At 43.3% G+C, this 144,179-nt stretch overlaps 3 protein-coding genes across 3 annotated transcripts in view; 2 read left to right on the top strand and 1 right to left on the bottom strand.

Annotated features, from left to right (window-relative positions):
• Positions 1–3,660, bottom strand: part of maneal (mannosidase endo-alpha like) — a 17,419-nt gene extending 13,759 nt beyond the window's left edge. The window contains exon 1 of the mRNA XM_080863881.1: positions 2,528–3,660. Coding sequence (XP_080720007.1) covers positions 2,528–3,032 — 505 coding nt within the window. The 5' untranslated portion in view covers positions 3,033–3,660. The remainder of the gene's footprint in view (positions 1–2,527) is intronic.
• A 6,316-nt stretch (positions 3,661–9,976) lies between these two features.
• pdik1l (PDLIM1 interacting kinase 1 like) lies at positions 9,977–26,268 on the top strand. The gene is made up of 3 exons (XM_080863765.1): positions 9,977–10,138; positions 14,556–14,851; positions 22,986–26,268. The coding sequence occupies exons 2-3, from the start codon at positions 14,567–14,569 to the stop codon at positions 23,724–23,726; spliced, it is 1,026 nt and encodes a 341-aa protein (XP_080719891.1). The 5' UTR covers positions 9,977–10,138; positions 14,556–14,566; the 3' UTR covers positions 23,727–26,268.
• A 22,754-nt stretch (positions 26,269–49,022) lies between these two features.
• foxo6b (forkhead box O6 b) lies at positions 49,023–95,910 on the top strand. The gene is made up of 2 exons (XM_080863555.1): positions 49,023–50,280; positions 91,822–95,910. The coding sequence occupies exons 1-2, from the start codon at positions 49,783–49,785 to the stop codon at positions 93,523–93,525; spliced, it is 2,202 nt and encodes a 733-aa protein (XP_080719681.1). The 5' UTR covers positions 49,023–49,782; the 3' UTR covers positions 93,526–95,910.
• Positions 95,911–144,179: the final 48,269 nt, after the last annotated feature.

The following is a 144,179-nucleotide window of genomic DNA, read 5'->3' as shown; positions in this document are numbered from 1 at the left end:
TGTAGCCGTGCCACACAGCCGTGTGATCATTGTAAGAATAAATGATGCTGTGAAGCATGAAAATGCCATCGGGTCTGCCGTGGCGGTTCAGTTATCTTTTTCTTTTTTTAATAAAAATGTTACAATAAATTGCGCAAACCAGTTAAAAAAATCTAAACAAGCACTGTTGAGAAACTATAATACAAAATTTACAATTAAAATTCTCAACAACAATAAGAGCTGATAAAAATATAAATAATATGTAAACAACTTAACAACCCCCAACGCGTCTAAGGCACGTCACGTGACAGCGCACCATCTAAACACAAGAGGTAGGAGGGGAGCAAAGTGTGCCTGCTCTGCGCTGACACAGGTGCAGCGAGTCGCTGGCTGTTTCGTCTTTGCCAAAACGACAGCACCGCAAACAAGAGCGGAACTTAAAGAATCGATCTCACCAGGCTAGTATCGATCCGCCAACTTGGCATTGGTATAATCGATATTTGGATCCGCCCACCACTAGCTGCTCCAGCCGGGAGCAGCGGAAGAGGAGGAGCCTGCTCGGCCGGAGGGCGTGCCGTGCGACTGCCCCGCCAAGTCTGAGGGCGGCATGCTGGCCAGACCGGCCTCATCTCCACCAGAGGCCGGCGCGCCAATTGATCCTACGTCAGCCCAGCCGCCTGTGAGCCGCGACCACCTGCCATGCGACCAACCTCCGGACCAGCTTCGCCAGCGCCGCTGGAGCCGCGGGCGACCACCTGAACTCACACCCCCCTGTCGCCGGACCTGGAGCTGGGGACGCCGACGGTCTCTCTCCCGCTCGCGGGGGGAGGGGATTAGGTTTGGCCGGATGGCTCCCTGGCCTCAGTCGGGCGATGGGGGTATGTGGCGGGCGTGGATTGCGGTTCCGTGTATCCGCAATCATGCCCCCCCGACTTAGACTACGTCCACACTAGCCCGGATAGATTTGAAAACGGCGTTTTCGTCTGAAAACGTTTGGCATCCACACAGTCGGCCCAAAACGCTTACGTTCCAGTCCTGCGCAAAAACGAGCGAGAATTAAAGAAAAGCTATCTGGAGCACGTACAAACTGATATTCATCTTTTTTAGGGCTGTCAAAATTGAGAGCAATCAAAACAACTGCCGTATAATGCACTCCGCTATCTTTGTTTAATTGGCCACATGACTGCATCACATGACCAACATGCGTCATCGTTTTCGAAAGTCTGCGTTTTCGTGTGTCCACACTGCGACGGGGCAGCTCCGTTTTGAAATGTGTGCGTTTTCGAGAGCGGCGTCTCGGGAGGCCAAAACGGAGAGAAAACGATGTGTTTTCGTTTAAAAACGCATTAGTGTGGACGTAGCCTTAAATATTGTACTGGGTCCTGTGTTCAGGTTGTTGGTTGTGTTGAGCTTGCAGCGGGTGTGCTGTGAACTGCAACCTTTGAGTTGTAATAAAGGGCGATCGTGGCTCAAGAGTTTGGAGTTCGTCTTGTGATCGGAAGGTTGCTGGTTCGAGCCCCGGCTCCGACAGTCTCGGTCCTTGTGTCCTTGGGCAAGACGCTTCACCCATTGCCTACTGGTGGTGGTCAGAGGGCCCGGTAGCGCCAGTGTCCGGCAGCCTCGCCTCTGTCAGTGCGCCCCAGGGTAGCTGTGGCTACAATGTAGTGTAGTGTAGCCACTGTATACACTATACACTGTAGTGATTGTGTATAGTGTAAAGCGCTTTGGGGTCCTTAGGACCAAGTAAAGCTTGCTTTACTTGGGGTCCTTGGGCAGACCTGGGTGCTGTGGGTTTGTTCCAGTTCCTTACTCATATGATATGATCACAAGTTTACAAACCTGGGGTCAACCATCCAAAGCAACGCACGGTGCACAAGAGAAATGAAGACGGTGGAGATTTGTGACAGAAGGAGAGCAGCGAGAGTGAAACAAGGTTTACCAGATGGAAGTGAGAGACTGTGGCACTGATGCAAATACAGGAGGCTCGCCTGAAGATGCTCAAATTTACACATGTTGGTTTGCTTTTTTTATTTTAATTAGAGGGAACTTTCTGTAATATTGATGAAACAATATTTACCATGTAAATCTCCTGATCAGACACTGGTGTTTTATCACCATCTCTAAGCAAACTTGTTATCTTGAAGTTTTGCATGTTTGCATAGAGTCAGTGTGTTCATCCATCCATGTGGAAGAGGCATTTTATTTAGAAAGTGCAGCCTGTGAACACGGTGCCCCTCTAACATACTCCCACAGCCCCACAGGACTAGTGCTGCAGACCAAACGGACCGAGATACGCGTGAATAAACCTGATCAGCAGCGTTATGGTGCATATTCATGCATAGTAAATGAAACTGCATTCTTCTAGTTCACCGTGAATAGAGGACAACACTGTTTTACTCTTCACAGCACTGGAAACTTTATATTTTACATTTAATCTGGATACTTTTAGTTATGATAGTTCAACATGAACATGCTTCGTTGCACTTAGCATTCAAAGAGCCGAGACTCTGTCACATACACACAGAGCCAATGTTGCAACAGTGCTTACCCGCTGCGGCCGCTTCTATCTGGGCCATGTGTGACTCTAGCACCTTCGGGTCCCTCGAGCTGTAGGGTCCCAGCTCGGGGTAGAAACTCGAGGCAATGTCATCCGGAGGCGTGTGCTTTCCTTGAGCATGGCTGGCTGCGATCTTTGGGTCCCAGTGTGGCACCAGCACGTGATCCCAGTGGATGTACTTGTTGTCCACGCTGGGAGAGCCGTACCACAGGTAGTAGAAGATGTGGACGTCGTAGAATATGCTGTACTCCCGGTCCGATCTGGTGAAAACCACCTTCGTGTCGCTGCTGCTCATGTGGAACTGACCTGGGGAAACCACCACGTCTTTCACATCCAGCCGCCTCCTCTCTGACCTCTCCCCGATGAAATCCATACCAGGAGCCAGGTCCGAAAAGCCGTCGCTGGGTTTCAGCGTCCTCAGGCCCATCATGGTCCCAAAAATGAAGAGCGTGAAGAGGAAAAGCGCCACCAGCGCTTTCCTGCGCAGCCGAGTCATCGTCGCTGTCCGTGGTTCTGCCGCAGGAAGAACACGCGATCCAGAAGCCAGCGAGGGGCCGACACTGGTTCTCCTCAACGCCAGCCAGCCATCCTCTCACAGCGTGAACGGGAACAGAGCGGAAACAGGAATGAACGCATTTAGGAGCAGCAGCTGGTGCGTAATGGAGTCTGCGGAACGAAGGATAGCCACTCTGCTTTCACTCCTCAAACCAGGACCCGGGGACATTTTGCTCGATGCTGCTGCAACAGAGCGCCTCCTGCTCGGCCATCACGCTCTCACTGGCGATTCACATCCTCTGCTCTCCGTAGCAAAAACACCGTTCCTCCGTCTCCACTGACAACACAAGCAGTCCGCTCACAGAGGAGCCTCGTTACCTTTGTATTGCATCCAGCCGATGCTCGGCGCTCTCCGCCTGCCTCTCTCTCCTCCGCCGAGCTCCTGCTGCTGCTCCTCCGGTCAGAGACGGGAAAGTGCTCCGGTTCTGTCCCCAAACCGTAAAACAATCAAAGAGAAAAACGAACCTTTTATTTGACTACACAAATAAAAGACGACAGAATGGAGCGTTTGTTTCTTCAGTACTAGCAGCACGGAGACGAGATCAAGCCCGACCGGAAAGACGTGTATGGGGGGCGACCAGTGGGCGACAGAAGCAGGAGGTGGAGCCAAATGATTCTTTACAATAAGAAGACATTTCTCCAGAGGAAGTGTGGCCTGTAGATGTGTTGGCACGTTTGTAGATATGAGCTACGTTTGGATAGAAAACACCTTTGTGAGGACTGATTAAAAATACTCCCAAAACACAATTTTTGCTTAACACAAAGGTTATACTGTACTCAGTTTGTAGTGTTGCTTGTGTAGTGCCGTGTGTCTGGGGCTCACAGTCCGAGCTTTCTCCAGAGGTCAGCTCCAGGATTGACATCTGGACCCGGCTAAGTGTGGCTAACACTGGAGCTCGGTGCAGGTGTGAGCAGTGCTCAGAATTTCAAATCGTTTCAGGCCACAAACACCTGACTGCTTATTAACGGTGCCATGGTCCCTGGAGCTCAGGCCCAGGGTTTCTTTTAGTTTTCTGAGCTTTCTCCTAAACACAGATGGTTAGTTGTTGCCTAATCTCCACTATCCCTAACAGGCAGTAACATATAAGGACTAAACACACGAACACGTGACTTGGCTCTAAGCTGTCAAGTTAAAACCCATTAAAAACAAATTACAGCAGCCACAAGTGTATAATGACCTCATCCTGCTCTCCCTGTCAGCAAAGCAGCAGCCTGGTGATCTGTGAATGAAAGCATGTCACTAAGTATTTTAAATAAATGTGGTATCTTGGAGGGAATATTGCTCCCAGTTGAACAAAATCCTTATTTTAGATGACCTGTCTCCAGGTTAGGGTTCAGCCTAACAGGTAGGCCCACTACGAGTTTCTGATGGGAGTGAAACATAAAGTTAGTAGTTAGTGTTGCTTAGTATCAAGCTCCTCATTGACCAAGCAAAACATCCTGTCTGGGCTCTTCATCAGCAGGATATAATACCAAATCAATCTTCCTTCAGCTGAAACACACACATCTCTGTGTTCAAACATAAAGAGGCTTCGGTTACCTGCAGCTGTGCTTTCAACCCAGTAATTAGACCGAGGTTTCACCTCTCACATTATTTCCCCCGTTTTATTTTGGTAATTCTGTCTTTTTTCTTTATTGCATGTAGTTTTACGTCACCCGTGTGTTGTTATTGTGATTCTGTTCATGTGCCTCGTGTTCCCCAGCTGCTGATTTCCCTGGTTAATATTTCAGTTTTGGTTTTTTGATGCCACCAGGAGACGTAGTTAGCAGACTTTGAGCTTCATCAGCTGCAGCCAGTGGCTCTTTCACTGCTGGAGAGAAGTGTTGAACTGAAGCTGTGGCTCTCCCCAGATTACGAGCCGATCTTCAGGGGGCTGGCCATGAAGGCCCTAGGAGACAACGTTAGAAAAGCAAGGACAGGGGACGTATCAGAGGACCGCGGCGCTGCTATTCAAATACACTTTATTAAGCACGACCACGGACATACAAGCAGAAGTTTTGCCATTGTTCCAGCCTGAGGATTAAACTGCACAGGAGTCACTACATCACTGTGGTTGTTACTGACTTTCTCTGTTATGCTGGGCTTGAAGTTACCATGGTGATTTAGTCAAATAACCAGGTTTGTGAGTTTGAGCTTGACTTGTATCACAGTAACACATTAATCTTGTTTCACACCGGAGCGCAGCGTGTTTGAATGAATCCAAGCACAGCTCATACTGACCGTGGTGGCGACTTGGACGTGATGTAACTGACGTCATGTGTTCATCTCAGTTTTTATTGATCAAATTCTAAATTCTGTTGTGACTGTGGACAAAATAACTGCTTGCTGTGTTATTTCCGTTGTGCTGAATGTGTTGGACACATCAGTCACTTCCCCTCGTTGACCCAAACGATACCTTTTGTATTTTAGGCTGTCGTTTTGATTTCACGGCCCACAGTTGTTCTGATATGTTTTTGCCTTAATTTCCTCTCCAGCTGTTACAGTTAAGAAGAACTAGTGCTGCTAGGCAACTAGTTATCCAACACTTTACCTTTTAAGCTAAAGCCTTTAAGGACAGAGACGGTCACTTTTAACTGCTCATTAATGGCTTTCAGCCCTGCTCTATAGAAAAGTAAATGTGTCATATCAGCAACACAAAGCCATAATAGGAACGAGGTGATGTTTTCATAATGACGTCACGGCTGCGACGTGTGAAGTGCAGAGAAGGACTTAACTTTATTTACAGAGTGGCAAAACCAAACACAAACAAGAGCTAAACATAGGCTACACTGAAAACCCTAAACTGAGAGCACGACATGCAGCGACCACATGCAGAAAGCTACACAGTAATGACACAGACAGACCAACAACAAGCAGGAGAACACACAGGGCTTAAATACACACAGGAGCAATCAGGGAAACACAGCTGGGAGAAATCAGAGCTGATGAGACAAGAGGGAAGCAAAACCACACAGGACAGGGACTATCAAAGTAAAACAGGAAATACAACAGGTATGCACAGACACCAGCTCAACACTAAAGCAACAGACATGGCAACAGGGAGAGAACAGAGCCGTGGGACAGACACAGAGACACAGAACAGAAACCAAACTCTGAGGAGGAAATCCTAAGAAGAATGAAACATAACATAATAATCATCAGAACCAAAACCAGTCCACAGGCTCAGGACCACACATCAGCCATCATGTCATAAGATGACATTTCTTTTTCTCCTACATGGAGAAAAATGCACAAATGAACATTAAAAAAAAGAGAGAAAAACATTAAAACTGATGTTTTTTCATTACACGTAACTGTGAATATGGATAACGTATGGTATGATGTATGATTGATCACTTTGTTATGGAAGTTTGTTTTCACCACTGACAAAAATATTTTTGTCGTTCATGAGTCAGAATTATTATTCCAAAATTGTGATTTTCTCAGTTATGAACTATATTTGGAGAAATTTGACATAGTAAATCAGCATTTTGAGATAAAAATCTGAAATTATAGCTGCAAAAATGCTGTTTATTTATTTATTAACAGAAAGAAGTTTTCATACTTTCTTGCTCAAAAATCTGTTACTGGTTTCAAAAAGTCAAATGACAGAGAAATATTTGAATAAATGGCATCTGTGCTTTTAAATCCTTGGAGTAAAGCGACAGTAATAATTTGTAATGATTTCATGATCAACAAGATAAGATGTGACCATCAAAGAAATCCTTAAACAGACTGAGACTTCATCTAAAAGCCAAAGCTGGAAGTATTCTGCCCTCTTGTGGGGGAATTTAATAATACCACAGATGGGATTTTCAGCTGTTGAGCAGGTTACCACAGACTACCATATGAAACTGCACTAAACCTAATAAACCTACCTTGAAATTCAGGGTGCGTTTGATAATGTAGTACAATCATAGTCAAAGGTTTTGAGAACGACACAAGTTATCACAAAGTTTGCTGGCAATCTGCATGTACAGCAGAATATTATCACGAGTGATCGAATGCGTGCATGTGTTTCATCTTTGCCATGAAAATGAACATACTCCTATAAAACCCATTTCCACTGCCACAGATGGACTCTGACATCATTAGTGATCCTCTCATTAACGCAGGTGAGTGTTGATAAGAACATGGCTGGAAATCACGCAGAGTTTAGATGTTCTTCCTTTGTGAACTGGTCAGTAGTTTAATCATCAGACAATTAGTGCGAGGGTCCCTGCAGGTGTCTGCATGCTTGCCTGTTTTTCTGACCGCACTGGTTTGTCTGTGGAGACCATTTGGGCGTCCTCCAACTTTAAGCAGACTGCTTGGCTGTTGGGTCTCCAGCTGTCAGTGTTTGTGTCCACAATGGAGTGTAATCAAGCCCTTAGAATAGCAGACTGGATGCTTTAAATGGAGGGTAGTGTTTGAAATCATCGTCCGTCCTTTGTTAACCATAGTTACCTGCAAGGAAACATGAGCAGTCATCCTTGCTTTGCATAAAACGATACTGCTGCTAGTAGAAGTTCAGTTGTTGTGAAGAAGGCTTTCGTGTCCAGCAAGCACTGTCTGCTAAAGGTAATTCAGCTTCAGCATCGGGGCACTACCAGTGCAGAACGTGGTCAGGAATGCAGCAGGCAGGGGTGAGGACATCTGCATGCACAGTGAAGCAAAGGCTTTTGGAGGATGGTCTTTTTTCAAGCAGGCCAAAGAAGTCGCAACAAAAACATGGAGGACAGACTGGCCTTTTCTCTGTTTGGGGCATCCAGAAACATGACTGTGCAGAGAGGAGAAGGTGGAGTGCTACAATCAGTCCTGCATCATGCCAACAGTAAAACACCCTGCTACCATTCATGTGAGGGCTTGCTTCCCATCCAAGGGAGTTGACTCACAATTTTGCCATGAAGAACACAGCCACAAATAAAGACTAAAACACCCTCTGAGAGCAACTTCTCCCAGCCATCCAAGCAACTCCCGATCCCCCGGAGGTCCCCGTTTCCTCCTCAGCCACCGGCCAGGCTTCCTGATGCATTCCATCTCCACTGCTGCTGGCGTTTTGTCTGGTCTCCTGGCAGACTCGCTTTCTCCATCGATGCAGGTCTCTTCCAGTAAATCGTCTCCTCAGATCTCCTGCCAAGCCTCACGTCTTCTAGTGCTGGCCTCCAGGGTTCCTTCACCTATGTCGCTGGCTACCTGGTCAGCCTCCAGAGTTGCTCTGTCTATGTCTAATACATTAAAGTATTTACTAATTTTACATTTTTATTATTTATTATGGGCAGCATGCGCATGGTGGTGCAGAGTTTACCACCGTCACCTCTCAGAAAGTACTGGCTTCAGATCCACACTGGGGCCTTTTTGTATGGACTTTGTATTGTTCCCCCCGGATACTCTGGCTTCCTACCATAGTCCAAAGACATGTATGGGTTAGGTGAATTAGTGAATCTAAATGGACTGTAAATGTAAATGTGCACATGAATGGTTATGTGTCTCTATCCTTGTGACAGGCCAAGTTGTGATGCTACACAACTTCAAAAGCATCTCCAAAACTGCAGCTCTTGTGAGATGTTGTCAGTCTGCAGTGTTCAGGATCTATCAAAGGGGTCCAAGTAAGGAACAGTGGTGAACCAGCGACAGGGTTATGGGTGGCCAAGCCTCAGTCATGCACAGCTGTCCCGCTCTTATTCACACATGTATTTTATTTGGCTTCTACTGACTTTCGTTATTCTTGTCTCCAGAGCATACCTCCACCTCTCCAGCTTCTCTTCCAGCTCCTCTCAGATCACAGCATCATCTGCAAACATCATAGTCCCTTCATACCCAACCTCATCGGTCAACCTGCTCATCACCACTGCAAACAAGGGCGGGCTCAAAACTGACCCTTGTAATCTCATGTCCACCTTGAACACATCTCTCACTCCCACTGCACACCTTACTACTGTCTTGCTGTCCTCATACTTCCCTGGCACTCCCGACTTCCTCCTGCAGTACCAAAGTGCCTCTCTTACCCTATTATATGTTTTCTTTAGATGTATAAAGAGACCTCTATATTTGCAGCACCGCCCTGCGTCAGCAAACTCAAAGCAAACATCACACCTGTAGTGCTTTTTCTTCGCATGAAGCAATTATATCAATTGCACAATGTCCACCCTAGAATACTGAATACTGGGCAGCTGGTATAGGTTTGTTCATATGTTTCGTTTTAGGATTTTCATCGTGTGTTTTCTGTGAGCGTGTTACTGAAATCAGGCAAATAGGTTTGTCTATCATCCAAGCATCAGTATCTGTATTTGAGAAAGAATTACAGGTGATATTTGGATAGCGGGTCCACTACATTAGATTACATAAACTTGTACAGGTGTGTATGGAAGAGGATTAGTGCCACTGGAAATAGAAAAAAGTGGGGGAGTCCTTTTTTTTTAAAGAATTCTGAGCAAAAAAATCCCAATCCTCTTCTGCAGGTGTGCACGGCATTTTGTTCACTACGTGTTCTCATTTCACTGACTGAATAATGCTAATCAAATGTGCTAGCTATAATAGGAAGTTTGCATTTTAAAAATACACGTGCCTTTTGCCATCTTTGAGTCAGGATTTAATTTCAATTCCTAAAGTACAAGTGTTTAGTTTAATACAAAACAAACAAATAAAAAATCCACACAAAAATGACTAAAAAAGTCACCAAACAGAGAAAGTAAGCAACTCTTAGAATATAAAGCAAAGCAGAATTTTTTGATGCAACAAGACTTAATGAAGAACTAATCAGCTATTTCTCTGCATGTACTTAATTTTTTTTTTTCATAAAACATGTTTAGAAAAACATACCCTCGCCCGTCAACGTTCCTCCACCTCCTGGTTATTGAGTCTCCATTATAAAAAAGCATCTACGGGAATTTTATTTTGAAGGGTATGACCGGAAGTCGTCGCTCTATCGCCACTGACGCGCTGTGCTGCATAGCAGCTGCGCGCTCTCACGTCCAGTGTTTGACAAAACCTTCTTGGTTTGACTGCGAGCAGAACGTGCGCGGCGGTAATGGCTGCCAGGGAGAGTAAAGAAGACAACAAATGAACCCCCGAGAATCGACTCGAAGGTGAGCTTGATAACAGTCGCGGCCCGACAACTGTTGTTTCTTCTACATATCAACTATTGTCTCGTCTGCTGTAGCTACTTGGGTCGCGTGTGTGTGTTTTGAGGCTGGATTTTTTTCTGATGACACACACACACACACACACGCACGCACACACGCGCGCGCGCACACGCACACACACACACAGAGGACAATAAACTGTCAATACCCTGTGCTTATCACGCTGCCCCCTCTGTGCCCCGGTGCTGGTACCGTTAAAGAGGCATGGACTTGTCCTAGCTAGATGCTCGGTACCACCGTACGTGTCAGTTGTGCTGAAGATATATGGACTCATTGTTAGCTCAGGTTAACGTGATTAGCTAACGTTAGCTGAGCAACAACATCGTTAGCTGACAGTAGGCAGGCCGGATAGCTGTTAGCCTCTTAGCCAATCAGTCAAGTGGATTTGTAATCAGCCCCTTAGCACGCTGGCTACCGCTCCTTCCGTCCGGGAGTCAGCCTTTCGCTGCCGACTTTTGGGAGACATCCATCAGTTCCGAACCTGTCACTGTCACCTTCCTTTAGAATGAAGTTTTCTGATTAGTCCAGTGAATATTGGGATATAGACAGGTGTTTAATAGCGGCCATTCCCAGGATAACAGGCAGAGTTGTTACAGTGCTAAGTTGTGTTGTGCTCCAAGTCGAAAGAGCAACAGCCCATCAAGTGAAACAACGCTAACATAAGTTGGCTTCATAATAAGAAGAAATGGTTATAACTGAGCTATTATTGACATGTGACCAAGTGACTTTGTACACTGGTGAGTTTTACTTATCGAGTATTGCTGAAACAGTATTCCAATAGCCCAAATCATCAAATACTATGGATTTATTTTTTAAAATCCTTGTCAGTTGGTGTATAGAAAAACCAACTGAGAAGGATGGTTTGCAGTCCATGTTGCCTGTGCTTAGTTTTCTTATCTTAAATATATACTTAAAAAAGTACTTTCTAATCTGATTACGACCCAGCTCCTGTGCAAGGTGATGTAACCCTGTAGTGGTGTCACGTTAACACAATAGTTGTACATGGTGTTGAATCCTGTTTACACAATGGAGCAGCAGAGGGGTATGCTACAAACTGAATACTATACAGGTTTCCTCCTGTGTTTGTTATTAATTGAAAGTTAAAACTGCTTTTTTTAATAACAGGAGAAAGGAAGGGGCGGGGGCACTTATCTTTCACTTCTCCACTTATCTTACATGCATTGGTGTGTAACAGGCTGCGCTTAAGCCATATTACTATGGTGGTATTAATAATAATATTAATAATAATAACAATAACATGTTGTTATATCCTAAATTTTTATTTGCTGCCTTGTTGCTGAGACACAGTAGGACTCTTTGTTGCATCACTTACTCAACAAGAAAAAGTAATGTCTGCAGGCGCCTCTGTCACTGTTTTACAGCTCACTGGGTAAACAGTTATTAAGTAGTATTTATTTACTTTGTTGACAGCTTACAGTTGTCACCCAATTACATTATATCTGTAATCTTTATTTTTGCCGTTCTAATAACTGTGTAGTTACATTGATTGTAATCTGTCCCTGTTTTTAGTCCTGTCCAGCATTCAGCTGTCTGTTCTATGCCACTGAGTTATAAAGTAACAATAATCAGAAGTATAGTATGATTAATAAAAATGAAGGGAAAAAGAAGTATTGATAGCTCATCAGTGCAATCTCAGGTCACGTCTTCTTGAAAAATATGAGCAGTGTTATAATGTTGTACAGGTGTAAGTGACAGGAAGGCTCTGTGTGGGAGCTTCTCGTAGGGAGCGTTTCCTCTGCTGTCCCGTCACGGCTCAGTCACATGAACGTTCGCTTAGTTGGTGATTCGTAGATACTTGGTTTCTACCTGAACTGTCTGCCAGGCCTTTTGTTAAGAAGCTGAACTGTGAATGGTTGTTGCAGCTAAACTAAGAAAACTGCAGAAAATGATGGTTTGGTTGACTGTAGGGCTGCCACGATTTGTCGACTAGTCACGATTACGTCGACTATCAAAATCGTCGACGACTGATTTAATAGTCGACGCGTCGTTTGAAGCTTTGTACGATCACAAAAGACGCAGGAATAAGTGGCAGGATTTAAGAGTGTAATAACGGACTGAAACAGAAGATGGCAGCACTGCATGTACAAGGATGTCAGCTACCGCTAAACCCCGAAGAAGAAGAAGAAGAAGCAGCTGTGTCCCAGAATTCATAGCGCGGCCCAGCTCAGTTTCCAACAATGGCGGCAGCTAGTTAGTTTTAATGTTACTCTTATTATTCTTTCTGGGTCACAAAATAAACGTTTAACATATTTTCAGGCGAGAATGTAGCTGTGTAAACCTCAAATATCTGCTCAGTTTATCAAGACACCACATATTTTCAAAAGCGCTCCGACGTTTTCGGAGGCGTCTGTTACCCACTAGCTCGTTAGCGAGCCGGGGGCTAGGTCACTAGCGCCGTGAGAACACTGGACTCCCGGCAAATTGTTTTCAAACCCACCGCCGTCTTTCGCTACTCAGGTTAAACATGATATATGAGTCACTTAGATAACTTAAAATGTTGTTGTTTGGCTTTTTTTTTAGTATTTTATTTGTTCCTGAGTAAATCAGTTTGTCTGAGATTAAAGTTATAGTTTTTACACAGCTGAATAAACTTCAAGCAGACAGCTGATTATCAGAAGTGTGAGATGCTCCAGAATATACTCCAGTGTCCTGTTATATTTTAGATAGCAAGGAGTTTATTAAACTTCACCGAAACAATCTGCAGATTTCATTAAAATTTAATAAACTATCATCTTGTCTTTATTTTTAGTTAGCACAGACCTTAAACACTTAAAGCTGTAAGCTAATGATAGTTATATAAGAGCAGATGCTGCTGGTGCAATAAGCTGTACCTGTACGTCCAATGGATGATGATCTGATTAGTCGACTAATCGCAAAAATAATCGGTGACTAGTCGACTATCAAAATAATCGTTTGTGGTAGCCCTAGTTGACGGTCTATATGAAGGTAATTGTGCTGTCAGTTCTACAGCCTGCTGTGCTCGGGTCAGAGCGACATCATCACACAGGTCTGTGCTGGTCGTGCGCCTGATGTTTTTTGTGACCTTGTGGATTCATCCACAGAAATGTAAATTGCAGTGCACCAAGTATGCAAGTATGCATGTCCCGCATGCAGCCTGGCTGTGACGTCTCCGGCTGTCAGTGTCTTTGTCTCAGCCGAGTAGGATCCAGGCTTCACACTTCCCAGGAACACAGTGTGATCTCAGCTGGCTTCAGCACTGTTCAGGAGCACACAGATGTTAATATGAGCAGTGAGGAGAAATGTGGACCAACTATCACGAGCTGTGGTCTAAACAGTTTAAACATGTAATCTCCAAACTGTTGCTTTCAAGAATGTTTCTGTGTCCTGAATATTTCACTGTGGACTGTGGACATGTTACTCACCCACAGTGTTTGTCATTGCTGCTGTTCTTTGATTCCAAACAGCGTTTGGATTCCTCCATTGTTTTTACTTTAGTGAGCCAAATTGTTTTTCATGTTTTGGGATAAAGTCTTAAATCATTACGCTGGTGTTGCAAAGTCACAGCAGACGGACAGACACAGAACTGGTTTGGTGACCTCAGAGAGGCTGCAGAGCAGAAACACGACTCTGCTGGTAAAGAGTGTGAAGTTGAACTGTGGGCAAAGAGACTCAGAGGAGAGGCACCTGACAACTGTTTAGGTCTTTATTTGTCACAGAGTTTGTTGTGTTAACTCATTCACCCAACGTTTGCGTGTTAGGTGAATGAGAGCAGGAGGCACAGCTCTCTGGGAGCTTTGTGGCAGGAAGAGCACCCACAGTAAACATATTTACCATCTGCTGTGGCAGCCCCTTACAAGAGCAAGAGTAACTTTATTGATCTCAAAGGGAAATTCGTACGTCTGACATAGATCCTGAAAAATGGCTTCTCCAGTGTGTCCAGTCTTTCTGGCTAAGTAAGGGAGCAGCTTGTACTTTTTATATGCGATTCTTTATGAGTTTTCACTGGGTGGATGCAGACGGACGTAGCTTTGGAGTCACAGTGAAGCAACCCTGGATAGGCGAAATGATTTTCCACCAGGAGACAATAATACCTGTGGTTGCAAAAAGACTTGTGGTCCTATCAAAGTCTATGAATCATGGGCTCAGTCACTGGAATCAATAAGCCTGCTTTGTATTTGTGGGTATTCGAGTATCAGAAAGGAGCATTACCTGTGGGGTTGTCTTTGGCTAATGATTTGCAGTTGACAAGTTGTTAGCTAATGAGTTTGCATTGGGTGGCTGCGTCCATGCGTTATACACTCCATGGGATCATACTAGCATGCTAGCATGTCAACAGAGTGCAGAGGGCGAGCTTAACTCTCACAATATGTCTCCACAGTGAGGACTAGGATGGTAAGCAGCCAGCCGAAGTACGAACTCATCCAGGAGGTGGGGCGTGGCAGTTACGGTGTGGTCTATGAGGCAGTAGTGAAGCGTACAGGGGCAAGGGTGGCGGTGAAGAAGATTCGCTGCCACTCTCCAGAAAATGTCGAACTGGCCCTTCGGGAATTCTGGGCCCTCAGCAGCATCCAAAGCCAGCACCCGAATGTCATCCACCTGGAGGAGTGTATCCTGCAGCGGGACCAGCTAGCCCAGAGGATGAACCACGGCTCCAGTTCGCCGCTCTACCTTGAGGTGAGAACACATGACCCATGGGATCAGTCACGATCACTAGGGATGGGTATTGATAAGATTTTCACGATTCCGATTCCATTTTCGATTCTGTTTAACGATTCGATTCTTTATCGATTATTTTTTAAAAAGGAGAACACTAAGGTCGATTAGCTCAGAACTTTGTTTTATATCTTCTCTTTGAACAAGAGACAAATTTAGGAGTAACATGGCCTTACAAACCCAACACTGAGATCTTAAGAGATCCAGCCTACGGCTCTTCAATGGGGTGTCACAGGGTCCCCAGGAAAAACATTGTAAATGTAAAATAATAAAATAAATATTCTCCTGTAGCAATAACAAAGTATAACATAAATTATTCTGTAGCAATTACACATGAATATCCAGTAATGTCCCTGCCTACAATTAAACACATTCACTTACTGAAAATCATCTGCTGTGGCAAACGGGTGCAAGCCTTTGACCACAAACTGAGTCACTGCTCGGTGACGTTCGTCTATCCTGGCCTGAAAGGAGACGCTACCGGCAGACTGCAGCGAGAACTGCCAGCATCTGAGCCACACTCTGTCTCATCATGGCCACCTAAGTGCACAGTAATGGCAGGTTTGTAATAAGGCAGATCATATATGCACTGTTAGTTGATTATTTACCTGCCGCATTAACGGGAGAGGACGTGCAAACGTTACCACTGCTGCTGGGCTGAGATTCACGGAATTAAAAACACGACATTCATTTAAGGTCATCGCGTGTTTTGTGAGCAAATGCTTTTGCATGTTCGTAGTGTTTCCTCCCTTAAATGAAATCTCTACTTTGCAAGTATTGCAAGTTGCCCTGTTGTCATCCGTTCTCGTAAAGTGTAACCAAACTTTTCAGCGTTTGAGCCGCCGTGTTTCCTGCCAGGTAAATGACGCTCCGCAACGTGGGGACGTCATTCGGGGCGACTGGAATCGATAAGGGAATCGTTTGCAAAAATGGCAAACACTTCCAAGGAACTGAAACAGTGGGAACCGGTTCTCAGCAAGAACCGGGTTTCGATACCCATCCCTAACGATGGGTGTAGTTCGTCTGTGTTTGTGTTCACTTTTTATAACTGCTTCACTGTATAAGGTAAAGAAAATGACTGTTTTAGTCCTAAAACAGTCATTTTAACAAACAGTAGTAATAATATCAGATCAAAATGTGAGAATTCACAAGTTAAAACGAGTCAAACACAGCTTGGTTTGTAACAGATGTTCTGATTGTTCTGTGGGTATTTCTCTACACAGCTAACCCAGCAGAGAAACTGTGCTCTTGTAATTCTGTTCATTGCAGTGAGTTTGTCAGAGCTGCTCCTTGTTCTCCACCTGTTGTGTTATTTCTTTACATAAAAATGGACTGTGGAACAAAAATAAAAGCAACGGTGAGCTGGTGCTGATGTTCCTAAATAAGAACCTGTGATTACGGCTCCTACTGTTCTCACGAGGACGCAGCAGCAGGGAGAATATCGTGGTTTGATCCTGGAGCTGAAGCTGTGTCACGGTCGCTTTCATACATATTACAGGATGTCAGTGGGTCAGTTTGAACCACAGCTGAGGAGGCAGAGAAATCACTTCACAGGGCCCAGTGAGCCGCAGCAAAGTTTACCTGTGTGCTGTTTGACTATTTCCATGCCGATGTCTGTTCAGTACAGGTGTGCGGCTTGAGCTGTGAGCGCACTTGTTGCCAAATCAAGTGACCTGATTGGTCGGATTGTTTATTGGGATCCAAAAAATTGAGCTGGGTTTGAAAATGCTGCGAATTCGTCCAGTGAAACTATACAGTTGTTGTGAAAGACTACATTGTGCGTCCATTTGAGAAGGCCTTTAGATATATGATCTACCAGTTTACACATGGTGGTCGGTGATATTACAGGCAAAGAACGTCACACGCACATATGAAGGTCAAAGTCCTCTTGACACACAAGAGATTATTTCCTATAGTAGTGCCACGATTGGCCCAAACCAAACAGCATATCAGGACAAACCGACCTATCGTAATAGAGGATGATGACTTAGGCTTGCTCTGCAGTCTGAGCTTCTTGCAGTCAGTGAGCTGCCGTGCACTCCTCTGTACAGCAGAGTGTCCTGGAGGTCAGTTGTCAGGATGCTAGTTTTGTTTAAACATGTTACTGATCCTGAGCTTAACTTTGGCTTAAACTGGGCCACACAACAGGAGTGTGACTGTAAACACAAACTACAAGAAATGAACAAATAAAGGTGTGTCCGTGTCCACACGTCAACATGTGACCGCCGACTGGCTCCGTTACTGTGGTAGGACCTGCAGAAAGCTGCAGATAAACAAATGTCCAGAAACCTCAATGAACTTAAACAATGTTATAAAGAAAAATGGGGCAAAATTCCTCCACAGTGACGTGACAGACTGATAAATGCAGGAAATGCTGCTGTAACGGTGGGTCTAGCAGCTGTGAAACCACGAGGCAAAGAGTCCTGTGAAAGCAGCGTGTGCAGGTAGAGTCTGCCTGCTGATGTAGTGAGCAAGCGACCTACTCGGCTATTTGAACACAGCTCGTGTAAATGATAAACAGGAAGTGCTAATCTCAGACTTCCAGTATTTTCTGTTTGACAGATGTCACTGTGTGCATGTAAATGCTTTTACAGAGCACCGCTCTGCTAATGGCTTCTGCTTGTTTTTAACTTCACATTAGTTCCTGTGCTGACCTCGGGGTTACAGAAAAAGGAATCGTGCTCGGAGCGATCCTGCAGAAGTGAAACTGAAATCTCCCGTTGGCTCATGCCAAACTCATCTTGTCCCCTCAGCCAGTTAAACACACATTGATCAAAGAAGTAATACAAGTTCAGATGTGATACTTGATGTGACCAAAACACACGATTCATTCATGTGATTGTCTTTATTTATAGATGCATTCGTCACACTGTTGCCCAGCAGGTGACTTCCTGCCTTAGCGTCCTGCAGGTTGTGATTCTTTAAGAAGCAGGACTTGGGAGGAAAAACCAGTTTGTCAGGTACTGGACAAAAAGGCTCTCCAACCAGATAAGAACATGACAGCATCTGAGGTGATAGGAGAACACAAACCCTCCAGTGTGCTACGGTGACAGTCAGACGTACAGTTTACACCTGACAACATTAATGCTGATGCAGAGTCTGATTAATCAGAATACTTTATTGATCCCTGGGGAAATTATTTCTAATGCTTCAATGCTTCGATGTTGACTGAATGAGCTTATCCATTTATAAACTGTAGATTGTGACTTACACAAAGGCACTTGTAAAAATTTAGTTAAATGATCTGATCTGATAGTTAAATGTTTATTATTTTTGACTCCCATTTATTCCTGAGTCAGAGGGAAGCTCGGTGCTGTCATTGATTTATCCACGTGTTGGCTTTTTAGACTCAGACTCTGTAGTTGCTGCTGCTGCGTGGAGCCGACAGTTTCATGTTGTTAGCGTGTGCAGCCTGTTAACATGCAGTGTGCCTGATTTTGCCTTCAGTTTGCTTTGATGAATTTAAAAGACCCTTTGTGATTGTTTATCACCATGCTGGGCAATATTATATGAAGCTTTATGGAGGTTTAGCAGTTCTTTATAACTTCATGCTAAAGTGATAACAGTGTTTGAAAGCAGAACCTGTTTTAGATCAATAATCAATAATGTGCTTGAACTGTAGCCAGTGAATTATTTCTCAAATATAATCTCCGGCACTTAGTGCAGCACTTCAGAAACCTTTAGTTTTCAAACATGTGCTGAAGTTGGTTAAAGGCAGGATGCACAGGTTAGAGCCTCGGGCATCGTGATGATAACACATCGTTCAGCTGTGATGCAGTGATTAGTGAAATGTAGAGCTACTAATAAATCTGCCAGGGTGGAACATCATCATCATCATCTTCTTCTTTCAGCTGCTCCCTTGAGAGGTCACAACAGCTGATCATGTGCCCCCGTCTCACGCTGCCCCTAACATCCTGTTTGGCGCTCTCAGTGTGTTCTCCTGTTTTACAGCCATAAAGCTTCTCTGTGGTGTCGTCCTCCTGCCTCCAACATCGCCGCTGACACAACACTAAGATTTAAAACGTTATAATAATATCAAGGAAAAAGAAATCACAAAAATCTAAAGATGAGAACAAATTAAACATTAACAACATTGTTTAAAAGTTGTATTTGTGGGAAACAGCAGACTAACACAATTACACAATACATTTTGTTCTGTTTATTATACTTTATGTTGATTGATTTATGACGACCTGAATCCGACCGATAACCGCACTGATTCAGTGGGTCGTCAGTGGGCAGCTTTGTGTTTGTTGGCGAGGTGAGACTGGAGTCATGTGTGCTGCTGCCTGCCGTGCATTGGCTGCGCAGTATGAATGTTGGAGCAGCTTCAGGAGCTCTCCACACGCCTGATTACTGCCTCTGAGCAGCTCACAGGGCTGTTTTGAAGCCGTTCATTCACCTTTTGCAGTGCTAGCACTGGAAACTTTCCCAGAATCCTTTTATTCCAGCTCTCCTTTTTTAGTTGTAATATTCCAGTACATGCTTACAGTACAGTGAGTGATAATGGGTGGGAGTATCTGACCACACCACTTGTGGGATAATTTGCAGTATGTGTTTGGGTGGTGAATCCTCTGACAACCATCTGTTTAACCCTTGTATGGTGTTCGGGTCTGTGAGACCCGTGTTCAGTTTTTGTCAAAAGAAAAATTAAACAATTAATTATTTTTTCACGTGTAAATGTGTTGTGTCTTTCCACTCACTCCACTTGATTATAACTGATTTATTTATAACATTTTATATAAAAGAAAAACGAGAAGCACATTAATTCATAAATGTGATCTAACAAAGGTAAAGGGAAAAAATTAACCATGTTTGCTGTTCATATGTCTTGTAATTGGGATGAAGTAAACATCTGTTGAGTAATTTAACATAAAATTGTTTGATAGTGTTAATTTGGAAAGCCAAAACTCTAGCGGGTCCACCAGACCCATGAACACCGGCTGAGTAACAAAAATACGAACACCACACAAGGGTTAAAACAAGTTTCTGCTACTGTTTTTATGCTGATTTAGATGATTTTCAGCAGCACATTTAACCTGAGCTCTTCCACAGCAGCATTTTAATTTCTCTTTGATATTTGGCCCGATTGGGTCCCGATGAATGTAAAAACAAAGAATTACCAGATTTTATTTTATTTTTTTACCTGATTTTTGTTTCTAAGAAGAATGAGAGCCACATGAGGATATTAGTTTAAAATTTCAGTAGAACAGTAGCAGTATAACGTCCCCGTGAGTACATATCAGGCCCCTGTAGAGCAAAATTGAGTATTTTGGTCTAAATAACCCAAAATGTGATGTCCACATATGTGGACCCAGGTCCTAGGAGGTTAAAGCATTTCAGTTGTGATTTCAAGAGCTGTTATAAGTATTGGGACAAATGACATTGCACAAACTTCAGTGGCCTGATTTAAAAAAGAAAAAGGGTGGCTGCCTCCAGGACCTCCAGTAAACCTCTTGGTGCTTTTGAACTGTTGGGGAAAGAAAATCAGGGAACAGACTCCATGCAGTCGGGACTTGGATTAGGCCACTGCAACACCTGATTATTTTCTTTGTTAGGCTCTTCTGTTGTTGATTTGTGTTTGAGATCATTGTCCTGCTGCAGAAATGTTCCCCAGCTTTAGCTCGCAGACAGAAGCCTCAGTGCAGAATACAGAGGAGTTGGTTGTTCACGCGATGCCTGCCAGGTGCCCACGGCCCATACAGTCACCCTTCCACAGCCATGCTTGACAGCTGCTAGGAGATGTTTGTGCTGATGTGCTGTGTTTGGTTTTCATAAAATATGATGTTATGGCCAAATATCTCCCCCAGGGCTCTTTCAGAAATCTTGTGGTTTGCTCGAATGCAAACTTTGAGGCTTCTCCTGGTAACTCTCCCAAACGTAAAAGTTTACTATGCTAACTGAGGCGTGTAGAGTCTGAGCTTTGTGTAGCTGGGAAGCGATATAAGGTAGCATTGTGTTACATTGCTACACAAAGATACACAACATAGATTAAAGTGCAACTGGGTATCTCAGATATATCAGTCACCATTCACCTCACACGTGTGGTGTCGCGGTACTATTTGGGAAGAACGTCCCATTCCAGATGACTTCTGTGGTTACCGATCCCCTAGGTAGATATTCTCACCCATTAATACCCCTAAATATATATATATGGCCCAAACGCAGATGAACAGAGTTTCTTTAAGAGAATTTTTGATCTGCTCCCAGATAATGATCCTAATATAATAGTGGCTGGAGATCTTAACGGTTATCCTGACCCCTTCCTAGATGGATCATCTACACAATTAGTGTCAGAAACAGCTTCTTCAAAACGTTTAAACAATCTTCTTAAAACCAGGGACATGGTAGATATTTGGAGGATTCAACGTCCTACAGGTAGAGAGAACTCGTTCTGCTCACATGTTCATAAATCTTATACCAGGATCGACCATTTTCTGCTGAGCTCACGTCTCATTTCTCAAGTCGCCAACTCCAAGTATCATAATATATTAATATCTGACCGTAGTCCCTTAACAATATCATTAAATCTTTCACTTCCAAAACAGTGGGGATAGGTGTGAATGCAGGAGTGACTGTGAGTGTGAATGGTTGTCTGTCCCTGTGTGTTGGCCCTGCGACAGACCTGTCCCGGGTGGACCCCGCCTCTCGCCCTATGACAGCTGGGATAGGCTCCAGCGCCCCCCCCGCAACCCTGAAAAAAAAAGGATAAGCAGAAGCGATGGACTTCCAAACAGGTTTACTCTTGGCGACTTAACACTAACCTTCTTAAGGATGACATTTTTGTTAAGAATATAACCTGCAAATTGAAGAATTACATAGAAGTAAACGATAATGGTGAGGTATCCGATTCGACTTCATGGGACGCACTGAAAACTGTTTTGAGGGGCGAAATAATCTCTTACACATCAGCTCTTAAAAAAGAAAGAGAGAAATCAACAGTGTTCCTCCTGACCTGGATCGTATCAAGTCTCTGCATCTCCTGTGTGTTATAATGAGATAGTGAAATTAAAATACGAATATAATGACATAACGAGTGGCCTAGTCAGTAATCTACTTTGGAAATTGTGACAAAAGCATTTTGAGTTTGGGGATAAACCTGGTATGTTGCTATCACGACAGCATAGCAAGAGCAATACACAGCATCAAATCCAAAACTCTGCTAACTAACCCACTTGATATAAACCGTCGCTTCAGCGAGCTCTGTAGTGAGTTATGTTCTCTTACGCATAATATGTTACAATCTGATCTTAATGGCTTCTTCGATTCTCTCCCATTGCCTAAACTGAGGAACTCCGACTGGGATTATCTTGAGTTTACTCTTCAGGAGGTTATCCAGGCTATACAATCATTCCCTGATGGCAAAACAGCAGGACCTGATGATTCTATCACATTTTGCGACATTCTTGCAGGATGCTGAACAATCAGTTCCTCTGCTCCTCAGCCTGATCACAGCTTTTGGTAAATTATCAGGATAAACCATCGACTGGTCAAAGAGTGAGTTTCCAACAACAGCTCGCCAGAATTCCTGCAGCAAGTTCCATTCAAAGTAGTTAGGAGTATCCTTTTTTTTCTTGTATTGTGAAGTGCAAATTTGTTTGAATTAATTGGGGTTTTTTTTGTAACGCATCAGAGTTACAAAAAAAAAAAGATCAAAACAACAACAAAAAACCATCCAAATGCTCCAGACGAGGAAACTGGCCGAATGTGCTTTCATAGAGCCAGTCACAGTTTAGCTCAGTTCAAAGCGTCGGGCTGACAACAGTCCCCTGTGACGATTTATGTTTTAAGATAAACATGCTACAATGTTGTGAGAGGGAGTCGGACTTGAATAATTACTAATGATTAAATGAGGACTGGTGTATAGTAGGGATGTGTGCTGTAATAGTCTAATGGCTCTACACTACCAGCATTGGGCATCAATTATAAACTGCTGTTTCCTAAATGTTGTGCAGCCATCTGCCACCAGAAAGAGCATCTATGTTGAGACACGCCATAAATGTGTTGATCTAGGCCGTATGTCACAATCGTTACATGGAAAATGCCAGCACTGCTTATGTGCACGCACTTTTCATCTTCTGTGTTTCTTCTGCAGCTCGTGGAGACGTCTTTGAAGGGCGAGATCACCTTTGACCCTTGCTGTGCCTACTATTTGTGGTTTGTTATGGACTTCTGCGACGGCGGCGACATGAATGCCTACTTGCTGTCTCGCAAACCTAGCCGCAAGACCAACACCAGCTTCATGCTGCAGCTGGGCAGCGCCCTGGCTTTCCTGCACCGTAATCAGATCATACACCGTGACCTCAAACCAGACAACATCCTCATCTCCCAGGCCTGCACGCCAGCCGGCTCGTCCGAGCCCACCCTCAAAGTGGCTGACTTTGGCCTGAGCAAGGTCTGCTCTACATCCGGGCTCAACCCCGAGGAGCCGGCCAGCGTCAACAAGTGCTTCCTATCCACGGCTTGTGGGACGGACTTCTACATGGCCCCGGAGGTCTGGGAGGGCCATTACACAGCCAAGGCAGATATCTTCGCCCTGGGGGTGATTATCTGGGCTATGGTGGAGCGCATCACCTTTGTGGATGTGGAGACTCAGAAGGAGCTGCTGGGGAGCTACGTGCAGCAGGGCTCGGAGATTGTGCCGCTGGGAGAGGCCCTGTTAGAAAACCCAAAGATGGAGCTGCTGATCCCTGCCCGGAAAAAGAGCATGAACAGCCACATGAAGCAGCTGATCAGGGAGATGCTGTCGGCCAACCCTCAGGAGCGGCCCGACGCCTTTGAACTGGAGCTCAGACTGGTCCGCATCGCGTGCAGAGAGCTCGACTGGGACACGTGATTGACGAGCAAACGTCACCGCAAACTCGGCCGCAAAGCACACGCAAACATCTCATCAGCTGCTGTTAACAACGACGGTCACATAATGGGCAACAGTCATTGGTTGTAATATTGATTATCCTTTAGCCACTGTTCAAAGCACCCACGGTCTACGACTTTATATTGAAGGGGGGAGGTGTCACATCTGCTGCTCCAAACTGCAGCCTAGTCTCAGGCTAATCACAGCTTCCACTTCATTTCATCTGAAGCATGACGGAAGAGCAGCGTGACCCTAGAAACTCCTGCTTTCAGGTAGAAAAGACAGTCAGAGCCTTTGTCTTCAAATGCCACCCAAACCTCGGTGCTAAGTGTTACTAAATGCAATATGAGACATGATCCTGTGATTTCTTGTGCTCACATTCACCCAAAGGGCCGACACTGCATCCAGCCACCTCATCGTGCTGCGTGTTGCTGCAAAGTTGTTTGTGGGTTTTACAATTTACATGAAGATTGGACTCAAATACAAACATGCCCTGAATGCTCAGGTATTAATGGTGTACAGCTCGATGGTGTTTGAAGACAAAAGCTCGCTGTCGAGGGACGTTCTGCTCCTTGGTCGTGTGAGGGGGAAAATAAAAACTTTGGTGCTTACATATTAGTAACATGGGTGGGGGACTTTTTTTTCTTTATCAGCAAGTGTCCAGCCAGCAGGGGCTCGTGGTTGGGGGTTTCTCCCCTTTGCAGACTGTAAGATAGGCTGGCCAGTCGCAGACACACCCCTGGCCGCATGATCAGAATGTATAATGATGGAGAGCGGTCCCTGTTATTAACATAGAGCCTTAAACACAGAAATACTTTTAGCCCTGAGCACGTCATCCAGTCAGTGAGGCAGACAAAGGATCATTCAGGTTTATTACATGTTTGTTCCAGTCTGTGGTTTGCACCGAAGCCCCTTTAGACTGAATTCTGTCATTTCAGGGCATCTTTACATGACTTCAGTCAGATAAGAAAGACTGCTGCAGAAAAGGACAAGACGGAGTAAGACGCTGTATTTAATATGTTTAATATCCTTGCAACATGAGGCACGAGATGGTCAGCAGAGAATCACGTATATCTGAGGTTTACCAGCTGGTTACTGGTCATAGGTGGCCAGCTGAAAACAGTCCAGTTAGGCTCGACTGCTGACCAGTTTGTGGCCTCTGGTGTCGACTCCTAATTATGTCAGCAGGTGCAGCACTGCAGGCTGCTAAAGCCGACCAAAGTCAGGTAGATGCATCACCAAAACACGCTTGTATAAGTCTTGTAGCTGAAGTTTAATATGAATGTGATACACCTTAAAACCACCATGAAATAACACCGTGATACAAATGTTTTCAATCTCAGAGAGTTGGGAAATCCCCTTAGTGCTTCTTTATTAAATAGTTGTCACAGGCGAAGCCCTGATCTGTTCCAGCCTGTAATCATAGAGGCTCTGGCCTCGAGTTTTACCCTCATAAAGGCGACTTTGTGATTAAGGAGTTGGATTATTGGGACACCACTAATGAGAGCGATTACTGTTGTTCTTACTTTAATATGATCATTGTTCAGCGTGCATCACACCCAGTAGGAATAATGGAATAATAAATCCGAATGATCCTTCACAAAGACAGGAATCTGAGCTGTGGTGCAGTCAGACTCAGTGTTGGGTAGAAAAACCAATAATGTCCAGTTAGACTGTTTAAGAGTGCTGACACAAGTATTCACACATGTTCACACCTGATGTGTAAAAGGGACGAGTGGAGCAAAGCACTTACAGTTAACACGGTTCGTGACGACCTCCTGCAGTGTGTGCTGCAGGCTGATAACCACGCAGGTATTTGTTTTCCAGGCTGTTGTTAGTTATGCACGCTGCAGCTCATCTTCAGGAAAGGCGAGAGGAAGAGCATCAGCACTCGCCATCCTCCAGAGGATCTTCTCTGTTTTCGTTGACGTGTAAAGCTCTTGTGTTTTGTATGTGTTTAACCTGATCTGCTCTCACTGTGTCACTGCCTCCTTTCCTCTGGCTCTTACAGTAATCCTGCTCTTCATGCTCCTGACAGGCTAATTCTAAGCCTATTAAGCTGCAGCGCTTGGCACAGGATCATGCCTGGGACCCTTTTGCCTTTCAGGTTATACATAATGTGTGTACTTTGACACATTTTAAATGAAAACAGTGAAAACTCACAAACATACAATGTCTTTGTTAGCTCACAGCTCTGTAACTGTGGCAGACCCCCCCCTCATTCATTTCCCCCATGCTTTTAGCTCTGATAGCTTTATTCACTGGCATCGTGCGGATGACATCGGCCTTGCCGTCATTTTGACACTAGAGTGACCTCACTGATATTGCACTCAAACACCTCATTGGCAGAGTATGTGGTTGAGATGCACAGCGTCTCGTGAGCCTGCAGCGCTTTTGGTACAACCAGCAATACCACAGAAATCAGTATTACAATACTCGGACGACGTTTCCTTTGCTTGCGTTGGGACTCAAATCTCTCATATGTGGATGTTTAGGGAGTCGTTTCTGGTCGACAGAGGCGTTTGCCAAACTAATGCTTGGTCTGGGTTACTCACCTTTGATTTTTGATGTTCATTTCCTTTGCACATGTGTAAATACTGTACAGGTTTATGTACATGTGACTGAGTGTGCTCTGTTTTCAAGAGCTGGATTGGTTTGACATGTAAATTTGCTGTGATGACTTCAGTTTTCCTTCAGCTCTTGATTCAGCACTGCTTTCCTTCAATCATTGAAAAGATGTGATATACTTACAGGTTAATACAGTTGGTGTGCTAGTGATAATGTATGTACGTCATTGGCCTGTTGTTTGTGGTTTTGTGTAAGCAAAAGCTGAAATACAACACGGGTCAGCTCAGTCCTCCGTTTGTCTGCTACCAGGTAAATGGTCAACAGTCACGTTCAGCAGGGGTGCACTCGTGTAAATGCTGAACGCCTCGTCGACGGCCGCTGGCCAAACGGCCGATGAAACTGAGGCTCGCGTGATGGCGCAGAGCCTTGTATATGAGATTCAGTTTCATCCATTGTGATTGAATTTTATTTTTCTCATTCAAAAACAGTGAAGCGCTGGAGAATCCAAACGTTCCCCTGGCACAAGGGGAGTAAATAATAAAGGAGAGAAACCGTAACAGCTTCTTTTTGTTTCGAACCTTTGGACAACGATGCTCATACCAAGCACTGCTTCGAAGTCTCAGACATGTCCGTTACTGAGTGGGCTTAAAAAAGCTCACCAGACAGTGAGAGAGACTTGTGCTCAGTGCTGCTAACACATACAGAGCGTCGGATCGATGGTAGAGGGACTGACGGTTTCCCCGTTTACAACTTTCTAGCATCCCCCTAAAGCAGATGTGGCAACTCCAGGCCTGGAGGGCCGGTGTCCTGCAGGTTTAAGATGTCCTTGATCCAACACAGCTGGTTTGAACGGCTAAACGACCTCCTCAACATGTCCTGAAGTTCTCCAGAGGCCTGCTAATGAACTCATGTGATTCAGGTGTGTTGACCCAGGGTGAGATCTAAATCTGCAGGACACCGGCCCTCCAGGCCTGGAGGTCCCCACCCCCCAACCCTAAAGGGACAAGTTCCAATAATGGCGTAATCACAGAGCTGACTTTCGTCTTGTCTAACAGAGCAGAGCACTTACTATAAATCCAACAGTGGTGGAGTGTTTAGAGCTCGTTATAATGCGAGCCCAGGTGGAGTCGCTGTCAGCACAGCTCACGTAGCTCCACGCTGTGCTTAAACCTGAGCGGCTAATTCGCTGCTAATGCTAACTCTAGATCGTAATCCAGTCTCGGTGCGTCCTGAATCAGTTTGATAAAACACGTCACAGTTCAACAGAACCACAGCAGTAACAGGTCCTGACCTTTGCTATCGTCTGTGCTGTCCTGTTGTGGGTTGGATAACGGGGGAAGCTGCTCAGTGGGATTTCAGCTGCTATACTTTCCATGTGTGGATATAGAAATGCCCCTCACACCAATCATGCCAGCTGCCTTTAACATAAGTTTTTGAGGATGAGTTCATCCTGGAAAAATGACAAAATGTAGTTTAATAAAACAACGAACATGAATACAGAGCAGACACAAGGTTTATGGAGTCCGCTTGTCCCGCAGCACAGGAAGTGGCAGAGCTCCAGGTTGGATACTCCAAAGATTTAGATCTAAAATCTTTCACATCTTTTCTTGGTCTTTGTAAACTTTAATTGGAAGCTTTCAGGTTCTGACCTGTGATTTCAACATGTAGTCATTTTCAGTGTGCTGGTATCACAGAGTGGGCAACTTGAGGCTGGTCTAACATTAAAACGCTGGCCTCAGCACACACAGCTGGTCTATGCTGGTATCTTTTGTACTCGTGGAAAGAAGTGGGCATTTTGGCTGGAATGGAAACCTGCCAGTTTAACCTTTCTCAAAACGAATCGTGCATGCCGCTCGGTGACTGAAGTCAGCACTGCGAGTCCTGGATCAGGGCTGCGCTCGTTTCAGTTTTCCTGCTCTCACTCATCTGTACGCACAGTTCTTGCTTTCATGTCATTGTAAGATACTTTGAAGAAACGGAGTTGAGTTTCACATGTGAAACAACAGCTGTCAATCACTGTTGAACCAAGGGATTTTTAATAAAAATGAACTCGTTTAAAGTTTAAACCAAACTGAATGTGGTTTTGCTTCAGTGGTGCTTTTTATTCTGAAACACGGTTTTGTGGCTCCTGCTGGTGCGTCAGTGATCGTCCAGGTGGTTGCAACATTTTATCAATGTGGATTCAAGGTAAGTGACAGAAGAAGGGAACAAACGACATGAGACTGTTATGATACAGACTGTTGGCAGGATTAGAAGCATCACGTCTGACTCTACAGTAAACGCCGTGTGAGGAAGATGTGCTCCTTTACTCTGGTCTGACCACAGAAGCCAAGCCCGAGAATTCGCCTGTGACTGGGACTCGGCATAAGAGCACAGATACTTTCACTTCACCTTCTTCCTCATGTGGTCCAGGTAAAGGGGTTAGGAGTTATGCATCTGATAACTTTATTTTCATCTGGAACCTCAGTCAGTCTAAAATCAGCTGCTTTATGATTGTAGCGTCCTCAGGGTCTTGTATCCAAACTAAGATGGTGTTATGATGCTCACCTTTCATACAGTCTGTGGTTATAATATCAATAATTCTTAATCCTGCAAAGTTTTGTCAGAGTTTATCTAATGAAGCTTTATTAAGGTTTTCTTGCATTTAGGCTGTTGGAGTTTGGTGATGTGATTTAGTTCAGTCTTTTTAATCTTGGGATGATTCAGCTTGAAAATATAGACGTAAACTAAATACATGCATTGCTTTGTATAACATGCAGCTTCATGCAAACATCATAGTTGAACCAAGTATAAGTATAAACCTAAAAGTTAGGCGAAAACTTGCATCATTTAATTATATTTGCAGTGTCAAGTAAAGAAATGTCAGGCGCTCAAGTCTCTTTTCGTGTCTTTTTTCTGAAAGTTCATGGTAGTCGAGTCCAGCTGTTTGTTTATGAAGTCAGTAGGTTGCCGCAGTAATTTGGATTCATCTCTCCACCCTGAATCAACTTCAAGGCAATCCATCACATTTACAGGTCTGTGTAGACTGACTGAGGGAAGCACATTCAAACTGCAAGAAAAGGTGCCCCGGCATGCATCGTGTCTTTGTCTTCCTGTCAACGGATATATCTCAACCCAGCCTGATGGCAGGCAGTCATGTTGTGAAAGCAGGAAGGAAATGTGTGTTTGGCACAACAGCAAACAGAAAGTAAGGACTTTGAAGTCTTTAAAACCAGCTGGCTTTACTTTAAAAGTCCACATGGAAAAAAGTAAACTGGTGACCACTGACACCTGCTGGTAAACATCATATGGTAGGATTATAAATACGAAGTTAAAAAAGGACTTTTAGGTGAGATGGGTTATCTGTCCATATATATATATATATATATATATATATATATATATATATATATATATATGTATATTAACCAATCTGTCTCAGGTTTAATGTTAACCTTTAACCTTGTGTGTTGGTCATAAGAATTATTATTATTGCCTTTCTGTCAGATCAAAGCTCTCTGGCATCAACCAGGCAGAGAGCTTCTACTCATTGGATGTTTTTAATTTTTGGGCTATTCTCTGTAAACAGTTTCCCATACAGTGGTTGTATGGGGAAAATCCCAGTAGGTCAGCAGTCTCTGAAATACTGAGACCAGACTGCCCAGCAGCAGTTACCAAACCTCAGTCAAAGTCACTCAGATCAGGTTTCTTCCCCATTTTGTGCCAACAGTTACAGGTGGACTCAAATGAGGAGCCAACAGGGACAAGTTTAAGATTTAACTGTAGGGACTGCTAAGCACCTGGAGGAGGACACAGGTGAGCCACTCACCACGGGAAAGTTCAGTGAGGGAGAGGAGATGGTTTTTAGTGCAGGTGAGGATATTCCAGATGATCCAGAGAAGTTCCACACCGACGAGAAGAAGCTGTTCCAAGGGGACTGCGTTTGTTTACTGAGGCTGTGAGCTGCAAATTTGGGGAAAGGAGGTGAGTTTTTACAGATGAGGCGTTAGTGATGCCCTCTTTCAGTCAGCAGGGAGGCGCTGGGAACACGGAGCCATATAGGAGCCTGTTTACCACACTTCACATATGTTCACATATGACAGAGACTGTGTGCAGGAGCTGGTCCTTTTATGCTGAGGCTGATGGAGCACAGCCTGTGTGGGAAAGTCAGAATTCCTGCTCTGCCGCCCAAGACTCAGAGAGTCAACATCAAAACAGATCAATGCCGACTGCCACAGTTTGAAATTCAGCAGGTTTTCTTGCTCATGTCTACATGGCTAAATACACTGGCTTGTTTAGCACGTTGCACACTGTGCTGTTCTCATCTTGGCCAGGACATCCTTGGAAAAGAATTTTTCTAATGTCAATTAATTTTTTCCCTGCTTAAATAAAGATTTTTTTTAATGCCGTGATTAGTTCAATAATAATTGCATCAATGAAAGCTGAATGTGCCTACCTAAGAGCCCAGTGTGTCGACATGTTAAGACTTTGGCCCTCTGTAGCCTGGCTGGGTGCTGAGCAGTGACTCATTAATCAGTTGCTCTTATAGAGAGGTTCTCTGCACGTGTCTTTATGTTACTGCTTCTCACTGCAGGAGTCTGCAGGAGTCTGCAGGTGTCTAACAGGCTGCTCCTCCACCCCATACTACTGATAGTACATCTGTCTGGTAGGATGCAGTTCTAAGTGTACGGGGTTGTACTTCGTCTGGTTTTTCTCTAGTTGCCAGGTCGATCACCTGGACCCTACTGCAGGAAACGGGCTTAGCTAATAACTGCGAGTTTGTGCCTGGAGGCTACTCTTGTTGTGATTTAGCACCACAGCAATAAAACTGAATTAAATTGATTTGAGTTTGTTGACCCTGAGATGAGGCGAACTCGGGCTTTCTGGTTGGCTTGTACTCTGAGTCAGTTACAGACTCTGCAGGCATTCTTCAGTAAACTCTGCCTCCCGCTTCACCCGATTCAACTGACTGAAAATCTGCAAAGCAAACTCATTTGGAGAAATTGGGCGGATCTATCAAAATATTGACTCCCTACCAGCAAGCACTTGGTGACAGTGGGAAGGAAAACTCACCTTTAACAGAGACGGGACAAAAGACACACTGTGGGAGAGGGTTTAATAATAACTAATGATTAAATGCAAAGTGGTGGAAACACATGAACAGGATTCAGACAGAAACTCTGCGTAAGAGCCGAGTGGGTGACAGGTGACAAATAAAACATTAAGCAGACCACCAAACAGTACGAGAGAGAAAAAGCATCTCTGCTGCTGAAAATCGTGAAATAGTCTAATGACTTGGACAAGGAATGAAAACCTTCACGAAAACTTCCAGCGTGATGACTGTACTGTTAAGAGATTTGTGGCTGAGTCACAGCAATGAGGGAGGTTTCTGCCAGACAAATACATTAAGAGAGCAGCAGCTGAAAGGCCTTTAAGCAGCAAACAGATATTTGAAGCTGCTGGTTCCTCTGGAGTCCCGCGAACATCAAGGTACAGGATCCTCCAGAGACTTGCAGTTCGACCACCCTTGATCAATGCTCACATGCTCACACGTGGTGGATGGTTGGTGGACGACCACCATGTCCCAACAAGGCTGCGACATCAGTAAGGAGGCGTGGAGTCTTGTTTTAGGCTGGAATCACAGGGAGAGAGCTGGTCGGCCCCTTTAGGCTCCCTGAATACAAACTGTGTTTTTGTGTATGTTTACATGTTGCAGTAAATCACCATAACTATTTGTCATTTTCCTAGTAAAACCTAAAGATGGTGGTTTGAGACCTTTACACTGTGTTCTGTGTACAGCATCCACACAAGTTTTTGAAAGCTTTATGCTGATGAGAATCAAATGTAAGGTGTTGTACAGACGGCGTGGAGCTGAGAGAGTGTGGACCCAAAAACACAAACAAAAGCGAAGGAAGACAATGACTGAACCTAAACAGAGAGGAAACTAGAAACCTGAGACATGGAACATGTCACGGAGGAGGAAACAGACAAAGGGCTTAAACACACAGAGGGATAACGAGGGCATCGGACACCGGAGGAGAGCTCAGCTGGGAGTAATCACACATAACGAGACCAGGAAGCAAAAGCAAAAACACTGACAGAGCACGCAAGACTGTCAAAGATACAGGAGACATTCACAAAGACTCAGACTTGACACTGAGACATGGAGACATAGTCTGGACACAGGAGATGCATGAACATAGAGACGAGGTTGACTAGACAGGGGAGGCATAGAAACAAAACCCACATCCTAGAAACTACAGAAAATAACTTAGAAACAAGAAATGCAAAGACTACACAACATGAATAACAATAAATCAAAGAATATTCAAAAAGCAGAAGATATAAACTCTCTGTCCTCAGACCCAGTGACAGGTGTCTGGTTATTCTGCAGGAACTTCTTAGACTGCTTAGAAGGACGTGTGAGACCACACATACACACCAGAGCATCCACTCTGTCCTCGTGTCCACAAACATCAGAGGAGAGCGTTTTCATTGTAGACCTCAACAGCAGTGAGTCAGGTCCAGTGTCCCAGTCACATGACTGGTTAAAATGAGTTCAGCTTTAGTGGATCTTAATGTCAGTCAGCTTCAAAAACTTGTGTTTCCAAAGCTTATTCGAACTAGTTCGATGTAGGAGAAATGCATGAATGAAAGCTGGTCTTAGATGTTGGTGCTGATAACACAGCACACATGACTTTCCTTGGATGAATATGCCTGGAACCACACAGCAGGGTCCATTAGACTCCACTCTTAGGGAAAAAGCCCAGATCCAAGCTAGCACCACTCCAGGGGAGCTGAAGGCCTGCTGGGATTGCCCACAGAGGAGACTGAATTAGAGGTACGTCAAACCGGTCTTTGTTTGCTGTTGTTGGTTCTCAGCAGGATGTTGAAAAAGTGCGGATTCAAAGGGGAATCTGTGTGCTGAGTGCGAGCAGCCCCAAACTCCACGTGCTTTTGTAAAGGAACAACTTCATTTGCCGGGAGCTGACAAAATATAAGACTGACAGCTGTGGATGCATTCATCATTTCTAGTTTTCCTTGGATTAAAAGGCCAAATGTAAAGTCCTGAAAGTCAGAACACAAACTTCATTTTCACATCCAGATGTTATTTAAATATCAACTTTATGCCTCTCTGGCGTCACTGTGTAAAGGAAAAGAGTCATCCAATAATAATAATAGTGTCAATAGAAATATCATCATCACTAATGTGAGTATTGAACTAGTTCATTAAGCCAGTGCTTAACAGATTTATTAGACCATCAGCCAGCGTCAGGTTTAAGCCACAGCTGTACCAAAAGACTGGTGCTTGTTGATCATGCAGGAATAAGAGTCGTTACTGAGGCCTGCAAACGTCCAGAAACAGCTCAGCTTTGCCAGAGAGGACAAACGATGGACTGGAAGATGGACGAGTCCGAGTCTGAACCCTTCAGTGCGCATCGTTGGCTTTATGTCTGCAGGAAAACCTGGAGAATGTGTTGATGCTGCACTGCATTCACGTTATGTGGAGATTACATTACTGTATGGGATTCTGATTCTGGAACCGGTGAAGTTCAAATGAGTGAAACTTAACTGTATCTTGAACAAACCAGTCTGGCAGATCATGGAATTCCTTCTAGACTAAATCTGATCAGCAGTGGGTTCAAACACCAACAAGACCACGACTCCAAGCAAACGTCAAAGCAGAGACTTTTTGACCAAGAAACAGGAATCTGGAGTCTCAAGGTCAGTGTTGGATGTCTATGATCTATCATGGAAGTCACAGCATGGGCTCAGTCAACAAATGCAGGTTAGTGCAAAGGAGATTCCCTCTGTGACACATGATGCAGAAACGTCACCACCCTGTCGGGGCTAAAGCTCGTTTAAAATGAAAACATTTGACTCTGCAGCTAAAATCTCTTATGGGACAACACTGACCTCTCCCCAAAGTCCAGGAACCGGTCTGCTCAGTTCAAAGACCGTAGCTCAGGGGGTTGGGAATCGCATCTGTAACCGGAAGGTCGCCGGTTCGATCCCTGGGCTCTCTGTCCGGGTCGTTGTGTCCTTGGGCAAGACACTTTACCCTACTTGCCTACTGGTGTTGGCCAGAGGGGCCGATGGCGCGATATGGCAGCCTCGCTTCTGTCAGTCTGCCCCAGGGCAGCTGTGGCTACAACTGTAGCTGCCTCCACCAGTGTGTGAATGTGAGAGTGAATGAACAGTGGAATTGTAAAGCGCTTTGAGGTTCTCGAAAAGCGCTATATAAATGCAATCCATTATTATTATTAAAGATGTTTTGTAAAAGAAGAGGTGATGCTACACGGTGGTTATTATCTTTGTTTGGGTCGTGGGGGCAGTTTGAGCAGAGAAGCCCAGACTTCCCTCACCCCAGCCACCTCGTCCAGCTCATACACCTCCTCCCGATAGGAAGTTCCCAAAAACCCTTGACTGGGAGGTGCTCAGGAGGCGTTCTGGTCAGATGCCTGAACCATCTTAACCCATTCAATTTAATTTATACAGACCCTACAATAATACAACAGAGAAAAGCCCAACAATCATATGACCCCCTGTGAGCAGCATTTTGGCGACAGTGGGAAGGAAAAACTCCCTTTTAACAGGAAGAAACCTCCGGCAGAACCAGGCTCAGGGAGGGGCGGGGCCATCTGCTGTGATTGGTTGGGGTGAGAGAAGGAAGACAGGATAAAGACATGCTGTGGAAGAGAGACAGAGGTTAATAACAGATATGATTCAGTGCACAGACGTCTAACCATCTCACCTCGCTCCTTTTCGATGTGGAGTCGATAGCTCACGTTATCTCTTGGCCCACTTGGTCACTATGAGTTTGTGAACACAGGCGAGGACAGAAACATAGACTGACAGCTAACTTTTTCTGTCTTCACCACCACAACAGATAATCTTGATGATGAGGAAACTTTCAGTGACACGTCAGTATCTTTTTGTGGTTTTTGATGTTTTAACTCTGGTTTTTGCTCTGGCTGCACCAAAACGTCTTATCAGCAGGCTGATTGTGGTAAATGAGCCTGTATCAGGCAGTATGTCCAAAAACGCAGCATCTAACAATAACCAATAATAGTCTATTACATTAGTATTTAATATTGTGGTGTAGAAACACAAAAACATATTGATTTGATAGAGAAATGTTGTAGCTCTAATAACGACTTTGAAAGCATTTAAATGATGTATGTTATCACGTCCCTTTCTGCCTTCTGTGTCCATCGATCCTTCACATTGGGTGTGAAATATATTTGGTCAGTAGCTGATTTACTCATAAAAACAGGAAGAAAATGTCACGAGCCAGGAAACAAGCAGCAGCTGTAATAGACTGTGACAAGGCTGTGAACTGCAGGTGAAGACTGGCTTCAAAGCAGCTCGATAAAGAAACAGGTATTCATGACAGTAAAATCAATGTTTTATTCCCGTTTTCTATTTTTACACCAGGACGTGGCTTTCTGAGCACGTGCTGTTGTCAGAGATTTATGAAACACTTTAGAGCGAGAGGCTGTAATTGATATGACTGTCATTAAAATGCATCTGTGCTTGATATTTGTATAATAAACTATAATCCATACCTCTCACTTGGCTGTGTGTGAAATGATGTGGAGGAGGATTAGCGTGTCCCTGGAGAAATCTCCCACTGAGCTTACTTTACTTTCATGTATTTGCTTTTGTCTGCATGCTGGTGCCATCTATGGTGAGGGTGCTAATTAAGTTTTTATTTATTAATTTTTTAGCTAACTGATTTTGATAGCATGTCTCGTGCGTCATGTTGATGAAACTATGCTCTGAAGATCGTGAGCACCTATCTGTTCTCTGATTCATGCTCTGACTGATGACAGCTCCTGTCTTTGAAATTGGCTCAGCTCTCGTTTCGGATGCTCTTTGGGTTTATTGCTGCTGCATTCTGTTATCTTAACAGCCATTAGTAACTGTCCCCACTGCATAATGAAGCATCCCTGCACCAGACTGCAAAGCAAGGCTGCAGACAGCTTTCAGTGCAAGGTGTGTGCTCAGGAGTGTTGCTGTACTCCACTAGAGGGCAACATGTGTACTAGAATACAACACACCCACACCAACGCACTTCTTTAGATGCAAAACGCATCTTTTCTTTACTCTTTTCTTCAACACTCCCGTCCATCTGTGGAAATATCATTTATTCTTACTGGGAAACCTTTCTGCTCTCACTGGAACGAGACATTAGGAGCCAGTAAAGAAGTGCTGGCTGAAGTGTAGGATCACAATGAGGCTGTGAATAAAGCACACGTTACATCTTCCACCTATAGGGGTCTCTCAAGCTCTTTGCAGGCCTCGCCGTCTAGCCAGTACGCATAAATGGCACCTCGTTAATCAAATCTGCATGAGTGCACGCAGGTTGCCATGGCAATAATTATCAGAGCTGCCTAATTAACTTTCTCAATTGCTTAATGATATACGACCCTCTGAACTCCCTCCTTTTTTCCCTCTCTAATCCAAGTTGTTGTATTTTTGTTCCTCTATTTTCAGTCCCCAGACTTCCCCAGTGACTGCCAAAATAATCGAAATGATGGAGAAATTAAACTGAGCAGCACATCACTTCCTGTCAGCCCACGCCTGTTCCGTTCCAGAGCTGCTGTCGAACTTCACATGCGGCGTGAGCGCGCACTGCTGAATGCCGACGCATGTAGCCCGCATGCGTCTGACCTGTGCAGTGTGTGACTCGCATGCTCTGTCTTCTTCCGTGACCTCTTGTGACAGCTGACTGAAGGGTAGGAGCAGCATTCCTGTCGTCCCTGATCAGCCAGGCGAAACTCTTGAGATGCACCGAGACAGGGGGAATCGTACCTGGTGACACCCACCCTCCCATCCCTGTCACAGCCGGCCTCCCGCACTGTCTACCCCTCTCCTTTACAGCCTTGTTGTCAGCCTCCGACCTCCTCGTTGACTGCAGTCAGCGGCACTACAAAGTTACTCTCTCTTTATTTTTTGGGTCTTTATTTGTTTAAAGTCATATTCCTTAAATCTGTGTAATGCAGAGGTAGATATGCTTAATAATATTCTTTGAAAAGATAATTAAATATAAACGTTCAAGTGGAAGTTCATCGATTAAGAATTTGGGTCAAGTTCCACTAATGCTGGACCCTGCGCACAGCAACCGGAGACAGTCTTTCATTAGTTCGATAGCAGTACCACAGCCAGCACGCTGTTAGAAACGAAACCTTTAGAGCTTTTGTCAAGATAACCCAGATGACTTTGCTACTATCAGCCCAAACTGTCCAGTAATGGAAATTATGCAGTGTGTGTTTTCGGCCTCTCATCTGCCAGTTTGCAATAAGCTTCAACATCAGCCTCGGCTGCTTTAGTTGGAGGACCTGCTGGTTTTGTTACTGCAGCTCACGAACCCTCAGTCAGGACAGTCGTGCTGAATGAGCTCCGTCCAGACTCGTGCCTCCGCTCTGGGATCAGCGCTGGGTCAACAAGACCGCAACGCCTGGAAGAGTTTGTATGATTAACTTTCCGCAGCCAGCATCAGGAAGCTTTGGTGCAAATTAAGCTTTGGTTTAAAAACCAAGGAAACGGTGTCTGCCACATGTCTGGCTGCCTCGCAGTATGATAACATTCCCCTTTGATTTGCTGCATAGCCTAATTTCACAAGGAGCCCCCACCCCCCGTTTCTCACCCAGAAGACCTGCCCATGGTTTAATTGTATCTGCTCTGTTCCTTTAAAGCCAGTGGAGAAAAGTGGCAGGGGAAAGATTATCTTTGTAACACCTCTGCACTGCATCGCTGTGTATTTTTTACCTCTTGTGAGTGGATTTCATGGTTGAGAGTGCAATTTGAAATAGGATTAACAGTAGGTGTCAGGTAGTGTTAGCTAAACCTCTTTATGTCAGGTATGGCAGAGAGAAGTCTGTCATTGCATCTGCATGAACCCTTTTACCACCGAACACTGCTGGAGGGGATTCTTTAAATATTACTGAAACTGTGTTTGTGTTCATCAAAGGATTGTGAGCCAGACGCACCACAACGCCGCGGTTTCTATCGTTAAAGAGAAGAAGAAAGACTCAACGCGTGCAGTATTAGACGACCTCGGCGTGTACTCCCAACACGGGAGCAAAATGCTGCCTTTTGTTGTCCTACGATAAATAAAAACGCACTCAAAGTTCCTCTTTTTTCCTCTTTGTGTTTCAGTGACACTGGGAGGCCACATGGCTGGCTGTGGTCCAGACCCACTGTGGGGCTGCATTCCTGGGGTGGCCGTTGGCAGTAAGATGCCCCGCCCTCTGCACCCACAGTTTCCACACACAACAACAGATTCAGTAGGTTTATGTAACTGAGGTTTAGTTGTAGAGAAACAGGAGGGAAGGATTATGAACCAACATTGAGCAAAAAAAAGGAAAACAAAAAGAAGAGGTTGTTTAAAGTTGAGCTCAGAAACACAAATTTTACAGCCTCACCCAGAGATTCAAAACTAGTGCCACAGACGCTGCACAGTATCCTTCCTCCCTGTGGGTGAATAGTCCCTCATACTTGTTTTAACATTTGAGCTGCTATGAACTTTAAAATAAAAAGTAACGTGTTTAGTGTATTTCCTTTATTAGGTCTCAGTGTCACATGCAGCTAAAACTCTGTCTTCAGATGCAAAGTACATGATAGTGGGAATGATGATATCCTACAGCCCAGGTGCTTTGGCTCAGTTTGAGATTTGGGGGTTTTACAGTTGCACTGTGACTGTATTCAAGTCAGTTTTCGGGGAGCTGTTTTTACTAAAGAGAGCAACAGATAACAAATTTAAGAGAAAACTAATTTCACACATGAACTTTGAGCGGTGTTGGGAAAATCAAATTGGCATCTCTAGTTGCTATTTCAAGCAGGAAGCTCCACATCCACAATCGTGCTCCAGACTCCAGATCGATCCAACATTTAGTTTCCACAGGAGGACTCGGGTTAGCTTTAGTCGACTCCTTTGAACGTCTCTTCGTTTGCTTATTGAAGTTAGTTCTTTAGTAAGAGCTTTACATTGTTTTACTAATGTTCCACTTCTGGTGAGATATACCACGAGTTTAGGATCAAAACACTGCATAAATCCTAAAAGTAAAATAAGTAAATGTGTTGGCACAAATAAAAAATGTAGGCATTTTAAGAATCTGGAACATTCATTTTTTATTTTGTTGTTTTGTTGCAAATGTTTTTAATGTCCGATTTACCGAGTTGGATATTAGTGTTCTCACAACAACAACAACAACAACAACAACAAGTCTGGTAACATAGAAATGTTCCAGGCTACGATGGCTGCTGATGTGTTCGGCCGCCACACACTGTTGCTTGAACAACTTTCCCTCCAAGTGTTCTTATTATAAAATGTCCTGTTGAGGATACAAAGGATGCAATGAGCGAGCCTCACCTGACTCCACCAACTGTCGTTCCTGTCTTTGTGATTCTGTTTAAACCAACCTGATGACTGATGTAGGTCAATGACAGTGAAGAGTAGGGGTGGGTATCGTTTAGGTTTTATCCGATACCGGTGCCAAATCGGTACTTTTGAAACAGTGCCGGTGCTTAAAGAATGGAGAACACAAAATTGGTCCAAAAACCTCTCATGTTCAGCTGTTTTTTGTAAAAAGATAACAATGTTAGCCTTTTCTGCAGCTATGGGGCATATATGGTATCACTCTTGGCTGGAAGCAGTGCTTAAACAATGGAAAAAACACAAACTTTGTCCAAAAACCTCTCATGTTCAGCTGTTTTTTTGTAAAAAGATAACAATGTTAGCCTTTTCTGCAGCTATGGGGCATATATGGTATCACTCTTGGCTGGAAGCAGTGCTTAAACAATGGAAAAAACACAAACTTTGTCCAAAAACTTCTCATGTTTAACTGTTTTCCACTTTTTCTTTGGTCATTTTAGCCTTTTTGGCCAGGGTGAAGGGAGTATCTGCCATCAAACAAGAGGACAGCCGCATGTAGCTATGATGATGTTTGCTAGTTCACCTTACATGCATTAATGTAATAACGTGGTTAGCCTACTCAACGTAAATTACACACGAACAACATTAAGCTACTCACGCAGAGGAACGGCTGCTGCTGCATCATCATCCTCATCATTTCTGCTACACTGGCAGGGCTAGGGGCCAGGACTCTCCTCTTCGGGGTTTTGGGGGATGTTGCATAACAGGCAACCGACCCGCAGTAGATGTGCTCGGTGTGAGGTCTCGCAGCAAGCTATCAAATACGGCGCATTTTTCGGCTTTTAAAAAAAACGCTATGCGTCGCCAGGTGTTTCATCAGATTCGAGGTGTTACCTCCTTTGACAGTATCACAGTATCAGCTTAAAGCACTTGTTGCTGCTGAGTTTGCATCTTTTGCTGTGAAGTACAGCCAGACTTTGACCGCTTCACCTTGGGCATTTTTAATCTGTAGCTCTGCTCTAGAAGAACATACGTACCTGGCCCCGCCTACTATCCTCGGAAATGTAAAATGATTGGCTAGAATTCAAAGTGTGTGACGTCTCAGGAAATAAAGCACCGAAATGTGCGCTGCTTTTCGGTCTGGTTACTACCGTTTATACCGGTACCCATCCCTAGTGTGGAGGAGTTATCCTTCTGGGAGGGTAAAAAGAAGAAAGAAATGAGAAGAAGAGGGGGGGTGGCTGGAGCCTATCCGAGCTGTCTCAGGGTGAGAGGCGGGGGACACTGTGGACAGGTTGCCAGTCTGTCGCAGGGCTAACACGCTGAGACAGACGGATAGCTAACAGATGATAATGATTCAATATAATGCACTGACTTCATGCTGCCAGTGTAACATAACCAGTATCGGGCTTTTTCTTTTGTTTCCCAAAGCTTAGTTAGCTTAGCGAGCAGAGCAGCGCGGTGTGTCCGTCTGTGCGACCACGATGGCACACGGTCCATTTGTAAGCATAAGCTAGCAGGGGGACTGTTGTAACTTCATGCAGCGTTGTACCAACTGCTGGTTTAATGTGGGTTGCGGTCAAAGTCAACTTTAGATCAAGCACACAGGACTGAGACGAGGCTATGGTGGAGGTCGGGTCTTTTTACTCAGCTCCCTTTCAATCACATACAATACCACAGTACCACCTACTGGTGGGAGGTAGTAATAGCTGCTGCTTATTGCAATATACCACAGGGACAGTCAGTCAGAGTTTGATGTTTTTGATGTTGGCATTGTTAGTGAAAAAAACACAGTCTGTGTCGTTTCTGTTGAACTGATTATTTTGTTAATAATTTGGAGAGTGATATTACTTTTCTGTACTTGACCTATTTATGAGTTATGAAACTTAACAGCAAAGACATTCCGATGTGTATTCTATATTTGTCTCTCGCCCTTGTTCTCTGTGTGTTTTGGTTTTTGCCTCGTGGCCTTGGGCGAACTCGTCCCATGTCCCACGCTTGTTTGTGCTCACCTCGAGAGGTCCCATCTGTAGCCGATCACCTGGCTGATGACGCTGCTATTTTAGGCCGTGGTGGAGATTCTGTCTTTGCTGGATCGCTGAACGTCTAAACGTCAGTGATACCCCGCCCATTGTTTCTTCGTGCTTGCGGGTTTTTTTGTTTTGTTTTTTTGTGTGCCGTTTGGATCTTTACCATCAGAATTGGTGTCTGAAGGCCAAGAAAGATGCCAAGCGGATTTATTTTACCAAGTGGATCATCATGGCCTTGCCATATTGGTCCATTTGATTGACCTTTATTATAATTATGAATTTATTTTATTTTTGTTTTTTAAGACGGGACAGACATGACTGGGGGATAGGACAGGGAGAAAGAATGAAAGAAAGAGAGGGAGAGAAAGAAAACCAGAGGGGAGAAGAGACGGTGAGAAGGGGGGAAGAAAAAACAAACAAAACACCTGGATCACCTGTATGGAGAAAAAAAAACAGAAGAGAAAACAAACAAAAAAAGAGCAACATAATAAAAAAACAGCACCATCACAATAAACTAGCTAGCAGTAGATATCAGTAGATACTAAATATTAAACGCTATTGTGCAGCAAGCAAGATAGACAGCGCACAATGTGCTTTGAGGCAGCAGCCAAGAAAGCTGTAGTCCGCGTCTGTGAGTACCCGTGTGTACACCTGTGTGCATACCTGTGTGGATCAGCATGCTTGCATTCCAAAGGTTTCTCCATGTAACGATCTGCTAGGGAGTGTGGGGAGCCACAGCCCCGTCCACCAGGGCATGAAGCAGGCATGTGCTTGCGTTTTGAGATCTCGCTGGTCGTTGTGAATTGCCTGACCTCCCCGTCTCCCTGTGCTCAGGCTCTGGACCCTGGTGAGCCTGACCCCGACCCTTCGCACCACCAATCCCTGCACGTTCCCACACTGCTGTACGTTATTGTGTCACTGTAAATAAATGAGCTGTCTTTCTGAGTCTGCGCCTGAGTGCTGCACATTAACACTGCTAAACACTGTGCAGTGAACACTTTGTGCTAGTGGAATACTCAGAAGGATTTAGACTCATGTAAAGGCTTCTGAATTTAATGTTATTACCATGTTACTGTTGTAATGCTGCTTTATTATCTTTTCTCAGAATCATCACTGGGTTTCTGGCACCAGCAGCACTGAAGGAGGAGGACAGGTGCTCCCTGTAAATGCTGCTAATGCTAACTATAAAGTCAGAATTCAATTGTGAGTCAGCTTCAGGGTCTCGGCATGTTTATCTTCTCTGTGAGGTTGGCATGAAGCCCAGGCTCAGGCTCTGCTTTATGTTCAAGTAAAACAGGTGAATCCAGAAAGGAAGCACAAACTCAGGTAGCAACCACTTCTTTCCTCATGTTTGTCCTTATCATGAGCACAGAGGGAAACTACAAAAGAAGAACACCATCACCCTCAGCCGACATCACCCTCACCGACCGGTGCCCCTCAGGGGTGTGTTCTGAGCCCTCTGCTATACACTCTCTTCACCCATGACTGTATTTCCTCCTGCGCGTCCAATCTCATTGTTAAGTTTGCAGATGACACTACAGTGCTCGGACTTATATCCAACAATGATGAGACAAACTATAGGACAGAGGTGCAACAACTAGAGTCATGGTGCCACGACAATAACTTGGTCTTAAACACCAAAAAGACCAAGGAGATCATTGTAGATTTCCGGAGGAAGGGTCATAACAACCATCTGCCTCTCTTCATTGGCAGTGAGGCGGTGGAGAGGGTGAGCAGTTTTAAATTCTTGGGGGTAACTGTGACCGAGGACCTGTCCTGGGGCAACCATATCACCTCAGTTGCACGGAAGGCCCAACAGCGCCTCTACTACCTGAGGAGACTGCGGAGCGCACACATTCCCAGACCTCTGATGTTGAACTTCTACAACTGTGCCATCAGCAGCGTCCTGACGTATGGATTTCTAGTGTGGTTCCCCAGCTGCACCAAGGCCGATCAGCAAGCACTCCAGCGGGTGGTGAAAGAAGCTGGCAGAATTATTGGAACAAGTCTGCCAGAGATCAGTAATATCTTCCCCACTCGCTGTCTGAGGAGGGTGCACAGTATCCTGCGGGACCAACATCACCCTGCGCGCCACCTTTTCCATCTGCTGCCCTCAGGGAGAAGGTACAGGTCTATACAGGCCAGAACATCCAGACTGGCCAACAGCCTGTATCCACAGGCTGTGAGGCTCCTGAACTCTCTGCCCCCCTCTCACGGACAATAACCATATCCAACTTCTTAATAGCAATGAACTGGTCTGCATTGGTGCATCATATCTTTATTCTCTTCCCCCTCCTGCCCCCCCCTCTTTCTTAAATAGATAACTATCATATCTGATATCATATCTCACAGTACAATAATATTGAATGGGTTGCATTGTTGTATTTTGTCATGTTTCTCAGGTCTTTGTCTGAATTTCTACGAACATTATTGCTAAGGATTGTCTTATTGCATTGGAGTCACACTGGGTTAAATATGTACACTTGGGTTTTAAGGGGTATTTATTATTTTCTTCTTTTTTTTGGGTTGTATGGAAGCCCCAAACGCAATTTCATTGTTCTTGACAATGACAATAAATAAATAAATACTAAATACTAAATACTAAACATCCCAGCTTTCCTGATTGGAGCATCAGCAGCAGCCGCCGGTGTTACTCAACAGTTGAAAGCCTCGGGGTTTCCCAAGGCAGGGAGTGGCATCCCCTCTCCACTGGTGAACACATCAATAATCCCTCAGGCTGACTGACTGGCATGAAAATAAAGCAGGAAGACCTGTGGAGAAGAGGCAATTAGTGTTCACTCTAAGGTGGATGGGTTTAAAAGGTGGCTGAAGGTTCGTGTTGCTCTCCAACGCATCCATGGGGGTATGAGCGAGTGTGAGTCTGACACAGATGCTCTGAGTGCTGAGTTGAAACTCTCTATAAGAATCAGTTCATTTACTGTTTATCTTTATGAACTAATTTGTCATTTTAATGCACTGGTTTCCAGTACACGCATGGAACAATGCCAGCTGTCTTAAAGATAAGTATAAATGTAATTCGTGTAATTCGGCTCAGAGAGCATTTAGGCTGATGTATGAACAAACACTACAACCAGGGGGAACCTGCTGATGTTTCAAATATGCCCTGCAGCAACTCCAAAGCTTTCCTCGTCATGCCGTGTAGGAAAACAATATAAAAACAAGACGTTGTGGTTTCTGTCTTTCACAACAGGTCTAAATACCTAAATGACGATGCAGGTCATGTCAGTGGTTGTGAAAATAACCTGATATGTATCCACAGACAAAGCCCAGGTGCTCTGAGGCACCGAGGCTGTTGGCCTCCTGGTACGTGTCCTTTTTTTCAAGGCAGTTTTTTTATTTGATCATTTTATGTTGTTATTTTAATTTTGGCCCATGGCATGAATTCCCCCTTAGAAGCATTTAATGCCCAACAGTTCAAAGTCACAGGAGTCGGCCCGGCACCTCACTGACTTTCTTTGCCTCCCTCAGGAGCAGCACCTGATCAGATTTCATTAGCACACGGCTGGTTTCATATGTGCTACTGTTATCAAAATAAAACATGCCAGCCGAACATAAGCAGCCATCAGTTTGTAAAAAGAGAAGCTAGTTTGGTTTAAAATGTTCAAGAGAACAAAAAGAATTACTTATTTATACGGCGCCAAATCACAACAACAGTCGCCTCAGGGCGCTTTGTAGTGTAAGGTCGACCCTACATATATATACATATAGAGTGAGTATGGTTTTACTGTCAGCTAGTGAAGGTAAAAGTGCCAGTGCACGTTTTAGGTTTGCTTAACTTTAAAACATTAAAGTCATAAGAAAATGAGCAACAAGCTTTTTACAAACTGAGCTGATTAAATGTCACGATGAAAAATCCTGAATTCTGATCTTTGTTCACTCAACCTTTCCAACTCCAAAGAGCATTTTATAAAAAGTCACACCTGTTCATAGTCTGTCGTTACTTTGGCAACAAAAAGATGTTTCTTTTAAAACATCTGGAGAAACAAGTTTGGACATTTTTCTGCTGAAAAACACAAAACTGGTGTGTTTGAACTGGGATTTGGATACATGCTGGTGTCTGTGGTAGGTAAAGCATAAAGCTCCGTTCTGACTGGGCTCAGCGCCCACGTGGAGCACAACGTTTTAATGCACCAGATAATCTTCAGCGTCATTTTAAAGAAGCCAACATGAACTTTTATCCAAATGATGCTCGTTTCCTGAGTGTCATGCATCACTCTTTCAGTACAGCCATCCAACAAGTGAAAATCAACAGGATCTCCTGGACTTAAACACCAGCACGGCCTTCTCACGCACATGTTCACTGAGACAGCACAGCAGCACCTGACACCCTGGGAGAGAGCACACCTCATCGCTGACTGTGTTGGAGCGTTGCTTTAAATGAGAGCGATGTAGGTCGTTTGCCTTTCATTAGTTTGGGGATCAGTGGACTTTGAGATCAATAAGAATGGGCAGAGTGAGGGAAGTGACACACACAGTCAATATGCATATCATGAATATTAGATGGTGAGAAAACAGAAGGATAATGGATAAAAATGAATCCACCGTGTACAATCGGTTAATCTGACAAATAACAGCTGAAACGAAACAATGACATAAAATGTGTTTGTTGGACGAGCTGAGTGTTTATCCTCTACTTATAGTCTCTTCATGTTTCCCACAAGCTGCCACAGCGTCTTCAACAAATCCACTCCCCTGTCTGCCTTCACGCTGCGTCCGGCCGTGTGACTCATGTTTCTCGTGTTTACGCTGCGGCAGTACATCACCTAGTCGTGATGACGAGGACTTTGCCATAAGCCACAGCAGACCACACTATATCCACCCTGCTGGCACCGCTTCAGTGTTTTCATTCCATATGATAGGAGTCACACCGCATTCCTGTTACAACTTCTCTGTGGCACATAAAAATCTCCTCGGAAAACCGCAGAGCCATGTGTTTTGAATTTTCTCTTTGTTCCCATTTACAGCATCTCGCTCGCTCTCATTTTTCCTTTACTCTCTCACACACAAACGCTGATCGCTGGCTCTCTTTCTGTTGATAGGTCCATTTAGTTCTTGTGAAAGCATTCCATTTATGTGCATTTGAGGTTTATGGTTGTCACTGACAACCGGCTGACAGAGAGTGGCAGCCTCTATCAGCGTTGGGGGTTTCCAAAGGAGCTTACGAGACACAGAGCGGCCATTGATGGGGCGAGCTTTATGGACTCAGAGCCACCCAGAGACAGCAGTGTGTGAGAAACACACCGAGGAGACTTGGAAGCGTCCTCCTTTGGCCCTCACAAGCCTAAATTACAACACTGTGATCATCTGGACTTTGTCAACAAGAAGAATTTGCTCCTCTGTCCACTCTCTCATTGGATTTTCCGTCTACTTTTAGACAGATATATGAGGGGGAGGGTGGCTGTGATGAAACCGTTCCTTAGTTCTTCTTCTGCTCAGTCACTCACATGCACAGCGCTCTCCTGTGTTAAAATCCAGTGTTTCACCCACCTCGACCTTGCTTTACAGTAAAACTACACTCAGTGCTTTTCTTTATTTTAATCCTCTCGGGATAGAAATTGTGTCGCCTTTGCCACAATGAAAGATCTTCAGATTCCACCTTTCATTGAAGGAGACGAGGAGCACAGCACACAGGTGATGATCCTCACACAGTGAATCAGAGCGGCTCTCACACTGTGTGTTTGAGGTTAACAGATAATAAAATAACCGCTCACAGTTACATCTTAAGATTCTTGCACTGTTGTATGTGATAAATGTAATGCAGTAGAAGATACAATGAAATTAAAATGCAAAGTGTCCCAGCATCCCACAGAGCAGTAGTCAGGGTTCTTTGTGTACAGGCACTTGCAGTGCCAAAAATAAATAGACAGACCATGTTGGTGCTAACGTTGGTCATATAGACGCATGAAGGTTTCCGTGTCTGAAACCTAAAGCCAGCTCCGGATCCAGAATGACCCTCTGCCAGGACCTCTGGGAGTGGGTGGGCTCCTCTGTCACTCATCATATTCTGGTCTCAAACCCTCCTGATCTCAAAGCTTCAAGATGACAGCAAAATATCTACTTCACCGTGATGGCGTCTGTGGTTGGTCTCAGCCGCTGCCGTGGAGAAGACTGAAGACTGAATAAATAAAGTCTTTGTAGTGACTTGGAAACAAGTGCAGCCACTGTGTGCTGTTGTTTTCTGATGTTTCATGTTTCATCTGCTTCTTCCTCGCTGTGCTGATCTCCAATATCTGTTCAAATTAACTCCGCCCCCAGCCATGACTTTTTCAAATACCTGCACTTAGTGTCAGTATTGCTACTGGGCAGCATGCCACAGCCCCTCTGTGACCTGTGCAAACTGACGCCACGGCAAAGCCAAAAGTCCCAGACTGAGATACTGGGACATACTACACAACCTTTGCTGCTCTTATAATTACTGCAGGGATTTAATTACCGAACACAAACCTTGGTGTTTAATCTTTTTCTGCATTATGTTCTATTATTCTATTAACAAGCAGACTGATAACAATCTTTTAACTGTAACCAATCAACACTAATCACACAATAACAAGATGACCACGATCGTTCTTGTAGCCACATTTAAAAAATGCTAAACAATATCAGGGTTCATCAGGAAAAGATGAACATCAGCTGCGTTTTGCAAGGTGAACGCAGTATTTTATCTTCAGTTCAGACCGTGTTTAAACCGGATCAGTTCATAACATTTACACCCAGAAATGCATCCTTTGGATGGAGGTTTCATTCAGATACTTCACTGAATGAAGCTACAAAAATAATAATGCAAAACAAATGGGAGAAAATATTAATTATACGTATGATTTCAGTTCTAGTTTGTGTTCTCGTGGTAAATTATTAGTTTTGCTTTCCTAATAAGAGGCAGTTGGACTTTCAAACATTAACCTGGCAGAAGTTTCTAGACAGGCTTGTTCTGATGGACGGACTTTGTAGTGGGATTAGAAAAAAGTCCGTCAGTTCAATTGTTTCTTTAAAAAAATGTGACTATTTTAAAACACAAGTCTATAAATGAATTTGTCTGCTGTATAGAAAGGGTTGCTTTTAGAGTATTGTCGGAAATTTCACCACACACACGCACACACACGCGCACACACACGCACACGCACACACACACACACACACACACACACACACACACACACACACACACACACACACGCACACACACACACTCCTCCCTCTCTGGAAACCTGTTCTAGAGGGAGTGACTTGATCCAGGCGGCGTCCAATTATATGGAAGCAGCACTTATTCCACTTTATTCCAGGCTACAGTTGAGTGGCTTGGAGCCTTCAGAGACACACAGACTTGTAGAATAAAGGCAGAGCAACAGACAGAGAGACGGTACCCATGTGACATGTGCACGGAAAGCTGAAGACAAAGGTAGAAACCACACCGAGTCAGGTTGCGCGGAGAGGAGGCAGAGGATGCTCCCAAACAAACCCACGAGAGGCTTCTTTTTTTCTCTCATCTGGAAATTTACGGCTTCACATGAATGATTCATGAGAGCCTGTTTTGATTTCTAAAGGAGTAAATAGGCTCTGTTTCACTGGCCAACCTGCCAAAACGCGCCAGCAGAGCTGGGATCAGAGCCTGGAGAAAAATCTGAAGTCAATTAATTTGGGGGGAGTTTGATAAGAATTCTGGACCTCGTCTGTCAAGGATCAACTGTTGCTGCAGCCGGAGCGCGAACAGAGACATTCTCCAAGTGTGTCTGGCTTTTTTACTGGATGTTTGACCGTCACTCGGTTGTGCATGCAGCCACACAGCCAGTGTTGTGCAATTAACATGGAAGAGAGACTGATACTGCTTTTGATGCCTTGGATACACCTTCATCTGTCCTGATGTGATGCCACATTGTTGCGCTGAGGAGAATGATAATATGCCACACAGCTGCTGATAATCCCTGTGTGTGAAACTGTACAAATACATCTTTTTACCCCCGTTTGGACAGTTTGGGCATTTTCACTCACTGTCACGTCAACACTGACACGCGTTTTGTTACTGTGACCTTGCCCGGTTTTGACATCTATTCAGCGGGAGATCATGCTGATGATGATGGAGAACAGCGGCGTGGATGTGCATCAGGTTGACATCGATTCGGAATTTGAGCCTCACGCTCGGCCGCCGTCGTGCACCTGGCCGCTGCCGTGTCCGGAAGACTTCCCCGGGGGAGAGGAGGCGAGCCGAGGTCTGGCCCTGGCGGCAGTCAAAGTGGAGCAGTACAACGTGCCGGCGTGCCGGGGCGAGAGGAAAGGCGGCGCGCCGGCCGAGATCAAGCATCCGGCCGGCGCCCCGGCTCCGGTCGTGGCCGCTCCCGCCTGCATGTCCGGGGCTGCCCTCGACGTGGCCGGCCAGCTACGCAAAGCCAAGTCCTCCCGACGGAACGCGTGGGGAAACCTGTCGTATGCAGATCTCATCACCCGTGCCATCGAGAGCACCCCGGAGAAGAGGCTCACCCTGTCCCAGATATACGACTGGATGGTTCGCTTTGTTCCTTATTTTAAGGATAAAGGCGACAGCAACAGTTCAGCCGGGTGGAAGGTAGGCCACATGAAAGAATGTTCTGACACCACACAGCAAAGGTTTGAGTGCAATACTAGCCTACACTATGTTTAGCCTCAAGCTGTGTCTGCAGCACACCCCCTTTCCTGCATATCTCAAAGCCACATAATTGACCCTGGTTCCAGCAATTTATGTCAGTGGCGTGTCCTCGTGTCACTCCACAGTACAGTGTGTGAGCAGGGGCAATGAGCGTGGCTGGATAAGGGTTCACTGGGTTCATTGCATTCAGGAATTCCACCGTGTGCAAACAGGAGAAGCCACACGGAGCCCAAACTCCCCTCTTCACGGTTCCTCCCGGGTAGGCGAGCCGTGACGCATTTGCGCTCGTAAGCTTGTATTTCCCCGCGGTCACATCGGGGACATAGTGAGCCTCCTGTCCGATTTCTGTCACCTATGCCGTCGGTTGCGTGACGGGGATAAACCCTTTGGAGCCACCCCGCCCCCTACTATCCATTGCGCGCACGCCGAGTTACGCACAGGCTGTGGGAAAGCATGGCACAAGGAGAGAGGCTTAAAGGGTAACAGTGGGTGTCACAGCAAACAGATGTAACTACAGATTATCATTCAAATTAATACGAGGGTAATCTCATAGACTGCTAGCTGTAATCTACTTAAGGTTATCACCTATTCTGTGTTAGGATTACTAGTCTTTTGTTTCCACGCCTCACATGTGGGTTTTTCCTTCGTAGCTACTGTTTGACACCGTTCTCGTTTACAAACCAACAGGAGACTGTCAATAAAGCATCAAAGTGGGCTTCAAGTTACATTAAACACAAAAGTAACGGAACTGCATTTTATCGTAAATAACAAGAACATTTGCATCATTAGAGACCTGATTTGCTCTGTCTCCACTTGTGTTTTATGGTCTCAGTGGGAGTTCCCTCAGTGGGATGCAAGGGTCAGTGCTGCAATTAATGAGCGTTTTAAAAAGTGAAACACACTGTTAACTGTAACAGAACACGGACGAGGCCTCAGGTTCTCCCATCTTTACTCAGGTTCACAGGCGCCGTGAAAACACACAATGTATTTATTAAACATGATGACAGTCTCCACAGAAAGAGTGGGGACTCGCAGTAGACATACAGATATAGCGAGAGCAGAAGTTTATTTTTTAAATCAAAGAGTTCATAATTAAAGCTACAGAGGATGAGACGCACAGACTTTCTTCTGTCATCGTTAAGGCTCTAACTGAAAACTCTCTACGGTGTACACGCTGACTTTATGGATACAAAATTCTGATGACATCACTATGACATCATCAGAATGATTTCTTTATAAACTTTAAAGCCCTCTCAGAGCTGCATTAATAATATACAACTGAAAAAATTATCCCCATAACAGTCAATTGACAGTCTTGTTTGTAACAGGTGGAGGAGAAATGTGGATGCTTTTTAAAGCCGCGGTTTGTTGCCATGGTGTTTTTGCTTTAGTGGGTCACCCAGAGGATACTGTATCAGGCATGCAGAAGAAGAGGAAACAGGGTCATAGTGGGATTAATCTGTGTGTGACATTTTATCCTATTCTTACAATGTTTTTGTGAGCGTCTTTCTTCTTATTTGACTAACTTTTTCCTTCAAGCTTCAACTCTATACCAGCTGAAAACTGAACATAACCGAGTTGCAGATTAATCCACGTAAAAATGTGAAAGAACAACAACAAAGAAACGTAAACCAATGATAAACAAGACTGGATATGACAGGGTTTAATTCCCTGAGTCTTGTTTTTGTTGCTGACTGGGGGATGCTCAGCGTGATCCCTGGTTGACCTCCACTGAAGCTTTGTTTGGAGGTTTTGATTGGCCGGTGTGGCAAGATAGGTGATTGGTGCAGAGACGGACTCCAAGTCCTGCGTGAAAACAACAACTTGATTCAATCACAATAAGTCTCATCAACAAAAGAGAGTAAGAGAGAGACGTGCACACTGCTTCAATGAAATTTCTAACGCAGTGTGTTTATAGGTATATAATACCTAAAAACGTACGCAGGCACTGACATTTCAGTAGAATATGTGTACACCCTCACACTGAGGGGTTGGGGCTTGTGAGTACATGACTGGCTGGATGAATGGGACGAGTGGGAAGGAAATAAGATCCAATCAAAGTCTTGCTGCTAAAAGAAGTCTTTAAGAGCTGTTGTGTAATCGCGTCTGAGAGCTGCTGCTCAGCCCTGCCACTGGGCTGTGTCTCCATATCTAGGCCAGCAGCTTCCCGTGCACCCTTCAGACAAACACTGTTGAGGTGTCACTCACTCGTTTAAGTGTGAAGTGGTAAGGCCACAGCAGCCAATCAGATGCTTTCACACACTGCTTGTCTCCAATGATACGTATGTGGATTTCTTTGATTGTTGTCTCACACACACACACACACACACACACACACACACACACACACACACTGCTGACTATGTATGGATTTCTCTGACTGTGGCTCAGTAATCGTGGTCAAGTGTTTCAGCCATGTTTGTTATTGGCTCTGAGGTGGGAGGCTGTGTTTGGCTGTATGAAGTGAGTTCAGTTCTGTGGGTGGTTTCGGTGCTGCTGGTGGTGACGGGGGAGGGGGGTGCGTTCTCTCTGTCTCACTCACACACACACACACACACACACACACACACACACACACACACACACACACACACACACTGTTATGTTCATTTCACAAGTGGCTCTGCGTGGGAATGGATGTGCTGAGCTGTGGCCTGTCTGCAGGCTGTACTGCACACAGATTGGGCAGCAGGCAGGCAGGTAGGCAGCAACGATCTGACTCTACCTGAAGGCTTTACGAAGAAGCATGTTAGAGGTTCATTGTGGGTGTATGCCTGTGGTAATCAGACTGCGATAAAATGACATGAACACAAGACAAGCAGCAACTTAATATGTATTAATTTTTGTTTTCTGTCTCTCATGAGAGACTATAGTGTTTCTTTCCGTTGGTATATTCAGCACCAGAACGACTGTAGAGTTTCATTAGTGAACTCAGCTTAGGGGAGGCATATTTTCCCAGCAATCTACACATGAACGCAGATCAAATACGTGTTTAGAACTGATCTGAACCTGATGAGACACATTTTAAAAATCCTCACAAAGTTTCACCAAAGCCAAGCAGGTTTCACAGAATAACTAGTACTAGGACTAGCTATTTGAAATGGGATGCAGTTATATTTATGCTTTTCATGTTAGAACAAGCTCCAGGTCTTCTGAATTTGGAGTGGCTCTGCTAAACACCTGACGTGATGTAGGGGAAGCATCAGGTTTGTTTACTATACCAGCGTGGTTGAGCACAGGTTGTGTTTCCAGTGTTATGGTCGGGTAAAACAGTACGATGCCGAGGACAGTAACTAATATGTAAATATTACATATATATTACAGCACAATTTGGATTCTGTTTCAGTTTAAGCTCCTCAGTTCGTATCTTTCAGCCTTTGATGAAAATTGGAGATAATGTACTGGAATTTCAGGAGCAGGGCCACGCCTCCAAACACGCTCCTTCCGGGCCTCATCTGTATACGCTCCCCCAGTTCTGCGAGCTGTTCATTCTCGTTTACGTGCCCCTCCCTCTCTCCTTGTTTTCAATTCTTTAACTTCTTCACTTCTATTTAGTACACGGGGATCTGCCAGGCCCGGCAGCCGTCGCCAGTCCCCTTCGAGGCCTTCCCCAAACCGCAGCTCAATTCATGTCCAAGCTTCACCTTTACCTACTAAAACGCTATCAAACTTAAAATGAGGACATGGGCCCAGCTAGTGAATATGAAGATATAGGTATCTTAGATTTTTGTCACTGGGGACAATTGTAAAGGTGGAGTCGTATCGTTTGGCTCTTTTTATTTACATATGAACAGAATATATTTTTTAGAGAACAAATTCCAACCCATGCCGTCAACACCAAAGCAAAATCTTTTCAGTAAAATGAACACAGTGTTTGATAAAATGAGGCAAACCTGGGTTGCTTTAGACTGTACAGGTGTAACTAATAAAGTAGCTCACGATCGTGTCATCCGTCCATATGCAGCATCCTGTCTGAAAGCACGTAGACACGAGGATCATTAGGCAAGGAGGAATTTTACAGCTTATTCCAGTGACCTTCCAGTAACACAGATTAAACTGAAAAACTTTAACACGGTGACTTATGAGAGAACTCACAACAAAAGTATTGATAATGATGTTTTAACTCCTGCAGAGAAGAAAAGAAAGCAAATTACATCCATTGAATCTTTCCTCTGGGCTGCATTTTCACCTGCTGGAAATCAGTTTTAATCCAAAATGATGTCCGCATTAAAACAGTCAAACTGACTTTAGATTAGCTTATCTTCTGTGTCCCTGATTACAGAGAGCAAAACTGAATCTTTATTGCTAATCTGGATCATAAAGCACTTGCTGTATTACTGCCCGGGCTGAGGAACGTCACCGTGTTCTGCTGAGAATCCACTTGTGGGTGATAGAGAAGGACAACAAGGTGATGAGATGAGAAAGAGAAAGCAGAAAAGAGAGAAGAACAAGTATTATTTGTCTTGCCAATAAAGCCTTTTTTGAACTGGATTCCATATTGAGTGGGAGAGGAAGAGAGAGGTGGAAAGAGAAGAGATAGAGCGAGTGCGTGAGTGGTGCTGATGGCCCCTGCTGCTGAGCACATTGATAGCAGCCTTAATGCCTGTGATGCTCCAGTGCCAGCCCAGACAGAGGGGAATTGGTTGGAGATGGTGAAACAAGCTTAGAGGGTTCCCCGTGCCAGCCTGCCTGGCGCTAGCTCAACAGAAAGCCCTCTGCACCACTACACAGTTATTGTTATTATCACAAAGGCATAGCAGAAGGAGAGGCAGCTCTGGAGTTGGCAGGCCTGGGGCTGGGTTAACTGGGGGCGTGGAACGAGAAGAGGAATTTGGAAGGCGAGGGGGGTTGGTGGTTGAGTCTGAGACTGTGGTAAACTCATCTGATCAGTCTTGTGAATGGAGAGAAAACAGTTGGGAAGAGCTGGTGAGGGCCTGAATGGGAAGGAGGCTGATTTTGGTCCAAAGGGATCAGTTGCCTTGTCAGTTTCTACAAAAGGCATCTGAGTAGATATCGCTTCAATCTGGAGAAGGACTGGGATGTAAACAAGGGATGCACCAGCAGTGGAGGCGGGGTGTTCACTGCCTAAATGAGTCATAGTGGTTGGAATAGCACATAATATTCTTGCTCTCAGCCCTCACACTTCAATCAGCTGGAATAAATTGTTAAGGAACTGTCTTCAGACAGAAATTCCAGAGAGAAAACAGAGTCCAGACACAGAACAGTCAGTGAGGCAGGCGGATCTTGGGAATCGTGCCTGGTGGTGTCGTAAAATGCCGACCCAGTACACATTCCCTGTGTTGTCTACCAGACCTTCAAAATGTTCCAGTTTCTGGCTCAGATGATGAGCAGAGGCCTCGCCAGACAACAGTCCGATAACAGCAGCGTGTAAAGTCGGGGCGTTACTAACAATACCTTAGAAGATTTCCCCAAGAGATTTTACTCACTTTAGCTACTTTCATCAATGCTGCTGCATTTTTGAAATGTGGTTATATATCATCATCTGCTGCTGCAGGCAGCCATTGTTTTCAGTTCACGTGTTGTTACGATTGTTCTGACCTTTTTCACCTTCCTGCTGGTTTCCGTTGGTTTAATGATACGAGACTCAGTCATATAACTTACACATGTGCCTCATGCAAAGCTTCTCTTGCATGATAGCAGTAAGGTTTAGCTTTGTAAAGCCATTTGTTCCACTTGTTATCAAGTCTTGATGACACAGTTAATGCAGGACAGACATTTCAGGTCATCCCATAATTAAAATACATAAAATAACAATAATAATGATGATGGTGACTTGAGTCAATAAAAAAGTTTCATTAACACATCTTCATTTAAATAGATGTAAATGTACCCTGAGTGTTGCTAAGGAAAGTGAGTCCAGTGAAGATCATTCATCTTCACATTTATAATGTCTAGCACTCCAGACAGCCATTAATGTCTATGTATTATCATAAGGACAGCAGCCGTCTGGCTTGATGACCCAATACAAACATGGGTGCTTGGAAAATAAAGCACTGGTTTTTCAATAGCAGAGCAATGGCTGCCTGGGTGGCAGGAAAATCAGAGGAAAATTAAGAACAGGAAAGTGTTTAACTGTTAACTGTTACTCTTTAACTGTTACTCTTTAACTGTTACTCTTTAACTGTTACTCTTTAAATGTTGCTCTTTAAATGTTGCTCTTTAACTGTTACTCTTTAACTGTTACTCTTTAACTGTTACTCTTTAACTGTTACTCTTTAAATGTTGCTCTTTAAATGTTGCTCTTTAACTGTTACTCTTTAACTGTTACTCTTAAACTGTTACTCTTTAACTGTTACTCTTTAACTGTTACTCTTTAACTGTTACTCTTTAACTGTTACTCTTTAAATGTTGCTCTTTAAATGTTGCTCTTTAACTGTTGCTCTTTAACTGTTACTCTTTAACTGTTACTCTTTAACTGTTACTCTTTAACTGTTGCTCTTTAACTGTTACTCTTTAACTGTTACTCTTTAACTGTTACTCTTTAACTGTTACTCTTTAAATGTTGCTCTTTAAATGTTGCTCTTTAACTGTTGCTCTTTAACTGTTACTCTTTAACTGTTACTCTTTAACTGTTACTCTTTAACTGTTGCTCTTTAACTGTTACTCTTTAAATGTTACTCTTTAAATTTACTCTTTAACTGTTACTCTTTAACTGTTACTCTTTAACTGTTGCTCTTTAACTGTTGCTCTTTAAATTTACTCTTTAACTGTTGCTCTTTAAATTTACTCTTTAAATGTTACTCCTCCTGCATGAATCAAATGTTCAGATACAGAAGGAGATCTGGAGCTGGATCAGTTTGTGACATTTTCTTGCAAACATCGAGACAATGTGCCTGATTTACTAACACATGTGTGGGGGAAAAAAAATAGTTCCCACGTAGAATCACTGTCAGATTTATCAGATGCTGAATAATTTTGTTCTTTTGCAGTTGATGATAATTTAAGAGAGAAGGCTACACCAACTACACTAAAGCAAAAACACTGAAAATATCACACTGGAGAAACTTAAATAACAGTGTTGGAGGTCCACGGAGGAAACCAGGAGAGGGGCCACTTTCCAAAATATTTGATTGATCATTTTAAATAAAAAAAATAAAAAATCACCATGGCTAAAGGAAAAAAAAAAATCTGAATCACAGTATGAAAAATGACAAAGAGACTACAAGAAAAGAAGAAAACAAAGAAACCCTCCTCATCCTCCAGCATCTGTGGGACAGTGGAGACAACACGCAGGACTTTTAATAAAAGATCAAATAATTCAAGATAACACAAGAAATAGTGGAATATATTTAGTATTAAATATAGTATTTGTTTTTATATTTTTACATGTTATTTAATCGTTTTTAAATTGTTTTAGGTTCTGATTCCAGGCACGTGTCTCACGATGCTTAGACAGCTGTAAACAATCAGCACAAAGCAATAATAAGTATAATTAGTAGTAGTAATATTCATATTAAAGATGTATTTCAATTTTCAGCCAGGGCTTCATTTGGTCATCAGGACTTCAAATTTTTGGAATTTCTAATTTTCATACAAATCAATTAAGGTAAGAAAATGTTGGCAAACCGCTGATGTGTGATCCATACACAGATCTGTGTATATGCACTGCGACCAATGTTCCTCCGTTTATTACAAAATGACATTTTTCTTTTTTGAAATGTGACATGAAGAGCTCTGTATTAAGACGCTAAAACACCCACAGCTGTATGAAAACGGCAGGAAATTTCCAGCCAGTCTGTGAATTATCCCATAATGACGTTAAAAACTAAAACCAGTTTTAGGTTTACCATCATAGCGAAACATAATACAGGGTGCTAGTGTGCAGTCAGTCCATCAGTTCACAGCAGCATCAAACTGATTACGATCCCACTGGAATCACCGAGAAAACGTTCTAATGTAATCATGCATCTGAAATTGAACTAAATTTTAATGTGATTAATGAGAGAGTTGCCTCATAAAGTATTCACCCCAACTTTCTGCATATTGTACTCATTATACTATGCATCAATTTTAATAAATCATTATGCACTCAGTTTATAAGAGCTTTTGATGCCTCATAATGCCTTATGAGGACCACTCCAAGTAATGTGTTGCCCTTATTTTCTTTGCAAATGGGATTAGTTTGGAGTTCCTGCACATGCCGAAATGGATTTAATAGAGGTTTGTATGGATCTGAAGATTCTGTGTGTGTACATGTGTGCATCTGCTGTTGTTGTGGTGTGGCTGGGGCTGATGGGAGTCCAGGTCCAGGGGGTACAGCTCTAGTTAATAATTCAGATGAGGCTCATTATCAAGGCAGCACAGATCTCTCTCTGATTCCACCTTAATTGCAGGCAGGATGTGCCTCTCAGACACTCTCAAAGTCACTCCCCCTCCTGTCTGCAGTACCACACACAGATGCACGCACGCCGACAGACCTCCACTGGTTCTCTTCCAGACCTCCCAGTTGCAGCAGGTCTCCTCAGTGGGATCAGACCTGGATTTCTGCATAATCACATGAACGTACATTTGGAGATGAGCAGATAAGTTGTGCTCTCGCCTTTGTTCTGTCACAGAGCATCGACTCAGAGACCGGTCGTGCGCTCCTGTTATGAGTCAGTTACATTTTTAATCAGATCTTCGTGAAGGCTTTCTCCTGTTCGAGGGCTTGGCAAACTGAGATTGATGGGAGGTAATCAGTCGGGGGACAGCGGGCTTGTGATTAATGCTTCTGGAGAGTGGAGCTCTCAGCACCACACTGGAGAACTTGGATCACAGCGTCTCCACCACAAATTTCCAGAAGCGCTGAAGAATTTCTGTTCTACCTGCATGTCAGCCCAGTCCCACAGAGCACATTTGGACTGGTTCTTATATACTGTACCTCAGAGTGCCTCGTTCACCCATACAAGTGCTTTCTATCTACATTCATACATCAATGGATGCAACCGAGAGCAACTTGGGGTCAATATCTTGCCCAATGATATTTGGCATGTAGACCAGAGCAGCTGGGGATCCAACCAGCAACCTTCCCATTAGTAGATGGCCTGCTACAGCCACAGTGAGAAGTTGGGTATTGGGTTAGGGCAGGGGTGTGTCCTGCAGCACACCAGCCCTCAAGGCCTGGAGTTGGACACCCCTGGGTTAGGGTAAGAGAATATGTATGTGTAGATCCCAGGTGGATGACAATTTCCCAACATATGTATTTGTGACTGTTTCTCATTTAACTATTGTCATAGATTTCTCCTTTCCCTAACTGCACAAAGAAAGGAGGGAAAAACCTTTTCCCACATGTAAACTGAGTATCTTGTATGGACCGGGCAGCAGAAGGCCCTTGTCTTGGCTTCTGTAACTGAACCTGGAGCATGACGGCACTGCGCCCGTTTGCTGGCGTGGAAGGAGCAAGCCAGGAGGACTTATGGGAAATCAGAAAACTACCAATTCAAAAATGGCTGAAAATTCAACAAGTTATAATAATTACATTTAGGACAGAGCTCCCAGGTCTGAAACATAGCTGCACTGAAACACAACATTTTATGTAGATGTTCTGAAAACAAGCTAAAAAACCAAAATCCGCACTCATTACCTGTTTATCGTTGGACACAGAAACTAAAGACTGGCCTTTAAATTCAAAAATGTAGCGCAACATATGCCCTTCTTAATAGGTGTACTGACAGAAATTGGCTAAAACGCAGGCTGAATTAGAGAACATATGCTGTGTGAAAATACTGAAATTATTGCAGTGACTTTTATAAAAGCTTGCAATAGTTAGCAGAATTATGAGTTTAAACATGCCTACTATCTTCCTAAAGAACTGCACTCACTATTAGTTCGGAAGGTTTCTGGTTCGAGCCCCGGCTCGGACAGTCTCGGTCGTTGTGTCCTTGGGCAAGACACTTCACCCCCGTTGCCTACTGGTGGTGGTCAGAGGGCCCGGTGGCGCCAGTGTCCGGCAGCCTCGCCTCTGTCAGTGCGCCCCAGGGTGGCTGTGGCTATAATGTAGCTGCCATCATGTGTGTGTGAATGTGTGGATGACTGGTTGTGTAAAGCGCTGTTATTAATGCAACTCAAATCCAGAACATTTGCTGAGTGCGGCGTCTTTTTGTCGTTGTTGACTAAACCAGAAGAAGTCGTTTCCCACACGTGTTTCATGTTTTTAAAGTAGGGACAAACTGGCAGTGCAGCTTTTCAGGCTGGAGAAACTGGTGAACTGATCAAACCAAGTCCCCCATCAAACCCATCAGAGGTGAACAACCATTGGCTGTGAGTCATTTCTGGACTTGGTTGGAAAAGAATTCCAAAATGAAAGTCGTGCCGTCATCGGAGTAGTTCCCTACTACTACATACTTCTTGAATGTTGCATGAATGCCATTTTAGACTTTTGAACAAGACGTGATAGAGCTGAAAATAGTAACAATTTTGAAATCATTAAGGATCATCAGAGCCATTTGTAACCATCCTCAGGTGTTGAAGGCTGTTTAGTTCAAAGATATATATTTAACTCTGACCTAAAGTAGGTGAGAGACCAGTAGGGCAATTCATCCAGCCATGTTTCTATCATGATTAAATAAAAGACTATAAGATAAATACTATTGTTTAAAAAAAAAAATCTAAACTGCTTTGTTCAGAAAACCTAAAAAAGTCTCTCCAAAATGCCACGGCCGATGGTGTAACGTGGTCTCTGCACTGTAGGAACTCGGTTTAGGAAGAAGAAACACATTTGTACTGACGGATGATGAAAAGTCTGACATTTGTGAGGCAGATTCACGCCTGCCATAGTTACAGAACAGCAGAGTAAAAAGCTCCACTCTGTCATTTTACTGTACTATCACTCACCCGTGATAATTATTGTTCTCAGTGTAGTTTAGTCACAGCGAGGTGATGTTCACCATCAATCAACTCACTTTCATTTGCAGGCAATTGAATCCATTTTCATTAAAGATGTCTGTTATTGCACTTTGATCATAGCTGATAAAAGCCTGTTGAAAATTAAAGCCATTAGTGTCTTAAGAGCAGGATCATTTGCTGTGTTTTAACCAGAATTAATTGGCCATTGTCTTTGCAAAATGTCTGTTAGAACAGTTTCTGCTCTGGGGAAGGTGTCTGTGAACAATGTCAGGCGGAGCCGAGGTGGAGAAAGAGCTAAATACCTGCTGTCAGCTCAAAGATGGGTCGAAACGAGGACGGTTTCACTGCTGAATATTCATCAGTCCAATGACATATTTGGTCAAATTGCAATAAAAGCCTTTCAATACTTGAGGCGACTGCTGTTGTTATTTAGTGCCATATAAATAAAACTGAAGTGAACTGAAAAAATCTGGGATGAGCGAGAAAAATCTTGTCATTTTGTAAAATATTCTTCAAATATCATTAAACTGCTTAAAATGAAGGCTAAGCAGATTTACATTATGCTATGTGCAAAGTGTGTGTGACGGCATGCTGGAGGTGGTCCAGGAGGCAGGCAGAGGTTAGCAGCGTAAGACAGCCTCTCGGTGGATTTCTGTGTCAGTTTGATGAAAATAGGTCAGGTTTCCGAGCTCTGCATTTAGCATTCCGGTCATGTGATGGCTGACGCTGCACGTGATGACAGCTAGCCTCAGATGAACCCCGCACCCTTTCTGGCTCTCTGTTTTCCCCTCCTGCTTCCTGTCTAATCCAGACACTCTCCCGTCTTTCTCTGTCTCTGCTGTGCCTGCTGTCGCTTCAAGCTCATGTAAAGAAATTCAGATCTGCTGGCCAAAGATTAAAAGCCTGCTCTTTCAAAGAAGCTGCACTCCACAGCAGACTCTGATACAATTTACCTGTTTAGGACGTAGTTTTGAGTATTTTTCTCTGCTTTCAACAGAAAAAACTGCTCTGCAAAGTTTCATGAACTGAGCCATGGCTGCAATAACAGGGTCTGCAGAATGTTTTGTCATCTTTATGTATGATCATCTCTCACTACTGCCATCTCATAAGTGAAGCAAATGTAAAGCTAACAGCAAAATGAAAAGACACCTATAAGTTAGATCTGATAGATGTACACTTTGAAAAAGTTACTTAAAGGCCATTAAATTAATTTCTTGTTACCAGAGAAGAGCTATACTCTAGCCTTTAGCTCAAAGCTAATACCAGCTTCTGAACATGCTTCTGTGTGTTGCTAACACTAGTTTTTCTCAGCAAGCATCACAACCATCTTTAAAGCTGAGAAAAACCACGTATGCAAACTGGCTTTTTTATTTATTCTAGCTATCCGGTCTTTAAGTGATGACATATGAATCCTGCTTCTGGGTCCAAACTGCTCTGTGCTTATTAAGGCTGTTCTGTTTTTAACATGCTTTGTATCATGCTCTATTTATTCTGAACAAGCCCCTAAAAACAGTCAGTGGTCACTGTCGACCTCTCTCGGTTTTTATTACCACTGTTCATTTTAAAGCTCGGTTTTTAAACCCTTCCGATGTAACTGCAGCCAATGCAGCAGTATATGAATGACTAACCTCGTATTGTGGATGGATTATCTCAGTTGTTCTCCTGACTGAAGTTTGGTCCTTTTACAGCATCCTGCCATGCGATTACATTTGTTCCTGACCACCGAGAACACTCACGTTAACTTTTATCGAGTGGCAAAAAAGTTAGCTTGTTTATATTATGCTAACATAGCTGTGTCGCTAGCGGTCACGTAGCACATCATTATATACCAGCTAGCCAAACTTCAGTAACCCTACAAACGTCACTGCTGTTTAGTTGTCTGTATTCATTTATGCTGGAAGTGATAACAGAGCTGTACGTTTTAATTTGTTTCCAAAACCCCGCAGTCAGGACATGCTATATTGTATTTAGATAGAAGCTAGCGAGCTAACTTCCTGCTAACTTCTAACTCCGTTAAATGTCATAAATTCCGTTTTCATGGATGCCTGGATGTTTAAGCTCAGTTTTTAAAACCTTAGGATGTAACTACAGCCCAGCCCATGCAGCAGTATATGAATGACTAACCTCGTATTGTGGATGGATTATCTCAGTTGTTCTCCTGACTGAAGTTTGGTCCGTTTACAGCATCCTGCCATGCGATTGCATTTGTCCCTAACCATCAGGAACCTTCACGTTAACTTTTATCGAGTGGAAAAAATTTAGCGTTCATCCTCCAGCTTCACTGTGTTTATGTTATGCTAACATAGCTGTGTCGCTAGCTACCACGTAGCACATCATTATATAGCAGCTAGCCCAACTTCAGTAACCCTACAAACGTCACTGCTGTTTAGTTTTCTGTCTTCATTTATGTTGGAAGTGATAGCAGAGCTGTACGTTTGAATTGTTTCAGAAATCTCTCAGTCAGAACATGCTATATAATGTTTAGGTGCAAGCTAGCGAGCTAACTTCCTGCTAACTTCTAACTGCTCTACTTTCGAGTAGAAGGTGGTCACCACAAGATGTAACGCTAAAGTTTGAGTTATGGGTCCAGCCAGCAAACAATAAAAGGACAAAATGCAAAACTGGTGATATGTAGGATAGCAGGGGATTAAACAAGGTTTTCCTTTGCACTTAACAGCAGAGGATAAATAATTACTGGTTAGATAAGATGATGAGAAATACAAACATTTAGACTTGCGCTGTCAGAGTTAGCAACAGGGTGTCACCAGGATGCTAGGTGTGGGTTAACACATCCCCGAGGCGATAGTGTGTTTGTTAGCACCCTTCTTTTTTTTCCCTTTTTGATTAAGGATGTATCATAACTGATTCTCATTTTACATTGATGAGATCACACCAGCAGCTTTCATTTCCCATCTCTTTAGGATGCTGTTAATGGATAGCTAATGAGTCTGCTGAAATATGTCTGCACTAAACATCATACGTGTTTTTTCCAGGTGTCTTTAAAGCAGTCACTTTGTGGCAGGTTGTTTTATAGCAGAGGTGGGACCAAGTCATTGTTTTGCAAGTCTCAAGTAAGTCTCAAGTCTTTATCCTCAAGTCTCAAGTCAAGTCTCAAGTAATGTCAGGCAAGTCAGAGTCGAGTCTCAAGTCACTGGTGTAAAAGTCCGAGTCAAGTCACAAGTCTGAAACTTTGAATTTCAAGTCCTTTCGAGTCTTTAAAAAAAAACAAAACGAAAAAATAATGTTGCAGTTATGCTAAATGTAAATATTAGACCATGTAATTTTAAAATCTGTGTTTTTCTCAACACATGACAAAATAGTGAACTTAGAAAATATACACAAATTGTGAAATTGCACCTCTTTAAAATGCAGCTCAATTAAACCTAGCTCCAAGAATAATTTTCACCGACAGTTCTGAGATAAGCTGCATGTTATTCTTGGATGCGGTTGTAGGACCGGCTTTAAAATCGCATGACAAAAATATCATACACATTAAAAAAACTGTATCACCAACGTAGCCTGGACAACATTTGCTAGTTAGATGAAGTCAGCTATCTCATCTTAGCATATTTATATGCATATTTATAATCATACGGTTCTTGGAGTGAGCGCATACACTCATGAAGTTTAGTAACTTCAGGTCACTGCAACAAGCCCAGGTACAGTTTACCGACGGATGGGTGCAGGACCTTGAAATGCACCGTGTAGAAAGTAAAGACCATCGTACGTATCATAAGTTTACCAGTCTCACAAATCGTCGTCATAAATACACATTCCTTAACAGTTTATTAATATAACCTTTGAGCTCAACGGTAATTAATTAGTAGTGGAAATAATTTCTGGTAGCATCACAGAAATGTAGCAGTGACAATAATATTGTATGCTGTAATCGTACTGGGCAATTAGTGATACAAAAAACCTGTTTTATCCTGTGAATAAAAGTATATGTTTTTGTCAATGTACCATAATAACAGAAGCGAAACGCAATATTGTGTCAGGACAATTCACTATTTATGCACAATAAATAAAGGAGCATAGCGCGACAATTTCTGTTCAGCGCCAGACTTGCTTGTAACCTATATCACTAATTATGTTATGAAAATGAGGTATTAACTACTAAAAAACACTGACCTTCGTGTAAATGCTTGGAGCAGACTAACCTGTGAGCTGGAGTGTTCTGGGACGTTATATTTGCTCTTTGAATGGCTGCAATCCAGGCCATCCGTCGCCTCTTTGTTACTTCGGAAACATGGCTCGAACAATTTCTGTTCAACGACATAATCCGATAACAACCGATCTCTTTACCCGTCGGCTTCCCGTGGCTGTCATGCGACCGGCTATTGCAGTTAATAATACAACAGCTTCTTGACATTTTTGTGTTTATTTTTATCGCTGTGTGACTGATTTTAATTGAAAGCCTGCGTGCGCTAGTACCGCTTGCCACGAGTTCCCAGAATCCTTTGCGGTTCTACCCGTGAATGACGTCACATTTTCAATCTCTATATAATATGCATGTTAAATTTTATATTTGGGGTAAAATATCAAGTCTTTTCAAGTAAACCGGTCCAAGTCCAATTCAAGTCCCAAGTCATTGGTGTAAAAGTCCAAGTCAAGTCACAAGTCTTAGAACATTTTTTCAAGTCAAGTCTAAAGTCATAAAATTAATGACTCGAGTCTGACTCGAGTCCAAGTCATGTGACTCGAGTCCACACCTCTGTTTTATAGCATCACAGACGACTTTGTGCCGTGTTGTTAATTGGCTGTGGTGTTGAATAAGGTTACATTAAAATGAGAGCATGATGATAATACATTTACTATACTGCTAAAAAAGCATTACTTGCTTATTACATAGAATTAAATCTGTTTCAGGGAAGTTAAGGCTTCACACAACACAATGGGTTGGATTATTGAGATTATTGGGTCAAATTTTACAAAATGCTCACAATAGCTTGTAAGAAAACGTATCGTTATGGATTGATTAGCATAGTCTTAAATGCTGTCAATTTGCAGCTTCGCCCCGGAGATATTGACAGATGTGATGTCAGTTTAAGCTTTGAGTACTGGAGCTGATAGGCGGGCAGTTAGGGGATGGTGGTGTACTGATGCGGTTGCGTGACTGAGCAGTGCTCAGGTCTGTTTGTGTAATTCTTGCACGATGGATATTGAAGACGTAACACTGAGGCCTTCCCTCCCTGCGCTCTCTCGTCTCCATTTTCCTTTTCCTTCACTTTCCCCTCTCTGTCTCTGCTAATGATCTGCTCCGCCTGTCGCTGCCTAGCTGACTGATGCCTACTGACAGCCCCACTCATGTGGAAATCTGCTCGTCTTGCTCCCCTTCTCTCTCACACACACACGCACACGCACGCGCGCACGCACACACACACACACACACACACACACACACACACACACACACACACACACACACACACACACACACACACAAAACAAGAAATGAACTCCTGCACATCACAATGCTACATATGTGCTGTGCATGTGTGACACACGTGCATATGCACGCCAACATGAAGAAGTGCTCACGGTGAGATCGATGGATCTACATTAACTAATCAAGCCCATTTGTTCAGTTACATGCCAGCAGATATACATGTAGAGCAGATGACAACACACAGACCATAGAGCATGTGTATGTTATCCACACACATACACAATGCTCATTGTGCAGCTGACTTGCCATCCACGCATTTTCAAATGATCTTATCCTCTTATTGGACATCACAGTGGATCATCTGCCTACACCCTATCCCAGCATCGTGTCCCGTCACACCAACCCTCTGCATGTATTCCTTCACCACATCCTCTGAGGTCTTCCTCTGTTCCTCCTGCCTGCCAGTCTCATATTCAACATGCTTTGTCCATTGTGTCCTTTGTCCCTCCTCTGGAAATGTCCAGATCATCTCGACCTTGCAGACAGAGGTTAGCAGCGTAAAACAGGTTCAGCTCAGGTTCAGCTTTCCAAAAAGCCCAACCTGAGCTTTTCTTTTGATTTCATCACAGTAGATGTCTTTCTGAAAGTGCTGTGGTTGACCTTAAAGGATATGATTCACCCATTGTTGTCTTCTTCACTGCCTTGTGCCAACACAGAGCAGAGCAGCTACCTGAACTCTACTCCCACAGAGGTCCTATGTGTTATTGTAGGGTCTACCTTACAGTATAAAGCAGTTTGAGGTGGCTGTTGTTGTGATTTGGCTCTGTATGAATAACAGATCTCATTATCATCTTGTAAACTCTTCTTCTATCACACATTACCCCAATATCCCCCAACCACTCTCCATCACCTCTCTTTGCACTTTCCATTGTTTTGCATGGTGACCCTACAGATTTTAACTCATGTACCTTCACTCTCTCTTCTCAGTCCAGTTAAATTCAGTTTTAATAATAATAATAATAATAATAATAATAATAATAATAATAATAATAATAATAATAATATTTTATAATAGTATTATTAAATAATATTATTTATTAATAATATTATTTAATAATACTTTATTATTATTGGGGGCTAAATAAATAGTTTTATTTCCCCAAATCATTTTCCTCAAGGTGCTGCAGTAATTCAATAATACTTTTCGTGTCACGTTCACCTTTCCACCCGACCTCACTGACGATCTTCCCTTCTTGGATGCTTCATGGAGATACGTCATCTGTCTACCTTTCCATCACCGTAGCCAACCAGGAGCAGCTCAGAGCTGATCCTTGATGTAATGGCACCCCCGCCTTCAACTGATCTGTCACTCCTACCGTGCACCTCACCGCTGTCAGTTCAATTCAATGAAACTTTTATATTAAATATTTTTGATTTTAATTTCTTTTTATTAATTACATTGTATTTTAAAGCTCCAAATCACAACAACAGTCACTTCAAGGGACTTTATATTGTATGGCAAAGTCCCCACAATAATACAGAGAAACCCCAACAATGAGCTGAGGCCCTGTGAACAAGCATTTGTCAACTGTGGGGAGAAAGAACTCCCTTTGAACAGGAAGGAACCGCCAGCAGAGTCAGGCTCAGCGAGGGGCGGCCATCTGCCACGACCAGTTAACTCTTGACTATCACACTTTTTCTTTTAACTTCTTCCTTTGAGTACTTCCTTGTATTTCATTATTCCACGCCCAGGTCTCCCTGTCTGCTTTCTTTCCCTCTGGACGATACACCAAAAACTTCTTGGCAGTTTCTGCAGGTGTCCTTTCCCAGTCATCTAGTAACTCTTCCCTGCCACCTACAGCCTGTTTCCCCCTTTTCCTCCTCCTGACGTCTAAAAGTCAGACGACTATCTGACAGCTAGATGTACCACGCCTAGCTGCATTCCCTGTCCCCACCTTTCAGTCTCCTCTTCCAGATCAGACCTTCTGCCAAAGATGTAGTGAAACTATGTGCAACTTCCTCCACTCTTATATGTTATATGTTATAAGCCTTCCTTCCTTCTCTCTTATCGCCTTGTCACTCTCCTCTTCCATTGTCTTTGGCCAGCAGTAGCACAGTTTCCACTGGTAAAGGCGGCTGTTGTTAACCCTGACTGATTCTTTATCCTCCGCATGTTTGGCTTGGCCAGAATGTTATGTCAGACAGCCTCTGTGATGCAGTCCTTCCCATTTACCCAGTCTTGGACTGGCACTGGTAGTACAGTGGGTTCTCGCCTCCCTTTGGCTGTTTTCATGTAGTTTTGATGTTTTTTATTTTGTATTTTGATGTGACTTGAATTCTACTGAAGCCATCTGCACGACCGACTGACTGAATTATACTGAATAGAAAGCAGCACATTTCAGTGGAATTCCCACACTTTTATCTCACCTGGGGACAAAAGATTATAAAATAATATAAATAATGTGATATAAGTAGAGATGGGAATACTTCTGTTACGTTAGAAACATGGTGAAGGTTTGACATGATTAGCCTTTCAGCAGCTGCGTTAGTCGTGGTTCAAGAGTTCATGTTTAGCACGAGAGGAGCTGAAATAGTTCATGGATCAGAAAATGACTCTAGCTTCTCAGATATGGAGGAGCAACCCCAGAGCCACATACGAGCTGCTCACCCCAGTCCTGCTCTCAGCGGCAGCTTCTTGTTGACCAAAACTACAGCAAGTCCTGTACAAGCTCAGTCAGTAGGCCCAACACAAAGAGACAGACAACAACACACAGTCACAGCCTGTGCACTCGTTCAGCACAAACATGCAAACCTGATACAGAAAGGCTCCGGCTGAACAGCAGCTTTAAAACCTTCTGTTCAGACAGCGATATGAAGAAGCTGGTTAATACTCACAGTAAATGTGTAACTTTTCATTTTGTCAATTTTAATAATCGATTATAATTAATTTATCAATTAAATAAAAATCAGCTTTTTCCGACTTAATACTTAAAAAACAGGAGAGGTGAAGACGTCACAGTGAGTGCTGATGGTGAAGTTTTCAGGATGTCGTATTATGGGAGCATTTATTTCAGTCATGCACTGTCATGTGTGGATAATCAAACGTAACACACTATGTTTAAATGTTTAATGTGTGAATCATCGTTCTGGTTATCCTAGCACATAAACACTACTGCTAATAATAAAATGTAGAACGGTTCTGTCAGGCTGACAAAAAGCAGCTGAAATGGATTTATTGGATTTATTTGACACACGTGAACACATGTTCATGTACAAAAACATGTAACACACAGCTCCTCGTTGTGTTTGAAGCCTGATCTGTTTATAGTCTGTTGTAGTTATAGTTGTTTACATTGACCAACAGTTGAACCAGTCTTTATGCTACCTAATGTTGAATATGGAGAGCTCAGCTGTTATCAGTCTGACAGACAAAGGGATTCAAATCTAAGGTGAATGACACTGAATTTACTGATAATGTAAAGTAATCTTAGCACTAATTTAACCTTCAGATTTTTTTAAATGTCTGCTTTTACTCAAGAATCCTCTTCAAACTGTCCCACGTGAGTCTTACATTCTCAAACCAGCCTCAGGTTTGAAACCTTCGTTATGACTTAAAAGCCTGTTGCCTGGTGGATCCCAGCATTACATATATTATTATTCACATATTAACTAACCTGCGACGAGGCAAAAACACTTCAGTGGTGCTCACAAATAAATTGTTGCCACTTCACAGATTTTGCAACACCTCCAAAGTGAAGCTTGGTGAAGTAGCCTAGTTTCTCAGTAAGATAATAACTGAATATCTTTGTGTTCTTTCATCAGTGTGTGCTCCAGCACTGACTCCGTATTCTCCTGCTGCTCTTACTCCTAATTTCTAATTGGCTCTTACTAATAATAAACAGTCATGCATATGGAAATCTGTTCAGAATAGCTCATTTGAATCAATTCAGTATAATTCACTCCCACAGACTCCCACTGTGGCATCGATCAGCTCTGCAGCCAGTCCAGTGTATACATCACTGACTGGTTCATATTTGATTTTTAATAATCTAAGCATGCTTGGCTCTCTACAGCAGCGCCCTGCCGAGCGAGTTTCAGTAAGGTGAGGAATGAGGTCAGTGAGCAAACCTGCGATGCCGTGTAACACCCGTGGGCTCCCCCTGGACCCGGCATGCACACGGCCCACAGTCCCCCAGCTCATGGCTCAGCCTTGCCATCGTGCTCAGCCAGGGCGGGGGGTGGGGTTACACAAGGCTCCGCTAGGCCTGCCAGCTCTGGCACAGATTAGAGAGGGAGACTCGGCCGGGTATTTCACTGCTTTACTGAATATCTGTGCGAGAAAGGAACATGAGGCAGTTTCTCAGGTAGAGCAGAGACTTCAGTGACCTTTCACCATGTTGTGTTTTAGCAGAATCAGCCTCCTTCTTTTATAACACATTTTAAAGTGTATAATTCTGTAGCTAATGGCATTTAATAATACTAAAAACATATAAATCAGCAATAAGCCCTGAATACAGTTTTTAGTCTGGGAAAGATTTCTTTTCACTTTTAATAAGCCGATATATGAATCCACCACAGTGACAGCGACGGACTTTACTTCAGTGAAAGATAAATCAAGTAGAATCCACGTCGACACCACCCACAGTTTTACAAGGTGCTCCCCCCAAATATTGTAGGGGTGTAGAGCGGGGTCAGGTTGGAGCACATCCACCAAAGCTTCAAGCGCAGCAGAAGGATTTATTGTTATAATCATGATGTGCATTCTTGACGTATAGAAAATACAATACAAAAGATTTAAAATGTCATGTCACCTTTGACCTCTGACCTCTCCCTTCAGGTCAAACAGGTGGGGCTGTGTTGAGCATAGCTGATTAATTTTATATGACTTTTTTGTTTTGTACATCACAGGAACAGGTTACGTAACTTTAAATAAATGTACCAGTTTGAACACGTGTACGGGGTCACAGTATTATTCTGTTGGAAAACAGCATAAACTTAGTAAACACTTAATTTCACTTAACATCAAAACGAATGTTACTCCTGCACTATAACATGTAAATAAACACTCAGAATTATGCTGTTAAAACCTGTTTAACCAAAGCCTGCACGCTGGTTTTACTGCTCTACAAAAGAGTTTTAAAGTAAGAAAAATTTACCCAACATGAATATGTACAAAACACAGAACTGTTACAGTAACTAATGCCCAGAGAAGGCTTTTTAGTTTCTACTGATTTATAACAGATTAATAATCTAAGGAGCTTGGAAAGACCGACTGAGAACCTTCACAGACATAACAGATGAATAACTTTTGGCTAAAATCATTTCTTTGTGTTACACCCAAAATGTTGCATTTTTATTAAACAGATCACACACAAACACACAAACACTACGGTTGGAAAAAAATCCAGTTCAACTCTTGAACCTATTTTCTTTTGTCCTTCAGACGCACATCCAACTCCAGCCATGAATAAAAGGAAGCCTGGCTACAAACACCCCAGTCTGGTTTTGTTTGAATTAGCAGGATGGTTTGAAACTTTGTTAGCTGTGGTGGGAGCGCTGAGAACAGCGAAGCCAAATATCAGAGAAAACACTTGGATGTGCAGCAGGAAAAACTTCAAGCCTCTAATGAAGTTTCTCGTCTGCACTTTGAAAGACTGAAAGCTCCGCTTTACTCCACCCCTCAGTTACCAACTTGACCCCCCTCCTCCCTTCACTCACACACACACACACACATGTGCACATACTCAAAGACACACAAAAAACACACATTGCAGCATCCCCATTAGCAATTCATGAGCGGCGTCTCATTAGACTTTAAGTTTTACCATAGGCCTCTGAAGTATATGGCTGGAGCAGTTATTAATATTTCATAGTCTCCCATGGAGGAACTAAAAACAAAGTCGACCCGCTTCCGCTACAAAGTGACTCGCGCGCCTCGTTTCTTCCTTTCTTTCCACTTCTCTTTCACCCCCTCTTTCCCCTGTTTGTTAGACCGTCTCTCTCTTCCCCTCTGCTTGCCGTTCGCTCCTCCGCCGTCGCTTTCTACCTTGCTCGCTTCCGATCCTTCTCTGCCACACAGACCTTAACTCAAACTGACTTAATTGGGCTGTCTTTGTTCTGGGAAATGTGGGCATACCTTCCCCTTCTCCCCAGCAGAGAGAGAAAAGAGAAGTCGAAAGTGAAGAGGAGGTGGAGAACGACAGACGAAGGGAGGGGAAACGATGTAGGATAAACCTGGGTCGCTCTACAAATAACCCATGTGCCCTGCTCGGGGTGAGGGGGACTCGGGGGTCGGGAGGTGGGGTGGGTAGGGGTGTGACAGAGGTGTGTGTGTGTGTGTGTGTGTGTGTGTAGACAAAGATGGGGAGGGGAGTCTCAACGGTTCACGGGTTGTCTGTCAGACTGGCAGACAGGAGTTCTGCCCCCGAAACTAACCCATGCATGAATAAGTCAATAAAACTGTGTGTGTGTGTGTGTGTGTGTGTGTGTGTGTGTGTGTGTGTGTGTGTGTGTGTGTGTGTGTGTGTGTGTGTGTGTGTGTGTGTGTGTGTGGGTATTGGTGAGAGTCAGTAAAGACAGGGAAGAGAAGAGAATCAGATGAGGGTGATGAGGCTTCTGGTTTCCCAGCATCTGTGACAAAGAGACAGACGCCGCACTGCCAATGAGAAACAGGCTGAGAGAGGCTCGCACACTCAGAGAGGAGCACGTCGCTGGGACAGTTGCAGCTTGTCTGTATGTTGTGTGGAAGTTTGTGGGAATATGTTGCACATGTGTAAGGATTCTGCAGCGCTCTCAAACTGAGATCAGAAATCAACCACTTACATGTTTTAATGCTTCTTTTTCCAAGACAAAATAAATCAAATGAGTTGATTTTGCTCATAAAAATCAGTCAAAAGTACATTTATTTGTATTTATTTGCATTTGTATTTCCAAATGCGATTGTTGAACAAACCTCTTGCTAAGGTTTGCTCACAGTTAGTGTTCAGTCTCTGCAGGTACAGCTATTTCTTTAGAAGCTGACTTTGTCCCCTTACTTTTTGTCAGATTACACATATATAGCTATAATTTGTTACATTTAAAAATGTAAACATGTCTCTTGGGCATTTTTGTTGTTGCAGGTAGTTTCATGCAGTCCATCCTGGTAGGTTTGGTGTAATCTTGATCACAAACAAACACAGAAACGTCTCTTCCCTGATCTAAACCAAACGAACATGCAGGACTGGTAGCAGCACTCCAGCGTGCAGAGCGTGTAAGGCTTTGGGTGTTAATACATGGTGGCTCCTGCAGTTCTCGTTCCCCTGGCACGCATGTATTCCTCAAAGTGACAAAGCAGTCCTGCGCAATGAAAAGAATGATTTAATAAGAAAAAGAACAGAGATGTGCTGGCGGGAGAGGGAGGAGGGGGAAACAGAGGATGGAAACAATTCACTGTCCTTGAAAACCAATAAGGCTAATTTGAATTTGAGACTGAGGACTTCTTCTCTCGTCTTTGACCTCGTACGACCTCCTCGTCGCCCTTTTCCTGCACTCCCCAATCAGTTTAATCTCTCTCTGCTCATCCCTCACACATGCTCTCCCTCTCCCTTTCTCCATCCGTCGTTCGTTACAGCACACTCTCACTAAAGCAGATTTTTCCATGATGGATGGGCTCTGTGGAAAAGCTCTGTCAGATCTTCACGCCGGGAGGCGGGCAGTTCACCTGGGGACACGTGTGACATTAAGAGGTGGAAGCTGAAGGAGGGGCTGCAAAGTGTCAGTTTGTCGTCGTTCTCAATGCTTAGAGCGAGGTGTGTTTTAGCCACGCAGCGACCTGTTAGCCATGGGAACACTGCTGCATCCACATGCCCCCCCAGGCTCTCCCTCCTTCTCTTTTCCCTCTGCATTAATGCAACGGTCTCTTTGGTTCTCCAACATGTGTGCAGCCTCACAGGCATCTTTGCAAGCTCTCTCACATCGTCAACATAACCCCCTCCAGCCTTTCTCTTCACTCCATTCTGCCCTCACTTTTTCTTCCCCGTCTCTCTTTCTCTCTCTGTCTACGATGGTCAAGTCTCCTGGGTAGAAGACAGTTGGCAGGATGCGAGCTTGCTACCATGGAAACAGGAACCCTCCCTCTCCCTCAGGTCTCCTTAGCAACTAGTAGCTTGGCATTGTAGTAATGAGCCGTCCCAGCATGCCATGCTTGCGGAGCGCGAGATGCGTGTGCGTTTGTGTGTGTGCGTGTAGTCAGAGTGCTGTGATGTCAACTGATAAAGCAGAATGACAACTTTTGTAAAGTCTGACGATACGTTCATCGTCTTTCCCCGCGTCTCTTCAGTTTCCTGCCACGAAGGAGAAATGGATAACCTGGTTATTCTTTCAGTCAACATGTCCCACATATTTTAGTGTGATTTTTCCCCCTTTAAGATTGAAATATTTCCACAGAGTGTGTCTGACAGGAGACGTGCTCACTGGAGAGTGTGACAGTGTGAACTGGGAAATGGTTATCTGGGAAAAAATGATCAAGTCTTATCTGGTGGGTTTGAATCTGAATTTAAAGGACTAATTGAATCAAATTCTACTGTCAGGTACTTATTATATATAGTTATGTTATTATTATTTATTATTATTAGATAGAATTATGGAGTTATTATAATTCATGCAAATTTACTCACTCAGTAATCAGCATGTGCACGTCTACATGAGCATATTGGCTGTTTGCTGATGTGAAACGAAATCTAATAATACTGAACACATGCGCGACTAAAATCTTTTCATTGTTTCATTCTTCTGTTCTCACTAACTGTTCGCTTAGCTTTAAGCTACTGGAAGGTTTAAAAAACAACAAACAAACTGCATCTTTAGGTCAGCAGACAGGCATCATAGAAGCAACTAACCGCTAACTTATGGCGAAGGGGCGGGATTAAATATATGTAGCTGAATCAGAACGGGTGAAGCCAGATTGAAATGTTCTTTGCTAATTGAACCTTGTGTGTTGTTTACGTGATTGAAATAAATGAACAACCAAACAACAAGCACGTTGTGCGTCACAGGACGCTGTATAAATGTAACTAGGGGCCATAATGAGTGCATGAGTTTCCCTGTGGCTGGGCTGGAGGAGAGCGTCAGAAGAACTCCACTGCTGTGTCCTGTCATTGATCCATCCTGTATCAAAGCATGCACATCGGCCTGTTTACTGGTGATGCCGTGCAGCACTGCTGGGACTGAGATGAGTGTGTGATTTCAGGTGATTTGGTCCCGTAGATGAAAACTTTTAGAGCAGGTTTGGTGTCATCGCTCTTACAAAGCTGTTATTTACTGTCTAATGCTCATTTATTTGTTGATCAGGTACACGTAACAGTTTTTCTTTGCTATTTTCTCTCTCTCCTTGCCTGCTGATGTGGACAGGCCTCTGATCCACAGAAAGCCCAGACTGCACATAAAGGATGGTTATAGATATAACGCCCGGGGCTTACGGGGTGAAGTTCATCTTAATGCCTCTGTGAGGGTTTAGTGCACCTACAGGACAGTCAGCAGAGTTTCTTGCACCATCTCGTACCGGAGTACTACATTTATTTGTTAGACTTGTTGTTTTATATAAAGAGAGATCTTTATACGGCACAACTGCTTCTGGATGCACTAACACTGTTAGCAGGACTCGTACGTCATTGTCAGGTGTAATATAATAAAGCTAACATCAGCGCACATCTGACTGAATAGGAAGAAGTGCCACAAAATGGCAACTGGCCGTTATTGTGGTGATGTTGGTGAAGCAGTTAATGTTGTGTGATGCTTTATTCAAGCAGCAGTTTGGGAGCAAAGCTTGTTGGGCTCTGAATATTCAACGACACCTTCGTTTGTTCAAAGAAATAATGAATATTCGGTATAAAGTATGCAATACTCATGGTCACGATTAAGTGGCTTCTCAGCGGCACTTTGGATTGAATCAGACTAACCTGTGAGTGAACTATACGTCTCCAAAGCTCATCACCGCTTCCATACGAGTTTGTTATTCAAGGCTACAATATTGTGTTTTTCACACTCTGGATGAAAGGCGGTGAAAGCGTGTGGCGGGGTCCTCCATCTTTGTTTCTTCAAGTCGATCTTTTTTTCCCGTTAGCCTGAATCGGCTCTTCACTGTGGATCAGCACACGTGCTCAGTGCTGGGCGGAGGTGCTCTCCTGAGACCTGACTGCAGGTGTGATCAGTCCTGTTTATCAGCTCCTCCTTTGGCTCTCGTAGGTGTCACGATGTTACACCTGGTGCGTGAAACTCTCAGGGGGGAGGAGTCAGCTGTGGAGGTGATGTGGTTTTGTTACTATCATGTGGGGCATTTTCATTGTTTGTATCATTTTTTCCTCATTTTTGTCACAAGCAAAACTCCATGAAATCTGTAATGATAATGTAACTGTAGGATAATGAAACCAGAAAAGGATTCAATCATAAGTGTTTGAAGCTTTGCAAGTGATTCCCCCAAAATACAAACATTTAAAAAGTGATCAGTATAAAAATGTATACGCTGCAGAGGTGAGATACACTGTAAATAAATTGTAATATAAAAGTATTTTACAGTTTTGTTCTGTTCTTCTAGAACATCATTAAATTCACATCAATAGACTGATTTCACATTTCAAACGTAAATTTACGTAAAATCACTGTAAATGTAATAATTCTTGTTTTTTACATGTATCTGTCTGCACATATGCATATTTACATTGTTAAAATAATTCAGAAATGTGTCATGATTTCACAAATATCTGTCCGTTATTTGAAAGATTGAACTGTTAAATTCAAATGTAATGCAATGGAAAAATATATAAAATGATTCGTATAAACTTTTTTTTACATCACATAATAATTACTATTATTGTTGTTTAGGGCGATCGTGGCTCAAGAGTTGGCAGTTCGCCTTGTAATCAGAAGGTTGCCGGTTCGAGCCCCGGCTCGGACAGTCTCGGTCGTTGTGTCCTTGGGCAAGACACTTCACCTACTAGTGATGGCCAGAGGGGAATTATAAAGCGCTATATGAATGCAATCCATTATTAGTTAAATTAACTGTATGTTTCTGTACATTTAAGTATTATTATTCATATTGCTGCATTCATTGACCTTGATTATAGGTAATTTCATTGTTTAATCACATTAAAATGTTCCTAATTTAATGTTTAAAGGCACTTGAAAAAGGCAAAAGCCCATGTAAAAGTAGGGCAACAAACTGTATTGTCATTACTGAAAATAACCGTATTTTCATGAGAAAGTTATTTTCTGGTATTATTTTGGCGCCCCAGCTGCTGGAATATTACTGTTTTTTTAGGATCTTTTCTTTTACGGTGTGGCTTTCCTTATATGATATCTAAACTATCAAAATAAGAGCATTTTAGAGCAGAAAGATGACTCCTACGGTGCTTTATTTAAATGTAAGTAGCAGAACACGCTGGTTTTGCTCTCTGTGATGTAAGGACAACAGGAAGGAAGCGCCATTATGGCTGCATCAGTCTTTACAGAGCTGGCTCTGGCCCATGAACTGGGCATCTCTGGCACGCAGGGAGGATTTTCTGATCCCCTGCCCCGCTTTCAGATGCTCGTTAATCTGCCCGCTCTATTTTTATCTGCCCTCTCCTCTCGCCCCCGGGCTCTCCGCCTTCACTTGGCTCCTTATGTCCTTCTGCAGAGGGAGAGCCTCAGCAGGCCGGCAGCTCCAATTAGAGGCCTCTTCGCTGGGAATTGGGCTTGCTGTCCGCCCCCAGTCCCTCAGGCTCTTTTCTTGTCTACCTTTTCTCAGGTTAGTCCCTTCTCTCCCAGTGTACCCCACCCCCTACCAGACCCCTCTAGAGCTTGTGGAGCTCCACAGGGAGTGAGGGGGAGTGAAAGGCCTTCTGTCGCCTGAGGACTGGCTCTAGTCCCTCGGCTGCACTTTCAGAAGAAGCTAACTGGTGCACCTTTCAGAAGGCTGTCTCAGCACAACTGCAGGAGACACTAACTCTGATCCAATTGTCACAGCCACAACAGGAACATCTGAAACTGCTGCTAGCAGTGTAAACACTGTAATGCATCCTGAGCACAGAGATTCTTGTTTGATGGGCTGCTCACATCATGACCCAAAGAACATGCCAGATGAGACAGACGTGTATAAATGAAGCCAAAGCTTGCTTTGTTTCCAGCTCCTGCATTAAAACCTTTCTTAACTGTTGTTTGCACCAAAAGTGTCGTCTACGTTCAACGAGGTGGTTGTTTCACACACACTTCAATGATCTCCTATGCGATGCCATGTTTCTCACGCACTAATCTGCATTCTAGCTCCCTGCTCTGTGCTGCTTGTACACAACCACGCATTGTCTTAAACGTTAAAGTTACACTGGTTTCTCTGACCTAATATTTTCCTGCTGTAGCGGCGGATGTGTAAAGCTGGCCCACATTCACGTAATGTAACGTTTGTGCTTTTGTTTTGGTAACTTCCTGTGGGACCGGAAGTGAATGTTTTAACGGTAAACGGCTTGATGTGCAGAAAGACGGAAGAAGGTGAAAAATTAATGCTAACGGAGAAAAGGGAGAGAGGGATATAGTTAAATTGTACGAAAACGAATGGTTCTAGCTACAGTCGACAGGGGAACAAGGTTTGTAATGTACATGATTTAATTTGAGCAATCTGAAATGCATAATATGTATTATATAGTTTAATAGAAAACGGTTAGACCAGCGTAATGAGCGGTTAAGATGCTGTTACATGAATAATATGGTAATTGTTTTATTTGTTTGTCTAGCTCTTACGTTGGTTCGTTGTCTGATACACGGCAAGGAATAATAAAGGTCATTCAACAACCATCAGTTCTGGCCTTCTCAGTTCGACTGGATGCTACAGTAAGAGCTTGACCGCCGCCATTTTGCTACACCACGAGGGCTCAAGGTTTAACGGCAATTCCCACAACGTCCAGCAGATGGCAGAAGCAGGTCAGAGAACAAAACGGCGAAAGGCATAAGGAAAATAAAGTTAAAATGGAGGATTCAGAAGAAGACATTAATGAACAGTTTGCAAACAAAGAACAAATATTAAATGAGCCACAAGATAAAGCTCAAAGTAACTCTGCGATTCCAAGGCGTTCAGAAAGAGCCAAGGTGCCAACCGAAAAAATGCTAACTTATCAGAAAGAAGAGATAAGTAAAAAAGAAAAAAGACTATTAACTCTTTATGAATAATGGAAAATACGAGTGCGAGAAACAAGAGAAAGATTAAAGTTGGACATTTCAGAGAAAGAAATGGCAGATCTTGCAGATGATGTAGAGCAAAGAAAAGATGAACTGCTAAAGTTGTACACTGAAATGAGAAGTCACATTGCACCTTCATCAGACATACGAAGAAAAACCGATGCATGTGAAGCAGTTACTCATGACATCGTGAAAGTCATCCTGGAAAGAATAAGCGGGGTAGATGGAGATTTTGATGGAGAATATGAAAGAAAACGTCTACGCAGACTATTAGAACATGATTATGCCCAATCCATCTATGGTTCAACTGCAGCATCGAAACGTAGCCAACTGTCTTCAGCCTCACATCTTGCTTCAAAACGAGCAGAGGCAGCAGCAGAACTAGCAGCAAAGGAGGCAGAGTACAAGATTGTACAAGAGGAACAAAGACAGAAGGAAAAGATAAAGGCTCTAGAAGAGGAGCATAAGAAACAAATGGCAGTTCAAACATCAGAGTTGGAATGCCTGAAAGCCGAAAGGGAGGTGGAAGCCGCTCGCGCCAGGTTGGACGCCTACAACAGAGAGTTGTCGCAACTTGATGATGCATATTCAGTTAAGATGGAAAAGGTGAACCCAGAGCACACACCCAAACACACTGTACCATCATACTCCATACCGGCGCCAACAACCCCTCCTAGTGTCAGCCAGCTTGCACAGGCGGTACAAGACAGCATAAGAATAAATAGACTCCCCACGCCAGAACCAACGATGTTTAGTGGTGAGCCAATAAAATTTATTGAATGGAAATCCACTTTCATGTCACTTATTGAACAAACTGGCATGTCAGCAGCAGATAAACTGTACTATCTGAAAAGGTATGTAACTGGCTCAGCTCGCAAGTGCCTTGAAGGGACTTTCTTCAGAAATGATGAAGAAGCGTATAACGATGCTTGGGCAAAGTTAAACCAAAGGTATGGCCAGCCTTTCGTGCTACAAAGGGCATTTAGAGAGAAGTTATCTAGTTGGCCTAAAATACAGTCGAGAGATGCTGATGGGCTAAGGAACTTTGCTGATTTTGTGAATGCATGCACACTTGCTATGCCTCACGTGAAAGGACTGCAAATACTCAATGACTGTGAAGAAAATCAGAAACTGTTGCATAAATTGCCAGACTGGATAAACACAAGATGGAACAGGCATGTAACAAAGATACTCATGGGCGGTGGTGAATTCCCCAGCTTCAGTGAATTTGCCTCCTTTCTCTCGCTTGAAGCAGAAGTAGCATGTAACCCAGTCACTTCCATACATGCACTTCGCTCCCCGGAAACAAATGATGACAAAAGAAACACAAAAGAAGTCAAAAGAAACAAGGCAAGTGTATTTAACATTAACACAACTGAAAGAGATGCAAAGACTAAAATATACAACAGTTCTTCATGCACACTGTGCCAAGAGTTGCATCCACTTATAAAGTGCCCAAACTTTCTGCAAATGACCCTGGAAATGAAAAAGAAACATGTAAAGGATAATAAACATTGTTATGGTTGTTTAAAGCAAGGTCATAGTGCTAAGGACTGCAAATGGCGCCTCACTTGTGAAACCTGCTCTAAGAGACACCCGACCTGTCTTCACGATGAGAACTACAGCATCAGTCTGCAAAGAGAAAAGCAAGCTCAAGTGAGTATAGACATCGCAACACAAGGGAACTCACCTGAAAGTGCAACAGCCATGGCGTTAAATGTCGCTAGAGCAGAACACACAGTCAGCACCTCCATGATAGTCCCAGTATGGGTCTCAACGGCTGCTAATCCACAAAGGGAAAAACTAGTCTATGCGCTACTAGACACGCAGAGTGACACTGTTTTTATAGATCAGGATGTAACACAGAAACTGCAAGCAAATGTGTGCCCTGTAAAACTCAGACTTACCACAATGATGGGTAAAAATGCAGTAGTAAGCAGCGGAAAGGTGTGTGATCTTCTAGTGAGAGGTTACAATTCAGCAACTGTGCTAAGGCTCCCAACTGCTTACACAAAGGACTACATACCTGCAAATAGAGAACACATACCAACATGTGACACGGCAAAACTGTGGAGTCATTTGTCGTCCATTGCAGATGAGATCCCACCGCTCCTCAGTTGTGAGGTGAGTCTCCTGATAGGTTATACTTGTCCCCAAGCTCTGGCGCCTAGACAAGTACTCTTAGGTAAAGACAATGAGCCATATGCCATCCAAACTGATTTAGGATGGAGCATAGTTGGCAACTCAGTGCCATGCAGTGCATCAGAGACAACAAGGAGTCTCTGTCACAGAATAACTGTTAAAGAAATGCCTCCATGTACTCCCGCAGATGCAATACGTGCACTAGAAAGGGACTTTAAAGAAAACGAAATAAACGAAAAGACGGTGTCTCAAGACGACCTTAGGTTTCTTGAGAAACTTGAACAAGGCATAACACAAGCAGAAAAGGGACATTATGAAATGCCATTGCCATTTAAAGAAAGGCTACAAATGCCAGATAACAGACAACTCGCCGAGAGCAGACTCAATCAGCTCAAATGTAAACCAATGCGTGATGAAAAATACAAAAGAGACTATGTCACATACATGAATGACATTATACAAAGGGGTGATGCCAAAGAGATTGATGATAATGGACCTGAAGGCGAGACACAAAACAATACTACACCACAGCAATGGTTCTATGTACCGACGAGTGAAAACCCCGCTGACATAACATCAAGGAGCACATCAGTAGCGGAACTGCTATCATCAAACTGGCTCACAGGCCCTCAGTTCTTATGGGAAAAGAAGTTAAACCTTCCAACTAAAGAGTCTATTGAACTTTTGGTGGGAGATCCAGAGGTGAGAAAAGTGCAAACACTCAACAGCCAAACTACAGAACACAGAAGTCTCTGTGACCGTCTCACAAGGTTCTCATCCTGGTCACACGCTGTCAGTGCCATAGCACGTCTCAAACGTTTCCTACTCAGAGACAAATCAAAGTCACTCAGCACTGTAACTGAAAGACATAACGCTGAAATAGTGATTATCAAAAACTTACAAGGGCTAACATTTTCAGAGGAGATTAAGACATTAAGCAAAGGAAAGGCACTACATGAGAGCAACAAAATGTACAACTTGGATCCTTTCTTGGACGAAGACAATGTGCTCAAGGTGGGAGGAAGGCTACAACACTCATCGCTTCCTAACACATTCAAACATCTAACTGTCATTCCAAGAGACCATCATATTACTAAACTCATAATCGCTCACTGTCATGAAAGAATAAATCATCAAGGAAAGAGCTTCACAATGAACGAAATACGGTCCAGCGGTTATTGGATTCCCAAGCTAAGTCAAACAGTATCAGACTACATCCGTCAGTGTGTGACATGTCGGAGACTAAGGAGAGCTGTGGAAGGACAAAAGATGAAAGATCTCCCCACAGAAAGAGTCGAACACTCTCCGCCTTTCACATATTGTGGTATGGATGTTTTCGGCCCGTTCCTAACCAAACAAGCAAGAAAAGAAAACAAAAGGTACGCTCTCCTTTTCACTTGTTTCTATTTACGAGCAGTACACGTAGAAATGTTAGAAGACCTGACTACGGACGCTTTCATTAATGGACTAAGGTGCTTTATAGCTCTGAGAGGCTCTGTCAGACAAATAAAATGTGATCGAGGTACTAACTTTGTAGGTGCCAAAAATGAACTGTGTGCAGCACTGAATGAAATAGACACTGAAAAACTGACAATCTTTCTATCTGAGAAACAATGTGAATTCGTGTTTAACACACCCCATGCTAGCCACGCAGGTGGAGTATGGGAACGACAAATTCGGACTGTGAGAAACGTCCTCAACGCCACACTTGCTCTCGCAAAGAGACGACTCACCGATTCATCGCTCAGAACCTTTCTCTATGAAGCAGCTGCAATAGTAAACAGCCGCCCATTGACGACAGACAATTTCAATGATCCAAACAGTTTGAAACCAATAACTCCAAATCATCTCCTAACTATGAAGACCACAACAGCCTTGCCTCCTCCAGGACAGTTTGTTAAAGAGGATCTGTACGCCCGGAAGCAATGGCGTCAGGTGCAATACCTAACGGAGCAATTTTGGAGCAGATGGAAGGGAGAATATCTGCACAACATCAGGGTCCGGCAGAGATGGCATGTTGTTAAAAGGAATATGCAAGTAGGTGACATAGTGATGGACAAGGAAGAAATACTGCCACGATCCCAATGGAGACTTGGTAGGGTTGTGGACACCATAACAGACGAAGATGGACTTGTGAGAAAGGTCAAAGTAACCTTTGCAGACAGAAACCTTAGTAAAAAGGGTGAACGTTTGCATAAGATGTCTACAGTGGAACGCCCAGTTCATAAGTTGGTTCTACTGCTGGAAAGTTGTGAAAAACAAGATGCACTAAGCAGTTAAAATGCGATGAGAATTTGTTGTTGCATATACAAAGGTATTATCATTGTTAAGTTACCTGTTTAGAAATTATTTGTGTTTTATTTGTTTGTGACAGCAAATAATTTGGTGGGAGTGTAGCGGCGGATGTGTAAAGCTGGCCCACATTCACGTAATGTAACGTTTGTGCTTTTGTTTTGGTAACTTCCTGTGGGACCGGAAGTGAATGTTTTAACGGTAAACGGCTTGATGTGCAGAAAGACGGAAGAAGGTGAAAAATTAATGCTAACGGAGAAAAGGGAGAGAGGGATATAGTTAAATTGTACGAAAACGAATGGTTCTAGCTACAGTCGACAGGGGAACAAGGTTTGTAATGTATATGATTTAATTTGAGCAATCTGAAATGCATAATATGTATTATATAGTTTAATAGAAAACGGTTAGACCAGCGTAATGAGCGGTTAAGATGCTGTTACATGAATAATATGGTAATTGTTTTATTTGTTTGTCTAGCTCTTACGTTGGTTCGTTGTCTGATACACGGCAAGGAATAATAAAGGTCATTCAACAACCATCAGTTCTGGCCTTCTCAGTTCGACTGGATGCTACACCTGCAGTCAAGAAAAGAGAGAGAAGAATGGCATCTTTTTTCCCAGCTTAGCTCCCACCCAAACTCAGCTTGCTCACACCTTCTCCAACCCCATTAATCCCTCAGCCTCCCACTTCTTTATTTCCCTTCAAAGAGACAAGCACAGCCCGTGACATCAGTCACAGGAAGTGAATCTTTAGCGTTGACTAATTTCCATCGATTGCCTCCAGACAGGCTTAGCACACAAGACCCATTCCTACACAGAGCCTGGCTGCTCTCATTTAAGTCTCCCCGCCTGCAGAAAACGCTTCACAATGAACGCAGTCTGTGCTTTTATCTTTTTCCCCACTCCTGCTTATTATCAAATAAATGCGCGGCATAGAGAGATACCCATTGACAGGACCGTGCATAATGACTCCTGGCTGTGTGAAATGGATTAATAAATAATGGTTGAGCAAACGGCTTTGCCTAGTCCTGCTACTTTTCAACACGGCGCGTAGAACAATCCACTGCTGGACCACATCTAATGGGACACTGCATGAAATGCAAAATGCAACAGTCTGCTTGAATGCGCTGTGGAATGCATTATAAATTAGAGGTGGGCTTCTTAAAATGTGTGGACTATCAAATCCACTGCATGACGTTCTGTTGAATCCTCTTCAAGATGCGTTCTGTCCTGCGAGGACGGCGAGGTAAAAGCAAAAACGTCCAGAAGCTGGACTCGTCCGTGTTCCCTCGTCTCGCCGCAGCTGAAGGTAAATCAGTTTCCTCTTTGCTGTCACGCGCATACCCACGGTTCACATCCTGCACACGGTCGAGCCTGCAAACAGCAAAGGCCTCCTTGTTTTTCCCCTGTCACCGACACATTGCTTCATTAACACTCTTGGCTTTGGGAATATTGACACTTTTCAAAGTGGCAGAGAGTAAAAGTGCTCGCACTGCCTACGCTGCACCAACGGGGCTTAAAAGAGACCAACCCGAGGCTGCCACTGTACCCGTGCGCCAGAGTAATAAGTCTGTCTGAGACACGGGGTGAAAAGGTCTCAATCTCCTTAACGCTAGATTAAGGAGCAGCTTGATCAAGTGCTTCATTATGGAATCAGGATCAATAGCCACTAAGAAGAATTGAGCTAGGAGCTTCGGTAGGTAGAGCTGATTGAATAGAGGCTAATGACTTCTCAGAAGCCTTTTATAGCAGAGGAATGGCTCATACTGTATGTGCTGCCTGTGGTACTTGTGTTAAATCACACACGGCTCACGTTTCAGTAGCAGGCAAATAACCAGCACAGACTTTTATTAGCAGGGAGACGCTAACGCGGGCTCTGGAGAAAAACATGTTTTCTACCAGGACAAATAGCACGGGGTCAATCCGGATGTGTTTGGAAGACCCGCGAAAACCTGTGCTTGTTTTTCTCGACTCCCAATAACCGTCTGACCAATTATGTCTATCAATGGTGCGCCCACCCTCAGTCGCCATGATCCGACCAATCCCCACCCTGTCTCTGTGGTTTCAGGGTGAAACCCAGCTGAGGAGTGCCCAGAATTAACCAGGATTAGCCCTGGATTGTTAGGGATTACTCAGGCTGGAGAGGGATTAAGTATGATTGCCAGTTTAGAGTGGGGTGGGGGTGCCTTGTGCAAGTCTGTGCCCACGCAAGGCGAGGCGAACGAGTTGTGAAACACCGTACGTATGGTGGTGTTTACATGTGTGGCATCTAATGTTGTTGTTGATTCGGCCGAGCTCAATTTATAGCACCTTTACAAAACGCAGCAGCGCTTCACAGAGAGGACGACCGAACAAAAGGACGACACACGAGAGGAAAACGAGAAGAGGAAAAATAAAAAAATTACAGTAGATTGAAGATAATAATAACAATTGTAGCCAGATAATGAAATAACAGGCCCTGGGGAGCAGACATGTAAAAGGTTTCCCTCGCTCCAACTTATGAGCAAGACCGAGTGAGAAAAGAGACACAAATCGCCTGCGTGTCTTACAGATGGATTGCATCACTTTGCTTCTCATTTTGCTCTCTTCTGTTCTTCTGGTGTCTTTTCCTGACTTTGTCGGACCATATTAACACTTTTTTTATATGAAGTTTGATTTAAAACAATGAGAACAACATCAAAAATATATATATAAAATATAAAGGTGCAAAAGCAAAGTGGAGAGTCCACATCACCAGCTTTTCTACTTTACAAATCAGAACTGTAAATTAGGGACAGCTTTGTCTCTGACGCCTGTTCATCATCAAAAACAATGCAGTTTAATGAAGGAGTCAGCATCCATTTGAATGACAGTAATGCTGAGAGGCCTCGTTTAATGTGCCACACTAGCAAACCACAAATGCTGGTGGGTTGGCTTTTAATAACAGATCTAAAGCACGGACAGAGTTAAAGTGCAAAGAGATGTTTAAATATGTGGAAACCGTGTTTGTTTTTTGTGTGCTGCTACTTTCTGTTCCACAGAGCTAACACACAAGGCTTTTCTCTATACGCACGTATAGCTTCATTGATAGAAATATTAGAAAGGCAACAAGAGGGAAAAGAGCAGAATGGGTTGAGTCATTTGCGTTGCTACGCAACACAAACTGGATAATTTGCAATACATGTAATTAGTGTTAGCTAGCTCACCCAGAATGAAAAAGGACAAGGGGGTTGAAAATAATAATAATCAAGAAAATTAGCCATTGCTCTGTTATTGCTTTTCTGAAAGGGAGTTTGTCGGCATGCAGCTGAAGAGGACACATGCTTTCTGAGCTTTCAAAATGCTATTTGCAGGAAAAAATGTAGGTGCATAGCAGACAAAACAGCAGCAGCATGACATGACCTACTGCAGTCTGAGAGCATCATCTGATCTATTGCACTAGACTTAAACAGACTGCAGGGATGACATCGTCTGCATGCTCACTGTGGAAGCCAAGCAGCAGTTCCAGTTTGATTTGTTCAGAATGGGATGCTCTGCTCAGCCTGTTTAAACAGATGTATAATGTCCTCTGTAGGTCAGCTTTTGATTTTGATGCTACTGTTGCATCATGGGAAACGCACTGTTAAAGCTTGGTTTGCACTGTGAAGCAAAGGTAGGCCATATCAGTTTCTTCTGCTTCAGTTGTGTCTGTTGTCGTTCCATCTTAAATACAACAGTCACAGAAATCGTAGGCGGGACTTTTCAAAACATTAATGGACAAAACAAGTCTGATCCAAAGTCACTGACTAACGTGTCTCTGATCTGTAGCACATGTTCCCCTCATGTTTTCATGCTGTATGTGAAGTTTGAACTAAGATTTTTTCCGATTCTATTTGAGCTCTTTTAATCTCACAGAGAGAAATATGAAGTACTTGTTTGGAACTGTAGCCCGATGTGTTTTTAACGGGGAAACAACAGGACATCTGTGTACGCACAGATTTGTGTGTCTATGGACCATTAGCTAACAACTGGACTGACTATTCCCTGACTCAGTGAAAGAAGTGCCAGGATCAGACTCACTCAGTATTTAGGCAGAACATACAGCTGTGCTACAGTGCAGTGCATTCCCTGTAGAGGAGCAGGGTGGATATGAGGACAGATTCAGTTATTGTTCTCTCTGCAGCAGTCCATCTCCGTCAGCATTAGCAGAAAGGCAGAGACATAGAGCAAAGGGAGCGGGCTCCTCCGCATCAGATCAGTCTTATTGGCAGCTTAATATAAACACCGCTATGGCCTACATAAGCCTAGGAATCTATTTTTACTTGTTTTTTATTCTAGCCAAAGGGTACACTTGAGGATTTCACTCCAGCTATAGAGATGTGATTACCATTATAACCTGCAGACTGTCCAAAGTCCCAGTGTAGTGTGGTCAAAGACATTTCTGACACTAAACACATTGGACAGCTAGTCCCACAGAGACAGAAGCCTTTGGTGTCAAGTAGTTTCAGTACTTCTTTTTGCTAAAGGAGAGGATTTAAAGTCTCTTGGACCCAAAATGCTTGTTGAGTTTGTCTCTATTATCGTAGGGTCTACCTTACAATATAAAGGGCTTTGAGGAGATTTGGTGCTGTATAGATAAAGTGAAATTAAATTGACACCATGCTAAAAACATATCTCAAATTGTTCTAATTTGTGGGATGAGACCACCCGTTTATGATGAGAGTTTCTGTTAAACTTTATAAAGATTAAAGGGAAATTCACCTTTACCTGCAAAATGCTGCTGAGAAAAGTCCTTCAGTTATTTAGCTCACACTGATTTAAACATAAATACCAATAAATGAATCAGTGCTGCACGTTTCAACAGCATGACAAACAGCAGACTCCAGAGTGGTCATACGGCTGAATTATCACTATTAGACCACCACTGCACATTAGGGGAAATAATTTACAGGACAGCCTTAGTTTCAGCTCTGTGCAACTAATACAATGATGATTGAAAATAAAAAAAAAGACTTTTGTTTCAAAAGATCAACATGATACTTTATTATCTATTATCCTGTGTGCAATTATTGATGAACTGAACATACACACTTCTTTATTTGAGGTTTCATTTGATGAATTACACAAAAAAGTCTCCTCAAGTCTAAACTTGAAAATGCAGGCAGCGTGGTGCAGTGCAAGAAGCTGAAGTAAGTTTACATAATTGTTAATTTCAGGATTTAACTCTTTGTGCTGTTATTGTTTCAGAAGGACTGACAGTCAGGAATCATAATATGTAAGCAGCCACATGAACGTACACATTATAAAAGCAGGGACGGGAACAGCAGCCTGCTGTTGTGGCATAATTGTTGCTCTTGTAGGTGTTCAGAAGCCCCTCCCCCACCGCGCGCGCGCGCACACACACACACACACACACACACACACACACACACACACACACACACACACACACACTAATCACAGCTTGGTACAGGTAGTGAGGCTTTGGGACTACTGGTGATTGAGCCTCCCTGGTGGATTGGAGCAGGAATCTGACAGACTCAGATAAAAGGCTGTTTGGAGTTGCCTGCAGCATCAAACAGCATCAGCCTCCTCCCCCCACTTCTCCTCCTTACCATCACCTCCCCTCTCTTCACTACGCCTCTTTTGGTTTACTCTGTTGCCATGGCTACGCTCAGCCGGAGCCGTCATGTTGCGGAGGAACCTGTCAGGGTGCCGCTCTCAGATCACCTGATGCGGGTCGCCTCCACTGGTGGCCTCTTTCACATGGTGTCATCGTTCAATTTGGCTTTGATTAAGTCTGCTCTCCATAGCGAGCTGCGGCGCAGGAGTGCAGTCGCTCTATTTCTTTGGTAAATGTTGAGCTTGTGCAATTTTGTTGACCTGGTGTTTTGGAGAGAACACTTTGAAACAGCAGGAAAAAACCATAAATACAGCTCTCGTAGGAAATTTCCACATCTGTGAAGAGAGTCTAGTCAAGGCAGCGTGATGTGAGTGGAGGATAGGTAAACATTACCTGTTAGGAGTCACGCCGTGGGGATGGGTGGGCTCTTCTGCATGAATGAAAACAGTAGTAGGTGGGATACAAGACTGATCCCAAACTCACATAAACCTGAATTCTTCCTGTGAGAAACCCATTACCTGCCACTCTGGATGCTGTGCTTTTCATAATGTGCTGTCCAATTTGCAGCCAGTTAACTGTGTGTGTGTGTGTGTGTGTGTGTGTGTGAGGGGCTATACATATGCTGAATCTACAGGCAGCACTGAAATGTTTAGCCTTAGGTTTGTTTCTGGTTGATATTTGCTTTTACATGCGAATATATGCATGTATGAATAAATGAGTGAGTGAATGATAGAGGAGAGGTGGTAGCCGAAGTTTTGCGAGATGATGGGAGGATAGATAGAGAGAGAATAAGAGAGAGAGAGAAAATGAGCATTGTCAGGATCTAGAGAGGCTGGGACACAGATAGGGAGATGAATGGGGCTGAGAGCAGGAAAATTGGACAGGGGACGGGGAGTGAATGAAGATAGAGAATGGCTCGAGATATCAGGAGACAGAGATTGTGAGCTATGTGCAGGTAATAAACAAGGCAGAAATAGATAGATATCTCCTGAGAGGAAAAAGAAAAGTGTGTGATTGCGGGCATTGGGGTAGATGTTTGGAGGAATTGTTGCTCCCAAAAGACCAAAAAACCAAAGGGAAGAAAGAGAGGGCAGAATGGCGAGGAAAACTGGAAAGAGTGTGAATAATGACACAAGCCGGAAAGATTTGGATGAACATGCTGTACTTAGTCTTACTTGGCCAGCTGAGATGATGTGTATCCCTGCTAAGCTCTCCTTTAGGCAGGCTTAGATCTCATCAACTCACTCCAGGTTGGCACCAGTTTCAAATGCTGCTGCAGAGCTCTGGATTAACTATACAGCCGTCACTCAGACACTTAAACAGGGTCTGGAGAGGCTTATTGCATACTCCCCCCCCCACCACCCCACAGCGCTCCTCACCCACCCACAGTCACTGCATCCGTCTCCATTTCAAGCGACTTGCAGAAGGACTTCATTATAAAGCTGTCTGCCGTGGTCACCTACAGTCGTGCTAATTGTGCCATGATTTTTAAAAGAGGTCAGATGAGCAGGTCCCTCCCGTCCTCCCACTTACTTCCACTGTAACTTATTCCAGGCCTCTGTAGTGTTTCTTTTTTTATTCTGGTGCTCTTCCACAGCTTCTCGTGCCAAATCCCCCGCCTCCCCCCTCTTCTTCTCTGGCTGGATCTTAGGCTTTCATATTTGGAGGCCCTGCAATCGATACGGGCTGTCTGTGATTGGGTTGCCTTGTGTGATTCATTTCTGTAACCTTGGTGATGGTTTGATGTAGAGGCTGCACCCATGTCCATATTATGACTCACTGAGCGCGTGTGGAGAGGAGAGGCAGGTCAAGGGAGATATTGATTGGCCCTTCACTTTCCCTGCCCTCTCTGCTCACCCCTCCATCTGCTTTTTCTTTATCCATCTTTTTTCTCACTTGCAGTGCTGCCTCGACAGTTTAACCATAATTCGAAATGACTTTGTTTTCTCAAGAAATGATTATTTAACCCTAAATGTTCCCTTGGGTGTTAACATTTATCAATTTTCTTCTCTCTCTCTCTTCCTTTCTCCTATTTTTCTTTCTTGTTGCAGAATTCTATCAGGCACAATCTGTCGCTGCACAGTCGCTTCATCCGGGTGCAAAATGAAGGGACGGGGAAGAGTTCCTGGTGGATGCTCAACCCAGAAGGCGGGAAGATGGGAAAGGGACCGAGGCGACGTGCATCTATAGACAATGGCACCCGCTACCTGAAGACGAAGGGTCGCATCAGCCGGAAGAGAGCAGGGGCCATGGGGCTCCAACGAGGACAAGGTCAGGGAGCTGGACCAGCGATGCAAGGCTCCCCAGAGCACGGCAGTCCAGCGGCGAAAGGAGGTGTGGGCATAGGTGGAGAGGAGTATGATACTTGGACAGACCTCCATTCCCGCACGTCATCTTCTGGCTCCACGTTGAGCGGCTGCCTATCTCCAATCCTAGCTGAGGCCGAGGCTGATGAACCAGAGGAGGGTGGGCTTTCCAATTCAGCTTCCCCAAGAATATACCCAAGCCCCACTAGCACGCGTTCCCCAGCCTTGGGCACTGGAGGCCACTGTCCCACGGTGGAGTTGCCTCAGCTGACTGACCTGACTGGGGCTATCAGTCTAGATGAGAGTGGCTACCCCCAGCCACCACAAATTAAATGCAATGGTTATCCCTATGTGCCTGGACCCAAGGCAGAGGGCTCCTACTGTGCGCCAATGTACGGACAGCCTTCTATGGGCATGCTGCGCCACCACACTCCCATGGAGACCATCCAGGAGAACAAGCCAGTCAGCTTTCAGCGCCCAGTGAGGGGCTATTCAGAGAACAATGCCCTGCAGAGTTTGCTCACTGGAGGTCCTCGATATTGCAACAAAGACACAGTCCTGAGCCAAGGACGGGAACCACACACATTAATGACACAGGGAACCAATGGCATTCACAGCCAGCACAACCACAATCAGAATCGCAGCCACAATCAGAACCACAGCCAAGAGCATGCTCGCAATGCAAGTCTACACAATGACCATGACCAGAACACAACTCACCATCAGAACCACAATCAGGGTCACAAACACCAAGCCTGCCTCGACTACGCACACAGTCACAAGCCCCACCCGGCTCACGACTACGGTTCGAGTCATGATCACAATCACAGTAAAGTAAATCCTAGTCATGATCACAACCCTCACTCCACGCAGAGTCACCTGCACAACCACAATCCCCACAACCCTCATAACCCTATGCATAGCGGGCCTCACCATCAGGCTCTTTCCCCGAGAGTGAGCACTGACATCCTGCAGCCCTACAGTCTCAAGACCTCTAACCACTATGGACCCCGTCCCCACCTCCCAACATCCCCTTCTCTGCCCCCGAACCCTGCCGGCCTCATGGGTGTTCCCCAGGACCCCTGCCGCCTGGCATCCGCACCTCACCCTCGTCATCAGCCTTACCCTGGAGCTCACCATCAGGGTATCACTGACTCCTGGCATGGGTTCTACCCCAACAATCACCAGTCAGGGAATGCTGGTTTCCAACCTCAAAACTCCCAGAGTAGAATGGCTGCTGACCTGGAGATGGAGAATGTACCTAATAGTCTAGACTGTGATGTGGACTCTATCCTGCTCAGTGATTTTATGAATACAGAAAACATGGACTTCAACTTTGACGGTTCTCTGTCCCAGGGAGTGGGGATGGGGATGGGGATGGGCATGAGTCTAGGGGCTTTTGCATGCCCCCCACCTTCACACAGCAACCAGAGCTGGGTGCCAGGGTGAACTTACGCCCATACATACAGACTCGTGACCAGAAAGCTCATTCCCTGGGCTGGGCTGCTGTTTGGCTGTAGCCTTGGACTGACTGACTGTGATTCTGTATCATCATTTTGTTTTCTGGGGACTCCCCACACTCCGATGTTGTGCTCTTTCTCTTACTTAAAAGCCTTCTGTCGCCATATCGAACCTGCCCCCAGTTAGCACAGTGCTAAAGCAACCCCCGCCCCCCCCCGCCTTTCATTTTTTATATTTTTATTCTCTAATCCCAAGCTCATTCTGCCTGTCCCTAAGCTTCCAAGCACTTTATATCCATCTTTTCATACAACAGCAGTAACACAGAGCCCAGGCAAAGTCATGTTGTGTGTTGGCTTAACTTTAATGTATGCAATCCACTTTACAGTATTAAAGGAGGCGTTGTTCTTGACTTGAGAACATGATCAAACAGCTGCATAAATGTCTTCAGTGTGGAGGTGCTCTCAAATCGGGGGTTAAAAGTCAAGGGAAGGCTTTGAAGTTTAAAGAAAAAAGGTTTTTAGAAGAAGAGGGAATTTGCAGGTATAGAAGAGGGGAACTCCAGGGTGATTGCGACTCGTCTTCTCCAGGTGGACAACGGTGTTTCGTTTCAGGCTCGGCACAGGAGGACAGGCGTCCATTAGGCAACGCTCAGCACTGAAATGCAACGTCCCTTCTTTAATCTCCAAAGTAATGCCAGAGTGATGCATCACTATTGCAAATCTAATGCGCCACTCTATAGTTTTTCAACCTCCCCCTTTCTCTTCAACTCTGGACACATTGGCTTAATGTGTTTTGGCAAAAGTGATGATTACACTCACTCTGCACTAAATGGGCGAGGGATTGAAATGGGTGATTTTTGAGGGCGGGGGTGGGGTGGCATTGAGGGGGGATGATAGGAGAGAAGAAATGCAAATATTCCCTCTGTGTCTCTTCTTCTCCATTTAGTGGATTTATGTAGCTTTCCCCATAATGAAATAAGCAACGATCGCGGCCTGCTGTGCATCCTTAGGGGCTCTCTGATTGGCCTGTGCCTCATCGCCTCGGCGTGGCACCTTCACCGACTGACCCGAGAATACCTTAGTGAGCAAGTGTGGTCAGGCCAGCATGTTGATGGAGCTGCTGTCCTCAGACCCCAGGTAACCTTGTGTAATTCACTAACACCCAGGTTCAAGCCCACTATGTGCTTTTACTCCTGTGAATTGCTCACTGATGAACACCGTCAGCAGATTACTATTTGGCGCTATCTCTTCTTCCCAGGCTCCCTCCTATCGCACCGCCCCATCCCGAGGTTACTCGGAGGGTAAACAAGAGTAATTAACCGCCAAACAAGATGGATGATTTATGCAAGTGTGTGTATTCGCTCATTGGCACAAAGTCATAATTCTCTGCACCTCCCACAAAGCACAAGCAGGGCGTATTTTGAGAGGTGGTACCCAGCGACGAGGTAGAGCGGCTGGCAAACGGTATGCTCGCTATGTCCTTCAAGAATCCTCTTTACAAGACTCCCATCCCGGCCATAGCTTTACTTTGCTGTTGTCTTTTCTTGTGCTTGTTCTGTGATCGTGCAGTTGTCTGTCCTGTTTCGGTACAGCGTGGATAGGAGCTTTTGTGTGCATTTTATTTTTTTTGTTCGCAGTGGGGAAAACAGGAAAAGGGTGGCAATTGCCAGCCCTCGTGCTGGCAACTGTCCCCTTCAAGATACAGAGAATAGGGACAAGAGAGGGAAGGAAGGTAGATGGATATCAAGAGATGCTAAGAGGGAGGAAAAGAGCTGAATGAGGAGGTAGGATCTCTAAGACCGTAAGAGATTTTCTAGCTTGGAATTGGCTGTTTCAATCAGGCCAAATGTCAAGTGCTACTCAGCTAGCTGCAGCGAGCTTTGACCAGAAAGCCACTTCTCCCTGGTGATCAAGGACAATGACGGGTATTTCCATGCACATTTCTTTTGATTTTTTCATTCCTTTTCAGGAGTTAAGATAGCCCATTGTTGTAATTCAACTGTAATTTGTTCTCTGGCCTGTGTGCAATTGTGTCAAGCTTGTCGTGGGTGTGCGAGCGTGTATCACAGTGATGTACAAGAACTGATTAAGGGAATATTATTGAGAAATAACTTGCCCTGGTGTTGTCTATGCCTGGCTGAGTGCACCAGATAATATATACAGTTTATATTTATTGGTTAGGGAGCTGGGTCTACGGAGGACCAGACCCCTCACTTCTCTGTTTCCTTGATGACGAAGAAGTGGAAAGCTATTTCAGTTTGACGACATTTCGTTATGTACATAATCTATATTGACAAAATTGTACTATAATTTTTTTGCAAATATCAATTTCTTTTCTAAAATGATGTATCTGCTCTTCTGGTGACTGTAAAATAAAAAATACAACCCTTTTTGTTTTGTGTCTCTGTGATTCGATTGGACTAGTTTTACATGTTTAGTTCTAGTTTGTGTTCATGCTTTTCCAAGATTAAAAAAATAAAATATAAAGTCATATAAGATCAAGAGTAATTCACTGGCTGGAGATTTTTGATGATGCCAACAGAACTCATATAGGAAAATCAAATTTCAGTGACTAACTGTGAATATTAACAATGTTAATACTAATAATGCAATATTAATATTATCAAGTCAACAAATAATTATGCAAAGAAAGCAGAAATTATAATGCTATAAATACTTCAGTATGTTTGAGGTATTTCTAGGTGATTATTTTATTTTCAATAAAACAAGCTGACAAAAGTAAAGAACCTCTTTTTACTCTGATTGATCCAAATAGTTAAAAATGTTATAGTGAAAGTGTATAAATGAAGGTGAATGTATAAATGGTAACTGTGTTGACTCCCACTATGGATTCCTTTGAAGTTACAAAATTAGCATTTTGGGTTTTTTGGAGCCAGAAATGACCTTAGAGTGACGAAAGAAAGTTTAAATTTATTAGCTGGCGTGGTCAGCAAGTTCCCTTTAAAAACGGTGAAATGCACAGACAACAATGTGACAGACCTGAAGCACAAATTCTTCATTTCATTTCAATTCAATTTTATTTATTTAGTGCCATACACAACAGTTTTCTCAAGGCACAAATATAATATGAAAACATGTTACTACAAAAGATGTTCACGTGATATTAAAATATGACAAATTAACGCCAATAAAACAAAAAGCGCAACTAAAAAGTGCGTTGCATTGTGCCGTGCATTATTAATGATGCACGCTGTTTGAAAATTAATGACAAAAACTTCAGTAAAAGTGACACTTATCTGAAGACGGGTGACCTCCACGAGCTTATCTGAGAAACATTGAGCGTTTCCCAGGCCAGCTGATGATCAGGTCTACGGGCTTCCTCCCAGAAGGACATGGCTGGAACACCCACGAGGTGACTGCCTCCAGTGTTACTGGAAGACAGAATAACTGTCTAGTTGTACACCATGTTTCTACGCTTTCTAGGTCAGAGCACAAAAACCTTGGTTTTACCACATAATACAGCCTTAACATTAGTCAGGTAATCTGTTAAAATAGTCCAAAAGGCAATGCACACGCTCACAACATCCAGATGTTTTTCTTTCCAAGCTCCTGATGACCTGGATGATTGAGAACCTTTGCAGACAATCCTTGGACTCATTGTCAGACCATACTGAATACCTCTGGGAATTGCTTGAATGAAAGTTCAGTAAAATTGACTAATCCACCACATCATTTTTTCAGTTTGATTTTTGGGGTATCTAAGAATTCAGCTCTCTGTAGGATAATAACCGTTGATTCTAGTGTTGAAGCCAACAAGTGGCAAAAACTGCAGTTCTGCTTTTTGCCACTTGGCAGACTCCAAAAATCCTCATACTGTAGACTCTTATCTTAAAATCTCTAAATTTAAAGGACTGAAAAATATAGTTACAGTAAAATGTGGTTTTTGCTTACGTTGGTATTTTCCTTTCCAAGGTTTCCAAAGTTTCAAGTTTTCAGGTGAACCCATTGTGAGACATCTTGATGCTCAATCATCCAGGTAAGTAAATGTCAAAAAGCTGGTTTTGTTCATCTGGATGTTTTCAGTGGGAGACTTCTTCAGTCTCAGCTGACTGCAGGTTTCCAACCTTCCAACAGTTCGTTTACACAATGACTGAAGCTAGCACCACTGAATGAACACCCAGCCCCACCCTATCATGTGACTTACTGAGAACAGGTGGCCCAGGATGTGAGTAGACGTTAAGGAAGGGATCTGAAAACTGGATTATAGATGACAGACAGTTGGTGTCGTAAGCCACCGCCTCTGTTCAAAGATGGTCGATAGGGTGGGGCAAAGTCTCCAAACGGGTTCACCTGAAGCCTTGGCTGATTGTGACCCACACTGTGATTAGGCAGAGGATCAATAGGGGGTCCAGGACCTCTTAGGGACACTCCAATTGGGCTTAAAATCTGGGGCTCTTCACCAATCGCTCCTAAAACTGAAGAAGCTTCTCAGATGAAAAGTCTTCAAGAAGCTTAAAGTCCAGACACTTTTCTTTCCAAGCTCAGGTCCAAGGATTTCATCCTAATACCCAATTGGCAGTCATTTGGCTGTTGCCTAGACTGTAGAGGTCTATTTGTCTCTCCATGGATGTGTCTCTGTAGACATCACTGACCCACCAACAGACAGGGCATGTTGAAAAATGTTACGGGCAGCATAATGTTCTCCGCAGCTTCTCCACACTCTTTTACATCTGTGACATGTGGTCAAGGTGAGCCCACTCTCATATGTGAAAAGCCAGGTGGGGGGTTCCAGTGGTAGACCTGACAATTCAGGTGTACTACAGCAAATGCTAATGGGGCTCCATGGTACTAGGCAGTGAGCACAGGGTCCACTAGAGGGCGTCTGACCCTCAGGACACCCTCATGGTGTTTATTTCTGATTGGTCAGAGACATTAACACCAGTGCCTGCTGGAGGTCACTTTGCAGGTCTCTGGTAGTGCTCCGTCTGTTCATCCTTTCACAAAGGAGCAGATACCAGTCCTGTCCAGCTCTCCCACAGTAAATCACTGTCTCCTGAAATCTCCACCATGACGTAGATACTGTGCTTGGCACCAAAAAACAGGTGGCTCTAAACTTTTTTTTCATGAGCTCAGTACCTTGGGTGGGTAGGGTAGGTATGGGTGGCTGTAGCTCAGGCGCTAGAGCAGGTCATCTACTGATCGGAAGGGGGCTTCCCCTAGTCTGCATGCAGAATATCCTTGGCCAAGATACTAACCAAGTTGCTCTCAGATGCATCCATTGGAGTATGAATGTGTGTGAATGTTAGAAAGTTAGAAAGCACTAAGAAAAATGTGCTTGAGTGAATGGGTGAATGCACAAGTTGGGTAAAGCGCTTTGAGTGCTCAAGATTGAGCAGAGCGCTACATAAGAACCAGTCCATTTACCTTCAACAGTTTCTAATGGAGAGAAGGAGAAGATGGAATGCTGAGGCAAGAATGGAGCAAGTACAAAAACCTCCTGAGAAAAGAGTGGGAGGTTACATTTAACTGTAGTTACAGACAGACTGGAAGAAGCCCAGGAACAAGAAACAAAAGCCACGTTATTCAGAGAGATTTGAGGGCATCTGACTGTTTGGGTTTTCTCTGTGATCTTTAACTTGGCCAGATGGTGGATACAAACCCAGGATCTTCTCGCTATGAGGCGGTGGTGCTAACCACCACACCAGCATGCTATAGAGCTAGTTTATAATATTTGTTTTTGTCCTTTTTGCCCTCAGTTTTAGCTGTGGTAAGAGTTGCACTATAAATACAAGCCATTGTTTCCAGATTTGGAAACAGGCAAAGGGTGACAATTGCTCTCACTTGTCTCATTAGACATGAGTGTTCAGATTATTGGCGAATTTTTAAATGAGCCGAGAGTTCACTGCTTCGTCAAAGTTATAAACTGAAAATGACTGAACCTAATACACTGGGGGGAAAATCTCTTTATCCTTGAAGAATTTACAATTTGCACAAAGTCAGTCTATGAACTATGATAATAGCAGTAAGATAATAATTTTAATATTCACTTGTTTCTTACTTCATCTCACTCAGTGTTGATGTTTTGTTTCCACAGATTAGCCATTAGCTTTGTGAATGCAAGGACTCATATATAATAGGGGTGGGGAAAAAAATCGATACTGTGTAGTATCGTGATATTTTGTTTGCTAATAATGTATCGATACAGGGACAGCAGAAATCGATATTTTGTTACAAAAAAAGTTTTTGTGGACTGGAACTCTGACTTCAGAGCATGTTGATCCTTTTTCTGAGCAAGAATCCTGACATTCCTTCACTGTCCAAATGTGTTTAACTCTTTATTTGGCAGCAATAAACATGACAGTTTACTTATTTTAATTTATGTTTTATTTTAATTAAGTTTAAAACTTTTTTATTTAATGTAAAATTATATTTTGTCTTAATTTACTTTCAAATTCTTCAGTTGCTGAATGGGCTGCATAGTTTTCATATTGCATAGTTCAGAATAGCTGTAATTGTACCAGATGGTTTCAGTTAAGTTGGACTAGACTGTAATACAAACCGTTCAGTTTGTCAACAATAAAACTGACTGAAATGAGAGAAAGACTGAGTGTGAGACTTTGATATTAGATAAAATGAATATTGATAAAGTTTACCTTTATGTACAGAATCTGAATATCGCAAAATATTTAAAAAAATTGCAATAATGTCGTATCGTGCGTTAAGTATCGTGATAATATCGTATCGTGGGATGTATGGTGATTCCCACCTCTAATATATAACTGAAAGGACAATAAAAATAATTTATTAAGTTGCAGATGCAATCATATAGTGAAAGAACAATGGAGGAAATATTTACATTTATTACTTAGAGTGGGACACTTTAAAACCTCTGACATCGGTTTTGTGACTAAAAGGGAATTTGTGCACGACTCCCTCTATGCATGTGTATGCACATGTGTCTGTGTGTGTGTGTGTGTGTGTGTGTGTGTGTGTGTGTGTGTGCATAGTCTAGGGCCTGTGCGATAAGGCTCGTTAGCAACCTGATGCCGTGCCACAGCTGTGTCTGTCCCAGCGGAAGCTTTCCCACCGAGGGACCGACTGCATCTGCATCTCCATACTGTGCAGCACACACAGACGTACACATGACTATATCCAGGTTTGAGCCTGCAGAGAAAAATGCAAAGCAAGACATAGTTAGTGGCAACTCACCTGACTAGACGGCTGTTCTTTATACACCTGGGAAGATGGTGGCACCCGGCACCGAGACACAGACGGACAGATAGGTACACACACACACACACACACACACACACACACACACACACACACACACACACACACACACACACAGACACACACACACACACACACACAGACACAGACACACACACACACACAGACACACACACACACACAGACACAGACACACACACACACACACACACAGACACACACACACACACACACACACACAGACACAGACACAGACACACACACACACACACACACACAGACACACACACACACACACACAGACACACACACACACACACACACACACACACACACACAGACACACACACACACACACACACACACACACAGACACAGACACACACACACAGACACAGACACACACACACACACACACACACACACACACACACACACACACACACACACACACACAGTCAGATGCCAATAACTGCTCTCCATCATTTCCAGCTCATGCCATTCTGTAAAATATGCCTCTCTCGCTGCTAGTTAGCTCATCTGGTAGAGGAAGGTTAGTGTGAGGCAGGATGCATAATAAGGACACGCTCCTGCTGCACTCCATGCAAATGTGAAACCTGACATGTCAGAGCCTTGATGGATCTGTTCTGACAGACACGGTGACAGTGTGGTGACAGCAACTTAAAAACCTACCCTCCTCCCTCTCCCTCTCTCCATCCTCATATATATTTACAACCACAGCATCCTAATGCACTTTCCACCCTAATCTCCCAGTTTCCTTTGCAGCTAGTTTAGAAATGTCCTCATATTTCACAGAATATGGAATTTTGTGATCTGACAAAGGTTGTAGGCTGATATGGGAGCTCTGTACTAGCGTTTGATATCAACATAAAGTGTATGGTGCTGGAAAATATGCAAAGACTGTCACTAAAAACTGCAGACTAAAATTCTTCATTCACCCTGAGGAAGTACTTTGAAAATGATCACACAGTCCAGTGATGTAGTTTGTAGTTTGATGTAGTCAACTGCAAGTAAATTATGATAGAAAATAATGTTCTATTGTAATTACACTACAACGTATGCATTGAGTATATGTAAAAACAACAACAACAACAAAAGAACAAGACAGTTTTGTTTCATGAGAAAATATTTCCAAATAGATGAAAATATAAATACCACCAACATCAAAAAGCAAACACACATTTTTCTCAGATTATTATGACTACCTCTAGATCTGCAAAGCTTTAAAAAGATCCACCAATCAAATGTTACCATCTTGAAATTGACAAAAGTTGTGCCTGAAACCTGTATTCTCCAACAGCATGGTTGCAAGTATTTTCATGCTACAGATATGTCAATGGGCCTCCAGAGGACTTCAAGAGTTCAGGTATTTGTCGAGCTTTTTCAGTATTGTGATCAGTGTTGAGGTAGTTACTCAATACCCGTGTATTAAACATTACTCGTAACTTAAAAGTGATGCAGTATGGCTGGTGCAACTTTCAGTGATCGTCTAATCATACTGTCAGAAGGAACGTGGCTACTGAGGCCCGAAAACTAACTAAAAATGTAAATAAAAGTAAAACGTGCAACCAACCATAACCTGTGTCTGTTGTGCTGGGACCTGTAGTAATATTGGCTAATGTTACTGTGATGCCCAAACTTCCAGTGCGACACGCTGGACCTGAAGCCAATGTAGCTGTTGTGTTGGAGCACATGGTGGCAGAGCTGGTATGTGAGGTAGGCAACCATCAGGAGCAGGCGACCACCTACCAGCAATCACTTGAGAAGCTAGAGACACAGGCTGAGTGCCAGATGCAAGTTTTGGAGAACCTGGTTGCTCAGTCTGGGTCCTCTCCTGCACCAGCTCTCTCTCTGGCCCTCAGTTACACTGCGTGGGATCGGGGAAGGGGATGAGTCTAAGTGTTGTACAGGAAAAGAGCTCACCAAGTTGCTGGTGCCAAAAAGCCATCAGGAATTACATTTCCAGGCAGCTCATTGTAACATGACGGCTGGTCAAAGCAAATAAAAGCAAATAATGGCTCAATTCTGTTGGCCCAGAATGGCCCATTCCAAGATAGCCTTTGGATCCATCGCCATTACTGAAGGTCCTGTTTGAATGTGATGGCATAGACCTTACCGAGCAATTTCACCAGAGTGCATGTGGACATCACTTTCAATTAGTTTGAGTGGATTATGCAATGCAATATCTAAAACTGTGCCACTGAGCAGCATTTCTGCAAAGAGTGTGGCAAAGATGCTGTTTTTGGATCAATTCCTGACTTGGCGTCCCAAAAAAAGATAGTAACCAGGGGACTTTGTTTATGTTTTGCACTTTAAAAGGACCAGTGTCAATCACACAGACTAAAAGGTTAGTGATGCAACTGAATAAATCTCTAAAGTTTTTAATTTGCAAGTTCATTCACGAGGATGAATGCAACTGGGATTTGTGGTTAGACCCTTTGTTATTTGCTGTGCAGAGGAGCCCCAGACATCCACAGGATTTTGAAACTCACCCTGGTTCGGTAACTCGAACATAAGAGACAGTTAGTTAAGAAGTAATTGGCTGGTATGCTGGAGATGGTCTAATACACTTCCAAGACTAAAATGGAGGTGAGGCAGTTCATGGGGCTGGCTTGTTATTCCCACAGGTTTGTCCCCAACGTTCCCGTCCCAAACTAACTGCAGCTGAGCAATCTCTTAACCGACCTCCTGAAAGGGAGCTCCAGATCTGGTCCAGTGGATGGAGCAGTGCCAGGCGGTGTTTGCCTGACTTCTCCCTCATTTTTGTCCTCTGCCTGAATCACCCGCTGGAATCTGGCTCTCCAGCCATTTAGGTTCAAGGTGATCCATAGGGTGGGGGCACAGATGGTCATTGCCGAGTTCTTCTCCCAACCACAACCTGTATCATGCTGGAACCTGCAGTAACCTTAGCTAGTGTTACAGAACACAAAGCCAAGAACAAGGATGAAAACCAGTCCAAAGAGACCTTAAAGTGATGTCCGGAGTAATTAAACCTATGCTGTCATTATTCTCTCCCATCTCCCTTTTTTCCTTCCCACTGTTGCTCGGTTAGATTGTCTAATTGCTGGGGTTTTACAGTTTCAGGGGTTAACCTTACAATAAAAAGCACCTTGAGGCAACTCCTGGTATGACTTGGCACTGTATAAATAAAACTCAATTGAATTTAATTGAATAGTCAAACTGTGATTCGTGTCTCTGTTCAATGTGTGCCGTGGGAGCAGACACCTGCAAGACAATGGCAAGTCTGATACTTTTGTGCCAGTGAGAGATACTGCTGTCCCAAATAAGGAGACTACTCTCTAAAACCAGGGGTGGCCATTTATTTTCCCCAAGGGGCCACACGACAAACTGGCACTACTGAGGTGAACTAAATTCTCCTTAAAATGATTTTTATTATTTCTCTTTATAAGCCATTACTGGTACGAGCAGACATTGAGTTAGGCGATGAGAATGTACGGTAAAAATGCCAGGATTCAATCACGATTTCATTGACTTCCCTGAAAATACAAACTCTGAATCATCTAGTATTGCTATTCTGCTTGTAGTACTTGATCTACTGCTTTTCCAGTTTGTTTTTTCTTATTCAGTAAAAGGAATCCAGCTTGTTTTGGTCTTAAACAAGTGAATTAAAGTCAGGTTCAGTGTCACAGTTTCTCCCACTGAAAAATTTATGTCCAGATTAACAGAATCTACTTTTTGGGGTCTGAGGTGGAAATTTGAAAAGTCACAAATTGAAAAGTTATATCAACAGCAAAAGCTCTGTTTTCCATTCTCCATGTATGAGCTCTGGCATGTCCGCGTCCTTTTCACAAACCTTTAACCTTTTGAATTTCCCTTCGACCTCATGCAGGCTGGTCAGCGATGGTCACATGGGGCTGTACAAAAAAACAAAACAAACAAAACCCTTTTATCACAGTATCTTATCATCAAATTTGGCTTCATATACAGGAGATAAAATTTAACACTGGTGGTCAGCAGAGGACAACGAGTACAATAACCTGACATGATCCATTCTCACTGGCCTCCTGACCTCATGCAGCTCCCAGAGAGCCATGGGGAAGGGCTGATGGCTCTTCCTGCTGGTGAGTGTGTTGAAATGTGCTCACTGCTGTGGTTTATTACAGCAGAGCTTCCCCTGGGATTCAGCTGATGGCCAACATCAAAGCTGCGCCTGGCATATTAGAACAGCGAGAATGTGGGTGGAGGTCATCTCCAATGAATTCTGCCTCATATATGGGACAAACGCCTACAGCACGTTGCAAAAATGCTCATTATCAATTCATGGAGCCACTGAACACTCCCGTCTCTCTTCAAATTCTCTTTTTTCCATCTCTTTAAAGAGAACTGAGGGTTTTTTTTCTTCTTTTTTGAGCATGAATTTCAACAATTCAAACTTCCGCTCAATGACAAGCTACGAGTCCCACGCTGGAAAAAGGTCCCATGTGTTTGAAGCATCTAGGCTGCTCCATCTTTTTGATCAGCAGCTCGGCTGTGCATTCTGCAGATCAGAAAGTGGATCAGAGGCTCCCCGGGGACTGCCATTTACGCCTGCCACCAGCGGAGGATAGAGAATGTAATTAAGAGTTTGTTAAGATGCCCAAATTCCTTCTCATTTCCACCCACCTCCCTCTATCCACCTCCCATCCTCCTTCCCCTGCTCCCAGTAGCTCTGATCTCGCCACAGATTAAACCTCTCTTTCCCTGAGAAGACGGAGCCGTGGAAAGGAGCTGCATCTCCAGCCACACGGGCTGATTATCTTTAAGAGTAATTAGTGAGTGTGACAATTCCAGAGACGGAGCCCTGTATCGACTTAATGGAGATGGATTATTGTGAATGTGGTGTAAACAGGCCCTCTGGAAGGCATAGGAAAGAAGAGTGCATGTGTGTTAATTGTCAGTGTCACTTATTCTTTATGTGTCTTTATGTGGTTGTTAGTAATTACTGTTCATGTATGTTTATGTATAAGTGTCAGTCAGTCGACAGGCGACTTTAAAGCACCGCGAGGCAATAATTATCCCCTCAATAATCTGCGGCTCAAGCTCACTGTGAGATTTGATTCTGAATGCTAATTGATGTTGAAGTTGATTGTTACGTGTGTGGGGGAGGCAGACAACTTGAAAGCTCATTTTTCATTCACAGAAATGTGTCTGGGTCGGTCAGTATAAGAATATAATTCATATTTTATTAAGTTTGCTGAGGATATTACAGGAAAATAAAAGACACATTTAGGTAAAGTGAGTTTTACACACATGTTGTTAACAAGCAATGCCCTTTGTTAGTGCTCCTTCTCCTCTTCCTGTCATCTCATATATTAAAGGTAAAACAGTTTCACAGTCTGAGGAGGAGTAATAGAAAAACCTAACAGAAGAGATGTTGCTGTGTGAGCCAGCAGAGGAAAGAGACTGGGTCCAGTCTTGCTATTGGGGTTCCTTGTAGCTGACATGAAGTTGGTAGTAAGTGATGAGAATGCAGTATATTGTACTGGTTTCCTCCTGTGGTTGTAACCTGCAGATTTCATAGTGAGATGATTGTTTTTAGTGAAAGACTGTAACAGCTTCTCACTCCTGTTATTTCCTGCCTGCCTCACTCCTTCTATTCAGCAGATGCTCTTGAACGTTGTCCTGTACTCTATCACCCCCCCCCCCCCCCGCAGTAACCTCTGATCTGTGGATTAGCTCCACCCTGTTAATTTCTATTTAAATGGTGCCACATTTGTAAAGGAAATGCATTTGTGGTTTGAGCAGCAGAGCTGAGTATGTTGGGTGCGAGTATTAAAATTTCCACTTAATAAAAAATATCTAACAAACAAAGACCAGTATGTGGTGTGTGTTATCTGGCTTCATGGACAGATAGAGCTGGGTGTCATCAGCATAGCAGTGAAAATGTATGCTATGTCTTCTAATGATGCTGCCTAAGGGAAGCATGTATAATGTAAACAGAATTGGTCCTAGCACTGAACCCTGTGGAACTCCATAATTAACCTCAGTGTGTGAAGAGGACTCTCCATTTACATGCACAAACTGGAGTCTATTAGATAGATATGATACAAACCACTGCAGTGCAGTACCTGTAATACCTACAGCATGTTCTAATCGCTCTAATAGGATATTATGGTCGACAGTATCGAACGCTGCACTGAGGTCTAGCAGGACAAGCACAGAGATGAGTCCACTGTCAGAGGCCATAAGAAGATCATTTGTAACCTTCACTAAAGCTGTTTCTGTGCTGTGATGGTCAATTCAGATCAATTGGAGAAAAATAATCTAAATAAATATCAATAGTATTAAAAGTAGCTGTACATACTATTATGTCTGTGAGGTTCTGAATCATTTGTTTCTCTAATGGTTAAAGTTAAGTCATTCCTAGTTAAGGTTAAAGGAATGGTTGGCCTGACTGCAGTGCTGAAGCGAATGGCTCCAGCTGAGTGTCGCCTGTAAGCGTAACAACAGAAATTAACTAAGGTTTCTACGATGGGAAAAACAGACACAAAAATAAGTAAATAAGCTCAGGTTTTTCTTAAACTTGAATGTATTATGTTATACAGACACACATATTTTCATGGCTTGTAATGCTCAGTGCAGTTCTGTCTGTAGCCACACTCCACTGCTGGCTGTTTTCATGTTGAGTCCATGTTGAGATGGTTAAACAAGAAAACAGATCGATGAAAACTACATCAGATGATGGAAAAGCTTTGAGTGAAAGTGTTGGTGTTGGTGGAGTGAAGATCAAACTGGGCAAACATGAGTGATGTCATAACTGCTCACAAAATACCACAAAAGTGCAGATTTTTAAAGTGATTCACTGAGATTGATATTGTAAGCACATCTCCAGCTGTGAGCCAAACCAGAGAAAAATACCGCTGTGTGATATTAAGACTGTAATCAGAATACATATTAGTTACAGGGACCGGATATTTTTCACATTTTTAAGATTTGCTGTGCTGTGATGGTCACCCAGACATCATAGTTTGAAATAATAACTAGCAAATGAAGTCATAATCACAAGTAACACACATGTAGTTGTATTATGAGTGTGTGCTCTGGCTGGTTTATCCAATTGGCATTGCCCGTTTTTGAGAAGAAGTCTCTACTTGACTCTAAAAGGAGTCCATTCTTTATTCTTTATTACATATTACTTTTAATATTCGAGTTTCTAAAAGGATTACCAGAAATAAAAACAGGCAGCATTGGTACAGATGAGCTGATATGAGAGTGAAGCAATAAACTCTTACTAACATTAGCATTTATAGCCAATTTACCTGAAAAATGTATTAGTCACATATTAAACTACTAACCATACACATATACAGACGTCCCTACATGTTCCTGCCTAGGATAAAGGAAACGCTGTGCCGAGTACAGCCTGGAAGTCCTGAGATCAAAATGGAATTGGATGCTAAGACTGAGATGTTAGATGCTAATCTGAAGGTGGGGTCTAACTAGCACCTGGTCAATGTCCACGTTTTATTACACTGGCCATGGTCAGAGCTGCTGGCCCCTCTCCACCACAGGTACTGCTTTCCTTGCTAGTGTATCATTGGAGTTACTTCTTCACGCTCCATCTTTGCCACATCACACATGTTGGCCACGGTAGTTAGCAAGAGGAAACCCCTCTGTTATGATGCCAAGTCATTAAAGTTTGTTTACTTGCTAATGCTAGCTGTGTTTCATATGAAGTGCATATCATGCAGTGCTTGCAGAGCAGCTTGCCCCACACGCTGCTCTGCAAGCACTGCTCGCCTTGATTGCCCTAATGGAATGCAACTGATGTACTACTTTCAGTGCGATTGATATTTATTTAGTTTTTATCTCTGACTGATCTTTCTGGGTTTATTTCAGTAATCACTTCCTCCAAACCATCAGCATAAATAGTAGAGCCCTTTCCTAGTCCTACTGTTAATGCTTCCATTTTATTAAAGGTAGGTTTGAGGCTACGTCCACACTAATGTTCCCTCTAAGCTGTTTGCGTCTGCAATTGCGCACTGCTGGCACGGTCTCTGCGCACAGAAAATATGTGTTGCACACACAAAAAAAAATCTAACCTGAATTGAAATTAAAATTAATACTTTAACAATTCTGTTCTGCAGTGTGAGTCAGTGACTGGCTGCTCCCGTATGGGATCAGAACGATGCCACCTTATCCCAAAGTCCAGCCAATGATGTGATTCACATTCGTATATACGCAGCTAATCAACGTGGCTGACAGGCTATGACAGCGTCCTTATGTGCCGGTGTTTTAGCAAAGCGGCTGATGTGGAGTGAAGCCACGTTGATGACAACGTGCACAACCATTGGAGATGTGAGCAGGACAGACGGAACAACTGATGGACAAAGTGTGGACTTTATACCAGTTTTTAAATTGTGTTGATCGGCCACGTAAAACCAGAGTTATGATAAAATATCTGCAATGTTTGGTTTTCTTCCTGAATACTGTCGTTGTTTATATTTACTGCAGGAAGAAACGGTAAAAACGGCGTTTTATAAGGAAAACGCTCGAAAGCCTGTGAGCAAAAACACCAAAACTCCCAGCCTTTCCTATTGGTGGAAAAATGTACCATGTGGACCAATCAAAGAATGATATGGCAACATGGCCTTTAGTTGTTTAGGACGGGGGAAGTTTTAGGAGTGACGGCGTGTTTGAGATGTGAGAGATTTGAGACGTTTAACACAAATCTTGTGTAGTTAGTGTGTAGTTAGTGTATAGTTAGTGTGTAGTTAGTGTGTAGTTAGTGTATAGTTAGTGTGTAGTCAGTGTGTAGTTAGTGTGTAGTTAGTGTGTAGTTAGTGTATAGTTAGTGTGTAGTTAGTGTATAGTTAGTGTATAGTTAGTGTGTAGTTAGTGTGTAGTTAGTGTGTAGTTAGTGTATAGTTAGTGTGTAGTCAGTGTGTAGTTAGTGTGTAGTTAGTGTGTAGTTAGTGTATAGTTAGTGTGTAGTCAGTGTGTAGTTAGTGTATAGTTAGTGTGTAGTTAGTGTGTAGTCAGTGTGTAGTCAGTGTGTAGTTAGTGTGTAGTTAGTGTGTAGTTAGTGTGTAGTTAGTGTATAGTTAGTGTGTAGTCAGTGTGTAGTTAGTGTATAGTTAGTGTGTAGTTAGTGTATAGTCAGTGTGTAGTCAGTGTGTAGTCAGTGTGTAGTTAGTGTGTAGTTAGTGTGTAGTTAGTGTATAGTTAGTGTGTAGTCAGTGTGTAGTTAGTGTATAGTTAGTGTGTAGTTAGTGTGTAGTTAGTGTGTAGTTAGTGTATAGTGTGTAGTTAGTGTTTAGTTAGTGTGTAGTTAGTGTATAGTTAGTGTATAGTTAGTGTGTAGTTAGTGTGTAGTTAGTGTATAGTTAGTGTGTAGTTAGTGTGTAGTTAGTGTATAGTTAGTGTGTAGTTAGTGTATAGTTAGTGTGTAGTTAGTGTGTAGTTAGTGTATAGTTAGTGTGTAGTTAGTGTATAGTTAGTGTATAGTTAGTGTGTAGTTAGTGTGTAGTTAGTGTATAGTTAGTGTGTAGTTAGTGTGTAGTTAGTGTATAGTTAGTGTGTAGTTAGTGTATAGTTAGTGTGTAGTTAGTGTATAGTTAGTGTGTAGTTAGTGTATAGTTAGTGTGTAGTTATTGTATAGTTAGTGTGTAGTCAGTGTGTAGTTAGTGTGTAGTTAGTGTATAGTTAGTGTGTAGTTAGTGTATAGTTAGTGTGTAGTTAGTGTGTAGTTAGTGTATAGTTAGTGTGTAGTGTAGTCAATAGTTTTGTTGTGTGTCAGAACAATGAGGTGACTGCTGAGTGTTACAGGTGTTACAGCAGTGACACATCTGCTGCTGTCAGGCCTGCAGGTATCAGGCTGTTGTTCTCCTTCATCTCATAGTGGACAGAAATTATTTTTTGGAGCGGCACAAATAATTTGTGTGGCATCAGATTTGATGCAGAACAGCTGATTGTTCTGTAAATAGTTTGAAATGTTTGTTTAAAAAATGCCTTGGCTGCATTTTTAGGTAAACAGCTGCAAAACACTTTGTTGTTTGCATAACTCAGTTACTTTTTTGTGAAGAAGTAACTATATAATTAATTACCCAACATTGGTCATTAATTACTGTATTTTGCAGACAGAGTTACAGACCCTCTCCCAGACCACAGACTCAGAATACAGTCAGAGCTTTATTTAATAAAAAAAAGAAAGAAAGTTGTGTTTTCAAAATTGGAGTTGAAGTTATTTTTCCTTCCAATAGTGTTAACATGCTGCACAGGACAGGAACACGATTTTTATAATTTTCATTGTAAGTGGGCTAAAGCAGTTAATTAAAAGTAGTCTAACATAAATGCTGTAATTAGATTACTTTAATAAACATGTAACTTGGATGGATTGGATGCTGGCATGATCACAGTGCACACGTCTGCTGTTGCTCACATTGGTCCAAGGGACGCTCAGGGAGTTTGTGTTCGCTCAGACACGTGAAACATTAATAATAATAATAATAATAATGGATTGCATTTATACAGCGCTCTTTGGGGCCCTCAAAGCGCTTAGAGGGAACACTGGTCCACACTAACGCGTTTTCGTCTGAAAACATAGTTTTCTCTCCCGTCCACACTGAGACGGCGTTTTCCCCAAGGAAAAACGCAGCATTTTGAAAACGCTCTCGAAAACGCATACATTTCAAAAACCAAGCTGTCCCGTTGCAGTGTGGACGATGACGCATGTTGGTCATGTGATGCAGTCATGTGACCAATTAAACAAAGATAGCGGAGGGCATTATACAGCTGTTGTTTTGTTTGACAGCCCTGTTAAAGATTAATCAGTCAGTCTGCACGGGCTCCAGAGAGCTTTTCTTCAAATTCGTTAATTCTCACTCGCTTTTGCAACTTTTTATTTTTATTTTTTATTTTTTATTCCTATTTATTCTATTTATCCCCTTTGTATATTTTATTTATATTTGTCTCTGTATTTATATATGTGTGTATGTGTATATATATATATATATATATATATAACATTCTGTAACTGTAACTTCTGTCGGTGCTGTGCTTTTTTGGAAATCGAATTTCCCAGAGGAACCCACCCGAGGGATTAATAAAGTTCTATCTTATCTTTGTACTTTTGTGTTACTCGCAGCAACAACTCCACCTCATTGTGAGTCCATTTAAAAAACTTGGTGCTTTTCCTCCACATTTTGCTGAAGTTTCAAAGAACCGGAAAGTAAATAAGCGGCAGACAGAAATGAGGCAGGTCGAATCTTCTTGCGTTTCACGCATGTGCAGGACTGGAACGTCAGCGTTTTCGGCTGTGTCAATGTGGACGCACAGCTCTGTGAAAACAACTGAAAACGCTAGTGTGGACGCGGAGACGGAAACGCCGTTTTCAATTCTGTCCGGGCTAGAGTGGACGTAGTCTGACTCACAGCTAAGCACTGTGTATAACCAGAGATGTCACGATCTCAGCATTTTGAGTTTTTGCTGTGGACGTATAATTCATTCTTAGATTTTTAGATGTGGTTTATGTTCAAGCTCTTTCAGTATAATGTTTCCTTGTGCTTCTGATTTTCAGTTTGTGTTCATCTTTAGGTTATGTGACATTTAGTCTTATCCCCGTGTCCATCTAGTCCCTCTGTGCCATGTCTCGGTAGTGTGTCTGGTCTCCCCAGTCAGTCATGTCTCCAAGTCAATTTTTCTTCAAGTTCACGAGTCTTAGTCTGGGTTTCAGTGTGTATATTAGCTCCTATTTTATTTTGACAGTCTTGTGTGCTTGGGTTTGGTTCTACTTCCCCTGTGTCGTTATCCTGTGATTCCTGTCATTACCTTTTATGCCAGCTCACCTTCTGACTCATGTTATGACTTTCGTATAGTTCATTTGTGGCGGGGGTGTGGTCTCTGGCTCTGCTGTAGGGGAGGGGTGGTGCTCAAGGGGCAGCGCCGAGGACCGGAGACGAGTGTGGAGTGTGGCAGCAGATGAAAAGCTGACTGCCCTGACAGAAGTCGGTGTCAAACCACATGTCGTGACCTTCCCCAGAGGCCTGGTTATGAACTAATCATCTGATTCAGGTGTGTTGACCCAGGGTGAGATCTGAACCTGCAGGACACCGGCCATCGAGGCCTGGAGTTCCCCTGGAGTCATAATTCAAGCTCCGCTTTCGAGGATGTTAGAAGAAACCTAACATACAACAGCCACATCACAGTGTCAGACTGGACAGCAGGTAGACTGCATCTATCTCAGAGCCATCGTCTCCCCAAAACACTGTCTGCTTCCAGACTCTGCTCTCGTATTGTTTGGTAAAGGGGGCAATTTACAACAATTCCCAAAGTGTCAGCTGAGGCTTTTATTTTGAAATCTTACGATGCAGCTGTGGCTAACTCGAAGCAGTGTGGGTGATGTTGAACCAGGTGACAGACATCACATTTTTATATGCAACTAACTTCCGTGGGTTGACCAGCTGATCCAAGGGAACACAGCTTTATTGACTCAGATAGCTTCTTTGCTACTTTTGGGGTATTCATTAATTTCCTGATGTGCCACTCTTCATCATTTCCTTCGGACACACACACTACTCTATGTCAGTGGTGGTGTTCAGTATAATGACAGTGTGTCATTTTTTCCATGCCTCACTCCCTGCAGCCCGGGCATATGGCTGAAATATACTGCCCGGGGTTTTGCCCGGACACTGCTGTCCCTTCTCTGTAGGCCTTAGTTCCCTGGAGAAACAGGTGGTGTTGGAGAGCAGATGCTGGAAGCAGCAGAAATGGTCTTTCCTCACATGCAACCTTAATCGACCATCTCCTGCGTCCAGTCAGTCCAGTATACACACCAGTGCTTACGACGAGTCCTCTGAGGCCTTTCTTAGTTTCTACTCTTGCTCTTTGACACAGTGCTTTGCATGTTCAACGTAGCTGTGAGGTTATGGTCACAGTTTTATATGAATGGCCCACTGCTGAAGCATTCAGTAGAAATGCTCTGATCCTTCCAGTGCTGCACAATCTTTCAACAGCGACCAGACCTATGCCTGCCTTTCAACTCCGGCTCTTTCATGTGGCATTCAAATGCTGAAAATGATTCGGTATTTTTAACTCCACTACCAGCAGCATGATTTCACAGATGTCACGTTTCAGATCTGAAAGAAATATCAGCTGCTAATATTAGGACAGTTGCTATACTTTTCATGCTCCACAGATGATGCATTCTTCTGACTGTATTTCGATTTTTTGTGCATGAATTGACATCTGGTACAGATATTTGTGGTCCCCAGAGGTTATAATGTTCTGCCCGTTCCTCCGGTGCAGGGGTTCAGTACAGAGCTCTAGACCTTGAACAGAAGACGTCTCTGTGGTCTCCTTCTCTCACACATCTTCTGATTTTTTAAAAAGAATCGTGAGCTGACAACTGCACATAAAAATGAATAGAGGTCATTGGGGTAGGCATTGTTCATATACCAAACATAATATAAATCTATGATACGTCTTACATATCTCACATTTCAACCCTCATTTCTCGACATGCTGTAATGTTTGCTTAGAATATCAAACTGAAGAGTTTATTTTTATTCAGGAGTTTATGATTCTGAAGATATGAAGTTTTGCAACACTTTTCTGCCTCAGGACAGCCTTCATTTTCCTTCCTCTCACTTCCATCATCCTCTGTCTGCAGACAGACTCCTGCTTACAGCCTGATGCTGTTTGCAGCCTGTTTGATGGTTCGAGGCTGAAGAGGAACGCCATCATTTGAAATAATGGAGTAATTTTGATAACTGCTACCAGACTATGTTCAGCGTCTGTTATCATAATAGATCAATAATCTGCTGTGTCTCTTGTTAGCAGTATAAATGTTTGCATCTCCGTATAGCTCTGTACCTCTCTGCAGTCATTTTTATTTCATTTGTCATTTTTTGGTATTTTGGTTGTATTTATTATAGTTTATTTTATTTTATTTTATTTTTGTTGAGTCTGCCAAACCTCCCAGTAACACTTTCATCAGCTTGCATGTCTTTCATATTCAGTATGATTAGATTTTATTTTTGTAATTACCAACTAATAATGAGAGTTTTATATATTCATGCACCCAGGAACTGTAAATGTTTTAGTTAACTGTGTTACTGACACAAAACTTTAATAAAGAGTGAAAAGTTTTATTTCAAAGTTCAAATAAAACTTGATTTAAAAAATCTGGTTTTTAACACATTCTTAAACACTTTCTTTCCTCTTTGGTTCTCATTTATAAATAAAAAACAGAGATCTGCATAATTTATTTTGAAAAATAAAAATTTAAATGAGCTCTAAATATAACTCAAAGAGCCTGATGAAGGTTGGACTGAAGGTGAACTCAAGATGCTAAAAGCACAAACCAAACATTCATTATATAATTAAAACCTGTCATCCAACTATCTGAAAACTTTTTTTCTCTTAATTGATTAGACACCATCGAATGTGGCATTTGGTCTTGGTTTGTTAAGAGGTCTGTGCTGAAGGGTTGATCTGAGCGGAGCAAACGACTGAATCTGAGGAAAAGTTGGGGTAGCAAAGCAAACCACACAGATACATGGGCTGGTCAGTGTGAGAACTCACATGCTGAAACACGCCAATGTTGTCTTTTACAGTTAATGTTGACTGATTAATGATAATAGTCTAATAATTAGAAAAACATTAACGGTCAGGTGACAGCTGATAATTAAAGCTAAGCTAGTCGAAGCGCCCTCCTCCTTTAGCTCTAACATGTAGACAGGACCGCTGTCAGGCTTCCTGTATAACTTTGCTAATAATTCTCTTGGCCAGTTCAAAAACTTTCACAACTTGAAAATTTTGAGGTCTAAATGAAATTTGATGTCTACAGAGTTTGAGGGGATTTGGGGTATAAAATCTTTTTACTATCAGTTAAAAACAGTTTCCGGATCTATTTTCAATTAAATTCCCACCGTGTCGCTCTTACATAGAGAGAATTTTGTTTGTACTTTGAACTTCTCCCACACCGACTGGGATGTGCAAGGAGCAAGTTTCCCCAACGCCAAAAGATCTTGTGAATGAAAAGGCTGCTCCATGTGGCTTCTCTTGATAAATTACAGCATGCTGCAAGTTACGCCACATTAAAAATAACCTGAGCAATATACAGACGTAACAAACCAAGAGCTTTGCTTCAGGCCAAAGTAAACAGACTTTATGTTTGCAAACACCTTTAAGGGAAGAGAGCGGGAGACAGGCCATTACCAGGGCCACCGTGACCTGGAGCAAACCTCGCTGTCTCCCCATCGCTCTCTTTATCTCTCTGGGCCGCACTGCAGCCACACTGGTTCTAATTGAAAGTGCTGTGAAATATAGATGAACACAGGAAGCAGACAGGCTGTTCCTTCCCCTTGCCTTCTTGCATCCTCCATCTCGTCTCTCATCCCTCTTTATCCTTTTATCTCTTTATCTGCCTCTCCTCTTGAGGTCAGACTAGTCTCGCACTCTCTCGTATTTCCTCCTCTAGTCTCTCTCACTTTGTCACAACTCTGGACAGGTTAGGAGTCAAAAAAGAGTCACAACAACCAATCAATTATCATTTATATTAATGCTATGTAGACGAGCGTATGTGGGTGTCCGACCCCAGGAGTTTGGATTATATTGGCCTTTATGTATTTTTCTGGGTTGTCCCTTTTGTTTCGTATCAGTTGCCCTGTATTTTTGTAGTTTTCTGACTATAAGGCGCACTTAAAATCCTTTAATTTTCTCAAAAATCGACAGTGCACCTTATGTATGAATTGTGGTTGTGCTTACTGACCTCGGACCAATTTTATGTGCTACACGGCGCTCAGCAATCTGTCAAAAATGTTTTAGTTCACTTGATGGATTGTTGGAGCAATATGGCTACCATAGTCAGGAGCCTCACGGAGGAATCTGGGTCCTAAACTCCGCTACAGGTCCCAAAGTCAAACGAACACTGCGGCATCACTGAGAGTTAAAAACTGTCTAAATCAGCGGTCCCCAACCTTTTTTGTGCTATGGACCGGTTTAATGTCAGACAATATTTTCACTGACCGGCCTTTAAGGTGTCGCAGATAAATACAACAAAATGATACGACCAATGACTCTGCCCCTTAATGCTCTCTTGTCGCTATGGTAAGGCATAAATATTTATTTTATAATAAGACACACAACTACAACACGGGAAAAGACCCAGGGAAACCGAGTTAATGATAAAAATCCTGAAAGCCACAAATTTCACACCGAAGCGTCAACTCTCACAGCCCAGTACCAAACGACTCACAGACTGGTACCAGTCCATGGCCCGGGGGTTGGGGACCGCTGCTCTAAATTCTTTCATCTTTAATAAAATGATCAGAGTTGCTGCTTTACCAGGTGTAACTATTAAAATCCAGGCATCCATGAAAACAGAATTTATCAAATTTAACAGAGATAGAAGTGAGCAGGAAGTTAGCTCGCTAGTTATCACCTAAACATGATATTATCACTGCTGGGGCAGCAGTCGTGTGGTGTAGTGAGAAAAGGATCCAAAATGCAGGTACTGGCTGGGGTGCGAGTGAGTGTTTATTTGTAATGAAAGTGAAGTACAAAACAGGAAATAAACAGGGAGCAACTAAATCCTAAACTGGGAAAACTAATACACAAACCTGAAAACATGAGGACATGTTGCAAGGAATACCAAAATACACAGAGTAAAGCAGACGACGCTACAAGGAGCATAGGCAGACATGCACTATAGATACATACACGGTAATGAGGGGAAATAACATGCAGGGGTGGACACAGGTGGAACTAATGGGCATAACGAGACACAGACCTTCAAAGTAAAACAGGAAACTTACAGACTGTTTTACAACACAAACTTGGGGACAAGAACAGAACACAGAGGAAAGACACAGATAGGGATGATAAAACGCTAAACACCAGAACCAACCCTAAGAACCAATGCAAAATCAGGATTAACACAAAACACAAAGCGATACCAAAAATGAAACAAAACGACCCAGGACCACGGCAGATATAGCATCAAACGTACAGCTCTGCTATCACTTCCAACATAAATGAAGACAGGAAACTAAACAGCAGTGACATTTGTAGGGTTACTGAAGTTGGGCTAGCTCAGGCGTTCCCAAAGTGTGGGGTGTGCCCCCTAGGGGTCATGCAGAGCCATTGCAGTAAGGGTGCAGTATGAATTTTTTTTTTTTTTTTGCCTGTCCCGTTTGGCTCTTTTGCCATCAGAATTGTTGTCTAAAGGCAAAGAAAGATGCCCAACGGATTTACTTTACCAAATTGACCATCCCAGCCTTGCCGTAATGGTCCATTTGATTCACCTTTTATTGTTCATTTTATTTTCACTTACTGAATACGGGACAGACTTGACTGGGGGAAAGAAGGGGAGAAAGAAAGAGGGAAAGAGAAACAGCTGAGAAGAGGGACGGGGGAGAAGGGCAAAAAACAAAAACCAACAGAATGGGCAGAAAAAAAAAGAAAAAAATGCATCTATCGATCACCTGGATCACCTGCTGAGAAAGAAAAAAGAGAACAAGCAGAAGAGAACAAGAGTAATAGAATAAACAACATCACAATGATATGCACGGTGGCACAGTAGTTAGCACTGTTGCCGCACAGCAAGAAGGTCCTGAGTTCAATTCCACCATCAGGCCGGGGTCTTTCTGTGTGGAGTTTGCATGTTCTCCCCGTGTTTGCGTGGGTTCCCTCCGGGTACTCCGGCTTCCTCCCACCGTCCAAAGACATGCAGCTTGTGGGGATAGGTTAATTGGATAATCCAAATTGTCACTAGGTGTGAATGTGAGTGCGAATGGTTGTCTGTCCTTGTGTGTTAGCCCTGCGACAGACTGGCGACCTGTCCAGGGTGTACCCCGCCTTTCGCCCTATGACAGCTGGGATAGGCTCCAGCGCCCCCCCGCGACCCTGAAAAGGATAAGCGGAAGCGAATGGATGGACAATGATATATGGGAATATGACAGTAAATACTAAATATTAAACATTATTGTGCAGCACGTAAGATCGACAGCACACAGTGTGCTTTGAGGTAGGAGCCAAAAAGGGTGTAGTTTGTGGGTGTGATCACCCGTGTGTACACCTGTGAGCATGGACGCGCTTGTTTTTAAAAGGTTCCTTCATGTAATGATCTGCTAGAGGGTGTGGGGGGGCCACAGCCCCGTCCTCCAGGGTATGAAGCAGGTGTGGAGGAGATCAAAACTCCAGACATCCAGAGGCCCCCAGAACACAAGAGACCAAGGAAGACCAACAGAGGGGCAGCCGCGCCACTGTCCCAGAAAGAGCTGAGGAGAGTCCCAGATGAGGGCTCACTCAGCAGCCGCGGAGCAGAAGCCAGGGGGGGTTGCAGTGACGTGCCCGTGAGCTCCGCCGGCAGCCAGCTGTGCCTGAGTGACCGAGCCCCAGGCCGAGAGGCCGAGGGCACCCCACCTCCGAAGTAGCCCGAGCGAGCCCCAGGCTCCAGGCCCCGATAAGCGGCCGCCAAGGAGTGAACCGGTGGGTACCTGAATGCCCATCCCCAGACACAAAGAACCACCAATGCACCGATGTCTGAGGGCATCTGCCACTAGCAGGGGAAGTGGTGGTGGTGGGAGATAGGCCTCCATACCTTGGAGGGCCTGAGATGTCCCCAGAGAGGTGACGTCTGATACCCAGCCTGACATATAGACACAGACATACAGGCACACACAGACACAAACATCCATTCCCACCCTCATGCTCTCATATGCACTTACTCCACACTCAACCAACGTGGAGACAGACATAAAGAGACGCTGTACACACGATCACACAAGTTCCCCCGCTGACCCCAGTAGGCACCCCCATACTCTGCAACCCGCCAGGGAAAGGGGGCCCAGGCCCATCCAGACCGGGGCCCAGTGCAGCAGCGCCTCCCGGCCCCACAGAGCCCGGGACAGTCCACCCAACCCCACCACAGAGAAAACTGCACCCACCCCACCATCCACTCATCTTCCAGACTACATAAGACAATAGACGCCCAGGCTGAGATCTTCCTCCACCTCTCCTGTATCTCCCCCTCCTGCAGAGAGAGTTCCTGAAGAAAGGAAAGCTCCTGCAAGATGTGACAATCTCCCCCACCAGTTGAAGAGCCCCCCAGGTGGCTCGACGCACCGGCGTGGGTGCGGTATGAATTAAAAAAAACAAAACAACGCTTGGACACTGCTAGCATAATGGACAGGTTTTTTGACGGGGCTCCCACACAAACGAAAAGAGAAAGATGTAAAATAATTACACCATAAAGATGGTTTGTTTAGTGGTTTATTTTATTGCAATCTGTAATTTGTTTCAGTTAACTTTTATTTAACGGTTTACAAAAGGTTTGAGGGGTGGAATAAACTGCAATGGAGTTTAAAAACAAAATATGGGTGTGTGTGATTGGAAGATGTGTTGGTGCAGGGGAGGGGTTCTTGTAAAACCACCCAGCCAACATGTATATATGGTCCCCACCTGGTTTTTGCTCGTGCTGGATGGGTACCATCTGGGCATGGGCTCAAACTGGGCTTTTTGTATGGGGCCTACGTGGGTTTCTCATATTAAACCCATATGGGCAATCCCAAGTGGGCACTTTTAGTAGCTCCTTGCTGGGTCAAACATGGGAAACACTTAACTTGGTTCAAAATGGGAAACACACGTAGGACCCACTTGGGTTTTTCACCTGGGTTAGACATGGGCAAACACAGTCATTTAAAGAAAAGCTGTTGTTGTGGGCCCCAGGTGGGGCAAAGTTAGGTAATCAATATATTTTTTTTTGTACTGATGAGACAGGTGGGGCCCACCTGGTTAAACTATATGGGTCACACATAGGCAAATGCAAGTCAGACCCTGTCTGACATGTCCACATGTCTATGTGGGCCCCAAATGGTTAAGTTAATATGGGCATATATTTTACATGGCCTCAAAATTGTTTAGTATATATGGGACCCATTTGGGTTTCTAACATTAAATCCATATGGATAAACCTGGGTGGGCATCCAATGCAGGTCCTACTTAGGTCATTGATGGTCAATATTGTGCATTGGTTCAAAACCGTTGCACATGGTTATGTGAGGATTCTTCTTCTGTGAAGACCCTGAGAAAGTGTTATTTGAATAAATTATTCCAAACAAGCCCATTACAGATTGCACACAGTCCAGGGAGACTTCTGGAAGTCAAATTATAGAAAGAATCTCAAAAGTATGAACATAAATCTCTTTTATATCCTGCAGACGGCACCCATGGGGTACCATTTTTGGCATTCTCTAACAAATCACCCTAATATTTGGCACAACCTCAGTCTATCACTTTTGCTATCCTTAGGTACAGTCAGATGTTCTTTACCTTTCATTTTTGACCCTCTCAGTATTTAGCCTTGGCTAGGGAGTATGTTCAAAGTCCATGTTGCACACTATTCCAAACAACTGGTTTGCAATGGGTTACTTTTTAAGTTTAGATTTCATTTTAAGTACTTAACTTGAACTTTCAGCGCTCCGCATGGTGAGGCTCAGATAAGATAAAATAAGGACTTCATTGATTCTATCCATCCATTTTCTTCCGCTTATCCGGGGCACGGTCGCGGGGGCAGCAGCCCAGGCAGAGAAACCCAGATCTCCCTCTACCCAGCCACCTCCTCCAGCTTATCTGGGGGAACACCAAGGCGTTCCCAGGCCAGCCGAGAGATATAATCGCTCCAGCGTGTCCTGGATCTGCCGGGTCTGCCCCGGGGCCTCCTCCCGGTGGGACATGCCCGGAAAACCTCGCCCAGGAGGCATCCTTGTCAGATGCCTGAACCACCTCAACTGGCTCCTTTTGCTGTGGAGGAGCAGCGGCGCTACTCTGAGCCCCTCCTGAATGGCCGAACTTCTGACCCTATCTCTAAGGGAGAGGCCAGCCACCCTTCAGAGGATGCCCATTTCCGCGGCTTGTATTTGCGATCTCGTTCTTTCGGTCACTACCCACAGCTCGTGGCCATAGGTGAGGGTAGGGACGTAGATCGACCGGGAAATTGAGAGCTTCGCTTTTACACTCAGCTCTCTCTTCACCACGACGGACCGGTACCTCGTCCACATCACTGCAGCCGCTGCACCAATCCGTCTGTCGATCTCTCGCTCCCTTCTCCCATCACTCGTGAACAAGACCCCGAGATACTTAAACTCCTTCACTTGGGGCAGGGTCACGTCCCTGACCCGGAGTGGGCACTCCACCCTTTTCCAGCTGAGGACCATGGCCTCAGATTTCTCATTCCCACCGCTTCACACTCGGCTGCGAACCGTTCCAAGGCGAGCTGGAGGCCATCACCTGATGAAGCCAATAGGACCACATTATCCACAAAAAGCAGAGATGAGATTCTGAGGCCACCGAAGTGAAAGCCCTCCGCCACTTGGCTGCACCTAGAAATTCTGTCCATGAAAATTATGAACAGAATCGGTGACAAAGGGCAGCCCTGGTGGAGTCCATCACCCACCGGGAACGAGTCCGACTTATTGCTGGCAATGCGAACCAAGCTCTTGCAACGGTTGTATAGGGATCGAATGGCCCGTAGCAATGGGCCAGACACCCCATACTCCCGCAACACCTCCCACAGGACACCCCGAGGGACACGGTCGAATGCCTTCTCCAAGTTCACAAAACACATGTAGACTGGTTGGGCAAACTCCCATGCACCCTCAAGTATCCTTGAGAGGATAAAGAGCTGGTCCAGTGTTCCACGACCAGGACGAAAACCGGATTGTTCCTCCTGTATCCGAGTTTCAACTAACGGACGGACTCTCCTCTCCAGCACCCTGGCATAGACTTTCCCAGGGAGGCTAAGGAGTGTGATCCCTCTGTAGTTGGAACACATCCTCCGGTCCCCTTTCTTAAAGATGGGGACCACCACCCCGGTCTGCCAGTCCAGGGGTACTGCCCCTGTTCTCCATGCAACATTGCAGAGACGTGTCAACCAGGACAGCCCTACAACGTCCAGAGCCTTCAGGAACTCGGGGCACACCTCGTCCACCCCAGGGGCTCTGCCACCAAGGAGTTGTTTAACTGCCTCAGTGACCTTGCCCCCAGAGATTGGCGGGTCATCCCCTTCATCCCCAGACTCTGCTTTCACCAAGGAAGATGTGTCAGTGGGATTGAGGAGGTCCTCAAGGTATTCCTTCCACCGCCTGACCCGGTAAGGACTCCTTCTTCAGCTTGGTGGCTCCCTTCACCTCTGGTGTCCACCATTTGGTTCGGGGATTACCACCATGGCAGGCACCAACTACCTTGCGGCTGCAGCTCAGTGCAGCGGCTTCAGCAATAGAGGTGCTGAACATGGTCCATTCAGAATCTCAATGTCCCCAGTCTCCCTCAGAATGCTGTTGAAGCTCTGCCGGAGGTGTGTGTTGAAGATCTCGCAGACTGGGGTCTCTGCTAGACGTTCCCAGCACACCCTCACTGTACGTTTGGGCGCGCCAGGTCTGTCCAGCGTCCTCCCCCGCCACCTGATCCAGCTCACCACCAGGTGGTGATCAGTTAACAGCTCAGCCCCTTTCTTTACCCGAGTGTCCAAAACATATGGCCTCAGGTCTGGTGATACGATTACAAAATCGATAATCGACCTGTGGCCTAGAGTGTCCTGGTGCCACGTGCACTTATGGACACTCTTATGGTCGAACATGGTGTTCGTTATGTCCAAACTGTGGTTTGCATTGAAGTCCAATAACGAAACACCGCTCGGGTTCAGATCCGGGGGGCTGTTCCTCCCAATCACTGCTGTGCCCACCCGGGCCCCATTATTATCCTCCTCCTAACATTATAGTTAGGGCTGGACCAGGTGACCCTGAATCCTCCCTTAGTTATGCTGCAATTTCAATTTTCAATTTCAATTTTATTTCTATAGCACATTTAAAAGTCACAGGTACAACAAAGTGCTTCACAGACGAGCAATAGACGTAGGCTGCCGGGGGATTCCCATGATGCATTGAGTTTTTCCTTTCCAGTCACCTTTCTCGCTCACTATGTGTTAACAGACCTCTCTGCATTGAATCATACCTGTTATTAACCTCTGTCTCTCTTCCACAGCATGTCTTCATCCTGTCTTCCTTCTCTCACCCCAACCGATCGCAGCAGATGGCCCCGCCCCTCCCTGAGCCTGGTTCTGCCGGAGGTTTCTTCCTGTTAAAAGGGAGTTTTTCCTTCCCACTGTCGCCAAAGTGCTTGCTCATAGGGGGTCATATGATTGTTGGGTTTTTCTCTGTATCTATGAAGCGCCTTGAGGCAACATTTGTTGTGATTTGGCGCTAAATAAATAAAATTGAAATTGAATTGAATCTCCCCCACCTGCAGAGTGAACTCCTGGAGACCAGAGAACTTCTGCAAGGATGTAACAACCTCCCCACCAGTTGAAGAGCCCCCCCAGTTGGCTCAATGCACCGTAGGGCCCCCGCGCCAGGGCATGCACCCACCCGCCCACAACCTCGGCGACACACCAACCAGAATCCAAGCCCCCAAGGCCCAGCCAGAGCCCCAGCCCAGACACTTTCTCAAACACCATCTTTGACATGTAAGTAACTTTTATATTATTTGTATTACTTATTAGCCACATTCAATAACTTGCACAGATTATTTTGAAAAGTGATAGTCTATGGGGCTTCCTGGAAAGGAGTGCATTGCTTCATTTTATTTATTTATTTATTTTTACTGGTAATCAGTGTATATATATTTACTTAGGCACAGGAGGCAAAGATCAATTTTAAAATTTAACATTTATTTACATTTCAATCTTTTATGCTAACAATAATGCCAACGGTGTTCTCTTCACTTGTCCCACAACTCTGACAGTTTTAGTCCTCTGCTCCTCTCACAATTGGCTGATTTCCATCTGAGCTGCTACTGTCAACTGCATCAAACTGATTTTTCATTGCCTTGTTATTCTAATCTTTATCTGCGTTTGGGGCTCCAAACATTCACACCTGCTGTTAGTAACCAGAGCTCACAAGAGTGTAAGGGTTAGGGTTAGGGTTAGGGGTTAGTTCAATAAAGCGATTAATGTGTTCACTACTTGACTTCAATGAACCGGTAACTCATCAAATCTATATTTCATAGGAAGTACATTACTGATTAAAGTGGTAATAAAAATAGCATCCAATGAAAATCTTTATTTCCTGCTTTAAAAAAAACACTGCTGTGAGCTCGGTTTTCTAACAGCAGGTGTGAACATCTATAGTCTTTAAGCTCTGGTAAAGATTTTAACACTAAATGAGTTTGATGGTGTTGACTGCAGCAGCTCAATGTTAATCAATCACAAATTTAACAATCCAATCAGAGAACAGACAGGTTTGGCTGTTGTAGCGGTGCTTTACAGAGCTTCAGGTCCTGGAAGAATAAATTCCCTTTTACATACCAGCCCAGCATTTTCTTTCATCACTACAAAGGAAAACTGTGTGTGTCCGAGTTCGGTGGTTTTTGTGTCACAGGGCTTATAATACGTGTAAAACTCTGGCCAGGGACCATCACATCACACAGCTACCATATTTTTCTGTTGCTATGATGTTTCTTTACTGAGATGTTGTTACTTTTATGCCAGATGTAAGGAGAAACCGTCCAGAAAGTTACATTTTTTATCCTAATCAAATATTTGATTCTGATAATTGATAAAGATTTTTTTAATTTTTGTTCTGCTATGATAGATTATACAAATTTTGGCCAATTCCTATTTATTTTAACCCTTTAGCCCCCAACAAGTCGCCAGCGACAGGTTTTTCCAAACCTGAGCTCTACCAGGGGCCCAACACGCCTGGACTTATTTAAAGGAAAGAGATGCCCGAAAATAAACCACAGGGTCAAGTACTTGATTAATTTACTAGTTAATTCAAATTGGCTATTCTAAATCTTTTATTCATGTACATTTTGATTGCCTTTTTCAGTAAAAACAGCTCAATTTCAATTTCGTTTTTTTTTCTGTTAATAATCCCTGATTACACTCTTATAGTAAGAGTAGTAGTAATCCTGAAAAACGGGACAAGAGCACACACACTCACAGGTGATTTTATGACACTTTTACAGCTAAAACAATACAGTGGAACCCCGACTGACGAATACCCCATTTAACGAAAAATTCAAGTTACAAAGGCGCTTAACGGCAATATTTCTGCCCGAGTTATGGCAAAATGCCGCGTAACAAAATCCGCTGGCTCTGATTGGCTGAGCCGACAATGCCCACAATACCTTCCGAATCATGTGACAACCAGAGATGGGCAGTAACTGTAATCTGATTACCTTTTTCAGGTAACGAGTAAAGTAAGGGATTACTATTGCAAAATCCGTAATTAGATTACCGTTACTTTCCCGTAGGAACGCTGCGTTACTGCGTTACTAAAACCGTGATGTTTTTGCGAGAATGTCTCACGACAGTGACGTAAGCGAGTGCGACGTTAGTGACAACAGCTGTGTGCAGATCAACAGTGCATCTTATATCGAGAGCAGGAGAGAGTATGAGCGTGCAGCGTTCATACACACAACTGAAACGCTCTCACACACACAACTGAAACGCTCTCACACACACAACTGAAACGCTCTCACACACACAACTGAAATTTTAGCTCTCACACACACAACTGAAACGCTCTCACACACACAACTGAAATTTTAGCTCTCACACACACAACTGAAACGCTCTCACACACACAACTGAAACGCTCTCACACACACAACTGAAACGCTCTCACACACACAACTGAAATTTTAGCTCTCACACACACTACTGAAACGCTCTCATACACACTACTGAAACGCTCTCACACACACAACTGAAATTTTAGCTCTCACACACACTACTGAAACGCTCTCATACACACACAACTGAAATTTTAGCTCTCACACACACAACTGAAACGCTCTCACACACACAACTGAAATTTTAGCTCTCACACACACTACTGAAACGCTCTCATACACACTACTGAAACGCTCTCATACACACACAACTGAAATTTTAGCTCTCACACACACAACTGAAACGCTCTCACACACACAACTGAAATTTTAGCTCTCACACACACAACTGAAACGCTCTCACACACACTACTGAAACGCTCTCACACACACAACTGAAACGCTCTCACACACACAACTGAAATTTTAGCTCTCACACACACTACTGAAACGCTCTCATACACACACAACTGAAATTTTAGCTCTCACACACACAACTGAAACGCTCTCACACACACAACTGAAATTTTAGCTCTCACACACACTACTGAAACGCTCTCATACACACTACTGAAACGCTCTCATACACACAACTGAAACGCTCTCACACACACAACTGAAACGCTCTCACACACACAACTGAAATTTTAGCTCTCACACACACAACTGAAACGCTCTCACACACACTACTGAAACGCTCTCACACACACAACTGAAACGCTCTCACACACACAACTGAAATTTTAGCTCTCACACACACAACTGAAACGCTCTCACACACACAACTGAAATTTTAGCTCTCACACACACAACTGAAACGCTCTCACACACACAACTGAAATTTTAGCTCTCACACACACTACTGAAACGCTCTCATACACACTACTGAAACGCTCTCATACACACAACTGAAACGCTCTCATACACACTACTGAAACGCTCTCACACACACTACTGAAACGCTCTCACACACACCACTGAAACGCTCTCACACACACTACTGAAACGCTCTCACACACACTACTGAAACGCTCTCACACACACCACTGAAACGCTCTCACACACACTACTGAAACGCTCTCACACACACTACTGAAATGCTCTCACACACACAACTGAAACGCTCTCACACACACTACTGAAACGCTCTCACACACACTACTGAAACGCTCTCACACACACTACTGAAACGCTCTCACACACACCACTGAAACGCTCTCACACACACTACTGAAACGCTCTCACACACACCACTGAAACGCTCTCACACACACTACTGAAACGCTCTCACACACACAACTGAAACGCTCTCACACACACTACTGAAACGCTCTCACACACACAACTGAAACGCTCTCACACACACAACTGAAACGCTCTCACACACACTACTGAAACGCTCTCACACACACAACTGAAACGCTCTCACACACACCACTGAAACGCTCTCACACACACTACTGAAACGCTCTCACACACACTACTGAAACGCTCTCACACACACTACTGAAACGCTCTCACACACACCACTGAAACGCTCTCACACACACAACTGAAACGCTCTCACACACACTACTGAAACGCTCTCACACACACTACTGAAACGCTCTCACACACACTACTGAAACGCTCTCACACACACTACTGAAACGCTCTCACACACACTACTGAAATTTTAGCTCTCACACACACTACTGAAACGCTCTCACACACACTACTGAAACGCTCTCACACACACAACTGAAACGCTCTCATACACACAACTGAAAAACCAAGTCATTTCAGTTGAACAGGAAGGCATTTCAGTTGAACAGGAAGGCATTTCAGTTAAACAGGAAGTTAATTCTTGACAAGGAAACTGAAGGAAAAAGTGTTAGATTTCAAACAAACCACTACACAGATGTCTACTCAGCAACCTGTTAGTTAGGGGTGGGTTTTTATAATCGATTTATTGATTTAAATCGATTCTGGCTTGGATAACGTGAAATCGATTCATTAAAATCCTGAATCGATTTTTTAATATAAATTTATTTTACCCGAAATGCCAGAATCTCTGGTGAAACCTCACAAAATTTCAACAACCACCAAACAGCTAAGACAGTAAATGAGAGCAGGTACACGGCTTCTGCACAAAGACGTAAACACACAGCGCGGACCCGCGGATCAGAATCAGTGAGATGTCGCCTTTCTCACCCGACAGCACGGACACGGTCGGGGCTGAAAGCCGACAGCTCGCTGACTCTGATCTGTCGGCAGGTCCGCGCTTTGTTTTCACGCCGTTTTTGCGCCGATTCTAAAGCTGTTAGTTTGATCTCTCTCCAAACAATATTGACTGAACCAGCAGCAAAAGAAGATCCAAACTGCGCTTCACATAAACATCGTCATGAATTCACTCACTGTTTTGCTTCCACCACGATAAAATCACACGTCATGCACAGCCCTCTCTTTCTCTCTCTCTGTACTTCAAGAACAGTTTCCCGTCTAAAAATCTGTTTTCTGTATTATTCGCTTGCTTGTTAGGCACAAGTCTACTGTTGTTTACAGCGCAGTCGGCCGCTGTTTTTTTTTTTTCATTTTACATACTTCCGAAAAGAAAACCTAATTTCTGCCGTTCAATACTGAATAAATTTAAACTTTTTAAAATTATGCAAAATGCAAAACGTTAGCCGTGTCTCTAATAAAACCGCTGTAACGTCAGAGGTAACGTTCATATGTTGATTAATGGTTTTCTTTCGTTTTTGATGTACTGCAGAATATTTTTTATAAAATCCCAGGCCAGGAAAACCACCTTCATGTTTTTCTGTTTTATCTTCAGCTACTTTGACACAAAGGCATCTGCTGTGCTGTGTCAGCTTCCTTTTTTTTTAAATACAAAAATATGTAAATGTACTGATCTGAATTATAATATTTCTGACTGTCAAAATTCCCCATAATCAAATCGAATTGAATTGAATCGAATCGTGGAACAAATCGATTCTGGACCTTAGTGAGACAGCTGCATTACTTAACAATATATTAGCCTCAGCATAAGTCAAAATTTAGAATAGCGGGAGACGTGCATTATCCTGGTTATTTTTTTGGCATATGTACTTTTTGTCTTTTTTAGCAAAGAAAAATATCTTAAAATCATCAATAAAACCAGGGAGAGAAGGCTTAGCGTTCCTCCATTTAACACAATGGATATGATATTTACTCAAAAGTATGATGATGTTAATAATGTCTGAGACATCCAATGCTAGATGATCCATATAAAAAAAATTATGATGTAATTCAAACAGTGGCACATCATTAATATTTAGGGAAATCCAATGTTTTAAGTTGCACCAAATACATTGTGATTAGGGCATAGGGAAAAAAAAGATGTTCTAGGGTTTCATTTTCATCAGTTCAAAAAGAACACTGATCCACCTCAAAGCCAAATCTCTTTTTTTAGAAATTCTGCCACAGTATTAGTTTTGTTTAAAGTGTTTCTTTAACTTTAGGTAGAATAGGCTATTTCATAAATTTTTAGTATGCTTTATCCAGTGTATATGAAATAACTAAATTAGAACCATGCCATGTAACCATTCTGTTGTAACTATGAAATATTTTGTCTTTGAAGAAACTACTAACAAATTTCTTATTGCATTTTTATCAAACAGCTGACATTGCCCTAGCAATAAATTTGGGAGCACTGATGAGAAATTATTGTATATCATAAAAATTTTAATCAAATGAAGCAGAGGCAGTGGGACCAGTTCACAAAATTTGTTATATTCTCTTTGAGAACAGTTTAGACAATATTTTTCTGAAAAGTCTGTGTAACTTAGAATGACACCGTTATCATCCAACAAATCTGTTATGAATATAATATTTTTGTTCAAACCAGTCACTCTTGAAAATTGATTTTTGATTAAGTGTTATTACCCTATTATTCCATAAGGTTGAATTATGGGGAGAAGTTGTGGGTAAATCTCATTTTCCCAAAAATGCAACGTCTGTTTTGGAAAGTTTGATATCTTTATGGGGATTTTATTTGCCGCAAAATCACATTTCAAAATAAAGTCTAATCCTGTATACTATTTTATTAAACAAGAATCATGGGATGTGGAGCTAAGTAGAGTCTGGCTGTGACAGACAAGATTTTAACCATTTAATTCTAAGGGTGCCAACCATAAATTCCAATTCTGGAGTTTTGATACCACCTTTATTGTATCCCTTCACAAGCTGAGATCTTTCTATGTAATGGGTTTTATTCCTCCACAAAAATTCGAACACATTTCTATTTATGGTTTTCATGGTATTTATCGTTTTTTTATTTTTATATCGTTTACGTGGCGCAAAAAAGGTTGGGGACTGCTGTACTAGCAGGTTGCTGAGTAGACATCCTTGTAGTGTTTTGAAATATACCACTTTTTCCATCAGTTTCCTTGTCAGGAAACAACTTCCTGTTCAGCGGAAATGCCTCTGGTTTCAGTGGTGTGTGTGAGAGCGTTTCAGTAGTGTGTGTGAGAGCGTTTCAGTAGTGTGTGTGAGAGCGTTTCAGTAATAATGTCCCTTACGGCACCTCATAGTTTAAAGCGTGGAAGTACTGACCTTACTTTGAGTTTGATTCCATAAAAAGTGACAAAAACATTAGTGTCCGCTGTGCGTGGGAAGAAAACTTCTTTTTACAGCGAAAAAACCCCTAAACTTCCAAGCAAGCACCGAGTAGCTATGACGTAATGGGAAACTCACAGAGAAACTCGCGGATTCTTCAACTGACCGCGGCACACCTGCACCAGGGTAACCCTCCGCCTGCTCCACTCCTCCTTTACAGGTGAAAATAGAGCAACAGGACCGCTGAGTCTTTCACTTTATTTATTTTCTGCTGTGTTTTACTTGCATCTATTTGAAAGACTGAGTGTAAACACAAAAAATATTTTATTTTATGTGCTGGAATGTGCAGAAAATAGGTTTTTTTTTTTTGTTTTGTTTTTTTTGGAAGAAAATAGGTTTAAATGTTAAACTAATTTCTTCCAGTCAGAGAATGTTGCATATAATTAAATTTTTGCTTGATGCATAAAGTTAAAAGGTTAAAACTGATAAAACAAGTTTTAAAAAGAGACTTTTTCATTTGATTACATTTTGTATGATGGATTATGCAGAAAAAGTAGAATTGGGCTGAAAGATCTATCGCTTTATCACCTCTTCAGGTTGTAAATCGTGTTTTTAAAAAGTAACTAAGTAACTAAGTAATTAATTACTTTTGAAAATAAGTAATCAGTAAAGTAACGGGATTACTTTTTGGGGGAAGTAATCAGTAATTAGTTACTGATTACATTTTTCAAGTAACTTGACCAACACTGGTGACAACTCCCTTGGCTTTCGTACTTGCGCTTCGCTTGAACGACGTATTGTTGTTGCAGTTAGCAATTAGCCTATCGTTCACTCAAAAGCCGCGATGGGTACCTCGACTTACGAAAATTTTCGACTTACGAAAGACCCTCGGGAACGAATTAATTTCGTAAGTCGGGGTTCCACTGTATATAATTCCGGTTATCCTGCTTAACACTATAAGGGATAAAGGGTTAAGGAACTACGATTACATTTTTTACAGTTTAGCTTGTGTTTACTACCATTTTTTTTGTCACCACACAGTAAACATTAAGTAATATATAAAGTGTCCATTTATCCTCCATTCCTGGTCCATTATCTTAAGCTGAGGCTGCTTCCCCTCGCAACCCAATCCGGTACTAAGTAGAGAGGCCCAGTTTCTCTGGGTCTCATCCTGGTGGGACGTGCCCAAAACACCTCACCAGGGAGGCATCCTAACCAGAGGCACTGAAGAAGAATTCTTTAACCTTCAAGAAGCAGAGTTACTCTGTCCAAGTGGTTCACTGGAGCTAAAGAAATAGGACTGAGGGCTGCAAGGGTACAAAGTAGAGCTTACAGCTCTGTAAAAACAAAACAAAAAAGAAACCCTGCTGATTCAAGATAAGCTTTTGAGTTTTCCATCTGACTTTCCCATGTTGCTACAGTTCCAAATATCTAAGGAATTTTGCTGTAGTTTGACATTTCTAGTTTTTAAACGTTTACGCACTTTGGAATACAGTTACGTAAAATCACAGTTTTTGGACAAAATAAATGTGAAAAATATTGTTTTGTGTCCCCTCGTGATTTTTGTAATGGTTATATTTACAAACTAGTTTTTGTTTGCGGTCAGCTTTAATATATTTGGTGTCTTTGTGTCACAGAACCCGTATTGGCCGTCTGTTAAATTGATTTTGTTGCTGTTTTCCTACACGGGGCCCATCCAGTGCCAGAAATTAGCCAATTCAAACAAGAAGTAAGTTGCAACTACAGAAGTAAGTAAGTAAGTAAAATTTATTTATATAGCACTTTTTAAGACAAAAACGCTGTTACAAAGTGCTTCACATAAAAACATGTCAAACGAACAATATTAGAAGAAATATAAAAGCATATCAAACAGGCAATAGTACAATATAAATATAAAATAAGACAACATATTACCCAAATGCCTGTCTAAACAGATGAGTTTTAAGCTGTTTTTTAAAAGAGGCCACCGTGTCGATGGTGCGTAGTGAGGAGGGTAAACCGTTCCACAGTATTGGAGCCAGGGTTTGAAAAGCGTGACCCCCTTTGTTTTCAGACGAGTCCGTGGAGTAGATAGACGACCGCTATCAGTGGATCTAAGAGTTGACTTTGGAGAATAGGGTTTGAGAAGCTCCGAGATATAGATGGGGGCCTCACCTTGTAGAGACATAAACGTAAAGGTGAGGATTTTAAACTTATATCTATACCCAATCGGAAGCCAATGCAAGGATTTTAGTATAGGAGTGATATGGGAAAATTTATTGCTGTGGGTTAAAAGCCTTGCTGCAGCATTTTGAACCGCTTGGAGCCGATTTAGTGAGGCCTTAGATACACAGGAGAAAAGTGCATTACAATAGTCTAGCCGGTGTGGACCAGCATCTCCAGTTCGGTTGTGGAGACAATAGTCCTGAGTTTGGCAATATTTCTTAAGTGGAAAAAGCAGGAACGGGTCACGGATTTAATATGAACGTCAAAGGACAAAGATTGGTCAAAAATTATCCCAAGATTCCGAGCAGTGGCTTTTATCGACGATGAAAAAGCACCCAGATGTTGACTAATCTGGGGCTTGATATTCTCTGGGGCAAGGATTAAGCACTCTGTCTTATCTGCGTTCAGTTGCAGGAAATTGTTTGTCATCCAAAGATTAATTTCCTTAAGACAGTCCATAAGAGTGGATAGCTTGTCTAATTCCCAAGATTTAAAAGAAATGTATAATTGGATGTCGTCCGCATATAAATGATAGGAAATATTTTTGAAACCGCTAATGATCCGGCCTAAGGGAAGAATATATAGTGAAAATAACAGGGGGCTTAAAACCGAACCTTGTGGAACTCCACATAGGAACTTCGCCACGTCTGATTGGAAGTTTCCCACTGAAACTAGAAGCGTCCTATCTTCCAGAAATGAGGTGAACCACTTTAGAACAGATCCTGATATCCCTACCATGCAATTTAAGCGATGGATTAAGATCTGATGGTCAACGGTATCAAAGGCTGAACTAAGGTCCAGAAGAACCAGGACTGAGCAATCACCCCTGTCTGCAGCCATCAAGAGGTCATTTGTGACTTTCAGCAGAGCTGTTTCTGTAGAGTGTAACTTTCTAAAACCCGATTGGAATTTATCAAGAATGTTATGCTTCTCCAGCGCTTTCTTTACTTGTAGCCAAACAACTTTTTCTAAGATTTTAGAGATAAAAGGAAGTTTTGAGATGGGTCTGTAGCTTGACTGAAGTGTTGGATCCAGGTTAGGCTTTTTCAGCAGAGGTTGAATAACCCCCTGTTTAAAGCACCTGGGGACAGAGCCAGATAGCAATGAATGGTTTATCAGCGTGACCACAGAGGGCCCGATGGTCTCAAAAACTTTACAAAATAGATGAGTAGGTAAGACATCAGCTAAACTCGTTGAAGGATTCAATTGAGTCAGTGTTTCCAATAAATCCTCTAAAGAAACTGGGAGGAAAGATTCCATAATTATGGAGTGTGGACGATCATAGTTGGTGGGGTTACCTGAGGGAGTTATGTTACCTCTTAGGCAACTAATCTTATCTTGAAAAAATTTTAAAAATTCATTACAGTCTTTATCTGAAAAGACAGGTATACATGGCGTTGGGGGGGAGACGATGCTACTCACTGTATCAAAGACAACTTTCGGATTTCTTTTTCCTACTGCAAGTAGTTGAGAGAAGTAAGTGGCTCTTGAGTCTGACACCATGTCATTAAAGGTAGATAATAGTTCTTTTAAATGGAGCTTGTGAACCTCGAGTTTTGTGATTTTCCACAGGCGCTCGGTTTTTCGGCATATTCGCCTAAAGCTGCGGATAGCTTCTGTAAACCAGGGCGGGCATTTAACAGTACTGCCTTTCCTGATTTTAAGAGGAGCCACTTTATCTAGAATTTTTTGACATTGAATTGAAGGAGGCCATCTGCTGATCTATATCATCTGTTTCAGATAAATTGTTATCAAACAATTCCATAAATTCTTCTACCGCTGAGTCGTTAATTAATCGTGAACGCTTCTCATAAACAGAGGGTAGAGTGTCATAAGTAAAAGAAAGGTCAAATAAAAGGTATTTATGATCACTAATAAAAATGTCTCTGCAATGGACTGGGCCGATATCCAAACCCAGTGATAATATCAGGTCCAGGGTGTGGCCACCACTGTGTGTTGGCCCAGTCACATGTTGGACAAGGTTAAAAGAGTCTAAGAGAGTGAGAAAATCCGAAGCAGCGTGACATGAACTGTCATCAACATGAAGATTAAAATCCCCCAGCAGAAGAATTCTTTCCAGCTTAATGGTGGAGGATAGAAAATCCCCAAACTCCACTAAGAAACTCCTAGCTAGTCCCGGTGGCCTATAGATTAAAATCACATAGAAGGGGTGAGTCCTATTGATCTTCATCATCTGGATTTCAAAGGAGTTAAAGGAGGGGGTCTTTACCAGCCGACAGAAAAAGGAGTTTCTAGAAATAACTGCCAACCCACCACCACGTCCTGAGAGACGCGGTGTGGTTAAGCACTTACAGTCTGCTGGACACAGTTCATTAAAATGGACAAATTCCATATTCCGCTGCCAGGTTTCAGTTAGGAACATAAAGTCCAAATTATTCCTAATGAAAAGGTCGAACCCACTGATAAGGCCTTTCCAACTTTTTAGCTCATGTTGTCCTCATGTTGTACCCACTAAGAACATGAAAAATGGGGCCTGGGTGGGTTTCTGTGTGCTTTGCCCCGTTGGGGCCCATTTAGTTCCCAGATTTTACCAATATACCACCAAGATGGGCTTATAAAATGGGGCCATTATGGAACCCGCAGACAATCCCACTTTAAACCCACGTTTTAGCTTATGTGGTACCCACATGGTTAGTGATGTGCGATACCACTGATTTCCTTTCCGATCCGATACCAAGTAATATTCAGGGTGGTATCGACAATACTGATCCGATACCGATACTTTGTACAAAAACTTATTTTATTTATTGTATCTCAAATTATAGCATCATAATGATTACAGGACATCAGATTACTTGTTCTTATCACTTAATAATGCAGAGTTCATCACATAGAAATAAAAAAACTGAAGTTGTGCGCATTTTGAACACGTTGCCTGCCTGCAGCAGTAAAGGACTCCGTGAGAGACGTCTGTCTCGCCCTGGCAGCACCTGTCCCTCTCCTCCTCTTCAGTTCACCTCAACATACGCTCGTCATATTCTGTGATATGATTTACTCTGAGGTGTTTGACAGGGTTAGTGATGTTGCCACAACATACATGCCAACCCTGCCGATTTTCCACCCGGACAACAAAATTGAAAAACCATATTGCAGAATTCATAGCGCGGCCCAGCCAATTCCAGTTTCCAACAATGGCGGCAGCGACTTAGTTTTAATATCACTCTTATTTCTCTTTCTGGGTCGCAAGAAAACTTTTAACATATTTTCAGGTGAGAATGTAGCTGTGTAAACTTCAAATATCTGAGCCGACCGACACATCGTTTACAAACCCCCACGGTCTTTCATTACTCGGGTTAAACATGATATATAAGTCACTTTGATAACTTCAAAATGTTATTGTTTGGCTTTTTCAGTGTTTTATTTGTTCGTGAGTAAATCGGTTTGGCTGAGATTAAAGTTATTAGATTAGATTAAATTAAATTAAATTAAATTAAACTTTATTAATCCCTTGGGAGGGTTCCTCCGGGGTTTTCACACAGCTGAATAAACGTCAAACAGAAAATTAATTAAACAAAGTGTGAGATGGTCGAGAGTTTATGCCAGCGCCCGGTTATATTTTAGATAGCAAGGAGCAGACGGCAGTTTCACTCCACCAAGGGAGCTCGTGACGTACTACCCGGCTTTCTTTAGACCGCGAAAGCCGGTCCTCAGGTGGAAGCAGCCTCTGAATTTGGACACCCCCGCTGTTTCCGGGCCGGCCAATAATAACGGTGACATTTAACATATTTTACCCGATAAATAAACCCTGTAAAATGCATTTTGAATGTCTCCCTAATTCTAAGGTCTCAAGGTTGGCAAGTATGGCCACAACACCTCACTTTTTTGCCACATGTATTGCAAACCACGTCTCAGCTGTTTGTGGAGGTAAAATACGTCCGCACATGACTCCAATTACACTCAGCCATTGTTGTGAGTGCGCACGCCAAGGGGCTGCGAGACTTTTATACAGCCGTATTTCGCACATGACTATGAAAGGCGGAAGAGGAAGTAGTTCCTTTGAATGTAGACAATCTGAATTTTATAGTTTCTTTCCACTGTGTTTCTGTTAATGATAAACTACAAATTTACCCTAAATTACTAAAATATCGATATTTTAATGTGAGAATCGATTCTAGAAGATAAATGTTTGGTATCGGAGGAATCGATATTTCAGGATCGATCCGCACATCACTACACATGGTACCCACAAAAAACTTGAAAGGTGGGGCCCGGGTGTGTTTCTGTCACGGTTCTGGGTCATTTTGACCCAGCTTTTTCTGCTTCTGTTTTGGTGTTTTCTAAATTATGATTTGTTTGGGTTTTTGAGTTGTGCTGGTTTGATTTTGTATTAAGGGTTATTCTTGGTTTTGTTCTCCTTACGTTATTTGGTGTTCTGGCCTCTAGTTTAAGTCACTGTCTTCTCTGTTTATGTTTTATATTCCTTCTGTCAATCTCTCAGTGTCAAGTTTGCGTTTTTGTGATTTATTTCTTATTTCCTGTTTTATTTTGATAGTCCCAGTCCTATGTCAGTGTATTCACTTTTACCTGCCCCTGTCTCGTTAATCCTAATCTCTCCCAGCTGTGTCTCCCTCCTGTTTCCCTTTCCCTGATTACTCCCTGTGTATATAAGCCCTGTGTTTGAATTCAACATTAATGAATTAATGGAAGTGGAGGAAGCAAGAAGAATGAGTTTAGTAAAGTTTGACTTGCCTGACTGTTTTCATTTTGCTTAAGGCGCCTTATAATCTGCTGCACCTTATGGTCCGAAAAATACGGTAACTACATTCATGTTTCTCTGTTTAGTTATCATGTTTCACTTCCTGTTTTATTCTGGTAGTTATTTGTCCTGACTAGCTTGCGTTCGTCTGTTTCTCTGACTGCAGCTGTCCTCAACACTGCTGCTTACTCTGTCCCAGAGTAATAACCAAGCACAGACATGAACATTCTTACACACTGTTACAGGAGCCTAATCGTTCTTTGTGCTAACGGTTTCCGAGCTAGCACGTCTGTTCTTTCCTTTCAGTGTTTTTGTTGATGTTTCCTTTCATGTCACAGTCAGTTACAGACAGACCACCTCAGACCACTCTTAAGTGCAACTTAACATGAAACATTTTATGTTTCCACTATATTTTTAACTGTAATACCTTTTGATGACTCACACCATATTACATCCACATAACATCATCGTGTTATTATCGGGTCCTACATGTCAGAATGAAACAAAGAGAACCTGATCAAGCATAAGTATATGACGAGGCCTGAGGAAAGTATTTTTGACTTCATCGCCTAATCCTGAACATAGTTGGGTTTAGGTACCTGCAGCTCCACAAGCACATCACGAGGTGACAGATCTTAAACTCCAAATCACAAAAACTAATGCTGGTAGAGGGGTAGAATAAAAATGCAGACAGAAGTGCTCATTACATCTTCCCACTTTCCCACTGCAGCTGTGAATATATTCTCAGAGTTGAGAGTAAATGGTGTAGCACATACACAGGGCACAGTTATCCAGGGTTGGGCTCAGGGTTTAGATCTGAAGGTTAATAACTAACATTGCAAAGCCAAGGTTAAGTTATTGGTAGAAACATCGTATGGCATCACACCATAACAGCAGACTCCAACGCTAACAACCCTCTGTGCACACCAACATTCACTACAACACTTTCACGAAGATTCAAAACTGTGTCGACTCTGATTGCATGAAGAAACAGATTTAGTTTTAAATGATCTGCGTCCACCAAGCTCTGTGGATAATGATCAGTTTCCCTGCGACTGGTGCTGCAGCAAAGAGTGTTTTCTAATGCTGGGGACTGAATGAAGATAATGGCAGGCAGAACTCTGTATACGCTTTCATCTGATTCAGACATTTTTAGACTTTATATAACAATTAAAGTGTTTGGCACACAGCGCACAGGAGACTGAGAGTCTAAAAATGATCCTGACTTCATGTAGGAAAAACATTTGGGTCAAAGTACCGAAGCCTGAACAGGATCAAGACAGACAAAAAGCAACTGTGTGGACATAGATATAATTCTTCTGGAATAATTTAAAATCATTTATAACTAAAAGTGCCAGACTATAGTTTAAAGTAGAGATGATCTTTTCCCATATAATTGTCTAAAAAAGTAACAGAAGTGTCATACATTAACACTACATAAAATCAGCTTTCAGTAGGTTTTAGTGATATTTGCCTTCTTTTACCACAGTAGTCTTAAAGCAGACTAGTAGGTATGCTGTTGTAAGCCTGCACAGGTGAGAGGTTTGTAAAAACAGGGAGCTTACATCTGTACCTCAGAATCACGATTTCTTCATGGCTGATTCCTTTTGGACTCTTTGAGTTTCAGGTATAACATTATAAACAGCTGTATCAGAAATACACAGTATCATAAGTAAGCTGTTAAAGGTGACAGTCTAGCAGTTTGGACAGATGCTATCAATCTATCTAAAAGATCAAGCATAGCACCCAGCAAACAAATCAAGTGCAGTAGCAGCATGTAGAGCAGCGGTCCCCAACCCCCGCCCCACGGCCCGGCACCGTTCTGTGAGTCGTTCGGTACCGGGCCGTGAGGCTCGGGTGTGAAATTGATGGTTTTCAGGGTTTTTATCGTTAACTCGGTTCCCCTGGGTCTTTCCCGTATTTTGAAAGAAATGCGTTACCATAGCGACCAGAGAGCATTAAGGGGCAGAGAGGAGGATGTTACTCCCAATGTTGTTGGCGCATTTTAGGAGGACGCTGCTAATAAAGCTACACAATGAATTCACGTTTATTATTATACCTCAGTTTTTGTCTCGGTCTTTTATTTTGTTGTATTTATCCGTGTGGTGTGAATAAGGCACGGTGAGTCCACGGGTCACAGTTTTGAGCCATCTTTATTGACATGCATCCCACCACAACTACACCAACCCTTGAGTCCCCGTGTTGTAACACGGTGGGCATGATTGTGGATGCCGTGCAGGTGCGTCCGCGCGGCAGACCACGCCCCACCACAATCCGCCACACCTTAAAGGCCGGTCCGTGAAAATACTGTCTGACATTAAACCGTCTGTGGAGCAGGTTGGGGACCGCTGCTGTAGACCACCTGTCAGGTAAGGACAGCCTGGAAAGCGCTAAACAATTCTTTGTGGGCTTCAAACTGATACCCGCCGCATATTTGTACCTAACAGTGTCTGAATTTGGTCCCTGAACTTGACCAAAAGCCTGATCCTTTTTTTAAACGGAGGGTAGACATTACATCCTCTGGTGCTCTCAGATCCATTCGCATGTCTTTGTAGTACAGTTGCCAGTGATTTTAAACATATAAACAGAGAAAGAGAAATAAAGTCATGTTACGTTCACTGTGTTGCTCAGGGTTCACGCAGCTTGGAGCTCAAGGTTAGCAGGCCTGCAGGGGCTCACTCAGCTCCAAGAAAACGTCTCTTAGAATCAGCACATTCAACTTCACGACTGCCTCATGCAGTCACACGCACACACCCTCAAAGCTTGTTGCTGCATGATCATTTGATACGGTTATCTGTAGAAGCTAATGTCCTGAGTCTGTGACTGTTATGGTGGGTGGGTGGGAGTGGGGGAGCTTGTTTGTGTTTTTGTGTGCAAGTGTTTTGAGTTGATCCCACTGAAAGTCACCTCTGATAGCCATTATACACCCACACGCTGAAATATCCCTCAATTTCTCTTACCCCCTACCAACTAACTCCCCCACAAAGCACACTAAACAGCCACGGTCTGTTGCTGTGTTTCTCTGATTTACAGAGGATTTACAGCAATGCCACAACCATATTAATATTTTGGCATATGCTTCAAGGACTATTTGGTGGATCTTAAGCACAGCAGTAGATCTGTGACACGCTGCCGAGGTTTGGGAATCAAACATGTTTCTGAATCCGTTGTTTTCCATCATATATCACAGCTAGCCTGTAATAATTGTGTGTTTGAATAAATATACGTGGCCATCGCTCTTTTCTTTCAGCACCTGCATCTGTAATTTGAGCGTACCGGTGCACAATTATGCAGGGGGGCTCTGTCCTTTATTTGTATGTTGTGAGTCGTATGTGGCTATAAATCACCCGTGTTCCTTTGTTGTACTGCTGCCTGCCTCTCAGTCTGTGTTCGGTGATAGATCCTGACACGCTGCTGTCTGAATTATTGATTGTCTGATCTGAAAGTTTGATGCTTAGCCTCAGGGCTGGATTAACCTGCTGCCAGCGCGGCCATCTCCACCTCTAAGGTAACCGCAGCGCTGACACATGAATACACATGCAAACTCATATATTCATATATACAGGGTGGGCCATTTATATGGATACACCGTAATAACATGGGAATGGTTGGTGATATGTTAAAGTCCTGTTTGTGGCACATTAGTATATGTGAGGGGGCAAACTCCTCAAGATGGGTGGTGACCATGGTGGCCATTTAGAAGTCGGCCATCTTGGATACAACTTTTGTTTTTTCAATAGGAAGAGGGCCATGTGACACATCAAACTTATTGGTAATGTCACAAGAAAAACAATGGTGTGCTTGGTTTCAACGTAACTTTATTCTTTCATGAGTTATTTACAAGTTTCTGACCATCAATGTGCTGCCCATTGTGTTGGATTGTCAGTGCAACCCTCTTCTCCCACTCTTCACACACTGATAGCAACACCGCAGGAGAAATGCCAGCACAGGCATCCAGTATCTGTAGTTTCAGGTGCTGCACATCTCGTATCTTCACACCATAGACAATTGTCTTCAGATAAACCCAAAGATAAAAGTCTAAGGGGGTCAGATCGGGAGACCTTGGGGGCCATTCAACTGGCCCACGACGACCAATCCACTTTCCAGGAAACTGTTCATCTAGGAATGCTCGGACCTGGCACCCATAATGTGGTGGTGAACCATCCTGCTGGAAAAAGTCAGGGAACGTGCCAGCTTCAGCGCATAAAGAGGGAAACACATCATCATGTAGCAATTTCAAATATCCAGTGGCCTTGAGGTTTCCATTGATGAAGAATGGACCCACTATCGTTGTACCCATATACCACACCAAACCATCACTTTTGTAGTTCCAACAGTCTTGGAGGGATCCATCCAATGTGGGTTAGTGTCAGACCAATAGCGGTGGGGTTTCTTTTGTTAACTTCACCATTCACATAAAAGTTTGTCTCATCACTGAACAAAATCTTCTGCGTGAACTGAGGGTCCTGTTCCAATTTTTGTTTTGCCCATTCTGCAAATTCTGTGCGCCGACCTGGGTCATCCTCGCTGAGATGCTGCAGTAGCTGGAGTTTGTAAGGGTGCCATTTGTGAGTAGCTAATATCCGTCGAAGGGATGTTCGACTAATGCCACTCTCCAGTGACGTGCGGCGAGTGCTACGCTGTGGGCTCTTGCTGAATGAAGCTAGGACAGCCACTGATGTTTCTTCTTTACTGACAGTTTTCTTGCGTCCACATTTTGGCAAATCCAACACTGAACCAGTTTCACGAAACTTAGCAAGCAGTTTGCTGACTGTAGCATGGGAGATGGGTGGTCTCGTAGGGTGTCTGGCATTGAAATCTGCTGCAATGACCCGGTTACTGCGTTCACCAGATATCAACACAATTTCGATCCGCTCCTCACGTGTTAACCTCTTCGACATGTCAATGGCTGTGAACAAAGAGAAACTTGTAAATAACTCATGAAAGAATAAAGTTACGTTGAAGGGAAGCATAGGAGATAAAAACTTTCCATACTGTATAATTCTTCTAGAGGTTCAAGTCCCTTTAGGTGATGTGAACAGCACATTTATTCAGGACTACTTTTAAGTTAAAAAGGTAATTCAAATCAAATATTAGAGAACAACAATAATTGGTCTGGTAAAGCGAGAGAGGAGGCCGACATGGTGGTGAGAGGAATGGTAGCATTCACACTGTTCCATCATGGTGTCGATAGGAAGAGAAATCTTGACAGTAGAATGTGGAGTGAAGAGAGTGCTTGACAGGATCATAAGTTTGATCCTGGAAATCAAGCTGGAAATCTGTGGATAATGTTGGAAGCTGTGAGTGCACATGCTCCACAAGTTGGATGTCTGAAGAAAAAATCTGGAGTAAGCTGGATGAAGTGGTAGTGTCCCCAAAGGGTTAGACCGGTGATTGGAACAGACTTCAGTGGACATAGGTGGACATAAGGAGACAGAGATGATGAGGTGTTGGCAGGTATGGTGTTAATGAGAGAAATGACAGATGGTGGTGAAATTCACAAAAAGGATGGAAATGGCTGTGGTGAGCATATATTTCAGGAACAGGGAGAAGTGGACGGTGACATATAAGAACAAGATGCACAAAGGTGAACTACATGTAGTGCAGCATCTGTAATCTGAGAGAGAGACTGTTAGATGGTGGCTAGGCAACGTTGGACGGTCATTTGTAGGATGACTTTCAAAATCACGAAGAGAAAACAAGTGAAGGCAGAGGTCAGCAGGTAGTAGTGGAAGTTAAAGAAGGAAACATATTGTACAGCGTTCAAGGAGGAGTTGAAACAGGCTGCGGTTGGTAGAGGAGAGGATGCATGAGAAAGTCAGGAGCGGCACAGAAGTACACAAACATTTTAGAACAACCCAGTGTTTCCATTTTATATTGAAAATTATGCAGTTTAATGTCTCGTTGCACTCGGAAATGAAAGCATGGTACAAATAAGGAGTTGGAGTTAAAACAGAAATCATGGAATCAGTTTATAGACCAAAGTGAGTCTAACCTTTGACTCATCAGAGTCGCCTCCTTTGCAGATATAACCGCTGAACACAGCCGTGGCTTCTGGCTACAGCAGAAATCTAATCTTCTCCCATATCTGTAGCAGAAGTTCCCATAAACGTGGACCTTGTAGCTGCTTTGCTTTCACTCTTCTGTGCAGTTCATCCCAAACCAGCTCGATGGGGTTTAAGTCTGGAGACTGTGCTGGACCTCCATGTTTTCAAGCTCACCATCTTGTTCTTTGTTCCTGAGGTAGTTCTGGCACAGCTTGGATTTATGTTTGGGGTCTTTATCCTGCTGTATGATGAAGCCCTGACCAACTA

This window comes from Rhamphochromis sp. 'chilingali' (genome assembly GCF_963969265.1).
Source record: "Rhamphochromis sp. 'chilingali' genome assembly, chromosome: 17".
Classification (NCBI taxonomy): domain Eukaryota; kingdom Metazoa; phylum Chordata; class Actinopteri; order Cichliformes; family Cichlidae; genus Rhamphochromis; species Rhamphochromis sp. 'chilingali'.
This window is presented reverse-complemented; position numbering and strand designations above follow the sequence as displayed.

Coding starts and splice junctions, on each gene's coding strand:
- pdik1l (XM_080863765.1), top strand. CDS start 14,567: ATGGTAAGCAGCCAGCCGAAGTACGAACTCATCCAGGAGGTGGGGCGT. Junction 14,852..22,985: donor GTTCGCCGCTCTACCTTGAG/GTGAGAACACAT, acceptor TTTCTTCTGCAG/CTCGTGGAGACGTCTTTGAA.
- foxo6b (XM_080863555.1), top strand. CDS start 49,783: ATGCTGATGATGATGGAGAACAGCGGCGTGGATGTGCATCAGGTTGAC. Junction 50,281..91,821: donor ACAGTTCAGCCGGGTGGAAG/GTAGGCCACATG, acceptor TTCTTGTTGCAG/AATTCTATCAGGCACAATCT.